The 142,317-nt window shown below is 46.7% G+C and overlaps 4 protein-coding genes and 1 pseudogene across 8 annotated transcripts; 1 reads left to right on the top strand and 4 right to left on the bottom strand.

Annotated features, from left to right (window-relative positions):
- Positions 1 to 25,467: 25,467 nt before the first annotated feature.
- On the bottom strand, positions 25,468 to 39,569 carry Acads (acyl-CoA dehydrogenase short chain). The gene is made up of 10 exons (XM_026403391.2): positions 39,452 to 39,569; positions 37,543 to 37,706; positions 28,048 to 28,197; positions 27,727 to 27,838; positions 27,326 to 27,477; positions 26,950 to 27,120; positions 26,729 to 26,866; positions 26,488 to 26,583; positions 26,232 to 26,288; positions 25,468 to 26,150 (listed from the first exon to the last, which is right to left on the bottom strand). The coding sequence occupies exons 1-10, from the start codon at positions 39,495 to 39,497 to the stop codon at positions 25,998 to 26,000; spliced, it is 1,239 nt and encodes a 412-aa protein (XP_026259176.2). The 5' UTR covers positions 39,498 to 39,569; the 3' UTR covers positions 25,468 to 25,997.
- Positions 39,570 to 42,771: 3,202 nt separating this feature from the next.
- On the bottom strand, positions 42,772 to 57,068 carry Unc119b (unc-119 lipid binding chaperone B). Of its 2 annotated transcripts, XM_026403434.2 has the most exons (6): positions 56,743 to 57,068; positions 53,887 to 54,000; positions 50,526 to 50,600; positions 49,876 to 49,987; positions 49,583 to 49,755; positions 42,772 to 46,520 (listed from the first exon to the last, which is right to left on the bottom strand). In XM_026403434.2, exons 1-6 carry the CDS (start codon positions 56,984 to 56,986, stop codon positions 46,408 to 46,410), a joined length of 831 nt encoding a protein of 276 aa, XP_026259219.1. In that variant the 5' UTR covers positions 56,987 to 57,068; the 3' UTR covers positions 42,772 to 46,407. The 2 variants fall into 2 exon arrangements, with proteins under 2 accessions (XP_026259219.1, XP_026259220.1); XM_026403435.2 differs by lacking the exon at positions 50,526 to 50,600.
- A 3,672-nt stretch (positions 57,069 to 60,740) lies between these two features.
- Mlec (malectin) lies at positions 60,741 to 78,441 on the bottom strand. Of its 3 annotated transcripts, XM_026403382.2 has the most exons (6): positions 78,044 to 78,441; positions 71,280 to 71,458; positions 70,420 to 70,596; positions 70,259 to 70,316; positions 68,887 to 69,112; positions 60,741 to 63,051 (listed from the first exon to the last, which is right to left on the bottom strand). In XM_026403382.2, exons 1-6 carry the CDS (start codon positions 78,267 to 78,269, stop codon positions 62,943 to 62,945), a joined length of 975 nt encoding a protein of 324 aa, XP_026259167.1. In that variant the 5' UTR covers positions 78,270 to 78,441; the 3' UTR covers positions 60,741 to 62,942. The 3 variants fall into 3 exon arrangements, with proteins under 3 accessions (XP_026259167.1, XP_026259168.1, XP_077652256.1); XM_026403383.2 differs by lacking the exon at positions 60,741 to 63,051 and having other exon boundaries at positions 64,598 to 69,112; XM_077796130.1 differs by lacking the exons at positions 60,741 to 63,051; positions 70,259 to 70,316; positions 70,420 to 70,596 and having other exon boundaries at positions 64,598 to 69,112.
- An 8,187-nt stretch (positions 78,442 to 86,628) lies between these two features.
- Positions 86,629 to 87,199, top strand: LOC113193078 (small ribosomal subunit protein uS8 pseudogene; annotated as a pseudogene).
- A 5,019-nt stretch (positions 87,200 to 92,218) lies between these two features.
- On the bottom strand, positions 92,219 to 114,641 carry Cabp1 (calcium binding protein 1). 2 transcript variants are annotated; one of them, XM_026403423.2, is made up of 7 exons: positions 106,454 to 106,630; positions 101,492 to 101,671; positions 97,301 to 97,331; positions 96,874 to 97,017; positions 95,806 to 95,915; positions 95,231 to 95,378; positions 92,219 to 92,299 (listed from the first exon to the last, which is right to left on the bottom strand). In XM_026403423.2, the coding sequence occupies exons 1-7, from the start codon at positions 106,496 to 106,498 to the stop codon at positions 92,274 to 92,276; spliced, it is 684 nt and encodes a 227-aa protein (XP_026259208.1). In that variant the 5' UTR covers positions 106,499 to 106,630; the 3' UTR covers positions 92,219 to 92,273. The 2 variants fall into 2 exon arrangements, with proteins under 2 accessions (XP_026259208.1, XP_026259207.1); XM_026403422.2 differs by lacking the exons at positions 101,492 to 101,671; positions 106,454 to 106,630 and adding an exon at positions 113,994 to 114,641.
- Between the last annotated feature and the right edge of the window lie 27,676 nt (positions 114,642 to 142,317).

Genomic DNA, 142,317 nt, shown 5'->3' with positions numbered 1-142,317 from the left:
GGACAGCCTCATCACTGAGCCCATTCTGGCACTTTCCCAGCAGGGACAGCACTTCAGGAACAGTGGCTTCTCCCAGGAGTTGGCCTCATTGCAGCGAATCCCTGTGAGAGCGCTCAGGTCTCCACCATCTGCTGGACGGGATGCGCCAGGTAAGACTGATCAGGGTCACTTCCACACCTGGCAATGTCCAGAGCCTCCTCTACTTGCAGCTCCCCACAGGTCCCACCCCACCTCCCGAGGGGAGCCGCGCACTCTCCTCGACTCATTTCAGCCACACTTTGTTTCTTCCTCACCTTCTCTTGGAAACCCAAAGCCCTCTCCTGTCATTAGAGGACGTTCAGTCACGCGCAGTGCCAGGGCCGTGACAGGCCCTGGATGCTTGAATGAACCAAGCTCCACACCCTGGTCCCCCTGCTTTCGTAGGTTATGCAGGGGCTGCTGTGGCTCACTTTGATTGATCTGTGGGCAGAATGAGGTGGCAGCTGTCCCCATGCACGAGATCACACATTGGTACCACACTGAGCTCAGGAGTGGGTGCCACAGTTCTCTGCTGTGACCTGGGCCTTGTGTAACAGTGAAGCCCGGGCGGAACTCCCTCACTGCAGGACTGGCCAAGAGAAGGCTGAAGACAGGTGAGTGCAGGAGCCCGGGGCTCCTGATGGCACAGACCAGCGAGTGCCCAGGGTATAAATGGCCACAGGAAGAGCCAAGCCCTGTGTAGCACCCGGCATGCTGGTCTTGAGTCACAACAGGGTTTGGAGGTCACCACTTAGCAACAGCTCCATCTAACCTCCTGCAAGGAGCTCGTGGCCATTGTGACCATGCAGCGCTTACTAAGGGTCACACGGATGCGCCGTGGGGTCTCTGATGTTTGGGTGATGGCGAACTAGGTGCAACTTGGGCCTCGTCTGTGGTTCCTTTCGTTTGTGTTCTGGCTGTGAGGTTCCTCCCTGTCGAGTGGAACTTGTACAACCTGCCACTCGCTTGCAGGCAAGAGCGTCGCCGAGGGGCCTGAAATAGATGAGCCCAAGGGTTTGTGCAGCCCACGCTGAGACTCAGAGAAGGTGACGGGAGCTGCTAGGGACTCTGCCAGTTCTCTGCCTCACCAGCAAACGAGCATCAGCTTCCAAATGAGAGATTTGCTCTGCCCACCCGAGTCTGGGGCTGGCACGAGCCTCATTCCAGCTTTAGTCAATGAACCTCTGCCATTGGAGGCGGCAAGTCCTCACCCCCCACCGGTGCCTCAATGCACCTTGATTTCCCTCCTGGGCATGTCCTGGGTAGCCATCCCACGGCAGGGAGAGGACAGGAACCCAGTTTCAGAAAATGAGGTTGAAGATTGGCCAGAACCTGGGGAGCAGCCCTGGCGAGGTGCTAGTGATAGAGCCTTCTGTGGGTGTCCCTGGCAGGTGGCCTCATGGTCAGCAGGCTGAACCAGGACTGAGGTGGCCATGCCATGCCTGCCTGGAGTCCCACACCCACATGCCTTGGCCCTGGCCTCTCCACAGCCCCTGCACCCTGCTGCCAGCTTCTCAGAGTCTGTCCTGGACACCCTGTGGTCCCCATGCCGCCCTCCTGGGGCTTTGTTGCCAACAGGCCCTCCCTTGGCAGCCCAGACACTCGACCTGGGTGGTCCTGGAGAGATGGCCGTGGTCTGCGGCAACTGGAAGCACTAACAGGACTTGCTGCTAAGTTGGAGGCAGAGGGTGGGAATTCAGGTGGCTCCACTGTTTTTGTTTGTTTTGTTTTGTTTTACTTGAACAATTAGTTTTTTGTTTTTGTTTTTGTTTTTTTTTACTTTTTTTTTTTAAGAGAGAGAGAGAGAGAATGAGAATTTTTAATATTTATTTTTTAGTTCTCGGCAGACACAACATCTTTGTTGGTATGTGGTGCTGAGGATCGAACCCGGGCAGCACGCATGCCAGGCGAGCGCGCTACCGCTTGAGCCACATCCCCAGCCCCGAACAATTAGTTGTCAAAACTGAGATTAAGAAAAAAGTGGGGCTAGAAGCATTCTGTTTTAGGCAGTAGAACAGATGAAACTTAAGAACTGCGAGTCGCAGGCATGGAAACGGCATCTGGAGCCCTAGGGAACCTGCAGGGTATCTCCAGTGACAGGCAGGAGGGACCGCGTGATGGAGGTGCCCATCAGCGCTCGCCCCTCGTCCAGCCCCCTGAGGCCCTGGGTTAGTGACAGAGCCCCCTGTGTGGTCGTTCCGCAATCTGAAGAGGGATGACGGTGCCTTAATTGAAGCATTCCTCAGCCCCTGCTCTGGTCCCTGGTCTCACGCCTTCCACGCACAGTCCGCAGTCCTCGGAGAGTCAGAGACAATTAAAGTGACCACATTCAAGCAGATCGATACTCTGATTCTTCAAGTGCCACAGCTCCCTGTAGCGCTTCCATTCATGAAAGCTGGTTCCTCTCCGTGGCTGAGGGCTGAGGGCAGAGCTGGCTCGACTCCTAATCCAGGTTTCCAATCGTGAATCCTGAACAGATCATATGCCTGGACCCGAGCCTGGGCCAGTGGAGGGCCAAGGCTTCCTGCCGCCACAGGACCTGACGGGAGGGAGGACGGGTGAGCCTGTCATGGAACCATGTCCTGGGATGTCCAAGCAGCCCTCCTCTGCCACAGTCCCTCGGGGAACATTAGATGTGGCCTTCACCCTGTCGTGCTTACAGAACAGGCTAGATGAGGCTGTGTGTGTTTTGCAACTAACACAGAGAAGAATGCTCACAGCAGAAGCCTAACCTGCCCGGTACAGAGCTAGGGCTGCAAAAGGCCCCCAGCTGACTCCCAAAGTGACTCAAGTGGGATGGGACCCACCTCATGGACCCTTCGCATTTTGGCTGCAGACGCCCAGGTATCATCCTGGAACCAGAGTGGCAAACTAAAATGCTTTTAGTTTTCTAAACTTTTTTTAAAGTTTTCTTTCACAGTAAACGTTCTTTGTGGCTTCATCTACTTCAGTGGATCTTAAAACCCTGATGTTGTTTCTGAAGAACAGAAAGAACTGCCGGACCGTGAAGCCACCTCCCTGCCAGTCATTTGTGTTAGAATTCAGAACTTCCAAGAGGTTTGTTCTGTTCTTTTGTTTTGTTAACACCTTGGAAGAGAAGACTCAATGAGCCGACTCCAGGCCTGTGTTAAGATAAAAGCTGTGCCATCCCAGCCACTTGGCTCAAGCTTGTCCATCCACAGAAGAGGAAAGGAGCAGACTTCATGGAAGGCAAGGGTGAGCCAACAGAGCACCTGGAGGGCCCTCCACCTCTGGGACAAAGGGAAGACGTTGGGCCAAGGGATCCTTCAATGAAGTAGATTAAAAACCAGCTGAATGAGGGGGCTGGGGTGGTGGCTCAGTGGCTCACCTGGCATGTGTGAGGCATTGGGTTCAGTTCTCAGCACCACATATCAATAAATAAAATAAAGTTCTATCAACAACTAAAAAATAAAAAATAATAAAGTTAAAAAGAAAAACTGGCTGAATGAACCTCTCTAAAACCTGATGTTAACCTGGACAGATGTCCCTGGACTTTGTCCTCAGCCTGTCCCGTCCAACACTCAATAATTTAGCTGAAAACAACTGTGAGCACACAAGAAGAAGATCTGAAGAAAGGAGGGAGGACACAGCCATGATCCAGAGAAAGCTTTGGGGCTGGGCGCGTGGCTCAGTGGTTCTGTCCCCAGCACCAACAAAGATATTTTTAAAGAGAAGCTGGCAGCCTAGGAGCTAGGACAGAATTACACCTGGAGAAATTTGATGGAGAGTCTGGGCAAATGGTAGCCACCGACCAGATACTAGTAACACCTCTAAGAGTCCTTTGAGGTAAGTGCTATTTCTGTCACCAATATACAGAGGACTCACCAACCTTCCAGGTCATCAGTGGAAAGCAGCAGAATAAACTCTGATCACCAGCCTGGGTCCTTAACCATTGAATTACTTCATCACAGAATTACAAATGACCTCCACCACCCCCAAAGCACAGGTCAGTCACTAAACACTGTAATGGCTCCATGGCCTATTCCCAGCTCCAAATTTTTCCTTTTATTTTATTTTTTTTTTTTGAAACCAAAATATGTCAATTTTAATCATCCACAATATGTACTAACCATCATCAGAACTACCTGGAAACATGCAGAGTTCTTACAAGCTACAGGGTAGCTTCAAACTTCAAATCCATCCACTGCCTACAGCAAATGGAGGCATCAACCAAAAAAACTGGGTTTCACCATCAGCTCCTTTGTCCCTGTTCTTCCTGCCTCCAGTGAGCCTCCTGGCCACACTAGGAGAAGGTGGTCACATGCCTTGATCAACATCCCCAGGTGGCCATGGGGGTCTCTGTCGACAGGGAAGCCCTGTGCAAGTGATGCCTTTGGGGTGGGACACCACTCACCCTGTTAGAAGGGGCAGAGAAGAGCTGGGGTTTGGGCCGCCCGGACCCTGTGCCCACTAAGCTGTTGTCCAGAGAGACCTTCCTCTCCAGGATTTCTGCAACACAGTTGACCACTACCTACTAATGGGAGCCCCGAGGAGGAGGGACCCGAATACATGCCTCCCTCCCGCCAAGCCAAGAATCTGTGAGGTTTTCAAAGCAAATTTCAGTGTCTGAATTGCAGACATGAAAGCCACCGTCAATAGCGGTTCTATCTCCAGTCCTCCTGCTAACCCTGGCAAAATATGGGTGAAATGCAGAGCACACATTCTGAATGGCAGCAAAGAGGGATCTGCCTCTGGTGATAGCGGAGGAGCTCCTGTCTGTCCAAACCTCCTGCAAATGACAACTATAAATTCTCAACAAAATAAACAGACCACTTACCTGAGGTGGTGAAGAATGACCAGACAGGAGGCACGGGGGAGGGAGCTGCAGCTGGAGGGAATGGCGCTGGCCGAGTTTCCCATTTGTGTGGCTTTTTGCCTGAGGACAAGCCCTGGTGGCACCTGGTGGTGTGATTAAAACTTGCACAGAAAACCATAGTATTGGGCTGGGGCTCGGGCTCAGTGGCAGAGCGCTTGCCTAGCATGAGTGAGGCCCTGGGTTCCATCCTCAGCACCACGTACAAAAACAAGCAAATAAAATAAAGGCGTGCTGTCTATCTACAACTACCAAAAGAAAAAAAATCTAAAAAAAAAAACAACGAACGAAAGAAAAAACACACAGTTTCACTGGCTTCAAGTACCAAAAGAAAGCACTTAAAATGTAAGGGGATAAATCCCAGAAAGGAAAGAAGCCTCACATTCTGTGTAAGCTGGGCCCAAATCCCTGATCCCCAGAATGCCCAGACTCCAAGCAGCCCAGGAAAGAATGAAAGAATGAGAGAAATTTCAGCTGCTGCCCATACAGAGGAATCGGTTTTCAGGCAAGTTAAATTCATGCTTAAAAAACAAAACAAAACAAAACACTTTCCTGGGCTGGGGACATAGCTCACTTGGTAGAGTGCTTGTCTCGAATGCACATCATGAGACCTAAAATTCAATTCATAATTATACATATATGTGAGCAAAAAAACAAAATCCCAGCCAGGCACAGTGGGGCACACCTGTCATCCCAGCAGCTCAGGAGGCTGAGGCAGGAGGACCACAAGTTCAAAGCCAGCCTCAGCAACTTAGTGAGAAACTGTCTCTAAAAAATAAAAAAGGTTTAGACACAGTGGTTAGGCACCCCTGGGTTGAATCCCTCGGGGGTTTTGTTGTTGTTGTTGTTTAAAAAGAGTGAACGCCAGCCAGGACTATTTAGCAAGATCCTTTCTCAAAATTAAAAGTCCTGGGATGTAGCTCAGAGTTAGAACTAGAGGACCCCTGGATTCAATCCACTGTACCAAGAGGAAGACATGAAATCTGTGCTCAAGAGAAAAGGCAATTAAGGGAAACCAACTTTTTTTTTTTTTAAGAAAGAGCGAGAGAGAGGGAGACAGAGAATTTTTTAATATTTTTTTTAGTATTTGGCAGACACAACATCTTTGTTTGTATATGGTGCTGAGGATCGAACCCGGGCCGCACGCATGCCAGGCGAGCGCGCTACCGCTTGAGCCACATCCCCAGCCCCATGGAAACCAACTTTGAAATGTTAGAACCGACATTCAAGATTTTTTACATGAGTTAATCTCACTGTGGTGCCCAGGTGATTTCAAACTCCTGTGCTCAAGTGATTCTCCTGCCTCAGCCTCCTGAATAGCTGTGACCACAGGCATCCACCACTGTGTAGTAGCATTCAAGACTTTTAAAGTAACTATTATAACTACACCCAAAGGTATAAAGGAATATATGAATGAACATGGTGAATGAACAAGTAGGAATTGCTAGCAGAAATTTTACAGAGAATCAAATATAGAATTTATTCTACAACTGAGAAGTACCATATTTGAAGTAAATTCAGATGGGTATATAAAAATCTAGAAGAGAGAAGTTTGAAGAGTCCCAGTACAAAGAAATGAGAGATGTTTAAAGAGATGCTAAAGCCAGGCACCCTGATTTGATCGTCACACATTGAATACACATATTAAATCACCACTCCATACCCCCCAAAATCACAATTATCACATGTCAATTCTAAACAAATTCACTGGATGAGGTTAACAGCACATTGAAGATCACAGACTTTAAAATCAGCAAGCTTATGAAACAGAGCCAATGTTAGTAAACCTCTTCCCTAAAGGATCAGAGAGTAAATAGTTTCAGTTTTGTGGGTCAAAATTTTCACCAGCTACTCCTTTCTGCCACTACAGAGTGAGGGCAACCCTAACAGACGGAGAGGGATACAAAGAGTCGGCCTGGGGAGGGCCGTTCCCAAGCCCTGAAATACACCCACAGACTTCGTCAAAGCTGCAGAACCAAGATGAGAGAGATGGGGCCAATGACCAGAGCCTCAGTTACCTGTGGGACGGTGTTAAGCAGTGTAACCCAGAAACGGCTGGAGATGCAGAATGAAGAAAGAATGGGGCAGAAAATGTCTTGAAGTAAACGAGGGCTGGGCTGGAGCTCAGTGGAGGAGCACTTGCCCAGCACATGGGAGGCCCTGGGTTCAAAACATATCACCACTTAAATAAATAAATACATAAAAATAAAGGCACTGTGTCCATCTACAACTAGAAATATTTTTTTAAAATAATAATAATGACCAGTAGAAATTGCTAGCAGAAATATTACAAAGAGAACCAAATATAGAATTTACTCTAGAACTGAGAAGTTCTAGACCAGTAGAATAGAGAAAGAGGAATAGGACGAGGGAGGGAGAGAGAGAGAAGGAAGGGGAAGGGCGGGGGGGGGGGCACCTGGACAGAAGTGGAGTATATCTAATTCCATGCAGATAGGATTTTATCAAAATGAAGCCAAGTAACTGGTGCGGTGGTGCACACCTGTCATCCCAGCAACTTGAGAGGCTGAGGCAGGAGGATCTCAAGTTCAAAGTCAGCCTCAGCAAAAATGAGGCACTAAGCAACTCAGTGAGACCCTGTCTCTAAAAAAAATACAAAACAGGGCTGGGGGTGTGGCTCAGGGGTCGAGTGCCCCAAGTTCAATCCCTGTACCAAAGAAAAAGAAAAAATATGGAACCAACTATTATGTATAACAATGATGCACCAATAAAAGTATAAAGGCAAATATACATGTGCACAGGTGGATAACAACAAATGATTGGGAAGAAGGGAATTTGAGACAGAACTGAAAACCATTGATTTCATAACCAAAATGATGGGAAGAGGCCAGTCCAGGAAGAGGTACTTAACAGGGGGTTCTTAACTGGGGGTTCTTCTTCCTGCCGAGGAGGATGTAAGCCACCAGAAAACTTAAAATCTCAAATAATTAGTGAAGAACAAAACACAAATAGTCAGAAATATATTTACAAAAGCAAAGCCCCTGACAGATCTAGTCCGCCTGGGGGCTGGACTAAACAAAGGAAAGATGGCTCCAGTGGCTTATTTAAGGGGTACATGGAAGGCGGGGATAAGGTTTCCAGGGCGGAATCCTGCCTGTGATGTCCTGCAGTCAGAAGGTCGAGTGACATCTTGGCAGGTCACACCCTTCTCAGATACTGTGAGGGATCTTTGGCAGAGCCTGAAGGGCAAGTTCACCTGCATCCCTGGGGTGGGGGTCACCAGAGGGTCCCAGTGCCAGACCTAGCCCCTCATTAGACTGCAAAGCACAACACAGTCCACCATGGACCACAGACGGCTCTCAACAGGTACTAATTTTAAATATGATGATGAGGAGGAGAAGGAGGAGGATGGAGGACAATCTGGAGAAAGAGTTTTAAAGCACAGCAAGCCCCAAGCAGAATCAAGAGAAGAAAACACCACTTGGGAAATTCTTAGTCTCCAAACTAAAAACAGAAAATTTCAAAAAGAACAAGAAAAAAAGGTCACATTGCACAGGGGAACACGATGCAGTTATATGACTCTCTACACATTCAAATCTCCAAGCAGAAGACAATGGGATGGCACCTTTAAAACTACGAGAAATAAACATCACCCCACATCTGGATATGGAGCAAAAATCATCCTTCAAAAATGAAAGCGAAATATTACCATTTTCAGAAAAACTAAAACTAAGAGGACTTACTGGGAGCAGATCTGCATGACAAGAACCACTGGAGATAAGTTCTTTAGACTCAAGGAAAATGACCCCAAATAAGAATTCAGAGTCACAAAAAGAAATAAAACAGCCAGGCTTATTGGGGCTTATTTCCCAACCACCCGGGAGGCTGAGGCAGGAAGATGGAAAGTGCAAGGCCATCTTGGGCAACTTAGTGAGATCCTGTCTCAAAATTAGAAATTAAAAAAATAAAAAAGGCTGGGGAGGTAGCTAAGGAGTGAAGCATCCCTGGCTTCTATCCCTCATATCACACACACACACACAAAATAAGACCATCAGTCTGGTGATACCAAAACACTCCCTGGTGATCATCTTCCAGGGGAAAGCAGTACAAGACACAGTTGCCTCCCATGTCATTATCAGACTGGCCTGTGTGACCACTAGCATGTGACAGAATAATATGGTACTCAAGAGGCTAAGGCAGGAGGATTGTAAGCTCAAGGCCAGTCTGGAAAACTTATCAGACCCTTCCTCAAAATAAAATTTAGAAGAATAAAAGGGCTGGGGACGTAGCTCAGTGGTAGAGCGCTTGCCTAGCATTTGGTTGGAGGAGGAGGAGTAATAACAGCAGCAGCAGCAATATGGGATGATTTCCAGGACCAGGTCATAAAAGAAACTGCCGCAAGTAGACCAAAAAATGGGAGAAAACATTTGTAAACTATATTGATAAGGATTTAGTATCCAGAATGAAGAACTCTTTCAACAATTTAAAAATCCAATTAGGGCTGGGTTGTGGCTCAGTGGCAGAGCGCTTTCCTAGCATGCGTGAGGCCCTGGGTGGGAGTCTCAGCACCATATACAAATAAATAAAATAAAGGTCCATCAACAACTAAAAAATATTTTTTTAAAATCGTTTAAAAATCCAATTAGGGGGCTGGGGATGTGGCTCAAGTGGTAGCACGCTCGTCTGGCATGTGAGCGGCCCGGGTTCGATCCTCAGCACCACATACAAAGATGTTGTGTCCGCCAAGAATAAAAAATAAATAAATTAATTAAAAAAAAAAAACCAATTAGGGGGCTGGGGCTCAGTGGTAGTACACGTGCCTGGTATTTGTGAGGCACTGGGTTCGATTCTCATCACCACGTATTAAAAAAATAAAGATCTATCAGCAACTAAAAATTATTTTTTAAAAAATCCAATTAGTAAAGTAGGCAAAAGATCTGAATGGAAATCTCTCCAAAGACAACATACAAATATCCAAGCAGGAAACAAAAAGATGCTCAATACCATCTCTCTCCAGGGAGATGCAAATCAAAACCACAACGAGGTACCACGTCACACCCACTTGCATGACATTAATTTTTTTCAAAAAGACAATAAATAGTCAGAAGAATGTGGAGAGATTAGAACCTCATGGCATTGCCTGTGGGATTAAAAATGTTGCAGTTATTTTAGAAAACAAGTTGGCTGTTTGCACAAAAAGTAACATGGTTACCTCCAAAGCCAGCAAGTCCACTCATAGTTACTTATGTATCCAAGAGACAATATGAGTAAAAGGAGCCCCTAAGTCATTTACATAAAATGTCCAGGAAACACAAATCCCCTAGAGACAGAAAAGAAACAGTGCTGCAAGGTGGGGGAAGGGAGGGGAGTAGCTGCTCACAGGTTCTCTCTCTGGGGTAACTAAAATATTCCAGAATTAGCTGGGCTGGGGATACCCTTCAGTGGTGGGGGGCTTACCTAGCATGTGCAAAGCCCTTGGTTTGATCCCTTGCACCGCAAAAAAAAAAATTCAATTTAGTCAATAGTGATTATAACTTGTGAACATACTAAAAAAAAAAATCCACTGAATTGTACACTTTAATAGGGTGAATTTTGTGGTATGTGAATTATGTCTTGATTTACCAGGAAAAAAGAATGACACGTCTTCCTGTCTTAGATGATGGTGGGAGGTCAGATGCCAGGTCATGAGGACACTCAGCAGCTGTCTGGGGGTCCACATGTAGACACTGGAGCCAGCAAGTCAGGCCGTCAAGCCTTCAAGTGACCACCGCCCCAGCCATCAGTGATTCCAATTTCACAAAAACCATGAGCCAGGGTCACCCGGCAAGATCAATTCTGAATTCCTGGCCCAAAGAAACTCTGCAAGACAGTACATGTGGTTTGTTGATTTAAGTCACTAAATTACAGGGTAATATGTTTTACAACAGATAACCAGTGCACCTGCAATCTGGAACATGTGGATTAAACGCAAAAGACCTTTCGCTCAACTTCCTTAACATCACTGAGCAGAAAATTCACATTGTAGAGCAACAGGTGAGCGCAAGGACCCGAACCACCACTGCCCAGCAGGGTGCAGGGAGAGCCCTGAACCCCCAGATGCCCACCACGGGACAGGCCTCAGCACCAGGTGGCAGGAAGTCCCCACAGGTGTCACCCTGCCCTGGCAAAAGGCCTCCGTGAACAGCATGGCCATCATGGCCCTGAACCCCACTAATGTGTAAAATATGTGTTAATTTTTTTTAAAAAGGCAGAAAAGGAACTGAGTGCTCTCTGGGGCAGTACATTTACTAAAATTGGAACAAACCCAGAATGATCACCAGGGTCTCTGCACAGAGTGAACACAAATCATGAAGCATGTGTTATACATATATTTACATATATGTATTTGTATGTACATATGGACACAAATTTTTATTTGGTGCTAGTCATGTTTATTGCTATTGGGGTGCTATTGCTTCCAGGACCCCTCATCAAAGGAAATATATGAGCGTATAATCGTGCATATGTACATTTAAATATGTGTGAACACAGACGTTTACATCCATGCTTATTCCTGATTATTTCGTTTGGGGTTTTTTTTTTTGTTTTGAGAGGGGCTCGAACTCTATTGCCAAGACTAGGCTCCCATTTGCAATTCCCCTGCTCAGCTTCTGGAGTAGCCAGGAATTCAGGTGCCCACCACTGCACCTGTTGTGGAGTTGATGCAGTAGTACACACTCATGGGTACAGGGTGCTAATGTGACACATGCATGCAATGGGAGAGATCAGGGTAGTTGGCGTTTAGTTGGAATGGCCCTCTAAAGGCACAGCTGAAATGCCAGCTGAGGAAGTGACCCGAAAGGACGGGTGCTGTCCACCTGACACCGTGTTTATAAAATCAAGGCTGTCTATCTTGTTCTATGCACTATAGGAACAATGGGTGAGGTTTTTAAAAAATATATATATTTCTAGCTGTAGATGGACACAATTCCTTTACTTTATGTATTTATTTTTCCGTGGTGCTGAGGGCCCAACCCAGGGCCTCACGGTGCTAGACGAGCGCTCCACCACTAGGCCACAAACCCTGCCCCCAGCTTGCCTTTCTTATGCCACAAATCTGAGTGCCAAGGGGTTGGACATCCTGATCAGCAAAGGGACCAGCAAGAATCTTCGTGAGCTAGCGTGTTGCAGCCCAAGGACCAGCCAGAGGAAAGGAGGAATCATAGTTGATGGAAGCAATTGATCAGAAGAAGACAGGACCATTCCTACAGGTAGGATCCCAGGTCATCTGCCTGGATACCTCCTTTGTGACCTTGGGTGGACACGTGCAGCGACCACAGACAGGGGGTGATGATCAGTAGCGTTCAGACCCTTCCAAATCAAGAGTTTGGGTCACTCCACCAGGTGAGGTGCTGGGCACAAGAGGAATTTAGAACAGAGAAAAAAAATGCCTGAAGATAGCCGGCAATCCCAAGGTCAAGGGCGGAGAAAGAGGCTGTAGTTCACCCTCTAGCCGCCTCCCAGCTTCCCAGGGAAGAAGGGCCTCAGAGACCACAGAACTGCTGGCTCCAAATTGTGAGAGAACGTCTGAAAACGTGCCTCTCAGACGCCCTGCAGGGAGCAGGACCAGCAGGAATCCCCGCAGCAGAGTTGACATCTGTCCTAGCCAAGGTGCCCCACCACAAATCACCTCCTGAGAAACCCAGGGTCCAGCCTGCTCCGGGGACTCCCTACAGTGCAGCAGTCAGGACTGTCCCTCCACCCTCCCCTCCTCACGCTCGCCCACTTGGTGTCCTCGCATCCCAGTCTGATGGCTCTCCCCCGCCGCCCGGCTCTCCCCTAGTTTCCCCTCACACAGAGATTTCCCTAATGGCTCCCCATTCACTGAATCCTGGCATCATATCTGAAAGGCCTAGGAGGCCTCCTGTGGGATGGTACCAAGAAAAACATGGAGCTCGTGGGACGTGGGACGTCTGTGCACATGGAGAAAACAATCAGAGCAGGGCACGGGCACACACATCTGCAACCCCGTTCACTCGGGAGGCTGGGGCAGGAGGATCCCAAGTCCAAGACCAGCCTCAATAATTTAGGAAGGCCCTGTCTAAAAGAGCTAGGGATGTGGCTCAAGGGCAAAGCACCCCTGGGGTCCATCCTCAGTACCAAAGATAGAGAGATAATCAAAAGGGTCTTATCCACTCGGAGGAAATTAGAAAAATCCAAGACAAGTATATCGAACTCGGCAAACAAATTAACTCCAGGAAAAAACAATATTGTTAAGAAAGAAAGAAAAAAAATATCTACTCCATGGCTCAGCTATGATGTCATCGATATGGTCATAGTAAAGTCAACACTGAACACACATATATGTATATATATATACTTTTTGGCAGTACTGAGGATTGAACCCAGGGCCTCACACATGCTAGGCAAGCATTCTACCACTGAACTACCTCCCCAGTTCTATTTAATCTTTGTACATTTGAAGAAAAAATATAAAATTAAATGCTACAGCATAAAACTTATATAATGCTTGTGCTAGTGAAGTTTAATATCTATGTAAGTGGCCTCTTCTCTAGAAAAAGAAATTAACACAATTGATCCTACAGAAGATATTTTAAAAAACCAGTCTAGAACAGATTGAGAAAGCAGTTAAAAAATCTGCCCTCCATAAAAGGAACCTCAGCCAGGTGTGGTGGCACTCAGCTGCAATCCCAGTGGCTCCGGAGGCTGAGACAGGAGGATCACAAGTTCAAGGCCAGCTTCAGCAACTTAGCGAAGCCCTAAGCAATTTAGCAAGGCTGTGTCTCAAAGTGAAAAATTAAAAGGTCTGGGATGTGGCTCAGTAGTTAAGCACCCAGGGTTAAAAAAAAAAAAAAAAAAAAGGAACCTCAAAAAAAGTGTCACAGTGGGGCAAGTGTAATTCTCTCTCGTAGGATAAGTGGGTACAACCACTATGGAAATCTTGGGTGCTGCATACCCTATGAACAGCAGCAAGTCCATCCCTAGAAATATGTTCATCAAAACAGAAGCCTTGAGTCCACCAGAAGACAAGGACAAGAGTGTTCTCAGCTTCACCTGTATTGAGAGAAGCTGGAAAGAACCCCGGATCCCTCAAAAGAACAAGGAAAAAAGCACATTTGGGGCTGGGGCTCAGCAGCAGAGAGCTTGCCTAGCATGTGTGAGGCACTGGGTTCGATTCTCAGCTCTGCATAAACATGAATAAATAAAATAATGGTATTGTGTCCATCAACAAATAAAAAAACATGAAATTTAAAAAATAGCACATTTGTACAATGAATATACAGCTATGAAAAAATGAACTAGTGACCATATTTTGATAACGTGAATAAATTTCACAAACAATATCAAGCAAAAAATTTGAGACTCACAAGAGTCTCACACAAATTCATATCCTTGTATTATGTGAGGTTCAAATGCAGACAAAACATGTCTATGGCCATAGGAATCAGAATAGAGGTGCGGCTCCAGGGGACTGCACTTGCCTAGCACGTGCAAGGGCCTGGGTTCAATCCTAGCATCAGAAAAAAAAAAAAAATTAGTGGTTACTTTGGGGGCTACTGGCCGAGAGGAGGCACCAGGGATTTTCTATTCTGATCTGGATGATTCTTATTCAAGCACAGTTGTGTGGGGGAAATCACTAAAGCAGCACACTTAAAATGTGTGCACCTTGCTCAATTTCTTTTTAAATTAAAAAAAGGGCTTCTGGCACAGATGGTTTTATAAACAGTTTTAAGAGAGAAATAGAAGCAAAGCCCAAAGTTCTTCCTCGGGGTTTCTGTTGCAAGCAACCTGGTTACTCCCTCTCAGCTGATGTCCAGGGGTCCTGAAGCCAGGGTTCTGACCATGACAAGCGTTAAGAACCCAACCCCCGGAATACTTACAGTTACTGCTCAGACGATATTAGGCTGTGGGCCTTGGGCATCAGGACATGCCGCAGGCTGTCGGGTATCAGAGGCTCAATGTAAAGATTAGGAATCACGTGTATCTGCTGTTCCAAGGTCCTACAGTGGGCCGGGGCCAGGGCCGGGGCTGGGGCTGGGGCTGGGGCTGAGCAATAGAGTGCTTGCCTGGCAGGTGTGAGGCACTGGGTTCGATTCTCAGCACCACATACAAATAATAAAAGTAAAGATCCATTGACAATAAATAAATAAAGTCCTACAGTTAATTTATCATGGCTGATCACACAGAAGGAACACGCCCACTGAACCATCTTCTTAAACTGGTTTCCAAACCCGAGTGGGTTTCTCTGGCCGGAGACGTCTCACAACTCTGTGGGTCACAGTTGGAAAGAAAACACACTTTTGTGGAACCCTTGAAGAGGTCCTGCCCTTGACCCCCTGGATTCTGCCTCTGCACATCCTTCCCAGCTGGTCCTGGGTTCCGACGTGTCCTGCAAGCAGGCGACATCCATCTCCTAGTGGGTTGCTGAAGTAGGATGAGCACAGGACCCTGCCCGCCCTGGGCTGCCGTGCTTGATCCTCCATCGCCTTCTCCTCTAGAATTTTCTTAACAATCTTCACCTGAGAGATTTTTTGTTTTATTTTGTTTTCTGATACTGGGGCTTGAACCTGGGAGTGCTTGACCACTGAGCCACACCCTGTCCCATCCCCCCACCTTTTTTGGCACGGGCCAAGCTGCCAGGCTGCCTGGACTTGCCATCCTGCCTCGGCCTCCCAAGCAGCTGGGGTTATAGGATGGCTCCACAGGCCCAGCCTCGCCTCCCTTTAAATCCATATAGTCTCCTGTAATTTCCGCTGCACTGAGGCTTGGCTGAGACAGGGTATCGCCCGAACTATTTGCTGGCATCTTGGGGGAAACCCGAGATCACCCATTTGATAAAAATCGCCTCTTGTTGATAACATCGTGAGTCTGTGTTTTTATTCCTGTGTGCGCACCTGGTTATGGTGAAGAGCTTTCTGGTTTTTCAGTAGGTTGTCCACTTGAGGCAAGTAATTTTCTTATCTCCTGGTCACACTGCTGAAGGTAGCTGATGAGCTGCCCCTTCACCACCAGAGCACCAGGAAACAGCGAGCCGAGCCAAACCGCAGGGCGCTGCCAGGAAACGCCCAGGTGACCAGTAGATAAGAGTGGCATGTGAGGCCCTGGGCTCCCCCGCTTGCACCATAAACAAAAATCAACTATATAGTAAAAAAAAAAAAATGCTGAACTTCGTTGCACACACCTGTAATACAGGAGCTGAAGCAGAAAGATTGAGAGTTCAAGGTCAGCCTGGACAACTCAGCAAGACTCTATTAAAATAAAAGCTGGGGCTGGGGCTCAGCAGTAGAGTACTTGCCTCACATACGAGAGACCCTGGGTTCGATCCTCGGCACCACATAAAAATAAATAATAATAAACAAGTGAAATCAAGGTGTTAAAAAATAAAAACAAAAATAAAAAAATTTAAAAAATAAAAACAAAAAGAGCTGGGATGTAGGTCAGTGGTAGAGCACCCCTGGGTTCAATCCCCAGTTAAAAAAAAAAATCATAAATTATCACTTGACACCCATTAGGATGGCTATTCTTAAAACAGACAACAAAGAAAATAACAAGTCTTAGCCAGACACAGTGGTGCACACCTAGAATCTCAGCAACTCAGGAAGGTCCCAAGTTCAAGGCCAGCCTGGACAACTTAATAAGACCCTGTCTCAAAAATTTATTTTATTTTATTTTTTTAGTTGTTGATAGACATTTATTTTATTTATTTATATGTGATGCTGAGAATTGAACCTAGTGCCTCACACATGTCAGGCAAGTGCGCTACCATTGAGCCGCTGAGCCACAGCCCCAGCCCTCAAAAAATTTTTTTTAATATTTATTTTTAGTTTTAGATGGACACTGTATCTTTATTTTATTTTTATATGGTGCTGAGGATCGAACACAGTGCCCCATGCATTCTAGACAAGCACTCTACCACTGAGCCACAACCCCAGCCCAAATTTTTTTAAAAAATTGTTTTTAAAGAAAGAAAATAGCGGGGCTGAGGCTGGGGCTCAGTGGTAGAGCACCTGCCTGGCACGTGAGAGGCCCTGGGTTCGATCCTCAGCACCACATAAAAATAAATGCAGGTATTGTGTCCAGCTAAAAAATAAATATTAAAAGAAAGAAAATAGCAAGCATTAGCAAGGATGTGGAGACATTGGAACACTTGTGTGCTGCCAGTGGCAACTAGATAAACAGAACGTGGTGTGTCTATACAACAGAATATTACTCAGCCCTAAAAAGGAAGGAACTTCTGACCTGCTACGACATAGATGAAATGTTATAACATTAAGTAGCTGATGGTAGAGCACTTGCCTAGCATGGGTGAGGCTCTGGGTTTGATTCCCAGACTGCCCTCCCCTCCCCTCCCCTCCCCTCCAAAGAGTGTTAAGTGAAATAAGCCGGTCACACACACACACACACACACACACACACAATAACAACATGATTATTATCGCGATACCTAGAGTCACTGAATCCACTGAAAGCAGAACGGTGGAGGCCAGGGAGGAGGAGGAGGATGGGGAGTTAGTTTGTGGGCACAGTTTCTGTCTGGGGAAATGAGAACGTTCTGGAGGGAGAAGGCAGCAGCGCCACAGTGTGTACCTCATACCACGGAAAGTCACACTTTGGCCAAATCAGGACATTTTAAGTTATACAAATTTTAACACAATTTAAAAAGAACAGGTGCAGACTGTGGGCCCACACTCCCCCTTCTGCGCTGGCCAACTTCTGGGGTTGCCTATGGGGGGTCGTTCATCTGAAAGGGGTGCGCAGAGGGCGGCTCAGTGAGGGGCAGACGTGGGGGGCCTCCAGCCCGAGCCAAGCCTCCCTCTGTGGCGGGGGCTCCTCGAGGCTGGTTACACTGCTCCTGAGCCCACCCCCCCTGGGGTGAACCTCCCCCTTTAAGCCTGGCAGGGACAAGGTGCACTGTACCATCGCCGACACCACCAGGAAAGGTGAGTGACTGAGCAGGAGCAGAGATGACCAGCCGACCCCCTGAAGTGAACCAGGGTGACAGGGACAGATCAAGGGCTCTCCGTACCCACTGTCACAGGGAAGAACAGTGAAAACACTGAACTGGGAATAGAAGAGTTGAAAATAAAGAGCACACCAGACTGGATCAACAGTGTCACAGGACAGCCAGAGGAAAACAAGTGACCTAAACCAGTGACCTAGGAGGCCTGGGTGGAACCAGTCTCCCCCGAGGCACTGTAAACCAAAGAGCTAGAATTTGAATGTCAACATCCACACAATAGTGTCTACCAAGGGAAATGGACAGAGAAAAAATATTGAAAGAAGTAAAACCCAAGAATATAACAAAACTAAAGACAGATAAAGACAAAGGTGCCTGTCTGTCATCCCAGCAACACGGGAGGTCGAGGCAGGAGGATCACAAGTTCAAGGGCAGCCTCAGCAGCTTAGTGAGACCCTACCTCAAAATGAAAAATAAGGCCTGGGGGGCTGGGTTGGGGCTCAGCAGTAGAGCACTCGCCTAGCACATGTGAGGCGCTGGGTTCCATCCTCAGCACCACATGAAAATAAATAAAGATCCAACAACAACTAATAAAATGTATATAAAGAAGTAAATAATAGAAAGGAGCAGCTGGGGATGTGGCTTCGTGGTTAAGCACCCCTGGGTTCAATCCCCTGTGCCTCCCTCAAAAGAAAAAAAAAAAAAAGACCAAACAATGAAAACTCCAACTCCAGGCACCAAAACCATCAAAGATAAAACTCGGGCTGAAAAAAACTAGGATGATATCAGTCTTCCCAATAATGAAACCAGAAGACAATCAGATATTCTGAATCAGCGTCTCCAAGGCAATCAATGCTAGGCCGAGTCCCTGTGGCCTCCTGAGTAAAAGTAGCCCTGTTTGATAAATATTTGCATATACACCATACACAAATATATCTGTTGATGGAACATAAATATAAAATCATATATATATGATTATATATAAAATATAAAATCATTTCTATATGCATATAGAAATCTAGTCACATACGTGTATCTTTTTTTTTTAAATAGTGCTAGGGATTAAACCCACGGGTGCTCACCATGGAGCTACCTCTTCAGTTTTTTTCTATTTTATTTTGTCGCAGTCTCATTAAGTTGCCCAAGCTGGCCTTGAATTTACAATCTTCCTGCCCCAGCCTCCCAAGTGGTGGAGATTATAGGCAAGCACTGTAAGGGACCGGCGAATGACTGAGGAAGAGACCACCAAGAAACTGACTCAGGCAACAGCAAAAGGGGGTTTATTGCAGATCCAGCGCGCTGGGGCTCCGTGCTCACTCAAGAAGGGAGAGAGGCCAAGAGCCCTGAGAACAACTTGAGCAGGGTTTATATACATTTGTTTAGAAAGGGCAGGGACTTTACATACATCATAGTCCCCTTTAACAAATCACCATGTACCGCGGGAAGATCAAACAACAACTCTCAAACATGATTAGTACATTCATTGGCGGGAACTTGTCGGGGCCGGGGTGATAGGTCAGTCCTAAAGTGGGGTATACATTCAAACTGATTGATTTAGGCCCTGAGGTGCCTACGTGCTGAGCTGCACTGGGTCCAAGTTGTTAAGCAACTAAGTGGTCAGGGGGGATTCCTTCACATATCTAATGGGCAGTCCCGGGAATTGTCTTAACAGCTACAGGAATTTCAAGCTTTGAGTGTAGCTTAGAAACTTAACAATACCGGGTCCTTTACATTTTAACTCAGGCTTTGCAGCTTAGAAACTTTACAATACCTGGTCCTTTACATTTTAACTTCAGTTTCTTTTACTCTTTCAGCACCATTGTGCCTGGCCTACAAGGATATCTCTGGGAGTCTGGGGGGTTTCACCACATTAAGGAAAACCATTAATATAATTAAAAAAATTTTTTTTCGTTGTAGATGGACACAATACCTTTATTTTTTTGTGGTGCTGAGGATCGAACCTAGTGCCTCACTGGTGCCAGGCAAGGGCTCTACCACTGAGCCACCACCCAGCCCAATATGATTTTTATATGATTGAGTATATACACAAATACAATTATATATTTTAATAAATCCATACAGCTACCTCAGGAAAATCTATTGAGTTACTGATGTTCATAAATATCCAAAAAATGTGAATGAATCAATAAATATGGACTTTTAAAAAAAGATTCTGAGCCTTTAGAATATTGCTGTACAAAAGACCTCTATGAAACAATCATGAATAAAGTACTTGAGTAAGAATGTAAATAAGTTCAGGAAATATAGAGACATGTGAGAAATAAAGAAGGAATCTTAGTAGTTTAATGGGATTGAGAGGGAGAAGAAACACCCACCCACCCTGAACCAAACCCTGGCTCTGAACGTGGCTGGAGACGGGAGACCAACAGAAGGTGAGGGCATGGCGGGTTTCTTTTCTTCCTGGGAAAAGACAGACATAATTCAAATAAACTGGTAGGAAAAAACAAACACAAGCACTGATTTAAGACACAATCACCAGAAGAATACAATTAGCATGCATACCTTTAAAAATAAGAAAATCCAATGTCTCTAACCAATGGCCCAAAGAAAGAAAAAGCAAAACAATGGGAAATGAGGAGTGAAGAGAAGATCACATGACAAAAGAAGCCCAAGTATAATAGCTGGGCGCTGGCCCGTGTCTGTGATCCTGGCAACTCGAGGGGCCAAGCAGGCCGGCAGCATGGGGAGACCCTCTCTCAAAATAAAAAGGGCCAGGGATGGGGCTCAGTGCTAAAGTGCCCTCGGGTTCAGTCCCTGGTACCAAAACCAAAAACAAAACAAAAAAGGCTTATTTTGGCTCACAAAATTTCAGAGATTTTGGTTCCTGGCTTTATAGATGCCATTGCTTCTGGGCCTGTGGCAAGGCAGGGGCCTGTGGTCACCTTGTGCCAGAGAGCAGAAAAGAGAGGGGTGGGGCCCAGTCCCCTGTGAGGGCACACCTCCAGTGACCCCAGACCTCTCACTGGGGCCCCTCACCTCCCAAGAGCACCAACCTGGGGACCAAGCCTTTAACATGTGGGCCCTTCGGGGACACTCAAGAGCCAAACAGCAGCACCTGATAACGTCTGGTGTTGGAGAAGATGTGGGACTGGGGTGTCCCTGCAGCTGGTGGGAGTGGACACTGGAGAGCAAGTTGGCAGAACTGAAGGCGCAGCCACACCACTGAGGGTTTCGAGACAGTTAAAAAGAATCTGTTATTAGAACATACTGACGCAGAAAAATGTAAGTAGAAAACAGGGAGCCGAGTAATATCGTACTGGTCCTCTGGTCCTGTTGCAGGGGGCTTATAAATGAGATGCTCGTAGATCCACAGGAAAGGTCTGGAAGGATGCCCCCAGACCACCCCCAATAAGGTGACTGACCTTTTTAACCATGAAACGTGTATTTGAAACATTTGCAGCGCACAGAAAAACTTGTAAGACAATTTTTTAAAAAGTTAACATTCCCATATAAAAAGAGATTTTAAAAAGGGAAAGCCACACTCTAGGTCTTTTTGCAACTCTACACCTGAGAAATGAGTTCAGGTCTACCCATGGACACTTGCCAATCAGTAAGGAAGAAACACGAGACGCGGATGGCAATTCCCGCAGAATGGTCAACTAACACTGAGACGATGTGCAGTCACACCAGACTGCAGAAAACCTGTAAGGACAGTCTTGAACACTGTCAGAGGGACCCCTCCTGGTCCAATCAGCCCGGAGGGCACTTTAGCGATATCCGGTAAAGAAGCCATACGCCTACGGCACAGTGAGCCCACTTCTACTTAAATGCTGAGAAGTTCATGAGCAAGGAGACACATTCCAGAATGTTCACTGCACCATGGTTTAGAACAGTGAAAAACTGGAAATAACCTCAATATGGTATGTTTACATGAGGGGACACCATGCAGCAATCAAAGCAAATGAACTAAGCAATATGTACCAACATGGAAAAAAAATCTTTGAAACATGTTCACTTTTCACAGAAAAGTAACTTGGGCCCCTGAAGCGAATTTCAATGAATTTTGAAGAATTTAGATACTGCAGAAAATGTTTTGAGTCCATAATGCAATCGAGGTAGACATTAGTAATCATGGGTACATAATTCCCTTTTGACAAATTAGACATTGTAAATGTCCTAAATTCCACTAAATGGCACTTTGAAATAGTTTAACTTGAGGGCTGGGGTTGTGGTACGTGCAGGGCACCGATTTCCATCCTCAGCACCACATAAAAATAAATAAATAAAATAAAGGTGTTGTGTCCAACTACAACTAATATAAATTTATAATTTATATTTATAATATATAATTTATATATATATATAAAAGAAATAAACTTTTTTGGGGCAGGAGCGGTTACCAGGGATCGAACTCAGGGACACTTGACCACTGGGCCACATCCCCAGCCCTATTGTGTATTTTATTTAGAGACAGGGCCTCTAAATTGCTTAGTGCCTATATTGCTTAGGGCCTCGCCATTGCTGAGGCTGACTTTGAACTTGATCCTCTTGCTTCAGCCACTCGAGCTGCTGGGATGACAGGTGTGTGTGATCAATTTCATCATAATTTTTTAAAAAATCAGTAACAAAAAATACCTAAAGTCCTCTAAATAACTAAAACAGGAGAAAGTATATGGAACCCAGAAAACCAAGTCATAAAGAATATATGACATTCGAAATTTGTGAGATGAAGGGAAAGTCACACTTAGAAAGAAATGTGGAACTTTTAACTCATTTATTAGAAAAGGGAACAAAAGCAATCAACGGCAGCCAGCCTAGGAAGTTGGAAAGGAAAAGCAAATCAGGGCTGGGGACAGCTTAGTGGCAGAGCCAGCACTTGCCTAGCGTATCCAAGGCCCTGGTTTTAACCCGGGCACCACCAAAAACCAAAACAAAAATCATGAAAAAAAAAATCGAATTACAAAAAGGGCTGGGGCTGTAACTCAGTGGTAGAGTGCTTGCCTAACATGTGCAAGGCACTGGGCTCAATTCCAGGCACCACATAAAAACAAACAAATAAAGGTAAAAAAATATATATATATATAATATATATATATATATTATATATATATATAATTAAAAAAATAATAAAGGCATGCAACCCATCTACAACTACAAAAAAATTAAAAAATAAATCCACAAAACATAGAAGGAAGCATTAGAACTATTGAATACAATTTAAAAACCAAATATTGAATTTTTTAAAAAAATTTTATTAGTTGTTGATGGACCTTTATTTATTTATTTACATGTGGTGCTGAGGATTGAACCCAGTGCCTCACACGTGCTAGGCAAGTGCTCTACCACTGAGCCCCAGCCCCCAAACCAAATATTGAGTGTTAATAAAGCCAACAATAAAGCCTTTACAAAGATGAATATAATTTATAAGACTAATAAAACTGACAGCTCTCAGGAGATTAAGGTTAAAATACAAATGCTCCGTCAGGCGTCAAAGAGTCCAGCTATAGGATTTCTGCCCGTGATACACACCTGCAGCTAATCGTGAGGACCTCATCGGCCTAATCTAGATTGACAGCCTACAAACCACCAGCCTGGCCATTTCTAAAATGCCAAAGTCGTGAACTCGGGGCGCAGTCTGGGGAGCTGCCCTAGAGCGAAGGAGACAGGTGACCTCTCAACTTCAGGCAATGCCTGGGCCCAACCTTGAAAAACATCACCTGGAAGTCGTTGGGTCAATTGGTAAAATTTGATCGTATGTCTGCAGCTTGGACAGTTTGGGTGACTGTCCCGTTGCGATGCAGGTGAGCATCCTTGCTCTTGGAAATACATGCCAAGGCGCACGACTCAACTGACTCTTCAATAGTTAGGTTCAAACAGGCTCAGGGGTGCAGTCTAGAACTTAGTTTTAATTAAGCGGGAGCTTCAGCAAACAGGCCAGTACCTGGCGGAAGTCCATGTGTTGATTCTTTCCCAGAAGAGAGGGGACAGACCCGGGACTCAGGACGGCTCCTTGGGGCACACAACTGGACCTTGGCTTTGGAGCTTCAATTCCTTCATCCACAAATGGACAACACTTGACCTCCAAAGCCAGCCCTTTGCTCTGAGGTCCACACAGGCCTGGAAGTAGGAACCTGCGACCATCTCTTGGACAAAGCCCTCTCCCTGCTGGGCACAGCCTGGTTCAGGCTGGCTGTCACCACCTTCAACACTCAGATGCTTTTCAGAGGGTAGAGCTGGTGACCCTGAGGACCCTCAGGGCCTGAGCACCCGTCAGGTACGGCCAGAGTCCTGAGAGAGGTCAGCTGGGCCTCCAGACCGGCTGCCTCTGCCTAGGGCCCAGGTTCAGTCTGGGTACCCCCTGCTCCTCTCTGAGCCTCACACCTCCCCTCCCCTGCCACCTAGAGGGCCATCCCCCAAACTGCTTCCCTCAAGGCCGTGTCCAAGAACCAGCACCACCGGCTAGAGACCAAGGAGCCTTCTCTGACCACCCTGTCTCCACTGTTCCCAGGTCACAGGGCCCCCACCCAGGGAGTGACAGATTGTCATCTGCCCCTAGGGTGGGAGAGTCAAATGCGGCTTCTGGGAGACACCCTGAAGCCCCCTCTGCTCCATACCCCTAGCGGAGCCCAGTGGGAAAAAGCACAGGAGACCCGTGGGTGTGGGCACTCACCTGGAACCAGGAGGAGGACAGATCCCCAAACTTCTGCAAGCCCCCAGGAGGCTGCCTGCCCTCAACGCATGAGAGGAAGCGCCTCGCAGGAGCCAAGGTGTACCTCCTTAGGAAGCCGCCACCTGCACGCCCTGCCCACAGGGCCCACCTGAGCAGTGCAGGAAATCAGGACCTGAATCTGCACAAGAAGCTCCTCTTCCCCGGGCCTGGCCCACGGGCCTTCTCCTGCCCACTGCTGGGCTGCAGGTGCGCAGCGCAGGCCTTGCACGTGGGAGCCTTGGGCCCAGGTGGCCAAGGGCAGGAACTGTAGGCAGGCCCCTTGGCATTCATAAGCAGTGAGGGCTTTGGCTTGCTCAGCAGCCCGTGGACAAAGACTTCAAAAGGGTCATCATTCTCCCTCTGTGTGCCCTCCAGAGAACCCCCTGCAGTGACAGCTGGCCTCCCTGCCCTTCCCACGGCAGAGCTGGCCGCCTCCTTTGAGAGCTCTGTTGCATTTCTCTCTCCAGATTCTCAGTCACATACAACATTGTCCCAAGCAGCTAAATCTCAGGCACCCATGCCCAGATCCTGCCCAGCAGGGCACCGGGACCCTGGAAAGTCCCTCTCCTAGGCTGGCCCAGTGGGGGCAGTGCCTGGAGCATTCAAACGCTAAGCAAAAAAAGTTGCCTTTTTTTTTTAAAAGATATTTTTAGTTGTCGATGACCTTTACTGTGGTGCTGAGGATCAAACCCAGGGCCTCACATGTGCTAGGCAAGCGCTCTGCCACTGAGCCACCACCCCAGTCGCCAAAAGCTGCCTTTCCAGTCTGATTCCACCCACCTGGGTCCCCCACCCTCAAGAGTCTTGCTCCTCCCTCATATGTGGTTGTGGGCAGGGGTTGCCTAGGGACCCCCTAACAATCCCTGGGAGGCCTCCCTGCTAGCACTGGACCTGATGTCAGAGAGGCTCCTGGTTCTCCTGAGCCTTCTTGAGCAGCCCGACCCCCCAAGCCTGGGGCTTTCCAAGACCAGTGGCCTACCACATGCAGGGTGGGGTGCGCTGACAGCAGGGAGGACAAGGACACAGGCGGGAGGGCACAGGTAGGCTTTATTAGCACTCAGTCCCCACACGACCAGCAGGCCACACACTGTACCCACCCGGACCTGAGGCGGCTCCGTGACCCAGCCCTGCAGTTCTCCCCAGCCACGGACCCCAGGGCCTGACCACAGCTGCTAAGGCACCCACCTGCTCCTCCTGGGCCCTGACCCTGAGGAGAGCCTGTCCCTCCTGAGTCTCCATGCCCAGGTGCAGGGTCCACAGGACGGCACTGGGGAGCCACTGTATCATTTAGCCCTCCCCAAGGTCCTGCCTGCAGGAGGCCATGGCCACTCAGGGTTAGAAAATGAGGCACAGTCGGTCAGAAGGGGCATCAGGACCCAGGATCCACGCTGATGATGGATGTGTCCTCACGGCGGCTGGCCTGTCTTCTCCCTGAGATTTACTTTGATTTGTGGAGCAGGGAGCTGGGGAGCCTGCAGAGGCAGGTGCCCGCCCAAGGTCTGCCTGGAGTCAAGGTGAGGCACGTGGCGCTGCCAGCTGGGCACTGGTCCCTCAGAGGCTCAGCTCCGGTAGCTGCGGAGCAGGTGCCCAGCAATCACCAGCCTCTGGATCTCACTGGTGCCTTCGTAGATCTCAGTGATGCGGGCGTCACGGTAGTGGCGCTCAGCAGGCATCTCTGTCACGTACCCCATGCCGCCCAAGATCTGGATGGCCTAAGACAGAAAGCAGGGGCTCAGGAGGTGAAGATGGGGAGGGCCCTGCACCCAGGAGGAGGGGAGCACCTGGACGCTCACCTGGTGGCTGATGGCTGTAGCGGCCTCCGATGCAGCCAGCTTGGCCATGGCCGCCTCCTAACCAGCGGGATGGCAGTCAGCAACCTCCCCTGAAGGGGAGCCCCCCACTCCACAGCCCCGCAGCAGGGGTGGACCTGCGGGAGACCCTTTGCACAATACCCCACAGGCCCACCCCTCTGACCACAGGGGGCCAAGGAACAGAGACCCACCCGACACCTCCCTCAGAGGGCGCCCTGTGTCCCCACCCCACACGCACCTTGGTGAAAGGCTTCTTATTATCCTTCAACATGGCAGCGCGCCAGGTCAGCAGCCGGGCACTCTCCAGGGCCAGGGCCATGTCTGCCAGCTTGAACTGCAACGACCCAGCCCCCTCCATCAGCAAGTACACCTCTTCCCTCCAAGGATAGGGACGAGGGGGAGGAAGACGCAGGACGGGAAAGAGGCCCCTGGCTCCAGACGCAGCTGCGAAAGACACCGCCCTGGCCCCATACCTATACCTGGATGCCCTGGAGCTTGGTGAGGGGCGCCCCGAAGGCCTGGCGGTTCTCAGCATAGTTCACAGCGCAGTCGAGGGCGGCCTGGGCAATGCCCAGGGCCTGGGAGGCAATTCCGATGCGGCCCATGTCCAGGGTTTGCTGTGGGGACCGCCTGCCTGTCAGTGGCTTGCACGGCGGGGCCCAGGGCCTGGCCCCAGGGCACTGCCCACTGCCAGGCTCACCATGGCTATCTTGAAGCCCATCCCTGGCTCCCCCAACAGGTTCTCCTTGGGGATGCGACAGTCCTCAAAGATGAGGTTGGCCGTGGACGAGGCCCGGATGCCCAGCTTGTCCTCCTTCTTCCCCAACGTGAGTCCAGGAGTTGGCATGGGAACCAGGAAGGCACTGATGCCCTGGAAGGCCCCAAGAGGCTTTGTGAGGCTGCCAGGCTGGACGCACCAAGACAGCCAACACAGCCCGGGGCTCCCACCCCCTCTGCTGGCCTGGTGGGAGGAGGTGCGGGTTCCAGGGGGAGAGAAGGCCCCACCAGAGCAGGCACAGGCCAGGAGGGTCTCAACCGAACGGACAAGAGCCCAGGGCCCTGCCAGCCTGGCCCACCTTGTTCTTCAGTGATCTGTCTGTGCTGGCAAAGACCACGGTGGCTGTGGCCTCCCAGGAATTGGTGATCCAGGCTTTGGTGCCATTCAGGACCCACGAGTCGCCCTCTGCCCGGGCTGTGGTGGAGGCGGCTCCGGCATCGCTGCCGTTCCCTGCACCACACACAGACTCAGGCCCGGGCCTCCAAGCGGGAAGGACCCCAAGCCAAGTCCCCCCTGCAAACCAGGGACAGCAGCATTCCCTCCCCCGGCAAATGGTCTCCGCTGCCCACAGGGCCTTCCCTCTGGCCGTGGGACAGGGAGCAGCACCTGGTCCAGCAGCACAGGCTCTGTCCCTGCCTCTCCCAGGGGCCCCCAGCTCCCATCTGGGTGTCACCTGATTCTGAGGTGAGCCCACAGTACCTGGTTCGCTGAGGGCAAAGCAGCCAATTTTGTCACCACTGGTGAAAGGTGTGACCCACTTCCGCTTCTGCTCTGCAGAGCCAAACTTCATGATGGGCCCCAAGTAGAGAGACTGGGAGGACAGCAGGCAGCGGTCAGAGGCCGCCCAGTAGCCTGCGGTCTCCAGAGGTCCACTCCACAGGACAAAGTCCAGAGGCTACTCCAGGGAGGTGAGGGTTGGGAGCCTAGGCTGGCTGCTGGCCGCTGCTCCCTGGCAGGGTCCTGCCCACCCACGGGAGCCTCCCGCAACCTGCAGGTCCTGGGAGCCCAGGAGGGCCTCACATTGTTGACGCTCATGATGACTCCGGTGGAGGCACAGCCGCGGCTGATCTCCTCCATGGCGATGGAGTAGGCCAGGTAGTCGAGGCCGGCACCACCGAGCTCCTCAGGCACGTCCATGGCCAGAAGTCCCAGCTCACCCATCTTCTTCACCTGGCCCAGGGCAAAGAGGACAGAGTGAGGCCAGCCCCCAGCCCCCACTCCTCCTGCCCCGAGGCAGCGTCTGCAGACACTGGGGCCAGGTCCCCACTCACCATGCCCGTCCCTGAGTCCAGGGAGGGCCCCCTCCCGCCAGGCATAGAAAGCTTTTAGGGGACTCCAAGGTGAGGAGGGGGCAGCACTGTGCCCACCCGACCTTCCCTCACTCCCCGAGGTGCGCAGCGCACACCTGTACTCCTCTCCCCGCCATCTGCCTTGGCACGTGCTGTTTCCCATGTCACACGTCAGCAACGCCCTCGACAGACTAGTTCTTTTCTCCTTCTCGCCTTCTGTTCTTTTCTTTCTTTCTTTCTTTCTTTTTTTTTTTTGGTACCAGGGGTTGAACCCAGCGGCACTTAACCACTGAGCCACATTCCCAGCCTTTTTTTTTTTTTTAATATATTTTATTCAGAGACAGGGTCTCGTTGAGCTGCTTTGCACCTCGCTAAGTTGCTGAGGCTGGCCTTGAACTTGTGATCCTCCTGTCTCAGCCTCCCAAACCGCTGGTATGACAGGCGTGCACCACCGCGTCAGGCTTCTCCTCTCCTGATCTCAGCTCAAGCCCCACCCCTCTGGGCCACCACTCTGTTGGGCAGAGTCTAATCACGCTTTTGCCACACCCTCACAATAGCTCTGCAGCCAGAATTTCAGGTCTATCAATGTGCTCGTTCTGACTAAGACCTCTCTCTTTGATCATGAGGGGCAGGGACTTTGTTTTTCCTCACTGCTACATACCCAATGCCAGGAAAAGGAAAGAATGGATGATAAGAGTTTAGGATTTTTTATTTGGAATAATCACAATAATAATAATAGTAATTATTAATATCAAGTACCTATTGTATGCCAAATTCTGTACCTAAGTGATTTATGTGTACCGCTTCATTTGAGTCTGTCAGAAGTTTGTGAAACAATGCTCATGTTAGCCTCATAGTACAACTGAAAAAACTGGGGTTCAGAGAGGTTAAGGAATCTGCTCCAGGCCACAGAGTATGTAAGTTAGGGTTGCGACTGAAACCTGGGCAAGGCACAGAATATTAACTAGCTTATCATACTGCCCAGCTCTGTCCCTGCAAACCTATGACAAATCCCTTAACCTTTCCAAGGCTGCTGTGCACCTGAGATGCGGACCACAACCAAAACTACCTAACTTCAGGGAGAAACAACCAAAACCAGGTGCCTCTGAGACGCAGGGAGCGGGAGGAAGGGGAAGTGCTTTGATGAGCCCTCTCCTACGGTCACCCTCTGGCATCCAAAGGGGACTGGTTCCAGGACGCCCTGCAGATATCAAACCCGCAGAAGCACAAGTCTCTCATATAAAAGGGTGTCTTATCTCTACAGCACGGAGGAAATGGGTTGACTGACAAACTGACGGGTTGATAACAGGTGTTAGGCCTTGTGTAGGCCAGGTCACACACACCCTGAGCCACATCCCCAGCTCTCTCCCAGAAACTTTCAACCATGTCTAGATGACTCTGAACCCCTACTATAATGTAAATGCTCTGTACCCAGTTGTTATATTGTATCATTTAGGGAATAATGTCAAGAAAACAGGTGGACATGTTCAGAAAGAGGTGGAGTTCTTTTTCGGAATATTTTTGATCCTAGGTTGGCTGAATCCACGGGTGCAGACTCCAGGGATACTGACGCATTCTTATAACCATTTTCTTACCATTTCACTTAAAGGAATAAACTAAGAACGAGGCCTGTGGGTCTTTTCTTCTTTTTCTATAATTAGTCTTAGTTCTAGATTCTGAAAGTTTTCATTCCTCTTCCCCCCCAAAACAGTACTTACTGCACAGGTTTGTTCTGAGATTGATGAGCATTTAATGTCACCAGGGGGCTGAGAGTTCTTATTTACCATGACACAAGGAGAAGGGGTACCTCTCAACCTGCTGGGATGACTTCTGTGACAATCTTTGTCCTCTAGGAAACTGCTTGCTTGATTCTTCCTTGGACTGTTCCCCTGGGAAACTCTCTTGCAAGACTCAAAACTTGGGGTGGGGGTGAGGCTTCCACACCTCAGGTCTACCCTGCATAATATGAGTGGGGCATAAACTTGTCAGCACTGTGCTGACCCCAGGTGCTGATCAAGTTCTGCAGTCAGCAAGGAAGAAGATGGTCAGGGTGCAGGTGGCACAAGGGCAGCCTCCACAGATATCCACATCCTAATCCCTGGTCATTCTGTGACCACCAAACACTTGGAGGAGAGGGTATGATCCTACTCAGAAATATGCATTTGGGGAGAGCCTGAAGAGTTAACCCAGAGTCCTTTGCCACTAAACTATATCCCCAGCCTTTTTTAAAATTTTGAGACACTGTCTAAGTTGCTGAGGCTGGCCTCAAACTTGCAATCCTCCTGCCTCAGCCTCCTGAGTCACTGGGATTACAAAAGTACACTACTGTGCCTGGCCAGAAATGAACATCATTTCAACAGGCAGGAATCAACTGGGGAGCAGGCAAGTTCAAAGTCAAGGATGGTTTCTGCAGTTTTTTTACTGTGTAGAGAAGGTGGAGACGGCACAGTGCTGACACAAATGTGGCTCAGGACACAGCACCTCTCTAGCCCACACTCGAGGCATCCAGCAAACCTCTTTTCAGGTGACAAAAGAGGTTTGTTATGGAATGCCTCTGCTGCTGGACCCTGCATTCTAGGTTCTAGAAGGCTCAAGGCTCTTAAGACTCACGTCCAACCCTCATAGGAACCTTGTTGGAAGGCTCTCTCTCCTGCCTCCCAGCAAGAGACTGAGGCTAAAATAGCTCATGCTGTTTAGAAGGGCTGGAGACATAGCTCAGTTGGTAGAGTGCTTGCCTTGCATGCACAAGGCCCTGGGTTCGATCCCCTGTACCACAAAAAAAAAAAAAAAAAAAAAAAAAAAAAGAGAGAGAGAGAGAGAGACTGCCCTAGAACAAACAATGGCCGAATGGCTCACCCAGGACCCCACTGCATCCCAGAGACAATGACAACCAGAAGTGCTGGGCAGTTCTACTCAGTTCTCCACACCTAAAATGCCCAGGGTCCCTTCCTGACAGGTGGGCAGTGCAAGAATTTCCTTTTCTGGATGGGGGAACTGACCCAGAGAGGGCACAGGGAGCCATGGCCAGTCCAGGCCACAGGGAGCCAGCTGGAACTCTGGCTTGGCCTCTCTTCCCGCCTCCTCTCTGGCTGCCTCGACAGTCCCCCTGGGCCAGCTCGGCAATTGGAGGAGCTCCCAGTGGCCACAGCCACAGGACTTCACCAGCATCTGCCGAGCCTCCCCTTCCCCTTCCCATCAGCGCTTTCTTTTTAAAACATCGACTCCCCTGGCCAAAGGGAGAACGCTCCACCCCCCAGCCTGTGTCCACTCAGCCACCCCACTTCATCAGGGAGCCCAGGTTGCCTGGCCTCTCGCTGTCTGACATGGATCTCTACATCTCAGGCAGCGTGCTGTGGCCAGCCCCAGGAACATTCTAGAAAAAAAGCTGGGGATGGAAGCCATACGGCTGACAATGTGCTCTCATTGAAGGGCATCCTGAAAAAGGGACAGGAGACCAGCAGTGAGGGAAAGAGAGGGTGACAGAGAGGAGACAACATGAACGAAAAGAAGAAACCAAAACAAAAGAGTGCGGTGGGGGGACGCGGGGTCAGCAGGTGAGTGGGGTGACCGCTGGCGGGCCCGGCAGCCCTGGTTTCAGCATTTCTCACAGAGAGGCCTGACCCTCAGGGCCCTCTCAAGGACAACCTCCCATAGCGGCCACAGTGTGGTTCTTGGTCCCTTGTGTCAGAGAACCAGCAACTGGACCTGCACCCTAGAGAGAGGCTACTGCCCCCGAGGGCGCCCAGCGTGGCGGGTTCCACACTCCCCAAAGAAACCAGGGGAGGCCCTCCTCCAGCAGCCACACACCACTCAGCCTCCAGCACCTGCCGCCTCGAGTTTGGGAGTGTTCAAAGGACACTTCGCCCTGGACCTTCCTGTTTGGGCACATCTTTGCCAGAAGCCAAACAACACTACCCGATCTTGGACTTTGAATCTCCAGGACTGTGAGCTAAACAAAACTCTTCTCTTTATAAAGTGAAAAGAAGAAGAAGAAGAAGAAAAGGAAAAGGAAGGAAGGAAGGAAGGAAGGAAGGAAGGAAGGAAGGAAGGAAGGAAGGAAGGAAGGAAGGACAGACGGACTTCTATCAAAACAACGCTTTAAGGCACTTCTCATCTAAACTGGCATTTTAAAAATACTGCATTTATTCTAGGCACACCTTATTCACTTAACTAATTACCTTTTTTTTTTTTTGGATGTGGGGGTACCAAGGACTGAACTCAGGGGCACTCGACCCCTGAGCCCCATCCCCAGCCCTATTTTGTATTTTATTTAGAGACAGGGTCTCACTGAGTTGCTTAGGGCCTCACTGTTGCTGAGGCTGGCTTTGGACTAGCCATCTCCTGTGTCAGCCTCCTGAGCTGCTGGGATGACAGGATGTGCGACCGTGCCTGGCAAAAACTAATTTCCTTTAAAAAATAACATATCCTACCTTGCTGAGGAGTTGCCACTAATTCAAGATAAAACCCAGGGGCTGGGATGCAGCTTGCTGGTGGAGCTCTCGCCTAGCAGTCCAGAGGCCCGGGTTCCACCCCCAGCCCCTCCTCCAGATGCTGCTCTGTGTGTGGATTACAGGCCAGGACGATGAGGAGGCCAGGAGCTGGCGCTTATCCAACAGGTGCCCAATTTGGCTTAATTCAACAAAACCCTATAGGCATCTGTTGACTGCTGAGCACTTACTACCGACAAGGTGTCACAGTGACAGAGGACAAGAGTAAGAACAAGTGCCTGACTCTGCCCTCGGGAAACTGTCTGAAATAACTGATGTGGGACACACAGCACAGAAGGATCAGGTAACTATGGTTGACGACAACAATAATTAAATATCTCAAAACAGCCACTAGAGTGGACCTTGAGTGTTCCCAACACAAAGAAATAACAAATGTCTGAGGGGACAGATGGAGCAATTATCCTGATGTGATCATGGTACATTGCATATATGCATAGAAATGTTACATTGTGTCCCACAACTATGTACAATTACTATGTGTCAATTAAAAATAAGAATATATTCTGGGGCTGGGGATGTGGCTCAAGCGGTGGTGCGCGCTCGCCTGGCATGCGTGCAGCCCGGGTTCGATCCTCAGTACCACATACAAACGGGGATGCTGTGTCCGCCAAAAAGTAAAAAATAAATATTAAAAAAATTCTCTCTCTCTCTCTCTCTCTCTCTCTCTCTCTCTCTCTCCTCTCTCACTCTCTCTTAAAAAAAAAAGAATATATTCTTTAAAGACCTATGCAGGGCTGGGGTTGTAGCTCAGTAGTACAGCGCTTGCCTCACATGCATGAGGCCCTGGGTTCGATTCTCAGCACCATATAAAAATAAATAAATAAAGATATTGTGTCTATCTACAAAAAAAAAAAAAAAAGATATATGCAAGCTGGGCATGGTGACACATGCCTGAAATCTAACAACTTGGGAGGCTGAGGCAGGAGGATAACAACTATGGCCAGCCTCAGCAACTTAGTGAGACTCTGTCTCAAAATACAAAATAAAAATGGCTAGGGATTTGCCTCAATGGTAGAGACTGATGCATTCGATTGATCCCTGGGACTTAAAAAACAAAAAAATAGTGTAATATGATGAACCCAGAGGATTATGAATTTCAAATGAAATGCCCTTGGGACAGAGAAATAAGTTCTGGTTGGAAGAAATGAGAGAAGGTGGAGGACAACATTTCCAGGTGGAATTAATGGACAGGAGGGAAAAGAAAAATGGAGTGTGATCTAGAAGTTTCTATGTGGCTTTACCATTATATGAGACAAAGCAAGAGAAGGAAAAGCAGGTTTTGCTTTATTCAATCATAATTTACCAAGTGAATGAGAGGAAAGTGGCTTCAGTTTTATACATATAGATACATATTCAAGGTTAAGAAGTCCAAAATTTGTTGGGGATACCATTCTGTTTCCTAATCCCCTTTATATCAAAATGGCCTTATGAATTCATAATTGTTTCTTTCACTTGTTGGTTCGCACATAAAAAGACTAAAGATCAACTAAGGTTACAAAACTAGCCACACTGATCACCAATTGGCACTAGCCTTTCTCCTAATTCTTGGACTAACCTCCTCGCAATTCCTTTCCCCTTGACCCTTCCCTCATAAGTCTCCTTTTCTGGGGGAACAAAAATTCTTTAGGGAAAAATACCAGAAATCACTAAGGAAATTGTAGGCAGGGGGTGGTTCCGAAGCCAGTCGCTGGCTCCTCACCTACCAACGGTGCCACTATTAAGTAAGAAACTTACCCTCTAGCTCCAGTTTCCTCATCTGAAAACTGGAGATAATTAAGTGCTTACTTATCCTGTAGTCTTAAAGATTAAATAAGTTAATATACGGATATACACCTGGAATATACAAGCCTCCAAATCTTGGCTACTGATGTTATTACTATTATGATTTGGGGTTTTTGTATGATTTTTTGGTTTTTATGCGTCTGTGATGCTGGGGATGGAACCCGGGGCCTTGCATAAGCTAGGCAAGCGCTCTACCACTGAGCCACACTACCAGCTGCTTCTATTATGATTTTGAGACATTCATGTGTAATACAGAATTCTGCAGATATGCCATATGATTTGTGTGTGTCTAGTTGTTCGAGTCTTCTGCCTGCCTTATCCTGAATTACCTTCTATTACTGGGCGCTTGGCACCATACACAGTAACAGGGATAAAAGCAAAAAGTGTTAGGCCGTAGATGAGAGAAGCAAACATTGAGGAATAACCCATGCATCCATCAGCCACCAAACAAGCGCCTTGTTCATGTGGTACACTGGCCAGATCAGAAGGCCTGGCACTCCTCCTCCCTAGCTCTACAACCAGAGAGAATGCACATATCACCTGCAAACAGAGGCAAAGGAGAGCAAAGAGGTCACAGATATGCAAACACCTTGTACATAATAAAACCAAACAGGGATGCTATCACCCACTCAGCTACCCTCATGCCCTGAGGAAATCCTTCCTGAGTCCCCTCCCACATGCCAGAAGGAAGAGAGGCTGTGGTCCCTTATCTCCTCCAAGCCCATTATTGCCACAATTTGGAAGGATGAATTTGCAATGTCCCCATCCCCACAGAGCAAGCATGAGAGCACAAAGCCAGAGAACTAGTTAAGAATATAGGCTGGTAAAAGGTTTTGCTTCTCTCACCAGTTGTTTTGCACAGAGCAAATATCTATGTTTGTGATACTGGTAATAATTTGAGAGAGCACAATATAGGAAAAATAAACCAAGCCATCTGTCACTTGGCAGGAAGATTCCAACACACAGCTGGGCCTTGAAGGCCTAAATTGCTGCTGTTGCACCAGGCCCGTCTGTATCTCCCCTTTCTCTCCTCACCAAGAATCTGCCTTTTTGCACATCTCCACAAAGACACTAAAAGTCGAGGTCACTGAGAGCATGTGTGTGGTAAGTATGGCAGGGCAGGGACCAGGCAGTCTAGATGGCACTATTCCCAACTAGCATGGGGCTTCCCTGCCTGCCAGCTGGGCCTCTGGGACAACCACACGGATGGTGAAGGAAGGGTTTTGGAGCCAGCCAGACTTGGGTTGTGAAGCCTAGCTCCAAACACCAGCAAACCTTGGAAGGAAAGTCACTTCCCTTCTCTAGGCTTCTATTTTCTCAATGTGTAGGAGGTCATCCTCGCATGTGAACTGAGTTACCTCCCTGGCTGGGTCAGAGGCACTTAGCTACGTCAGAGCTATTCCCCACCCCTTCCCAGGTCCAAGGGCTTGTGCAGAGGCGTGCCTGGCCACTGCCCTGAAGACCCAATCGTCGCCCCTGACCTTGGGATGCTGCCCCCCTTAACCTTCATGGGATGGGATTTTCCCTGGAATTTTTTGTTCCCCAATAAAAGCCCACTCCCTGGCGTGTTCTCTCTCTCACTAGTCTCTTCTGTAAACCTCGCCACCGCATTAGGTGGCTGGAGGTGGGAGCTAGGAGAAGCTGTCCTGGAGCTGGTATTAAAGGTAATGAGAGTCTTGTCTCTTTAATTTAAAACTCCATAGCAATTACTTATGAACCGAACCTTCTTTCATGAAGCCAGCGCTGGTTGCATGGCAGAGTAATGAAAATAACAACTATCATATTAATAACTACCATTGTTCAAGTACCAGGTACCAGGCATCCATGAAACATGATCTCACTTCATCATGGCAATCATTCCAGAAAGCAACATGAAGACTAGATTAAGTAGGGATTTCCTTAGGATTAAAGGAGTTGACATGTCTAATATCTACAAAATGCCCAGCTGATTTTGGTACCTAGAATGCCACTTGTGTATTCAGCTTGGAGCTCCTTGGGTCTTCCCACCGTCCGGGCACAGTGCCCAATATAATGACCACATTCATTAAGCTGGAAGAGCAGCTCCAGCACCTGCAGGACATGTACATGGGGACCACAACTCTGAAATTACTCTGACTGAAAAACAGGCAAGAAACATTTGTTTGGGTTTTTTTTTTGGGGGGTGGTCCTAGGGATTGAACCCAGGGGTGCTTTACCACTGAGCCACATTCCCAGCCCTTTATATTTTTATGTTGAGACAAGGTCTCACTAAGTTGCTTAGGGTCTCACTAAATGGCTGAGGCTGGCCTTAAATTTGTGATCCCACTATCTCAGCCTCCGCAGGTTGCTGGGATTACAGGCATGTGATTAGCGCCCAACACTTGTACTTTCACAAACCACTGATTCAACAAGTACCTATTAAGTGTTTATACCATTTTCCTGCCATCTTGCTAGGTCAAGGGATGCACTGGTAACAGCTTAAACATTTCATTGCATATGGACTGAGCATAAATAGAACATGGGAAGGCACTTATTGGTGGGGTTCTCAAGGCTTGAGAGAAGTGAGACCTGGGACAAAGACCTAACTCTGCAGCTGATTAGTCCCATGACCTTGGGTACATTATCTAACCTGCTCATAAACTTGAGCCTCATTCAGCTCTACGATGGGGATATAATAATAACACCTTTGCCCTATAGGACCCTTGTGAGGAAGGCACATGGCCACCATCCTGTGAGCATTAACGCATACTGACCACCTATTATTGATTAGTATTGTTCTGGAAGTGGAATCCTAGCTAAAGGCCTCATGGTGAACTCAGCATTTCTGGGGTCCCATGTCTTCCTTTGAGGTTCCCTGACTCTTAGAGCCTCTGGCTGTCACTGTCACCTCTCCCCCATTGTAACCAGTCATCTGAGAGCAGATGGCCAAAATGGGCTGCTGTGGTTGGTGCGCTCACCTGAGCAGCCGGAAAAAGGTGTTCCTTGTCCACCTGGGCTGCAATGGGAAACAGCTCCTTCTCAGCAAAGTCCCGGCACGTCTGCCGCAACATCTGGTGTGTCTCAGGCAGTTCCACAGACTGGTAGATAGTGTGCAACCTCCGCCAGACCCGAGCATGGAGAGCTGCCAGCAGGAATAGCAGGAGTCAGTAGAAAGAGAATGAAAGAGATCTTGAGTAATAATAATAGCAATAATAATTGTTAATAACAATAATCATGATCTACTCACTAAGAGCTTCTCCATCAGGGAAAATTTTAATCCCCAAGGGACATCTGGCAATGTCTGGATATGTTTTGGGTTGTTACAACTAAAGGAGAAATGCTATTGGTATCCAGTGGGCAGAGGCCAGAGTTCCTACCATGCACATGACAACCCTCACAAGAAAGAATTATGGAGCTAGGGAGGGGGGCACATGCCTGTAATTCCAGCTAATTAGGAGGCTGAGGCAGGAGGATCACAAGCTCAAGACCAGTCTAGGCAACTTAGCAAGACTCTGTCTCAAGACAAAAAAATAAAAAGGCTAGAGATGTACCTCTGTTTAGAACACTTGCCTAATATGTGCCAGCCTCAAGTTCAATCCCAGTACAGAAAAAAAGAAAGAAAGAAAGAAAAGAAAAGAAAAGAAAAGAAAAGAAAAGAAAAGAAAGAATCATGCTTGTGTGGTGACAGAGCTCTTATAGTCCCGGTTACTCAGGAGGCTGAGGCAGGAGGATCACTGGGGCCCAAGAACTTGAGGCTAGCCTGGACAACATAGCAAGAATCCTCTCTAAAGAAATACATAAATAAAAATGTCAGCCCAAATGCAATAGTGCTACTGCGGAAAAACCCCAAGCTAACTAAATACTTTCCAGACACTTCCATTTTATTCAATGCTCAATATGACACCAAATATAATAAGACTACAACTCCATTACTTTAGAAGAGGGTTTAAACACTCAGTTCCTTTCTTTCTTTGTTTTTTTTTTGTTGTTGTTGTTGTTTTCCTGGAACTGGGGATTGAACCCAGGAGCATTCTACCACTGAGGTATATCGCCCACACTTTTTGAGATGGGATCTAGCTAAGTAGCTGAGGCTCTAGCCTTGAAGTAGTGATCCTTCCTGCCTCAGCCTCCAGAGTTGCTAGGATTTCAGACATGAGCCACCATACCAAGCCTGAGCCTCAGTTTCTATAAAATGTGGGCACAATAACCCTCAGCTCCTGCAAGAGGGAGGATTAAAGAAATACTAACAGTTGCACTTTGCATAGTTCTCCATCAAGGGGTCTCCTTATTGTTATTAGGGAGAGATCTACTAGATCTGTGGATCAGTTCAAATCTGATTCAGCCAAATGTGTGTCACTGCTGCTACACCTGGAGACAAATGATATGATGGGAAAGGTACTATATTAAATAATCAACAATTAACATTATATAGGAACACCTGCTATGTGCCAGGCACTGTACTAAGTAATTTATAAACCCTGTGATTTAATCCTTCCAACAATTATGAGAATAGTAGTAATACACTGTGGCCATTTCATACTTAGGCCAACTGAGGCTGCAAGGAACTAACTGTTTTGTCCAAGGTCACTGATGAAGTAGTTCTCAGGCCTGGCACAAGAGGAAGGGTGGACCTGGGACTCTGCAGGAGTGTAGGCGCAAGCTGTGCGAAATGGGTTGAAAGAAGGGGCTTCCAGGGGTTGGGGGTTGGACGGCAGCAGGGGAAGGGTCAGGCCAGGGTCAGCTGAACTGGGGCAAAGGTCTCGGGCCTTCTGGAGCGGGTGTGGCCAGCCCGTCCACCCGCTGCTGGGCAGGACACGCTGACTGGACCTACGCGGGCTCGGCGGGCCGGGGCTACGGCCTGGCGGTGCGCAGCCCAGGCACACTCACCTCCGCGGAGGGGGCCGCGGGCCCCGGCGAGCAGCGCGGCGGCCATGGAAGCGCACAGAAGCGGGAGAATCTCCGCCACCTCCGGCCGTGAGCGCGCGGATTCCGGACTGCGGGGGGCGGGGCCGCCGCCGCCTAGGCCACGCCCCTTGGATGGCAGGGGAGGGGCCGAGATGCCCGGAGATTGGATGATCATTTCCTGCGCAGGCCAAGTGTTCTGTCAGCTTGCTGTCCCTTTGGCCGTTGATAACAGGACAGAACCAAGGATGCATCTCTCAAAAAGGCCGCAGTAGTCTTCTAAGCATACTAGGAAAGCAACCCTCCAAAGCGGGGTGCAGAGGCGGCCCGGGTAGTTTCAGTTAGTGGGGTGGGGTGGAGGGGGATTGCTTAAGCCCAGGAGTTAGGGGCCAACCTAGGCAACGTCGGAGATCCCACCTCCAAACAGACAAAATGAGAGCTGCCATCGGCTGAAAACCCCATATATATAATACCTTTATTTTATTTATTTTTACGTGATGCTGAGGATCCAACCCAGGGCCTCAAACGTGCTAGGCGAGCTCTCTACCGCTGAGCCACGGCCACAGCCCCTGAAAACCCTTTTCAAAGGACCCATCTCTCCTAAAATCCAGTCCCATGCCCTAACGCGCTAAGCCCTAACCCTACCCACTCACCTCTGAGGCGCAGCCCCACAGTTCCCTGGCGGTCTTTGCTTCAGCCACAGAAGGCTGGTAGGCAGCTTTTCTCTTAAGACTCCAGTTTGTTCTTTCGTTGGGCTTTTGCAATCACTGTCCCCCTGCCTTTCACCCAAGCTGCCCTGTCCACAGCAGGCCAGTTTTTCTCCCGGGCATACTCTCCATCTGTCCGTTTATTCTTGATGCTTTACATCTGAAATTATCTTTTCATCTCCTCCACTAGTTCCTTGGGCCCCAAGAGGAGCAAAGGTTTGTCTTTCTCTGGTGGTTGGTATTTAGGCCCATGAAACGTGGTGGATACGCAGGGAGAGTTCTTTCCCCCAGAGGTGGTGAAGGTGGGGTGTAACTTCTCTGTTCCACTGTCCCATCTCCCACCAGGGAGGCAGAGGTATGAATCTGATCCCTAGGATCCTTATCAGGACACCTACACTCTGCTCCAGAAACAATAAAGGTGTCACTTGTCCAAGACCAACTGCCCTTGGCACAGTGTCAACCTGACTTTCACAGCCTCCCTGGAGGAAACCACACATCCCCCCAGCTGCCTTTCTTCCCATAACTCAGTCAGGAATCTGACCACTGCACTGACCCAACATGCCAAAAACCCTGTGCTCCACTTCCTAGAGAATAATCAAGCAAAGTCCTTAGTATTTAACATTTTATTTTTAAAAAATGAATTTAAAAAAATGCAAGTCTCCCACTGGGCACTGTGGCATACACCTGTAATCCCAGTGACTCTGGAGGCTGAAGCAGAAGGAAGATCACAAGTTCAAAGCCAGCTTCAGCAACTTAGTGAGGCCCTAACACACTTAGAGAGTGTTAGGGCCTGTCTCAAAAAGTGTAGGACTGGGGTTGTGGCTCAGTAGTAGGGCCCTTGCCTAGCACACATGAGGCACTGGGTTCGAACCTCAACACCACATAAAAATGAAATAAAGATATTGTGTGCACCTAAAATTTTTTTATATTTATTTTTTAGTTGTAATTGGGCACAATACCTTTAATTTTATTGATTTGTATAGAACCCAGGGCCCTGCAGTGCCAGACAAGTGCTCTACTGCTGAGCCACAACCCCAGCCCCCTATTTTTTTTTTTTTTAATACAAAGTGCTGAGGATGTGGCTCAGTGGTTGAGAGCCTCTGGGTTTAGTCCCCAGTGCAAACAAAACAAAACAAAAAAAGTCTCTCAATCCATAGTGCTTTAAAATCAAACGACTGTCACTGACAAACACTGAGGTTTTCTTTATCTTCCAGTCATCCTACCCACCTAGGCACAAGCCCCAGGGTAGAAGGAAAAAAAAAAAAAAAAACAGGAGAAAAAGGAAAAAAGAATTATGTTTGTGAGCAGAGGGCAACAATTGCCTCAGGTGTCCCCGACCATCTAAACCAAATCCTTAATTATTTATTGTTGATAGGAACTGAACCCAGGGTCTTGTGCTGCACATTCTACCCCTGAGCTCTGTCCCCAGCCTCTTATTTTAAAATTATATTGGCTATGACAATAAATATAGATGAGCTTTATATTAAAATATACGAGGGCTGGGGTTGTAGCTCAGTGGTAGAACACTTGCCTAGCACATCTGAGGCACTGGGTTCGAGCCTCAGCACCACATAAAAATAAATAAATAAAATAAAAGGCATTATGTCCATCTACCAAAAAAAAAAAAAGAGAAAAAATTGTTAAGAGTACACGAGTTTTCTGCTGGGAGTGGTGGCACAAATCTGTAATCCCAATGACTTGGGAAGCTGAGTCAGGAGGATTGCAAGCTTGAGACCAGCCTACACAACTTAGCAAGACCCTGTCTCAAAATTTAAAAAGACTAGGACTGTAGTTCAGTGGTATAGTATCCGTCTTTAAACTCCTAGTAGCAAAAATACACACACACACACACACATGTGCGTTTTCTAATAGAGACAGAATCAGACTGATTACAAGAGGTTGAGGCAGGGGGAAAGAACTGCCTTCAAACATGCAGAACTCAAGGTTAAGCTCTGGAGTGGGTGTGATGAAAATATCCTGTATCAAAACTGGTGGGGACAGTAAGACTGCCTTTGTCAAAATGCATTATACTATATTCTTTTTATAAAAAAATATTTTTTTTAGTTGTAATTGGACACAATATCTTTATTTTTATTTATTTTTATGTGGTGCTGAGGATTGAACCCAGGGCTTCACACGTGCTAGGCTAGGGCTCTACTGCTGAGCCACAACCCCAGCCCCCAGACTGTGTTCTTTTTTTTTTTTTTTTTTTTTAATATTTTTATTTTTTTAGTTCTCGGCGGACACATCTTTGTTGGTATGTGGTGCTGAGGATCCAACCCGGGCCGCACGCATGCCAGGCGAGCGCGCTACCGGTTGAGCCACATCCCCAGCCCCAGGCTGTGTTCTTGAGGTGAATTTTACTGTTGAATATACCTGAAAAAGCCTGTCTTTAAAACGTGTATGCAAATTTTCAATTCTCAAAGCACCCTGGAAAACAAAGCAAAATCATTCAACCTAAAGTACATACTGTCCCTCATCACCCTAGAAATCAGCTATGCTCACTCAAAGAAAGCCCATGTAATAACCAAGAGAAGAGAAATCTGGAAATCGCCCCTGCCCCACCCCAGCACCCCAGCAATGCCCAGGGCCCACTCAGGAGATAAGACAGGGTGGAGGTACTGTGAAAATCTTTCTTTAATTACTGTCTCTGTGGCAAAATAATATTTTATACAAATAAGTCACCTAGTTTACTTTGGACACAAAAACAATACAAACAGGAATGAGGATCTCGGGTGAAGTGAGGAAGAGGAGGAAGGACAGATCAGGTCATTGATGTTTCTTATATTCTGTGAAAAATAGATTTACAAGGAAAAAATAGACTTTCACAATTTTAATGACTTTACATGATACTTTGTAAGGGTAAATCCATCTCCATCAGATCCTTATTGTGGCTAGGAGGTTCTGTGACATGGAATGTAATAAGATGGTTCAACGACTAGGCTCCTACACTAGGTATGGCAGCACCTCTTCAACAGGAATCCTGTGCACTGACAAGGATCTATGTGGTCATTCTTAAGACACACTGTTCCCATTCCCAAACAACTACTGATATCATGGTGACATTGGTCACCAGAAGAAAGTGACTTTAGAAAGAAGAAGAAGAAAAAAAAAAATACCCTGGGAGTTCACCATGTTGGCAGAACACACTAACTGCAAACTCACTGAGTCTGCACCTTAGACACAATCTATTAATCCAGTCCAGAAATGGGCTCTACTTCCACTGAAAAATTAAGTTGAAGATTACCAATCACTGACATTTCTATGGTCATTAGCAGACATCTGAAGCCACTGTCCCTAGGTTTCAGAAATCAGGTGTCAAAGCCTCAGGCTCTTCAGGAAGTCCATGCCCCTGGAGAATCTTTTCTCCACAAGACAACTTTGAGCTAACAAAAGAGATGACAGCTTTCTTAAGCCCCAAATTACTTCTAGTTGTATACTTTAGAACATGTAATGAAACCAGAATCTTCCATAGGATCTTCCCAGGAGGGCAACTTAGCCTGAAGTCTGTACAGGAAAGGAGAGGCCCTCTCTAGGGATTCCAAGACAGAGGGACAGGGGACAGAGGGACGAGGCAGAAGCCCTGCCCCAAGTGGGCTGCTGGAGTGAGCTCTCTCCAGGAGCTGCCTCTGATGCCAGCTCTTCACAGAGGGCATGGGCTACCCTGCATGGAGATTGTTTTGTTCCCTCGAATTATGTCACGTACCAGAAAACCGCTATCAACAGTCCAGATTCCTCAGCACAGCCTCCTGGCTCTACTTCAGACTGGTTCATCTACTCTCAGAGAAAGCATGACTTCCAATTCCCTCCTGGATTCAGGTGTAAACGTTTAAATTTGTAATTCATTTCAGTTAACACCCAGAGTGGTAATGCTTCTTGAGATTTCCTGAGCAGCTAGACACAGGACTCCTGAGAGCCCCAGACAGAACTCTGGGCTTTCAGGAGAAGATGGCAAATTCCTGTCCTGCTGGGCACAGGTGAGCACTTGGTCTCAAAATGGTCTCCAGTGAGACTAAGGCAAGCTAAAAGGGAAGGGGATACAGCACTACTCAAGCCAGGGTGCCCGTCTTCTCCATCCTCTAGGTACTCTTCCTAGCAAAAGCTAACAGGGCAGGTAAGAGAGCCCCTTAGAGCACAGGAGAGAGTCTGCCCTGGGACACATCTTTTAAGATACACTCTGTTCAGCAGAGCTCTGGGCAGCTCCAGAAAGCATATCCTAGTCAATATTTAAATCTCGGGTGGCAGAAACTCTCCCAATTGGGCTTTTGTTACACAGAGAAGGGAGTGTTCGGAAGCTTGCCAGGAACACACAAATCCCGTTAGAGGAACCACAAATAGAAAGAGAAGGTTAAGACAGTGCTGATGTCTGTCCGCAGGTGAAGAGGAGGGAATGGTGGCGATGCAGCTTTCCCCAGCAGCATATGGGACACAGCCACACTTAAGGCACCTGGATTTGGAAGTGACTCCAGTTCTGAGTTTCACCAATCTGGTGAAGAGGCACCCATGCTGCAGGGCGCAAGATCTCTTCCCTCCCTCAGTGGGTGAATCCAGTGCCAGCACACAGGGTACTCAAGGGCCTCCTCAGTGAGAAAGCTGCCAGTATGTGGTATCGCTGATTCTTCAGCCAGGTACTAAGCACTGGGCCAGGGTTCAAGGCCTCTCATGCTCTAGAAGCCCAACAGGGAGCAAAACTGGCCACAGGGCCTTCTGGGGCAAAGAGCTGGCCCTTCTTTTCCTGGCCCCATGTGGTTTTTTCCTAATCACTGTGGGACACAGTTCCTATCACAGGTACTCACTTCGATGTCTCACAGTGACTCACCCCACCTGGTCCCTTGCTATTGATACCTTCTATCAATACTAAATGGACCCTACCCACAGCAGAGGGTCATGGAGTCTGAGTTGAGCACCTAAAGTCACCCACAGAGACAACCATAAGGAGCTAAGGAAGTGGGGGTCTGTCCAATGAGGGTCTGAGGACACAAGCAGCCCACAGGAAGTGCAAGGAAGCTATTTTGAGAACATATCACTTTGACAGGCTACCTTGGCCTATTCTCACCCTTTCCAAATACCCCAAACAATTCCAACTAGCAGCCTGAAGGATCAGAATACTCATTACTTAAGTCTGACTTGCCAGATGGTCCCAGAAACTACTTCATTAGAAAGGCAGCTGGGAAAACCCTAAATAAGAAATCCACAATGAATTTTGGAGGCAAATCCCCACCCAAAGCAAACCTTCCCGGCTACACTGTGTTGAGAAAACCAACTCTCTCTTTAAAGTAGCTGCTGGTTTGTAATTACCTCCTGCTACATGAGCCAGATTAGCCCCGGGAGGCTGATCAATACTATCAGAAGTCTAACCACACATCACATGTGCTGGGAATACCACCGACATTTTGTAAAAACTTCCCCAAAGTGTAAAAATAAAAAATCAAAATAAAAGGAGGCCTGCTCTGGCCTCAAGATACTATGCTCCAAGAGCAAAACTGACACATTTTACTCCAGGAGATATTCAGAATGAAGAGCCAGGAGAGGCAGAGCAAGCTCATCTATCCCAGAAGGAGAAGGCACTGCCAGGCCGAAACCTTGGTCCATCTCCAGGAGGACTGGCTGAAAATCCTGTAGTCGGACAGACAAGCAGGCCTCTCCAAAAAATGGATCCTTCAGTTTGGCAGCATCTCCTGTCCCCAGTGCCCCAGTGCTCAGCACCCCACCTCTCCCCTCTATTGCCTTTCAGGTTTCTTCCAGCTGATTTAGACGACGGGTGAGGGCAGGCTGTGTTGATGGCCTGAAGTGAACAGAAGAAGCCTACCTTTCAGCTACCCGCAGCACTAAGGGACCTCAAGATGGACTGCTAACCCACAGGCCGGCCCAGCCAGAGCCTTCTCACCCACTCACATGTGCCTGGAGAGACTGAGGTTGTCAGGACAAGCAGCAGACAGCTAGAATTACATGAAAATAAACTTCCTTTTTTATCTGGATTCCAAGAGCCCTATTCTAATCTTACTTTACTATAATACCTCTGTGACCTAGAGGGAAGGGGGGAAGGGAAAAAAAAATTAGGGAAGAAAACACAGCACTGTTTGGCACTTCCCTGGAGCACAGGAAACTGCTACCCCAACCTTGGCTTCCTGGGCCAGGTTCCAGCTGTGTTGACAAAGAGCAGCCTCAATCCCCTCTGTGTGCCAGGACTACATGGCTGCAGTAAAAGCACCTTCCTTGTCCACTCCTTAGCAATTACTGGCCTCCATTATAGGCATAATCAGCCTTGTTGTGCATTATCAGCTTGTTGTCCACAAAGTAGAAACTGTCGGAGCGGGTCTCATACGGGTTTTCAATCATCAGACGAACTGCAAGTCAGGGGGGAAAGGAAAAAAGCAGATGTGAGCTTGCCCCACAGTTAAGCACCAAAACTCAGTATCCCCCCCAAATCCACAAGCCAATACTTCTAGAAAATGTGAGTATACTTTGAGAATAATACGGTCAGAACAGAGGGAGCCAGTTCTTGGAGCTGGGGAGACCAGAGAGTCCCCAAATTGAATGTTATTTCTACTTTAACATAAAGAAACAGTCAACTCCTCAGTTATCCCCAGCCTGGATTCTTCCAGTTAGTGCCCTGGGAAACGTACTTACCCTCTTGCCAAAAGACCACAGCTACTTATTTATCCAGTGCTTTCTGCTGACCCAAGCAAGCCCTGGCTTCTGGTCTGCTGCCCACCTCTAGACATTATGGGGCAAATCCAGAAAGCCATGCCTCACTGCGCTCACTTCCTATGGGTACTCCTGACAACTAAAGGAAGCTTGTATGTGAATGAGTGTCAGCCTTCCTCAGAGACAGCGAAGGAATCAACTTACAAGTGAACTAGCCAGAGGTGTGCCTGCCTTGGGATCTAAATTTACACCTTCCACTTGTTCAGACAATTGTCCAGACCTCTTCAACCATACTGACTGGATTTGACCATTGGGCTACTTTGTTTTGTTTGTGTGGTACTAGGGATGGAACCGAGGGCCACATGCAGGCTAGGCAAGCACTCTACCACTGAGCCATATCCCTAGCCCTCTTTTACCATACTGGAGAATAAATGCAATTGACAATGACTATCACTGATCAGTTTTATGGTTTGTGGGGGAGGGTTTTGTTACTGGGGATTGAACCAGAAATGTTCTACCACTGATTTAAATTCCCAGTCTTTTTTATTTTATTTTGAAACAAGGTCTCTTTAAATTTCCCAGACTTGGCCTCAAACTTATGATCCTCCTCTCTCAGCTTCCCAAGTACTTGGGATTACAAGTATGTGCCACCATGCAAGGCTGATCCATTTTTTGTTTGTTTTAGTGAACTGAACCCAGAAGCACTTTGCCACTGAGCTATATCCCAAGACCTTTTCTCTTTTTTGCGGGGTGGGGTAGGGATTGGGGATTGAACTCAGGAGCACTTGACCATTGAGCCACTTCTCCAGCCCTGTTTTGTATTTATTTAGAGACAGGGTCTCATTGAGTTGCTTAGGGCCTTGCTAAATTGCTGAGGCCAACCTTGAACTTGTGATCATCATGCCTCACTCTCCTGAGTTGCTGGGGTCATAGGCATTGCACCACTGTGCACACCAAGGCTGATCAGTTTTTTTTTTTTTTTTTAAGTTGTCAATGGACTTTTATTTTATTTATTTATATGCAGTGCAGAATCAAACCTAGTGCATCATTCATGCTAGCAAGTGCTCTACCACTGAATCACAACCCCGGCACAAGGCTGATCGGTTTTGAATTAGAGATTACATGCCACCTTGAGTCCTCTGGAAGAAATATGATTGCTCACCACAATTTTCAAAAGGTGACACTAATTTTTGTTGTGTGTGACACTGATTCTTTAAAGTTCTATGAACTTATCTAGGCCAAAGGTATCTGGTTTACATACTTACTATTATTATTCTAGGGATTTAACACAGGGGTGCTTTACCACTAAGCTATACCCCCAGTCCTTTTTTTATTTTGAAGACAGGGTCTCACTAAGTTGCTTAGGGCCTTGCTAATTTGCTGAGGCTGGCCTTGAACTTGTGATCCTCCTGTCTGAGGCTCCCGAGTCACTGGGATTACAGACATGCACAACCACACCTAGCTACACTCATATTACTGACTTCTAAACTCTTGTGGCTTATTTGGCTTCACAGGTAAAACTTTTAATTCTATCTATACTCTCTTCTTCCTAGTATGGACATACTCCAGCCCAGCTTGGGGAAAGAGACTCAGGAAGAACTAGATGCTATTATAAACAGCCTTCCCACATCTCAGCAATCCTTATTTTACCTAGGAACAGTATCATCACATGAGTAAAAGTACCTGGTTTTCAGAATATGAAATCTTTAAGGACTTGTGGTTCTGAGAAAACTAGTCAGTGTATGTGGATCCTTCCCCACAATGTAACTAAAGGTCAAAGGCCATCACTATTCACAGGATTCCACTTACATCCACATAATTTTGTGTGTCTGTCAGTCTGTCTAGTACTGGGGACCTAACCCAGAGGTGCTCTACTACTGTGCTACATCGTCATTCCTTTTTCATTTTTTATCTAGAGACAAGTCTCACTAAGTTTCCTAGGTGGGCCTTGAACTTGTGATCCTCCTGCCTTAGCCTCCCCAGTAATTGGGATTACAGAGGTGTGCCACCATGCCCAGCCCACTTATATGTTCTAAAGCTATTTTTCTGAATGACTAGCCAAGGATGCTAATCAGAGATAGCTAAACCTAAGTGTTAGATGCTGACAGAGCCAATTCTTTACCTCTAGTTCAGTTCATATCTTCCCTTGCCTGGGATATATAAGCAGCTCCCTCTGGTACCTTCCCCAGTTCCTCCTTCATGTAACTGCAGGACTCTTTTTCCTAAAACATGCTTTTATCATCGCCCTTCTTTTGCTCAAAAACCTCCCTGGCTCCCACTGGGTCTATTCTAACAGTTTCTTTATCAACCCTCAAATTTTGGAGAATAAGAAAGAAGTGTCCTCAAGCCTTTGATTCTCTTTAGCCTGCAGTTTCACATCTGGCTCTGATTACAGAAAAAGTAAAGGATCAATGACTAGGACACCATGGAAGCCATAACCAATAGTGAAGAGGAAAGTTGTTGTATCTAATTGGAGTCCCAGTGATGGGCACCTTAGTGATCCTTAGTCACTCTCTTTCCCACACAGGCCTAAAAAGGATGGCCTATAGTATTACAACCTTTGTTGCTCCACAAGCAGAGTCAGAATTTGACACAAAAGACAGGAGCAGTAGGAAATTAGAAACCTGAGATCAGGTTTACATACATCATGTCACCACTGCCCTTCACTACAAAACAAGTCTACTGGACCAGATGGGGTTTTCAAGGTTCATTTCTTGCAGCCCTTAGAATCCAAATGCTTTAAGAGTCAGGGAATACTTACTGACGTCCTCTGAAAGCTGGGGAAATTCATAGATATGTTCACAAGTGTTCCTACTGCTGGGAATGCAGAAGCCAAAATCAAAGTCAAAGTTCTTCAGTAAGCGTTCTCGGAAATAGTGCCGTTCTATCATACGGAAGTTTGACACAGGTTTGTCTCCCACTGTGAACTCCACCCTGCAAAATAAATCTCTGTGAGTCTCACTTTGCCTCCTCCCTCCTCTAAAGAAGGGAGCCAAGAACATTCTTCCCTGGGATTAGCAGAATGTTCTTCCTTCAGGAAACAACGGTACTCACGTGGCGCCGACTGTCCGGAGGCGGAGAAATGCTGGTGTGAACTGATATCGCACAAAGCGTCCTGCAGTGATGTCCACATCTCCGCCTTCCTCCTCCTCATCTTCCTCCTGGTCTGAAAGAACACACAGAATCTTGAGTGCACTCCCTGGGCCCCACAAGCCCACAAAGCACAACAACCAGCTAACACACTAACACTGACTGCACACTTGCTGAAAGCTGAGTCCTACAGTGACACTTCAAACTCTTCACAGCAGCTCTCTAAGGTGCTACTGTTTCCATTTCACACAAGGAAGCTCAAGTTAAGAGAGAATAAGGAATATTTCAAAGTCCCCAAATAGTAAACAGAGGGAGCAGGGATTTGATTCCAGGTCCATATGACTATTCTTAAATACTAAGCTCTTTGTGTTTAATTTAGAGGCTTGAGCCATATCCTGAGAGTAAACACAGGCTGGGTACTAGGCCCCTGATACAGGCTATATTATGCACCCAGGTCTGCTGTTGACCAAGTTAAACTTCTAGTTACTAACCAAAAGGATAATACTGCAAAAGATGAAAATAGATTAGATTTCCTTTAAACAATACAAACATTTCTGACAGGCAGCAAAGACAAACCACTACAAATAATTGTTATTTGAATGGAAGACACTGACCTACAGCCTTGAGGTACTGCACTTCCTTGGACTGATGTCTACTCCAGGCCATTCCAGACCCAACCCTCTGACCACCTAGGAAAGGGTGAAGCATATGGGCAATGAACCAATGTGTGAGACCTCACAAAGTTAATGCTGGTCTCTGGCCTAGTACATTCCTGAAGAGAAGATTTGTAAAACAAATTGGAGAATAAGGAGTTAGTGCCTCCAGTGTCCAGTAAGGATATTTTCTCCAGTCTACATTGACCTTGGGTTCTTTTAGCATCAAATATCTCTGACATCCCGAGAGCACTGAGCAACCAGGCTGAGCAGGAGTTCATGTCTAGGGTAAGAACCCTGGCTGTTCTTATATGATTCAAAGAGTCAAGCCAAATCTCAGGGATTCAAATTCATCAGAACAAGTGTTACAGGAAAGCCCTGATTCAGTATGAGGATATTCTAAGTGAATCAAGATTCTTAAATGTAAAGACTAGGGAGGTTGGAAATCCAGATACTTTGCAATTCATCTTTTTTTTTTTTTTTGGTACCAAGGATTGAACTCAGGGACGCTAGACCACTGAGTCACATCCCCAGCCCTATTTTGTATTTTATTTAGAGACAGGGTCTTACAGAGTTGCTTAGCACCTTGCTGTTGCTGATGCTGGCTTTGCACTCACACTTCTCCTGTCTCAGCCTCCCAGCTGCTGGGATTATAGGTGTGCGCCCGGCTGCAATTTACCTTTTTGAGAAAATTTGAATTTTGTATGGAAATGACTACTCTGAGCCCCATCTAATCCAGATCCACACACCTGCAATAATCCTGGGATTCCTGAAATGTCCTAAGTATTGGGACATGAGCCTTAGGGATGACAACACCACAGACCCAGGAAGATAGAATTTACAAGTTTGAACTTTCAGTTGCCCTGGTCAGCATTAGATTCTGATAGGAGTGAGCCAGGGTTCAATTTGCAAGGGAGGGCTGGGGATGTGGCTGGGCTGGGGATGTGGCTCAAGCGGTAGCGCGCTCGCCTGGCATGCGTGCAGCCCGGGTTCGATCCTCAGCACCACATACCAACAAAGATGTTGTGTCCGCCAAAAACTAAAAAAATAAATATTAAAAAAAAAAAAAAAAAGATTTGCAAGGGAACTAGCCAGAAGTGTGCCTACCTTGGGGATCTAAATTTACACCTTCCATTCATTCAGACAATTGTCCAGACTTCTTTAAACATACTGACTGGATTTGTCCATTGGGCTACAGTTTTTTTTTTTTTTTTGTGATACTGTGGATGGAACCAAAGTCCTCATATATGCTAGGCAAGCACTCTGCTACTGAGCCACATCCCCAGCCCTCTTTAACCATACTGGAGAATAAATGCAATTAACAGTGACTACCACTGATCAGTTTTTGTTGTTGTTGTTACTGGGGATTGAACCAGGAATGCTCTACCATTGATCTAAATCCCCAGTCCTTTTTACTTTATCTTGAATCAAGATCTCTTTAAGTTTCTCAGGCTGGCCTCAAACTTGTGGCTTTGTAACTAATCCAAGCTGAGACTTTCTTAGGAAAATCTTATTTTTTTTTCCCTGTGCTGGGGATCAAACCTAGGGCCTCCTCTATACTTGGCAAACACTCTATCATGAGATAAGGTGACTGGAAAGTCAGCCCAGGAAAGTCTCTTGACTCTGGGATACTAATATTTGCCTCACTAAGTTCGAAGTTTCTTTCAACTAGCAAATCAATCAAATGAGAAAAACCTTGCAAAACAAGTTATAATTACAGATCATGGTTGATACTATATAGTATGTGTGACCATGTTCTAATAAACAACAAACTCCAGAGGGCGCTAAATCTCCAGTAATGTGCTCTGAAGGCTTATGTGGTCCCCTGACCAGAAATGAATCACCTTAGAACTGCATCACAAGCACAGGAAAGGTTTATTGAAGCCTAATTTAAAGAATCTTAAGTGGATGAGTTCATGGGTCTGTTCTTTCAAAAAATGATGAAGATTAAAACCCAAACAAAGATTGCCAATGCCAGGATATGGGGGAGAAGTGGCAGGTGCTACATCTGTCTATGAAGGTGGAATGCAGACAGAGATGAGAAAAACAAGGCCTTCAAAAAGAAATAAAAAGAGGAGCAGAGGAAACTCAAGCAGCTAAAAGCAGGAGCCTCTGGCCACGGATAGAATGAAGAAATACAGCAAAAGTAAGCTGTTCCTTGTGCCTGAGGTGATGACCCTTGGTTTCTTCCTATTTAAACATCTGGATTCTCTTCCATAACATCTTTTGCCACCTATTGCTAGGATGAAGTGTTATCTTAGAACTTGTTGTAAATTTAAGAATAAACTTGTGTTTAAAAAAAGTCTCGCCGGGTATGGTAGCAAATCCCTGAAATCCCAGCTACTCAGGAGGCTGAAGCAGAAGGATCACAAGTTCAAGGCCAGCCTCAGCAACTTAGTGAGGTCCTCTCAGTGAGACCCTGTCTCAAAATTTAAAAATTTTTTTGAAGGCTGGGGTGTGTCTCAGTGTTAAGCACCCGAGTTCAATCCCTGGTTTTATATATATCTTGAGCATAGTAGTATAAGTCTGTAATCCCAGCCACTTGGGAGGCTGAAGCAGAAGAATCACAAATTCAAGGCAAGCCTCAGCAACTTAGCAAATTCCTGTCTCAAAATAAAAATAAAAAAAGAGTTAGTGGTGTAGCTCAGTTGTAGAGCACCAGGTTCGATCCCCAAAATCACACATACATACAAATCCAAGGGCTGGGGGAATACCTCAGCAGTAAAGTACTTGCAAAGTGTGTGTGATGCAAGGTTTTGATTCCTAGCATCAGCACCAAAAAGAAAAGGGGAAAAAAAATCCAAATGAGAAATTCCTGAGAAATGAAAGGTACTATTTATAAAGACAAATGAGAAGACTGAGGTGAAACTGCCTTGTGGTCTAGACTGGAATCCTCAGTGTCCTCCTTCAAGGGGCCTCAAGGTTCAATGAATTTTCCTCATTAGAGTTTGATTTCAAGGATTTCTTTCCTAATCAGAAGTGATATAATAAAAGAGTACAGGACCTTAGTAAAGTGTCCCAGAAAATTCTGGGTCTCAGATCCTTTTCTGTAAAATAGGGATAGTAAGAACTCCTCATAGAGGCGTGAGGACTAGATAAGGTGATGTACAGAAAAATGTGGCAGTGACCAAGAGTTGATACTCAGACATCAATAATGCAGCTTCAACTGACATGCCTGAAGAGGTTCCAAAAGTGGAACACTGGAGTCCAAGACACAGGAAGCAAAGGCACACAAATATTCAACTTTTCAAATTTCTGTTCAAACTTCTGTTTCAAACTTTTCTTCAAACTGTCAAGGGATCCCTACAATTTTGAAGCCTACCTGAAATGCAAGGTTTGGCAATTTCAAAAAGCACTGTCCCCGTCTCCAAATCTCGAATTTTGAAGCGGGTGAAATCAATACTGTAGATGTTGTCTTCAGGTTTACACAAGTAATCTAAAAAATGAGAAAGAGACCAATGCTATTAAATAATCATCCAAAACTACCACTTATTTCTCATGTTTTGAAGCAAACCAGGGATTTTTTTTTTTTTTGTACAGGGATTGAACTCAGGGGCACTCAGGGGCGTGACCACTGAGCCTATTTCCAGCCTTATATTGTATTTTATTTAGAGACAGGGTCTCATTGAGTTGCTTAGCAACTTGCCTTTGCTAAGGCTGGCTTTGAACTCCAGATCCTCCTGCCTCAGTCTCCCCAGCCACTGGGATTACAGGCGTACACCATTGTGCTTAGCTTAAACTCAGGGATTTTTTCCTATGTAATTTACTTAAAATACTTTCCCAAACATCCTCTTGTATTATCATAAGCAAAAGTTGTATGGACAGAATCAGGAGACCCAATAAAAAAAGAGCAGGACTCAGTTTGGATGAAACTTCTAGGAACAGGGATAATACCACAACATTAGAAAATATTTTTTTAGAAACCATTTTTAGAAAAAAATTTGACAATATTTATACTGCTTTAACAGACAATACAATGCATGTTTGCCAACCATGAGTGTGAGAAGGCAGGGATCAGTAAACTTTCCTGTAAAAGGACACATTATAAATAATTTAGGGTTTATGTTCACATGGACTCTGCCATAACTACTCAACTCTGTACAAAAACATCCATGGACAATAAGCAAATGAAGGAGTATGCATCTATTAAAACTGTACCTATGAATACTGACAAATTTTATATAATAAGTTTATGTCACTATATTTTTAAAATATATTTCAACCACTTTAAAAACGTAAAAATTGTTCTCAATTCGTAGACTACACAACATCACACAGTAGGCTATACATACAACAGAGTAGGATAAATTTGGCAATGACAGCATTAGTCAAAGTGAAGCATAGCCTACAATGACCTGAGGATTTAACCAAGAGTTTTGGTCATAGAAAATTTCATTGATTTGTTTCTACAACTCCTAATAGCATCTTCTCTGCGACTCATTTCAACTCATTACGACTTTATTGTAGATTGCTTGTTATTGTTTCACATTTAATAAGCTGTCTCTAGTAGAATGCAAACTTGAGAGCCACTGATGATTCTCAACTCCCAAACAGGCTGACATTGGTTCTGTACTTTTAGGGGGTACTCAATAAATAACTTGCAAGACAGAACAGATGAGACTCTAAGAAGAGGAGCAGAATTCAGAGGTCACCAAGCTCTGACCTGTGACTTTCTCCAAGGAGCAGTAGACACAGGTTTTTGGGCAATGACACCAAAATTCCCAAGCCCCCAAATGGGACCTGTGTGCCCAGTGAATACTGCTTAGGGCCAGGCATTAGAATGACCAAAGTCACCTTTGGTGTCAGGAGCAAATGTGAGGTTAAAGTGATCAGGTGCTGAGGATTTCTGTACTTTTAAAGCCTCAAATGAAGACTTAGAACAAAAGCAGCTTTTTCATTGTTTCAATGAAACCAAACAGCCATACTGTAGAGGCATGTAAAGGACAGTTCCAACTCCAATTGTGATAGAAAATGGGGACATCAAAATACCCAAGTTAAAACTATTTAGGGAGTCAAGGATTTCCTTTCATAGGGGATCAAGACCACCTTCTCCAAACTCCCATTCCCAAAACACTGGAGCTCCAGTAGCAACCTGAGGTACTCCTGAGCAGCCCTGAGCTGACCACAGCAATTCACTGACTACCAGGGCATCCTTCCTGGCAGCAAGGATACAAGTCTGCTGCTGTGTGGGGGGTGTCCTGGCGGTGGACAGGGCAAATGAGGCCTAACCTGGTGACTGTAAACTCCTGGGGGAAACAACAGCAAGGGAAAAGGTGTCAAGTCATAGCTTGGCTTGACAAGAGATGGAGGGAGAGAGGGACAATTCTATTTCTTCCTACTCTTTCTTATATAAATGAAAATACCTTATGCAAAAAAAAAAAATTTTACATTCTGAAATCTTGACAATTCTTAATTCACTGGAAAAAAAATATCAAGATTAAGATTAACGGGGCTGGAGTTGTGGCTCAGCGACAGAGTGATCTCCTTGCATGTGCGAGACCCTGGGTTCGAGCCTCAGCACCACATAAAAAATAAATAAAGGTATTGTGTCCAATTACAACTAAAAAAAATAATTTTGTTTTTAAAAAGGAGTAAGATTCACATATAGGAATCTGCACATATATTGAAACTTAATTTTTCTGTGGCAGTTTTTAAATTTATATGAAATGCCAAGGAAAAGCCCACCTGCACACAAAGGGGAACGCTTGGGACCTAGAGGAGAAGGGGGGGCCACGACAGGCTGGAATGGGGGAAGGGCTGTCAGGGGGCCGGAGAAGAGGGACAGGAGGAGAAAGCAGGTAGGGGCTCTGGCCTGGCAGAGGACTGCGGAAGCTGGGGGCGGAGGGGGGGGGGGGTAGGCGGGAATTTCGCTGATGCGGCGGGGTTCCAGGCAAAGGGGACCTCCGCACCTCCGCCCGGGTCGGATAAGGAGGAGCAGCTGAGAAGGAGCGGATAGCTGAACGAAGACCCTTCCTCAACCAGGACAACCCAGGGGGCAGCCTGGTGGCGTTGGACTCGGCCAGAAGCGGTGAAGCTCAAGGAGAGCCCTTCTCCACCAGGTCTAGGTGAGCGCGGCCTGCATGGCTGTCCGGGCCTGGGCGGACCCCCGCGCGGGCCAAGAGGACCAACCCGCCGGGGGCCCGTCGCGCGGGGAGGGCGCGGCCCTCGCGACACTCACTTTCAGTGACTCGGCTGAGGCGCAAGACGTGCTCAGGGCGGATGGTGTCCAGGGCCAGCAGCTCCTGCTCCGTGACCGCTGCCCCGATGCCGTCGTCGGCCGCGTGGGGGGCCGCCTGCCGCCGCGCTTTGAGCCGGTTCAGGACGCCACCGCCCGCTTTCTTCTTCTCCTCCTTGCCAGCCACCAGCCCCCCGGGCCCCGCAGCCGACCCCGCGGCCATAGCCTTGGGGTTCGACCCGTTCATCGCTCCACAGCCAAGATGGCCGCCGCCTCCACAGCGCCGTAACTATGGAGAGCGGGGGCGGGGCCAGGCGGCACCTGGGGGTGGGGCCCTGGAGGCGGGGTCTGCGAGGAGCAGTGAGGACTCTACAACTTTGGTCCTGTCCGGCGGTGGGTGGGGCCTTAGAACTCCCACACACTCTTTCAGGTCCCCAAAGTCATCCCAGATGTTTTATATATATGTGTGTATATATATGTGTATATATAATTTTTGTATATATGTATACTCATATATATTACAAGTGAATTTCTTAGAAACTGTAGATAAAGCATCTTGAGAAAATGTTAATGTTTTTAGTATTGAGTGTAAGTTAAAATGGCATTTGCTGTGCAAAGAGGCAGCTTCAAGACAAGCTTTCTAACTAGATTGCCATGCCAATCCCTGCTGTGCCTGACCTTGAGCGAGACTGCAGGAACTATAAAGATGAGGGAGGGAGTGGATATGCCTTATCATTGTATTCTTGGCAATTAAGCAAATGCCTGACACATGGTAGGTGCACAACGATTGAATAAATGAGTGAAAGCCTGAAGAGTGTCTCACAACACTGTCCATGAAGGAGTCCCCACTTTGTCAAGAAAGACTGTGGCATACTTCCTCTGACAGGCGGGGAAACTCGGAACTAGAAGATAACTGCCTGGCACCGGCTGTAACAGGTACAACAAAAGTGATACCAGAGCACCCAGAAGTGGTTTATTCTGTTGGGTTAGGAGGGCGGGGGGTGGAGGTGGGTGTCAGGGAAAGGCCTCACAGAGGTGACATTTCTGAGCCTAGGCAGTTAACCACTATTTCATTAGTGGAGGAAGTGGGTAGGAGAGAGGCTGCCTTCTTATACCCCACGTGGTTCCTTCTCTCAAAACTCTGGATGTACAGGAGGCCTGGACTTGACTCATGTGAAGTGTCTACTAGCCAAACTTGGGCCAGAGTGAAATCCCAATCCTCTGCCAATGACTGGCTTCTAGACCTGACTTACACCGGGAGTTGCTGGGTCCCTCTCACTTGATGTAAGGGGCTTGGGAGGGGCTGCCAGGACTCACCTAGTTCCTGGACAAAGTCCAAACCTGACCCCCCCCTCCCCAGCTGCCCAGTTGAGTGAGACAGTATGTGGCCAACTTCCTAACTTTTGAGAAATTAGCATCAGGTGACACTTACCAAACCCTTCTAGATTTTAATAAATATATAAGAGAAATTAAAACCTTTCCTTTTGTAAATAACTCTTTTTAAACCACTCAACAGTGAGTGTCTACTGAAGAGTTTCCAGAACTTTTAATATGCTATTTGATTGTGAATTGCCAAGAGGGTGGTTTAGCATGCGGTCATTCCCCACAAGCTCACATTTATTTCAGAGCACCAAAACGACAATTACCTGGATCCCAGTTTTTTTCTTTCTAGGGATCATGACAAAAGTACTAAGTCCTTCACCTACAAGTCCAATCCAGGAATTTTGCCTAAGTGTATACAAAAGATGTTTACTGCAGGATTATTTGTTACATTGACAAATTACAGTGGAGTCTATGTTATACAGCTGTTAAAAAGAATGAGACTGATGGGAAGATCTCAGAGATACTGAGAGAAAAGCAAGGCACAGAATCTATTCATTTAAAATAAAAAGCATATGAATATGTAAATGTATTTGTAATTGTAAAGGAAGAGGTCTGGATATACATTAAAATGTCAACTTTGATTACCTTTAGGGAGGAGAGTACTGGAAGGAACTAAAGAGAATATATTTCCTTTTTACACTATTTAGAGCTACTTCTGTACTTTTTTTATCACAAGCATATGCTCATGGGCTGCTTGTGTAGTTCTTAAAAATGAGAAAGTATCTTAGGTTCTGTATCTAGAAGGCAGACTTTACGTCAAAGTAGATTTATTTTCTCTTAAAATTTAAAGGCAACCTCAAGGCTGGGGGTGTAGCTCAGAGATAGAGTGCTTGCACAGCATATACAAGGCGATCCTGGGTTTGATCACCAGCACTGCAGGAAGGGAAGGGGGGGAAAAAAACTTCAACTGAAAAAAAAAAAAAATGAAATACTGTCATATGAGGGAGTTGAGGCCTATACTCTCTCTGGTGACTATGACTATGAAGTATGATTAGAAGGATTAGAGTATGTATTTAGAATAGAAAGCATACCAAAAAAAAAAAAAAAAGGTAAAATTGGCTGCCATCCAAGGAGTTGAATGCAGGAAGCTCTCAGGAATGCAAGATCATTCAGAGATGGTCTAGTAATTGACAGACAATATAATCTCTAACAAAATAGTCTGTCCTGAGTCCCTGGTAATTGTTAACCTTCATACCAAGAAGGTTGGGAAAGCATTAAAATCTGCATATGATGTGTATCCAGGCAGACTTCAAGGGGTTTGTGCTGTGAGACCTAAAGTTCAGATAAAATTTTCTAAAACAAAACCGTATCAGCAGGGCCTATGGTGGTTCCATGTGTGCTACATGTGTTGGTGACAAGTGTGTCTTCGTTATTGAGGAGCAGAAAATTATTGTGAAGTGTTGAAGGCACAGCAAAGTCAGAAAGTGAAATTTTAAAAATGAAGCTTCTTTGAGTAATAAAAGATCAAAAGGCTAAAAAACACACAACACACACAAAAGAAAAAAATTTCACTTTTTAAAGGGGTAGGAAAAATTAGAGCTGTTATTGCTTAATTTACCTTTCTTCACCAAATCTTCCTAAGATATGTAAAAAGGCTCTATTTAGCCGTGTGTAGTAGTGCACACCTATAATTCTAGCTGACAGGGAGGCTGAAGCAGGAGGATGGCAAGTTGGAGGCCAGCCTGGGCAATTTAGCAAGACTGTCTGAAATAAAAAAGGATAGGGATGTAGTTCAGTGGTACAGTGCCCCTGGTTCAGTTCTCCAGCACTACAAAAATACTCTTTAAATTTTTTTTTTTTAATTACATATACCAACAGTCTGGGGAAAAAAGGAAAATAGAAGATTACTGCATTAAATAGTAACACCAAGGTTTTCCAGGGCTGGACACAGGAAACCTGAAGTGGTAGGCTGGCCTCCCTTTCACCCCAGATTGGTCCTCTGTCTGAGTCCCTCCAGCCACCGTAAAAGGTGTGACAGTGGCTATTTTCCAGGACAGTCCCAGGGTAGCTAGGCAGTCTGCCTCGAATCGGGCCATGCAGGTGGGGCCAGAGATGGTGCAGCCAAGGTAAGCAAGACATCAGAGGGCTTTTCTCTTTGGAGACTGAGAAGTGAAATCCTTTCTGCTGCCTCCCTAAAGGTGGCATGTATCAAATCAGCAAGTCATGGCTGGGATAGTAGGCACACCTTGTGGTCTGGGACTGAAAGCTAGTAATTTCCCCAATACCCAAGTCACTTCACTCCCTGGATAAGGACTGTTTTTTAAAAAGCACTAATTTGGCAACTATACCTATGGTTCCAGCTACTCAGAGGGCTGAGACAGGAATTCGAAAGTTTGAGGCCAGCCTGGGCACCTTAGCAAGAGCCTATCTCAAAATACAATTTAAAAGCTGGGTGCGGTGGTACATGCCTATAATCCCAATGGCTTGGGAGGCTGAGAGAGGAGGACTGGGAGTTCAAAGTCAGCCCCAGCAATTTAGTGAGACCCTGTCTCTAAATAAAATACCAAAAAAGGGGGCTAGAGATGTGGTTCAGTGGTTAAGTGCCCCTGAGTTCAATCTCTGGTTCCAAAAAAAAAAAAAGAAAAAAAAAGGCTGGAGATATACTAGAACACTTGCCTAGCATGTGCAAGGCCAGTATCACTCACACACCCACACCCACACACACACAAAAAAAAACCCTTTAGAAAGGGCACTAATTTATTATTTATATCCCACCTGTTCCGAGAAAAGATTTCTAGCATATTCCAAAGTCGTATAGTAAAATATTGGGGAATAAAAATTCATATAGCCTTGTTAAGTGGAATACTTTCAAATTTTTAAATGCATGTATTGTTTGACCTAGTAATTCCTTTAAGGAATTCTAAAGAAACACTTACACATGTGCACAAAGATGCAAGTATGAGATGTTCACCACAGCAATTTGTACTAACAAAAAAATGAGCACTCTTTTAATGTTCAACAATAGGGAAATGGTAACGTAAATTACAATCTAACCATAAAATACTGTGCAGTCCTTTAAAGATAATCTCTATGTACCAACCTATCTATATGTATAAATTCTCTAAGACATATTAAGTCTTATGGTTATGTATAGCATAATCCCGTTTGTTTAAAAACACTATATGTACATGTATATGTAAATACGTAGAAAATGAGATACATATCACCTGCATTATCTTCGTAAGGACTAGAGGGGTAAAGATAAAAAGGATTTTCACAATTTATACCCCATATAATTTTTAAAAAATATTTATGTACATATTACAAATATATTATTATTGTATATAGTTTTGTATCACTAAGTCTTAAAAGGTTACTTTCTTTTTGTGAAGACAAATATAATAAACCCCCATGTAACCACCGCTTCATCGGTTATCAACATCTACACTGAGCCTTGGAAAGTTCCTTTTAAAGAGTATATCATGCTGGGCATGGTGTGTATACCTCTCATCTAGCAACTGGGGAGGCCGAGGCAGGAAGATCTCAAGTTGGAAGTCAGTCTCGGCAACTGAGGTCCTAAGCAACTTAGCAAGACCTTGTCTCAAAATAAAAAATAACAAGGGCTGGGCATGTAGCCCAGAGGTAAAGCACCCCTGGGTTCAATCCCCAGTATCAAAAAACAAAAAATTTTAAAAATCATGGCATAGGAATACAGGTTTGAGGGTCAGACAGGGTCAGATTCTGGTCCTTGCTTTGGCCACTTACCAGCTATGTGACTTTAGGCAGGTGATCTCTGAGCCAGTTTTCTCATTTTAAGTCAGGCTAGTCGTCACCTTTCCTAGGGTTGTTGTGTACTATGCTGAGGCCAGTGTATCTAGTGAACAATCACTATGGCAATATCTGTAAGTGACCTCTTTTTCCAGGACCCTTCTGCAGGCACCCTGGGCAGGAAGAAACCACAGAGCTAGATGGGAGAGTACTATCAAGTCAGGGCTGAGAGGAGGCAAGTTGGGGACCGACTTGAGGAAGCAACAGAGATTCAAGTGGGAGCAGTGAGGAAGCCCAGAACATCAACTCTTTAATATCAGGCCTGAGCCAAAAAGCAAGTGGGGTTACTTTTTATTAACGTTAAGTAGTTAGGAACAAACAAAACGAAGACTCTTGAACTTGCTAGTTCTAGGTCCTCTGTGCTCCACCCTCTTTTCCGACCCCTCACTGCTACAGCAAGCTTTCCAGTAAATGTTGGAAAATCCCAACTCTCTTCCTCCATGGGGGATGTGGGGGTATTAAATCTGGAGAAAGGTCTAACACACCGGCTCCAGCCAACCGGGAGCCTGATTTCCTTAGTAAGATTAAGATCTGGACCCATGGAGTGGTCCAACCCAACCCCCAGCACTTGGCCCAGGGATCTTCTGTCAGACAATTTCCCTCCCTGCAACTCCCTAGAGCAGGGCTTCTTCAAGTCTCTTCCCCATTTGGCAACTTGTGCAAAGCTACCTGAAATAGCAACAGTTTAACTCTTAATTAGTAAAGAACTCCAGCTACATAGGTGGACTCAACCTAAGAAAGACACTCTGTGGGCCTTGTGGCTTATTCAGGCCCTGGAAAGACTCCATCATTCTTGGATCGAGCAATGAATTCTGTCTTTCAAGGGATAACTGAGGGAGGTAGACCAGCATTCCCACCCCACCCCCAATCCTAAATAAGCAGCCTTCGTTCCAGCTTGAAATATAGCCAGCCAGTAGGGTCTAGAGCCATGTCACATAGCATCCTGAGGAAGTGGGAAGCAGTGCAGAGTAATTATTAAGAGCAAGAGACTTGACTTAAAATTCCAGCTCTGCCTTTGCTGGCTGTGTAGCCCTGGGCAAGTCACTCACCTCTTAAAAAAGTAATATCAACTGGTTTGCAGAAGAGTCGACAGATACGAAGAGTAAACAGGTAACGTCTGTAAAGTGTTCGGCACTGTGCCTGGCCCATTTCAAGGGTTCACTACAGGAGAGTTATAATTATTTTTACAACCTAGAATGAGCATGGGCTTTCATAGCAAATAGACTAGTTTTGAACCCTGGCTTGATTGTTTACTGACCAGCCTGGGGCAAATTACTAAACTTTTTTGAGCTTCATATTCTGTAGATGTGGCTTCATATTCTGTAAAATGTGGCTTATAAATTACAGGGAAAAAAATTCTTCCTGCCTGCATTCTGCATTCCCGATGTATACTAAAACACTGCCAACACACCAGAAAAGGGGACGAAGAGAAAAGTATCCCGTGGCTTAGCTCATCCAGAGGCTAAGGGAACAATAAAGGAGGCAGCTATGGGCCTGGTATGCCATGGGATTGGGATGGTATGGGGCTGGCTGGTGTTTCAGTGGAAGTAGGAACAAAGTAATTTTTATTTTTCCTGGTTGAAATGACCAGGCAAGGTTTTACATATCATTCTCTTTAACCATACATCCCAGAAAGAAGAAAAGCAAGAGATACCTGACTACACGGACAACAGCTCCCAGCCTCACCACAGACGTCTTCACAGCTAGTGAAGCCCCCAGGCCTCCTTTTTCCCATCACATCGCTTCTTTGCAATAAAGCTCAAATTCAACCCCGAGTGTCACTGCAAATTGTTTATTAAAACACAAAGCAATGGACAGTGAAAAAACATCCTGATTTTTTACTTTTTGGTGGGAGTGGGGTGGGGCACGGAAGGGGCAGGGACAGATGGAGACAGCCCAGAAGGAAAGACAGCTCTATCTACCCCTACTGCTTCCCTGGCCAGCCAGGTTCAAAGCCCCTCAAGTACATCTCACTGTGCTGCTGCTGTTAAGTACATACTGTGGCTACAGGCAAAGAGTTGGTTTGGCATCTGCAGGGAGAGGATGGAAAATCAGAGTAGAAGCTACAAGGGCTACTAAGAACTGACACATTTTCTCCAATACTTGGTACCAAAGAGCGCAGCCAGGCCTAATTTGGAGGGTCAGGCAAGACAGCTTAGGCCAATTATGGTTGAAGAGGCTGTCATGAGCTCAGAATGGGTACCTGATGGTAGCCTGGGAGAAACTGATGGAAGGGAAAGGTAATGTTCTTTAAATCCAAGGAGGGAGCTAACCCAGGGTCAAATTTCTTTTCATTCCCTGGATCATGACACACCAAACAGAGTTGTCAAGAAAGTCTCTTTACTGGTTTTGCCATATTGTCTCTCCCTGCCAATTCTCCCCTCCCACCTGGCAACTCGGCTCTCCTTTCCCGACAGTTGTCCTTTGAAAGGACGGAAAGCGCACTTCAGTTTGTTGTTGTTTTTCCTCATACTGAAATAAAGCACTGAAGCTCAAAATAGAGGTGAGAATGGAGTTCTTCTTTTCCCAGTGCTATGTGCTCCCATCTCACAAGACTGCCTGGATGTGAGTGGTGCCAAGGCCCTCTCTGCCAACTCGAACAGGCACTACTGTTTCCCTGGCTGCCAGCACAATCCTGGCTCCTTGTTTTTATACTCCTGGGAGGAACTCGTCCCAAGAGATCCATCCTGCTCTTTTCCTGCCAACCCAGCCAGTCCCCAACTCATCTGCTCTTATCAAGATGATTTGGCCACCCAAAGCAAGTGAGACAAAGGCAGCTTGAGAAGGATAAACCAGATCAACAGCAAACCACACATGTGCAAAAGAAACCCACCCTCACTAGGCAGCTGACCCACTGGTGCCAAGCTTACAACGTGAAGAAATCTAACCCTCTTGCTTCAGAAGAGGTCCAAATACAGAAAGAGCCTAGCTCAGACTGAAAAAGAAAATTGCTCTGATCTCTCTGAAGCATGAACATTAAGGCTTCTTTGCAATTTTCTTAGAGCTCTTTGATCCCTAATTATATCTTTCCCTACAAGAGAGGAAGATTTCTTCTGAGATTCTGAACAGATCCTGAGTGTTTCTGGTTCTGCTTCAGTACACTCTCACTTAGCCTTACTCCAGTCTCCTTCCTCAGAGGCCACAGCAGAAGGCGGCCCAAAGCATACTTCCCCTGGCCCAGTCTTTTTTTTAAAAAAAAACAGGACCATTTATAAGTTTCTCACTTGGGAAAGCTCACCTACTCTCCTAGATCCTTTTGGAGAGGCAGGAAGGACAATGTTACATGTTGTCGCTTGATGCCATTAAGGCTCCTCAAGGCAAGAAGACACTTGAAAAGTAGGCCAGCAAAGGGGAGGGGAGGGATGGGGAAGCAGCCCCATGACAGGGACTGTAAGACCCCTGCCCGGACCTGAATCTAGAGGGAATGCCCACCCTGGCTCAGAGCAGGAGAGGAAAAGGCACTGTGCTGACCGGGGTAGGTTCATCCTCAATCCCCAGGGAGGGTAGAGAACCTGCTGATTCTTTCCTTGGGCTTCCCGAGGTGAACCAATTTCTAGGGAAAGGGATCTAAGTGCTAGGACAAGGAAAATACTGCTGCTGTTTTCTGAAATTCTCAGCTTAGATTCTAGAAGTCAGGGCCAGGTCTCCCTAGGAGAGCTAGGGGCAAAACAAAAAGGAAGAGAAATTCCTTAAAACAGAAGCTTCTCCAGAAAAGACAAAAGTCAAACCACACTTCTAAAACTGGATCCAACAGTTCCCAGGCACAGAAAGGGGGACGTAAGCCTAATGCAAATTTTACCCCACCTCATCAAAGCCCACGTGACCTCTAGCGTGACTGTGTCCCCTCAGAGAGAGCAAGAGAACTCGATCACACCTTTCAACAACAAGGTGGCCCTGCAGGTCACAGCTGGTCTTCCTGGGAGTCTGATACCATGGAAGCTTAAAAATTATCTTTTAAATCATCAGAACTCAGGGTATCCACTGAGCAGCTTCTCCTCAGGAAGGAAGATTTTTCAGAAAAAAAAAAATGGATTTGATTTACAGGACATGGACCCCACAGTTTCTTAATTTTTCACTCAGCATGAGTAAGATCCAAAATAGTCCAATTAGAGACTGTGGATCACTGACCCAAATCAGACCAGACTACAAGATTCAGCCTGTTTCCAGCAGTCATCTTTGCATGGTCTTCTGCAAACTGCACTAGAGCCATGCTTCTGGCAAAAGGAGTTTCACCCTGGCTATCTGCTCTTTAGCCAGTAGGGCTCTATGGACCCTAAAACCCTGGGACGACATGTGATGGAATAGAAGAGCCTGGCCTCTCCTCCCCAACCAGCCCCAGGCAGACTCCCTACAGTAGAGCCCAGCCTCAGTCCTACACTAGTTCAAAATACAGATGGAGAACAAACAGTGTAAAAAGCAAAAGATGAACAGAGTAATTCTTGACATGTACAATATAAAAATAAAAATAAAGCATGCCCCATTCCATCCCTTTAACCTAAACTTCATGTACCTTTATCCCTTGGAGGAGCAAAAAAAGAAAAAAAAAAAAAGCTTTCAAGTTCAGCAACATGAGCCAGCTGTTGCTAGCACTAGGCAGCTATCTTTTAGCTGGGTGGGCTTGGTTTCAGGGGAGTCTATCCCAGCCCCTGCCATAATTCTCCCCATTTCCTCACTTCCCCTTTAGTTTTGTCAGCCATAGAAAGATGTTCCTTCCTTTTGGATACAACCAGAGAGGAAAGCACCCATTCTGAGCCTGGGGGAAGGAGTAGGCTTCTGGAAACAGGCAGAGCAAAGCTGCTTGGCTTACAGTACCATTAGGAAATGGCCCCAGGAGTCAGGGTTTCCTTCTGAGACAATGAGTCACTGAAGAGATGGGCTGAGGTGAGGAGGCAGGACCCCTCCTTCCTCGGAGACCCAAGCAAACTAACAAACAAGGCAAAATAGAGGCAACAAGTCCTCCTTCATCTTGTCTAATCAATTGGCAGTGGCTCACACCTTTGGGAGTTGTGAAAGAACAGAAACCAACACCACTGTCAGAAGCCCAATTAGTAAGGACATCCACTGTCCAGGAAGTTGGTCCCCAAGACCAAGGCTACAGTACCTCAACCTTTAGAAGGGGGCTTCAGGAGCACTCCAGGACCTCTTTGCTCCTCTGATTGCAACCTCAGGCCCCAGCCATCCAGCTGCCTGACTCAGTACCCTAAGACTGAGGCCCAAGTCACAATGAAAATAAAGGGCTATAATTCTCAAATGACTAAACGCTGGCCTGGAGTAATCATTAAGAGCCAAAGTCAGGACGTGAGCCCAAGAACCACTTACTTTTGTCACATAAGGAACAGTTCAAATATACGAAACTCTTAAAAAACATCTAGCAAGGCAAACTGAAAATCAAACATATTCTAAAAAGATGGGCCTGGCCTGAGATTCTGTACTGCTCCAGCTCAAGCTGAAGCTAATCCTGCTGCCTCCCACCCACAAAATTTCTTTTAGCTTAGCTGGGTCCTCCCTTTGTTGCCCTAACAGAGAAATGAATGACAGTGATCAGAAAGGAGGAAAAAAGGGAAATTTCATTTTCTGCAGACATTTTTCTAGGGAATTCCAGACAGACACTTAGATGTTAAGGTTAACCTCAGAGCTGCCAGGACTAAGCTGACTGAGATTCTTTTAGCCCCATCACACCAAGAACCTGACTACAACTTGGATAGAGAAATGAAAAGATGGAGGGGCATAATATTAAGATCCATGAGAAAAATCACTGGGCCAATATGGTCAATCCATTTAGTTCCTTGAGGCAGCTCTGGGCAGAGGACATGGGGATAAATGAACATAAAATACTAGACACTCTAAACAGTGGTCAATCACTTAGTAGGGCTCAAGTCTCTGAGGTTGCTCTTAAGTTATGCTAACATAAGCCTTTTCTAATCCAAAGACCAGAAGAGACTTTTAAGGTCAAGTGGTCAGTTGCTGCAGGCTGGAAAGCATCCCTGTCCCCTGGCAGCAAGACCCTACAAAGGGGCCAGTAAAGAACTGCTGGGTCAGGTCCTCCTGGCTGCTGGCTCAGAGATCCAGGGAAGGAGGTACCAACAAGGTGAGGTGGTAGAAGATAAGACATTCAAGCACAGAGAATCCAAATCCCCATGTCTCCTTCCCTTCTTGGCAATAATTTAGTGAGGATGGTTGAAAGGGAGAAGAGATTCCAAATGAGCCAGATTATGAAAAAAAAAAATTGAAAAATCAAGTCCCCAACAGGCACTGAAATCAAAATGATTTGCTGTGGTGACAAGTCAGAGGCAATTTGAGGACCTGATATGAACTAATTGTCTTGGATACCAGACAGTCCTCTAACTGGCACATGTCAGGGAGATAAGCAATGACAAACTCAAATATTTGAGAAGGAACCATCATTGGATTAATCCATAAAGGCTTCCAAGTAAGGAAGCATTTACTTTTCTTTCTTTTTCAATTCCCCCATTTTTTTGCCTTTACCATCTGATTTATATACCTTCACACACACATTCTTTCAATCCCAGGACATATGAAAACTTATCTGGACATGACTTCAGAACATACCCAACTCCCAGGGCTGGTCTTCTCAGGTAATTAGATGACATTTCCCTATTTGTTAAATTTCTAACCTAAAAAAAGAAACCATAACTACTCTGAGTTCAGAGTCCTTTTCACTCATTATACAAATAAGGATCCTGGACAGGAAGGACCCGTTTGCCCCAAGTACCCCAGAGAGGAAAGTGACAGCTGGGGCCAGCCACAAAGAGAGGACTAGGACTGAAGCAGGCCTGGGACCAAGTAGTGGATGAGGGCTGCTCTCCACTCACTCTGTCTCTTTTTATCACCTTTACTTTTTGTGTGTGTGGGCTTTGTTTGTTGGATTTGTTTCATTTTGTTTTTTATATCATTATGAAAAATACAGAAACCAAAATCAACATGTTTGGTTTCCCACTCCCCTCCACCCTGCTCAGGATGGTCATTTGTTCTCACAACCGGCAGAGGCAGAAGAGGGTTGGAATGAAGACTCCAAAGGCCACCAGGATGGGAAACATGAGGCTGCTGTTGTCTGAGGCATAGGGGTTGGGTGTGCGAGGGCCAGACTGCACCCGGTTCTTATTGGTCTGTCTTTTGAGATTAGACCCTTCATCATATTCTTCTTCTTCTTCTTCCTCTTCTTTCTTCTCCAGTCCTGGATGAGGCTGTAGCTTTGGTACATCTAACACAAGAAAGAAAATGCCTATTAAGTGAGACCAATAGCATGAAGTAAGACCCTAAGAACAGCAAATGAGCCACAATAAAGAAACTCCTGTGACCAATCTAGGGTCCACAGGAAGGAGAAGTAGCACAGATGATCTCCAGCCTAAAGAACAACAGAGTGCCATTAACACTAGTCTTCAGATTTAACTAAAAAGTTGGAAAAGCCCTGCTCACAGAGAAGCTCACTATCTCCCTTCCTGTCCCACATCTTCAGAGCCCCAAGAAGTTTAGACTGGTCAGAGACAATGATCTCACACCCAAAATTTAACCTTTCAAATCCCTTCTCCTTTGCACAAGTCCACATTTCCTGTAGATTCACACAAAATCTAAAGAAAAAAGCTGATCTACAGCGTTCTGGGTTCTTGCTCACACTTTCCCTCTGTCCTACCTCTTTCTCAGGGACTCAAGCACAAAGCTGTCTGGTGTAAGATATCATCTTCCTAGATGCCATCACATCAGAATTTGGGAGGAGACACCAATACAAGATGATAAGATGTGTACTCAAGACAACTTGGGTAAAGGCACAGAGAGAGGATAGGGAAGAAAAATCACTAAGATACAAGTTTTCTCTGCAAACATCAGCTGGGAAGCTGGCAGCCAGGATAATCGAAACCCTAAGCAAGAGTCTGAATCCCAAGGTCAAAGAGATATGAATAAATGAATAAATGGACTTTGGTCCCAGTGTACTCCAGCAACACTGGAGTTCTTCAGAACATACCAAAATCCTAACAAAGTCTTCCTTTTGCCTTTTTCTCCTAAGAAATAAATGTCAACAAGAATTGAAATGAGGACAAGTTTAAGGCAATACCAAATTGGGGTCAGGCACCCCAATGGGAACCATTATTAATCCCAATTTATAGGAAATTTAAAAGAATTTGTCTAAGGCCAAACAGCTGATTAAATAGTAAAAGAAAGAACACATATCTTTTTTCAAAGCTTGTGGCTAGTACTATGAAATACTTCATCCTCATCCTTGTGACTCTGAATTCCCCACAATCTGGCTTTAAGTGTTAATAAAATAATGATCAGCTAAATTATCTCCTGAGGGTTTCCTGAACCATATCTTTCAGCCTGAGTCAGAAAGCAAATCAAAAGCACAACTTACCATCCACTGTTCCAGCCATGATGTAGAGTGCACAGACTTTGGGATTGTCATAATACCCCTAGGAAATAGGGAAGAATGGTCAATCCACACAGCAGCCAATATGTTATCCTCACCCACTCTTCTGAGCCGTTCCTCAACCATGAGACAGAATGGGGCATTACCTTGACAAACTCAATGTAGAGTTTCCCTGTGAAGGTAGACACTTCCCCCTGTACACTCAGCTTCCCTTTTCTGATGCTCATAGGGATGATTTCATCGTGAGCTGTGCTGTGTCCAACACGATCAAAGATATCCAAATCCTTCACCACGACATGGCCATTTAATCGTACATCAAATACCTTCAAGGATTAGAAAAAGAGACTATGTCAAAACCATCAGCTTTGTACCTCTTCAAGGAATCGGACATTATGCACCTGCCTGGGCTTCAAGTTCAAAAGAAAAAATGATAGGTCTGGATATACTCTGGGGTGGCTAGAGTCCTTTATCCGAACCAAACCAAAACTATGTTCCTTCATTGCCATGGCAGTAGCATATTTGCCTCAAGAAACAAAGAATAAAAACAAAAATCTCAGCATGCAAAGAAGGAAATTCACAGGAAAAGACAGAGGAAAAGGAAAAGGCTAAAAACAGGAAGGCAATGAAAGTCAAGGGAAGAGAAGTAACCAGGAGGACCTTAACAGGATCAGTCAGTTGCCAAGAACTAGGATTCTAGCAATGCTCTTTGGACACAACATCTTTGTTTTACATGTGGTGCTGAGGATTGAACCCGGGCCGCATGCATGCCAGGCGAGCACACTACCGCTTGAGCCACATCCCCAGCCCTAGCAATGCTCTCTGTCACCAACCCCCAAGGCAAGTGTGGTCACACAGGCAATGGGACACAGCTTTCTCAGATGCAGAAAGAATCCGGCTTTTCCTCAAAGCTCATCTGTAACTCCCTTCTGGGAGGCTCTGACACTCTGTGGCCCCATAGCAAAGGAATGTCCAAGAGTATCAATGTCTCACTAAGTCAAGACCTTACCTTCTGCTGGGACTGTGCAAAGTAGACCTCTGCAAATTTCAACACCAGCACATAGTCCCCCTCCTCCTTGATGGGCACTTCATAGCCAAAGGTCTCTTCATTGTACCGCTCTGTTTGATACAGGATCTGGTCCTCTGGGTTGGAACGCAGAATTGGCAGTTTCATGCCATAATCTGAAGCTGGGAACAAGACAGAAAGCACATCAGAGGCAAGATATAAAAGAGCAGAGACCCCAGAACTGTCAGAGGCATTTCTGGGGTAATGCTAATAACCCTTTCAGTAGGAGGAGCCACCTCCTCTGCACCTGGCTCCAAACAGAGCTCACACAAAAGCAAGAATCAGATAGCCATTGCCAAGGAAGAGCACATGAAAGAAACTCAATACTCATTTCAATAGCCCCTCTAACCTTCACAGGAGAAGATTTCCCCTGGCTATCTGGAGAATGAGAACAAGTCTAACTCATTATGTGAAGAAAAATGCTATGCTGGAGATGCCTGGTTCCGGAAGAGGGAGAGTTTCAGAAAAACCTCCTGAAACCAGGGGATGGCCAGGAACTCTAATCAAGGTGATCGAGTTCAAATGTTTTTTCTTAATCAGAAAAATTAATCATCTGGCTGGGTGCGGTGGAGTACACCTGTAATCCCAGTGGCTCTGGAGGCTGAGGCAGGAAGATTGTGAGTTCAAAGCCAGCTTCAGCAACTTGGTGAGGCCCTAAGCAACTCAGTGAGACCCTGTCTCTAAAGGGCTGGGGATGTGACTCAGTGGTTAAGGGTCCCTGAGTTCCATCTCTGGTTCAAAAAAAAAGAAAAGAAAACTAAGCATCTAAAACAAACTGGACGCGCTGGGGTTGTGGCTCAGCGGTAGATCACTCACCTAGCATGTGCGAAGCCCTGGGTTCAACCCGCAGCACCACATAAAAATAAATAAATAAAGATAGTGTCCAACTAAAAAAAAAATGTTAAAAAAAAAGAATTTAAAAAATAAGTAAATAAATAAAACTGTGGACTATCTGGTTACAAAAGTCATTTTTTATCATCTTTACTATGAATAATATCCCAGCTTTACTTGTTTTTTCCCAAATTTTCATTCAAAAAGTTTTAATGCTGGCCAAAAAAAAAAAAAAAAAAGACAGACTCACAAAAAGAAGGGTAGAACTCTCTAATTTCCAATAGGTTCAAGCACCTTGCTACCCACAGACTCATAAAACTCCAACTCTTAAACATTTCCTAAATTAAACCAATAGAAGAAAGCAGTTCTACCAAAGCTCTAGCACCTACCACAGCACCTGACATAGTAGCCACTCAGACCAATATAGGTCTGTTTCCTCACCTATAAACTCAGTGTTGTTTGCTAAATGAACAAATGGCAACAAAGGAAGTACCTACAAAGCAGAGAAGTCATGCCCTGCTCACCAGGAGTCTAGAGCATCTGCAGGGAAGTCAATCTGCCAAGGTCCTACTGCTACCTCTGGCTTAAGATGCCCAAGTCCTGGGGAGACACCATTTCCATTTCACAAAAAGAACAAGGAACAAAGTAGAGTAAAAGTACAAAGTTTACCTTGGGGTCAGTATCAGAAAAGTCAAACACCTCTATTGTCCCCAGGTCTCTCCCAACCTCGGGAGAAGATAAGTTGTGTATTCATGTTTTCCCCCCACTCAACAAAATAAACTAGGGTCTTTTCACAAAATATCACCTTCCAGCCCCCAAGGATAATACTTCTGCTTCCTCCTTCAGAGAGCAGCCTGATTCCTTTATCCTACAGATACTTTCCAGTGTCCCATAGTTTACTTTCCCAACTACAGACAGATAGTAGGGTAGGGTAATTTTTCCTCCAGCATGGAATTAAGACTTCAAGACTGGGGCTGGGGTTGTGGCTCAGCGATACAGTGTTTGCCTAGCACGGGAGAGACCCTGGGTTCGATCCTCCACACCACATAAAAATAAATAAATAAAGACATAAAAAAAAAAAAAAAAACCACCCAGAATCATCTTTAAAAAAAAAGACTTCAAGACTGCCTTCCAATCTCTCATGGTGACCCTGAAGTCATCTGCCAACTAGATCCTTTGGGAGATGCCAAGTGTCATCCCTAGAGCTGAATTACCAAAATTCCAAGGAAGAAGACCTGGCAAAAGGTAAAAGATTAACCAAAAGACCTAGTGGATGAGGTCAAGCTCTTAAAAAAATAAACATAACTGTAACAATTCCTGTAAATGACATTAGCCATGAAATCAAATGAACTGATGAGACAATGAAACAGGAAACTCATTGCATTTTTGTCTTCAGACATTTTTCTTCCTATTTCTCCTCAAGAAATCAAAGAAGGGGCTGGCTGGGTGGCATACGCCTGTTATCTCAGTGACTTGGGAGGCTGAGACAGGAGGATCACAAGTTCGAGGCCAACCTGGGAAAAATAAAAGTCACTCAGTGGTACAGTGCCCCTGGGTTCAATCCCCAGTACTACAATAAACAACAACAAAAAAAGAGAAAACCCCAAACGTTTTTCAGCCTCAAAGTACATTACCCTAGGACACAAACCTATAAAGACTGAAAGACTGCTATTTCTCTTCCAACTAAGAATGTCCTCTTCCATGAGGACTGTGATCCTTACAAATTTGGAACATTAACTAGATTTGACTTATTCATGCACAGAAAAATTTGTGCATGTGTGGGGAATCTTTTTTTTTCCTTTGCCAAACGGAAAAAGTGAGAAACCAACCGTAATGTAATCTGTGGTGGTCTCAGTCTCACAGTTAAGAAAATAGCTATGTGAACAAAAATTATTTAATAACCTTGGAATTACCTTTAAGTGTTTTCCCTTTAAAGCCCAAGTGACTGTCCTAAGAGATTTGCCACATGCAAAGTTGCATTTGCCTAAGTCCCAAGAGATGCAGCAGCAAAAAGGAAATGTCTTCCCTCCTTAGCCTTCATGTCTTCATAGTTAAATAGATTTCTCTAAAATACAATGGAGTGTACAGTCAGCACACTGCTAAAGTAGACAGAATACAGCTTAAGACAGTTAACCAAAAAGGAAGGAGGCCAAAGGGCCTACATTATGTCTGCTGCTTCTTAGTTCTACAAAATAGAGCAGCCAGGCTCCTTGGAAAATTCAGCTCAGGTTTTAGAGTAAGGCAGGCCTGGATTTGAACCCTGGCTCTGCCACCTAAGAGAAGCTGAACAAGTTGTTTTTTCTAGGTCTGTTTCCTCACCTATAAAACAGAGTTGTGGTAAGAATAAAAACACCTGTACCATTAAAATAAATAAAGTAAAAAATACCTGTAAAGAGTTTAATACAGTGCCTCACACAGAGAAAAGCATAGACAGACAAGAAGATACACGAGCTAGGAAAGGATATGCACCCAATATGCCCTAAATAAATGTCTCTGCTCTATAGAGAATTTAGAAAATGGACTAAAAGGAAAAAAGAAGCAATCAAACTAATTGGAAAACTGCAGCTGGGAAGCACAGGAGTTAAAAGCCAGAATGAGCAGGAACCTGTTCTACATGAGACCACCACCATGAAGCACTTCTTGGTGCTGCAAAATCTCTCAGCACCTCAACACTAGGACTCCTGACCACTAGATTTTTTTGAATCACTTTCTTTGTCAAGTAAGACTAGTTCCTTAACAATTCGTCTCAATGGGCAGAGGCAAGGAACTCAGTGATTCAGAGACCTAATTCTCTACCTGCAAACTTCCAGCACTCAGAGGGCCTGCAGATAAAGCATGCCTGTTAGGTAACAGTATAGAGAGACAATTCTAAACACATTCTACAGAAGAGAATTCTAAGCAAATCAAAGACAGGGGTCTGTCTCTCTCACCCTAACTTTCAAACTCTTATCTTCCCAAGGCCAAATCCTTCCCCAGTCCAGGAAAGGGTCTTCCTTAGGAAAACAGAATTGGTAATTTGATAAGCTTAGATCCTCAGCCAGCATTCCCCACCCTCCAGCCATGTTCTGCCCTATTTTTAATTCCATGTAAAAGGTCATCAAGCAGGGAAAAAAAAAATAGTGACAGTTTACCCTACTCTGAACAGGAGAGTTTGTAGAGTCAAGTCACAGATTTCTAAGGTATGAGAAGTATTATTAAGAGGGAAAACAAGGCTCAGAGAGGTAAAGTAAGTTCCTCAAGGTCATACAAGTTTAGTAAGTATCTTTCTATGAAGCGGAAATAGCCTCCCTCTATAACCAAGCCAAGTTCTGGGCCCTTAGGCCAAATAATCAGGTCTTTCCCTAGTCAGAGTCAAAAGGGATCCAGAATAACCGAGAAGAACCCGTATCAAGTAGCATACCAAAACCCCAAGGTAAGCACTGCTGAACTACTTTCTATACTTCTATCTATTGAAGCACACAGATTGAAATGCCTTTCCCAGGCTATGAGCACTAGTTATCCTCAAGGCAGAAATGAAATTCAATAAACATTATAAAGTGCCTTTGAATGCATAAGGCACCAGGTGCCCTGGGCCACTCAGTTACAAGAATGCTGAACTACAAAGAAATTACAGAGAAACAGCAAATTCAAAAGCAGGCCAAACCCTTATCTGGACAAACTTGGCAACAAGTACCTGAATTCATTTTACACAAAATGAACTTTCGTCAGCATGGTGGAAACAATATCACAAGCAAGTGGGAAAAGAAATAGGGCCTACGGCTCCTACAGCAATTAGTGTAAATAGCTGCACAAGGCAAGGGTCTCCAAATACCTGGCACACCCTTATCCAAACAGGGCCAAAGAAGGAAAGGCAGAGTGAACAGCTGCACTTCCCTTGTGGGGCTGACTCCTAAGTAAAGAAGAAATTAGAAAGCTGATTCCTGAGTGGAAGCAGTCCCAGACCTAATGCCAGAAAAATGCTACTCTCAGGGATCTGGTAAGCCCAAAGTTGCAACAAGGTGGTCCAACTCTAACCCTTTTCCCCATCCATTCCTTAAAACTGTTCAATTCATAACCAGACTGGAAGACAGGGAACCTCCATTTGAAAAAAAAAAAAATGTCCAGAGGTTCACATCGGAAACAGGACTCCAATATGCATGAGCTTTGGTAGGTCTCATGTAATTTCACCTGCTACAATAAACTCCAAAGGAACTGCAACCATGAGCCAATAACCCAAGGACAGCAAGCCTGGCTCACTGCTGACCATACCGAAACAAAGACAAAAAAAAACCTGCACCAGCAAACTAAAGCCAGAATTTCTGAATAAGATCAGTACCTGGGGATTAAACCTGTGTGGTGTTGGTCAGCTTTATCCACTGCCCAAGGGACCTATTAGAACAATGTAACCAATGTAGAGCCTGGTATCTGCTAAGTGAGAGAAACCACTTACTCACTGTCCTCACTACAGTTATCTCAAGAGGCAAAGTCCACAAACTGTTTGTAGTTTCCTCAGACCTCCTTCCTCCCAGTCCAGACCACAGGGAAAGAGGAAGGGTCCAGGATAGAGATAGCAATGACCTCCTGCTATGAAGTCTGGCTTGGCTGCTGCAGGACTGAAGCTCTGACTCAGCTCAACCCAGGATACTGGGATCTACATGCCAGGGCTAAACAAATTCCAAGACAAACACAGAACTTCAGAAAGAAGCCCTGTGTCCCAAGATCCTCAGATGTATGAAAGCAATAAACTCCTAATATAATAAACTTCCAGGAAACTGCAATTAACTTGTAGAAACTAAATGCAATCCTTTAGTAAAGGCAAGAGCCAGATATGGACATCGTGGAAAAAAAAAAAAGTCTGTCTCCTAGGTTGGCTAGAGTGGCATATTGCCAGTTGGGCAGCCTCTTAACCCAGCAGATAGTATAAATCTCCTTCCAACACATGAAGCAAGGAACTTCCTTCTTAAGTCTGTTTTCCAATTCTACTTACAGAAGAAATAAAGAAATCTAGAGCAGATTTCCCCCAAAGAGTGGTTTGCAAATGAAGTATCTCACAGCAACTGATACAGAAACCTAGATCTCAGCAGCGGGGAATCAATCTATTTGATCTGGAGTGAGGACCAGGAATCTGCATTTTTAACTACCTCTCCTAGCAATTCTTACACTCTCTGAGAACTGTGCAGCTCTGTAAAAGCCACTGTTGCTCAACCAGTTTAGACACACTTTTCCCAAAAGCAGGAGTCAAACCTCTTAGGATCAACCCGGGTAGGTGGTACCACACTATAGATATTCAGATCTTACCCAGGATGACACAATTGACACACTGCCCCCAGACTCACGTGCAAGATGGCTTCAATATAACTACTTCTACCTTTGAAGTACACATATTTGCTCCAAGGGAGGGCGGGGGAGAAGGCTACAATCAAACTTTCCTGGCCCATCCCCTTCAAAGATTCCTTGCTATTCTGGCTAAGAATCAAGCCCGGCTCCTTTAGAAGGGGAGGAAAAGCAGCAGATATCTGGGTCGCAAGAATCTACCAAGAACTGTCTCGATAAGACAGCAGGAGTACTGATGAGTTATAACTCGCCTGGCCTCGAAGGGCAAGAGGCATCTCTGGTCTTTACTTTCCCAGTTTGGGTGGGGGTGAGGGGCTGAGAAAATCCAGGATGCGAGGTCCAAATATAACTTCTCGCCAACTCTCTGCCTCCATAGCTCTTGGTAGCTTCGAGCCAGTGCTAGGCCCTGGGCGTATGACCAGGTCCTTGAGGAAACTGCAAAGAAACTTCACTCCAGAGACGTGGCCCCTAGTCGAGGAACGGGGTCAGGGCCCGCAGCCGTCCACCAGCTGCGCCCAGCACCGCAGGCCTGGAATCCCGCAGCGCGGGCGAAGGGCTCTCACCTCGGCCCACCCGGCCTTCCAAAGGGTCCTTGCGGAAGTGGATCCCGTGTACGTCCACATGAGCCTCTCCGCCCGCGTTGACCGCCCAAATGACGCTCTCAGGCAGCCCGGCCCCAACCACGCCGGTCACGCCGAGTCTCGGCTCCCGGAGCGACGGCAGGAGCATCAGTAGCAGCAGTCGCAGAAGCGCCCCAGCGGCTCCTTCAACCACCCGGGCACCCAGCATGGCCGCCACCACTGCGGGGGCAGCCCCCGCCGACCTTCGTCTTTGGCCGGCCGCCAGGCCGCCCCCGACTCAGTAAAACAGTGCCACTGGCCGCTCTGCCTCAGCCGCCGGGGACATGTCGCTCTCAGGCCTCTTTCTCAGCCACGGGTGCCGCCTCCCACCTCAGGAACAACCTACCCCGCCGCCCTGCCTCCCAGCCAAGACCCTGTAGCCAATCAGCGCCGATTCCTTATTAATTACCCACCACCCCGCCGGGAGCCGCCCGCCCATTGGCTATCAGACGCGAGAAAAGGCGTGGCCACTCCCAGGCTCCGGTCCAACCATCGGGCAAGAGATGGAGCGCGCGCAGAGGGAGGGAGTTCGGTTGAAGCAGCGGTCCGATGCGGAAGTGGCGGGTGCAGCGCCCAGGCGGCCCCGGAATCCCACAGCTGAATGGGAAAGGTGGCCTGGGGGGTGGGGGGGAAGGTTTAGTATAGGGCGCACTGACACGTCGCCAGCACTTCCGGTGCTAAAAATCTTGGGACCGAATAAGCTCTGGAGGGGGCGTTGCTGTCTTTCCCGCCCCTTTTTTTCTCAGGGAGAGGCATGAGCATAAGCTCAAGTAGGAGAAGCCGTGGACACTCTCCTGACCTAAGAGACTCAGCCTTTTCTCCGTGTGAGACAAAGGACCCAGCCTTTGCCAAAGAGGCCACAGGAACACGACTGGAGCACACGAGTCCCACGAGGATAGGGTCCCGCCCCCACCCCTTAGCGGGCTCTGGGCGGGTGGTAGAGTCCAAGCGGCCGTCCAATCAGAAGGCTCCAACGCAGCGGAAACGCGTGGCTAGGTGAAGGAGGGGTCCCGGCTGCCCGCGTCTCCATGGCGACAGCCTCTGGCCTGACTCTGAACCTGGAGACTGGGCGGGGGCTTCCTCGGCCCTGGCCGAAGTAGAAGTCGCCGGTTCCCAGTTTGAGGACCTGGGTTACCTGGCACAGGCATGACCCCACTTCTCTTCCTACTCTGGCAGCTAACCCGGCGCTTTCTTACACTGGTGATCCCTGCACTTCAGTGACTCCTCCAAACTCCCACTTCTCCAATAGGAAGACAGGCGCAGAGAGAAGCTGTGTTGCCAACAAGGGGTCTCACCACAGGTGCAAAACCAAGGCAGAAAACTATTTAATAATTTCGTCCACAAGTACTTTCCAGTCCCTACTAATAAGGTTGTCAGATTTAGCGGATAAAACACAGGAAACCCAGCTTAATTTGAATTTTAGATAAACAAACGGAACATACTCATTAAAAACCAATTTTCTAAAATTCACACAACTGTACGCTTTGCATTTTATCTGACGACCCTAACTATTATGTGCTAGGCAATGAGCTTAGTGCTGCAAAAACACACCTGGGGCCCCACATGAGAATCATAGATGTTTAAGCAACCCATGACCCAATTAGTTAGAAAAGGGTGCCAATGGACAATATAAGGGGAAATTTAAATGCATCAGAATTCTTTTCTCAGACTCCACAGGTATAACTTTTGGGAGATTGTTGTGTGTATTGCAGTGGTGGGGCTAGAACCCAGGGCCTCTGCGTGCTAAGCAAGCTCTCCATCACTGAGCAATATTCCCAGCCCCAGGGGTAACTTTTGAATGTATTACCTCCTAGTCTCACTCTAGGATCTGCTCTTGATTCTTCCTGAATAGACTTGTTTCCTTTAGAGTCCTGCACTTGAATTTCTAATTCCGTTCTCCTCTCTCAAATAAAAAATAAAAAATGTTATTTTTGGAGGAACCTGTCAACACAGAGGCTTGAATAGCCCTTAGAGTAGGGGCATGATGCAAATAGGGAACAGAGTTACAGAAGTGATGTAGTTCCCCCCTCCAGGCAGGGTCTAGCAGAGCCACGATTTTAGCTGTATACTACACTGCCTGCAGGAGCTCATGTTTATGTTATTTCCAAACAGTCTCATCCAGAGAAGCAGTCACAAAAATGGACTAAACATTTGAGAAAGCCTCAAAAGGTCTAAACTTCAGCCTTCTCTCAGTCCTCTAAATATTCAGTCACCTCAGAAGGTAAGTAAGATGCGTAACTACCCCTTAATGAGCTCTTCAAATTCCATTCCTGGTTGGGCAACCCTTGTGCCAAGGAGCCTGGCCCCCTTTTTGAGATCCAGTCACTCATGAATTAGGCTGTCTTTTCTGTAAAACATAAATTATAAGACCCTGGAGGCAGGATGAGCATGGGATCTCAAGCTTCCTGGGTTTCACATCTAGGTCTACATTTACCCACTGTGTGGCCTTGAGCAAATGATAGTTCTCTGTGTTTCCTCAATTGTGAAACAGAGGTAATAATTGTTCCTATTCCAAGTGCAGATGGGAGGATTAAAGAAGATAATGAGACCAAAGGAGGAAGAGGAGGAGGACCAGGGAGCACTGTACATAATAAAGTTGTTAGAATTGTTAAATAAATAAAAATGCAGGCTACAATCAGATACCTCAAGATCAGCAACTTCTAGCCCCAGAGCTGAAACTTAAGTCATCCTGATTTTCCCCCAGAAATGATAACTCTAAAAATAAAATGCATATGGGCTGGGGTTGGGTTATGGCTCAGTAGTGGAGTGCTTGCCTAGCATGTGTGAGGCAGTGGGTTCCATCCTCAGCACCACATATAAATAAATAAATGAAATAAAAGTCCATCAACAACTAAAAAATTATTTTAAAAATTTTTAAAATAGGGCTGGGGTTGTGGCTCAGTGGTAGAATGCTAGCCTAGCACATGTGAGGCCCTGGGTTTGATCCTTAGCACCACATAAAATAAATAAATAAACAAAATAAAGGCATTGTGCCGAACTACAACCAAATATATATATATTTTTTTTAAATAAAATGCATAAAGATTTTTGTCCTTAATAGCCTGAGTCGATGAAATTAAACCAATAAGCTACAGACAAGTCGCTTTAAACAGTTCTGTTTGTCTTAGAAAAAAAATATATGACAGTTAATCTAGCAAAAGGTCAAAAATACTTCCTCTTTTATGCTTTATAAACTGTTTTAACTGCTATAAATTGAAACTTGTCAATCTCGATTTGCAGTCTACAGATTCATGGACTGTTCTTTTGTACGCACAATAAACTCTTAAAATTTTAACTTGATCTGATTTTATTTTTAACAATAGTGCCTTGCATAATAAACCAAGCAATCAACCAGTTATTATCCTGAAAATAAAAAGTTCTCTGGAGTTCCTGCTTACTCGACTTGGACCTCATTGTCCTTCATCTTATACTATAAAAGGTTGCTAGATCTGTGCTTTTAGGTATGTCTGCTGCCCAGCCCCCCTTTTTTTCTTTTTTCCCCAGCACTAGGGATTGAACCCAGGGGCACACTGTCACTGAGTGACATCCCCAACCCTTTTTATTATTTTTTTTTTTTTTGAGACAGGTCCCACTCAGTTGCCCAGGCTGTCTTCCAACTTGACAAGCTTCTGCCTCAGCCTCTCAAATTGCTGGGTTTACAGGCATGTGCCACCACACTTGGCACCCAGAGCTTTTGATAAGTAAAATTTCCAAAATTACCAACTTCCTCAAACCCCTATCTCCTAAAGAACCCTGTGTTCTTTGAAGGAGACAGTTTCTCCTGTAGACTATACACAATTGTCATGAGGCTAGTAAAATTTGTGGGATTTACTGACAGAAGTATTGGGGCCCCCCCCCATTCACCAAATCTTTCTCTTTCCTTATTGTGTAAGATTCTCACATCATATGAAAGCCCCATAGTTTACTATCTGCATTTTATAATTAAGGAAATTGAAGCCCAGAAGTATAGAGGCCAGCTGTTTGAGGAACATGGTCTCATCTGAGAGAGCATGGTTCAAGGGCAATCTCTAGGGAATAAAGGGTGCTGGGTGGTGTAGTCAAATTTCTAGTAGCAGAAGCATCAGGCCCAAGATGAGGTTGGGGGAGAAGACAAAAGGGTTATGGTCTCAGCTGCCAAGCCAGACTGGAAGGTCTGACTTCAGAGCAGGATTATCTCCTAAAACACCAACCCGAAGGGGTCCTCAAATAGCCCCAGACCTCCTCTGAACTGATTGTTCAAAACACAAGAAGTCTGGGCCCTGGGAAAGCTAAGAATAATGTTAGTATCCAGGTGGCCCTTGGCCCAGGCAATTATTTTATAGATGATGACCACCTTGGACGCCAGATTACAGTGTTTCCTGCCTGCTATAGGTCATCTCCATCTGAGAGTTCAAGAACACTTTGAAGCCAAGCATGGTGGTCCACACTTGTAATCCTGGTAATTTAGGAGGCTGAGGCAGGAGGATCACAAGTTCAAGGACAGCCTTAGCAATTTAGTGAGACCCTAAGCAATTTAGTGAGACCCTGTCTCAAAAATAAAAAGTGGGGGCTGGGGCTCAGCAGTAGCACACTTGCCTGGCATGTGTGAGGCACTGGATTCTATTCTCAGCACCATATATAAATAAAAAAGGTCTATCAACAACTTTAGAAATGTTTTTTTTTTTTTAAATAAAAAGCCTGGAATGTGGCTCCGTGGTCAAGTACCCCTGGGTTCAATCCCTGATACAAAAAAAAAAAAAAAAAAAATTACTTTGATCACTTTGATTAGCTGTATTTTCAACGCCTTCAGCTGGGGCTGGTTTTATGCAAAAAATTCATTTTCTTCAACTCCTCCAGCACCCTGTCAGGATGGAGTACTTGCTCTCCGCAGAATGATAGAAACTACAGGGGCTGGGCATGTGGCTCAAGCGGTAGCATGCTCGCCTGGCATGCGTGCGGCCCAGGTTCGATCCTCAGCACCACATACAAACAAAGATGTTGTGTCCACCAAAAACTAAAAAATAAATAGCAAAAAAATTATCTCTCTGTCTCTATCACTCTCTCTTAAAAAAAAAAAAAAAAAAAAAAAACTACAGTTTTGGGGTGAAACAAATGCATTCAGTTTCTTTCTCAGTGGCTTCCCAGCCACATTACTCCCTTTCTCTGAGTTTCCTTTCACTTAAAATGCAAATGGGGGCTAGGGTTGTGGCTCAGCCACGGAGCACTCGCCTAGCTCAATCCTCTGCACCACATAAAAATAAAATAAGTAAACTAAAGGTATTGTGTCCAACTACAACTGAAAAATAAATAGTAACAAAATAAAATGCAAATAGGATGGTCCACCTCACAAGACACATTTTTTTGTAAAAACCAATGTAGACAGTATTGAAAGGAACTTTGAAAAGATAAAATTCACCATAATTCCACCCAAAACTGAGATAAGACTTATAAATCCAGGCAGGCTCTGACAGCAGGTTCTCTATAACCACTGGCTCTCATATGATTTTCATAGCCACCTCAAGAAGCTGGAAGGATGCACACCTGTAATTCCAGTGGCTCAGGAGACCGAGGCAGGAGGATTGCAAGTTCAATGCCAGTTTCAGCAGCTTAGTGAGGTCCTGTGTAATTTACTGAGACCGTGTCTCAAAATAAAAAAGGACTAGGGCTGGGGGCAAGGGTGCACACCTGTAATCACATCGGCTCTGGAGGCTGAGGCAGGAGGATCGAAAGTTCAAAGCCAGCGTAGCAAAAGTGAAGTGCTAAGCAACTCAGTGAGACCCTGTCTCTAAATAAAATACAAAATAGGGCTAGGAATGTGGCTCAGTTGTCGGTGGAATGCCCCTGAGTTCAATCCCCAATACCTCTCCAGCAAAAAAAGTCCAGGAATGTGACTCAGTGGTTAAGTGCCCCTAGGTTCAATCCCCAGTATCCCTCCCCAGCAAAAGCTGGAAAGACAGGTAGTGCCCCTATTTTGCAGATAAGAAACTAAAGCTCAGGAGAGTAAAGTAATTTGTCCAAAGTCACACACTGAGAAGTATTTTGGCTTATTTATTTATTTTCTTGTGTGTTGGCATTGAACCCAGAGGTTCTCTTTTTTTTTTTTTTTTTTTAAAGAGAGAGTGAGAGAGAGAGAATTTTAATATTTATTTTTTAGTTCTCGGCGGACACAACATCTTTGTTGGTATGTGGTGCTGAGGATCTAACCCCGGGCGGCATGCACGCTAGGTGAGCGCGCTACCGCTTGAGCCACATCCCCAGCCCGAACCCAGAGGTTCTCTATCACTGAATTACTATACCCCTAGTTCTTTTTTGGGGGGTGGCAGGGTACTAGGGATTGAACTCAGGGGCATTTGACCACTGAGCCCCATCCCCAGCTCTATTTTGTATTTTATTTAGAGAGAGGGTCTCACTGAGTTGCTTAGCGCCTCACTTTTGCTAAGGCTGGCTTTGAACTTTCGATCCTCTTGCCTCACTCCAAAGCCACTGGGATTACAGGCATGCACCACTGTGCCCAGCTCTTTTATTTTATTTTAAATATTATTTATTTATTTAGTATTGGGGCTTAAACCCAGAGGCACTATTACTGAGCTACCTTCCCAGTCCTTTTATTTGTTATTTTTTAATGTTTTTTTTTTTGTAGTTGTAGATGGACAGCATGCCTTTATTTTATTTGTTTATTTTTATGTGGTGCTGAGGATCAAACCCAGTGCCTTGCACATCCTAGGCAAGTGCTTTGGTTCTGAGCTACACCCCCCAGCCCTTTATTTGTCATTTTAAGACAGGGTCTCACTAAGCTCCTGAGAGTCTTACAAAATTGCTGAGGCTGGCCTCAAAATTGCAATTCTCCTACCTCAGCCTCCCGAGTTGCTGGGATTACAGATGTGTGCCATCATGCTCAGCTAAAAGAACATATTTTTTAAAATGAGTATTAGGGAACCATTGAGCACAGAGTTAAGTGCTCAATAGATAATAGTCATAGGTGTTAGGGGGCATAGAGACCTAGATTTATAGCCTAGTTCTAAGTTGTCCACCCCCGACACCCCCTGCCCCTGTACTAGAGTTCTAGACCAGGGGTGCTTTACCACTGAGATACACCCCCCAGTCCTTTTTATTTTTCATTCTGAAACAAGGTCCTCAGGAAGTTGCTAAGACTGGCCTGGAACTTGCCTCTTGAACCATTGGGATTATGGGTGTGAGTCAGGGCACCCAGCTAGCCTAGTTGTACTTCTTAGAGCTATATGGCCTCTGGAAAGTCATTTCTCCTCTTTGGGCTTTAGCTTCCTCATCTGTAGAATAAATATAATTCGAAGACCAATCCTGTGTGTGGGCTTCTGTAAGAAGCCCTTTACACAGTACCTGGCTTTTAGTAGGTCCATAGGGCACAGTAGCTGTTAATCACATGGGAAGAAATAATTTTTACATGTAATACCAACAATGTAATAAAAGCAAAGGCTAAAGAGTTGGGAAAAACCCTTTCATTCAAGGGAGGGAAAAGGCAAAAAGATCCAGAGTTCAAAAGTGGAAAATGGAGCAGCTGTTTATGAGCCCTTAGAGGCAAATTCACCTTGACCCACAAAACTCAAAAGGGGTGTGTCTTCCTGTATAGATAAGAATCTAAAGAACAAAGCATGCTATTAATTAAGTCTTGCCTATTTTAAGCTAATGGGATATTTTTCCCCCTTAAGGATAAGCTTACAATAAAAGTTCAAAAGGTAAACAGAGAAGCAGTGCAGGCCAGCCCAACAGTCTACACAGCCTGCCCTGTAGCCCTGAGACTCTAAGGTGGGTGGTCTCGTCCCAAAGCCAAATTTCCTGGCCTCTGGAAGTTAAACCACAGGGAGATCAGAGCCACCCAGAGAGGGAGGGAGCCTACCCATGGTGTCTCCTGGCCCTGCCCCCAGTGGGCAATCTGGCTGGGTCTCCAACTTCAGGGGAAGAAGAATGGACTTGGCATGTCTTTGCTTCCCCCAGAAGGATGTGAGTCACAGAGCCAGCCAGGCCTATGGTGGCTAAGCATGAGGACAGAAAAAGCAAGCACTTTCCCATCTGGGTAGGCAAGTCACTTCCCTTCTGCACCTTGGTTTCCTCATCTGTGACAAAGGAATGAAAATCTTTAAACCAGACAGCAGACTTCACCGCATTGCAGCACTCTTTATATGTCACCTGAAAAGTCATCTCCCAGATTTTTTCCGTGTGTTCAGGACCAATTCATGGGAGTCCGAAACACCAGGACAATCTTTATCATCTACTAGATGCATAAGCTTGGAGAGTCATGTCCCCTCTGAACCTGTCCCTCAGCCAGGGACGGCAGATGATAGGAAAGTGGACAAATGTACACATATATATTTGTGTTTTCATGGATTGTGTTCATTCAGCCAATAAGCAATTGGGAAATGCCTACTAGACAAGGAGATACTGCAGAGAACAAGATACAAATGGTTGCCACCAACATGAAGTTTACATTCTAGTGAGGAACAGGGGCTATCAAACACTAAGCAGGTAGACATGTATTGAAATGGCTCTTTGTACCATCATTCCATACCACCATAATGGTGTGCATGAACGTCCTGGCTTGTTCTCTCAAGATCACCAACAATGCCTCAAAGTCATTGTCCAGTTTCTAACCATTTTGATGAAATATGGTTTCACTGGCAAATTTGAAATAACCGATGATAGGGGCTGGGGATGTGGCTCAAGCGGTAGCGCGCTCGCCTGGCATGCGTGCGGCCCGGGTTCGATCCTCAGCACCACATACAAACAAAGATGTTGTGTCCGCCAATAACTTAAAAAATAAATAAATAAATATTAAAAAAAAAAAAAAAGAAATAACCGATGATAGTAGAACTGGGAAAGTTGTTGTGAACCTGGAAGGCAGGTTAAACATGTATGGAGTGATCAAGCTCTGATTTGAAGTGCAACCCAAAGATCTAGAAAAATAGATGAAATATCTGCCCCCATTTCATCATTTGGTTTCATTGGACTGATGACCTCAGTGGGCATCATGGACCACAAAGATACAGTATGAAAATCACAGGAGGGGAAATCCTGGAATTCTTTTTCTATGAATGTGATACATATATTCAAATAAAATGCTTCAATGGACAAAGAGTTGAAATATAATCAGTACAGCCTGGCGGTGGCACACTCCTGTGATCCCAGTGACTCGGGAGGCTAAGGCAGGAGGATCACAAGTTTGAGGTCACCCTCAGCCACTTAGGAACACTCTGTCTCAAAATAAAAAATAAAAGGCTAGGGATGTAGCTCAGTGGTAAAGTTCCCCTGGGTTCAATCCCCAGACCAAAATAATAATAATAATAATAATAATAATTATTATTATTATTATTTTTACTGATTTTCTTCAATAAGTCAAGAGCCCAGGTTGAAAAAATGAGAAGGATCTAGCTATTCCAAGAGTGTGGTAAAAATCACTGTAAGCAGAAGGATCAGCATGAAGGTCCTGAGCCAGGCCCTCTGCAAAGCATCATGCATGGGCTATTACTTCACAATTACCCCCACTAGGTAGGTACAATTATTAGTACTAATAATAGAGAATAAGAGAACAAGAACTTGCTCAACACATACATCCTTTACCTTAAGTGGCAGAGCTGGGGTCAGACTCCAGGTCCCCGTTAACACCAAAGCCCATGGCTTGCTCATGGTATTCAGAACCCGTCCTCCCCCTAGGAAAACCAGCCATTGGCTGGAGAACAGGAGCAGGGGGTAGGCAAGTCCATGGGGGTGAAAGGATATTCCTGCCCTGCAACCAGAGTCACCGGCACAACAGGATCAGGGCCACCTTGCAGGACCATGCAGCATAGACATGGAGCCAAGTCAGAGTTAAGCTCTGATTAGCTTATCATTGTCAATGAAAGGTTCTGGCACAGCCATTGAAGAATTCCATGCCTGACTTTCCCTTCTGCTGTCCTTGAGAGAATCATGGAACACAAGGACATGAGAGGGGTGGGAGGCGACAGGGAATAGCAATAATGACAATAATAATACTGAGAGCTGTAATAATGCTTACTGTGTGTCACAGTATAACAGACACAGTTCCAAGGTCTTCATGTATACAGTTGTCCCTTGGTACCGATGGTGAGCAGGTCTGATACCAAGGGTATGCAATGGGGATGGATTTGGTATCCACAGATACCAAAGTCCATGGGTGCTCAAGTCCTTTATGTAAAATGGCATTGTATCTGCATATAACCTACACACTAAATCATCTCTAGATCACTTGTAATACCTAATGTAAATGCTATGTCAATAGTGTTTATAGTGTGTTGTTTAGGGAAGAATGACAAGAAAAAGTTTATACATATTTTTTCCCAATTTTTGATCCATGGTTGGATCTGCATGTTCCACATCCACGGAGAGCCAACTGTACTAACTTGTTTCATTTTCAGAATAACTCTGTATTAGCATCCCTATTTTACAAGTGAGGAAACTGAGACCCAAAGGGGCTGATTACTCACCCAGATGACACAGCTCATAGACGGCAGAGCTGTGATCTGAACAGGCAGCTGGCTTCTGAGTCCACTCTTGCTTTTTTTTTTTTTAGTCTTTTTATTGTAAAATAAGACATAGAAAACAATATGAAGGAAGCAGACAACTTAATGAACTTAATGAATTATTAGAAGTTATTACAAGATATACACCCTGTGATCAGCCTACTGGTCAAGAAGTAGAACTTTGCCAGATACCCAAGAAGCCCCTGTCTGTGCCCTTCCTCCTAAAAGCAACTGCTATTCTTTTTTTTTTATTATTTTTTTTAAAATATTTTTATTGGTTGTTCAAAACATTACAAAGCTCTTGACATATCATATCTGCTATTCTTTTTTAAAATATTTTTTTTTAGTTGTGGATAGACACAATACCTTGATTTTTTTATTTTTATGTCATGCTGAGGATCAAACCCAGTGCCTCACACATGCTAGGCAAGTCTCTTTTATTCCACAAATTCCCCCTCCATTCCTTTTTGGTTTTTGTAATTGATCTGTTGAAGAACCAGGGTCAACTGACCTGTGGAGTTTTCTGGATTTTACTGATGGCAACATGTCCCTCTGCCCTAACATTTCCTGAAAATTGCCTGCTGTGTTTCATGGAGTGATCAGACTCCAATGCGATCCTTTTGGCAAGGCCCCAGGTGATGGTGTGTTCTTCCATTGGAGTATCTAATGTCTGCTTTTCTGTTTTATAGTCAGATCCACGCTCTAAAGCATATTGCTATGGATGCTTTCAGGCTATCTGCAGTCACTATGTTTTTTTTTTTTTTTACCCGCTGGACAAATCTGTCCCCAAAGGCAAGCTCTTCACAGGCACCAGGGATTCTACTACTGTGGCCTGCAGAGATAACATGGCAGCTCCTCAGAGGTCCCGCCTGAGCCTCTCCACACTCCAAAGTCTACAGCGGGATTGGGTGCTGCCTTCTTGTTGAAAGTCATCCCTCTCTCCTCCTCCTTCCAGCCACCCAGTACAACTGACAGATGGAATTCCACTTAGTTTTCTGAAGGGACCAGGCTCCCCCTTTCCTCTGGGCCTTGGCGCAGCTGTTCCCACAACCAGAAACACTCTTCCTGACTACCTCTTCTGACTCAGCACTGCTAACCCATCAGGTCCTAGCAAATCTGTCCCTTCAACACCATCCCACGACACACACAGGATTGGAACGGGTGCCTTTTATGTACTCCTGCAGCTCTGAGACTAGCCCAGTTAGTCACTAGATCACACTAGTTTATTTCCCCCACTACAGTTTGACCTTGAGAACAGAGACCCTGGCACAGGGTCTAGCACATGGTAGGAATTCAATAAGTATCAGTAGGGGGTTGGAGATGTAGCTCAGGGATAGAGCCCTTGCCTAGCAGGCACCAGGCCCCTGGGTTCTATGCCCATCGCTGCAAAATGAATAAGTGAATGAATGAATATATAAAGAAATAAGTAAAAAGTATCAGTTGAACACATGCAGGAATGAGTGCATAAGTTAGACTTTACAAATCCCAAGGAGGCAAATCGGGGCTTAGACCTTTCAGCTGTGAGGGCTCTTCTAAGATGATCCACCAAGTATTAAAGCAGTGGTGTGGGGGAAGCAGAAAGAATTCTCATCTAGGAAAAGGCATCTCACTTCTTGAAAAGTCACAGAACGCTTTCTTTAGGCAATCTTACTAGTAACCCTAAAATACAAGGCAGGAGAAAGAGGAGTTCTAGTTTCTGCATCAGGGGCAGAAGCTTAGGCCCTGGGACTTTCTTATGCTAAGCACTAAGGTTCCTCTGAACAGTGGCCCTGATGGCTGACAGAGATGTCTACAGAAGCCATCTTTCTGCACATCTCCCTCCAAGGTCTTTGCCTTTCTGAAACAGTGCAGACCTGGAGCCTGGCAGAGCTAAGCTGGTATGGGACATGCAGGGCAGCAGGCCTGCCTTGCAGGGACTGGAGCCAAGGGCTTAGTCTCAGAATTGGATTATTAGAGTGAATTTGGAGCTCCCGGCTCAGGGACATGGGGATTACCCAGGCCTCTGGCTGGGGTCCACAGTCCTTCCCACATTCCCCGCCAGATCTGAGAACAGGTGTCCTCCCTCTGCTGCAGCACAGCAGACAGGGGATGCTCCATCTCCACCCAGCCAGCTCCAGCCTGCAGCCTGCAGCCTGCCCCACCTGCCTCCCACGTGTCTTCAATGTACAGCAGTTTTTCAGACTGTGATCCATGGACCGGCAGCATCTGCAGCAGCATCTGCAGTCTCTGGGAATTTGTTAGAGATGCACATTCATGGAGCCCATCCCAAACAAAATCAGAACCACTGCAGGGTGGGGTATGGGGAGGGGCATGGGGGCATGGTATAGGCAGATCTATGGCTTAACAAATCTTCCAGGTGATTCTTATGCATATTAAAGTACAAAATCAATGGCTCAGAGTACACCTGCTGCCAGGCTCTATCTCAAGTATGTGCCAAGCCTGCCAAACCCACAAATTTATTCTGATTACTTTAACCTTTCATTTGTAGTAGAAATTCATTACAATGATTATAATGGATCTATTCCCTATCACCACATTGCACTAGTCCACCGCAGTCTGAGAGTGGCAGCTCCCAGAAGTTCACAATGCATGGCCTGGGAAATGCTCATTCGGTACTGACCCCATCCTTTATTATCCCCACATTACATATAAGGAAACTGAGGTCCAAAGAGGAGATGTAAGTGGCTCAAAGTCACATCACAAGTAAACTTGGGACCTAACCACTAGACTTCCTGCTTCCTATCTCAGTGGAGAGGATGGCAGCTGTTTCAACATCTGTCTCCTCACACAGGCTAGGATTTCCTTCAGGGCAAAGCCCTTGTTGTCGCTTCCTCAGGAAAGCCCTCCCTGACCTCCTGAGAGTAGGCCAGGACCCCTGTACACCCTGCTGAAGGGCCTCTGTATGCTTCCTTCCAGCCACATCACCATTTATATCGTGTCTGGGTATGTTTATGTCATATCTACTTCCCTGACCAGCACGAAAGCTCCAGGAAGTCAGGAAATGGTACACCGGGCAGCCGCATACCCAGCCAAATGACCACATTCCTCAGTTTCCCTCTTAGGGAGAGGTATTAGGTTTTAACCTGTGGAATGGGGACAGAAGTCACCAGGTATGTACTAGTTACTCAATAAATGCATGTTGAACGCAGGAAAGTTCAGCCAGTTCCACGCAAGCGGCGCGCAGGAAATTTGTGCATCATCTAAGGAGGACCAAGAACTAAAGACCACCGGGGGCCATCTGTCTCTTGGAAATATTTTTATTGGTTCTGAGATCACAGGGCTAGGCGAGCTGGGACGGGCATAGAGCGAAGGAGGGCGGCGACAGGCTTTGCCCCGGGGCAGACATGCTGTGTGGGGTCTGCTGGCGGGCTCCCTGGCCCACCCAGCCAGCAGCGGCTGGGTACATGGCACTTGGCGCCTGGCGTGACCTCTGCCGGCTTGGCACTGTGGCCTCCTCGTCGTCGGCGGGCGCCCCCTTTTCCAGTTGCAGGAGTTGTGAGTCTTTCACAGTGCGGAGGGGTGGGGGTCCGGGGTGGGCACCTCCCCGGGGTGCAGGCAGGCCCCCTCCGCCAGTACATCCTGGGCTCTCGGCGGCTACGGCGGGGGCGGGGCGAGGTGAGCTCTGGCTCCTCTTCTCCCCTCCCCGCCTGTGGGAGCTTGGCAGTCCTGGAGGGGCCCTGGCGGCCTCAGCGGGACATCATCCGGACAAACTCTGCAAAGGTACAGGGAACAGACAGGGAGACGGGGACAGTCAGGGCGCGGCCCCGGAGGCTGCCTCCACGCCCCTCTTCCCATCACACTGCCCTGACTCTGCCCCCTCCAAACGACGTCCTGCACAGCAACCAGTGTGAGCCTCTAATCTGCACACGTGACCCCTGATTAAACCTCTATGGCTCCACAGAGATGATGTCCAGTGTCCTGCCGCAGCCCCAGGGCCCTCCCTGAGCTGGCCTGGCTGCTGACATCTCCCGTCCCATGCTCCAACCCCACCTGCCCATCAGAACGCAGATGGCTCACGCTTGCTACTGTATGCTCTCTCCCCCTGCCCCTCCCTTTCTCCTGTCCCCCACCTCTCAGTTTCCTACAAGCTGTCCCCAAGCCTTTCTTTTCTTTCCAATACGTAATTTTTCAGAGTAGTTTTAGGTTTATAGCAAAATTGATTGGAAGGTACAGAAATTCCCCTTCTAACCTCTGTTCTACTTATACATAGCTTCCCCTACCGTCAACATGTCCCACAGGAATAGGACATTTCAACAGATCAACCCACTTTGATACCTCCTTATCACCCAACATCCATAGCTGACATCCCCGGTTTGTTCTTGGTGTGGCACATTCTTTGGGTCTGGATACACATACAATGACAAGTATCTACTATTCTGGCATCTGGAGTAGTTTTACTGCCCAACTCCAGGCAACCGGTGATCTTTTTACTGTCTATGGAGACAGTTTGGCCTTTTCCAGTAGATCATATAGCCCGGAATCATACAGTACATATGTAGCCTTTTCAGATTGGCTTCTTTCACATAGTAATATACATTTAAGGTCCATCTATGTCTTTCTGTGGCTTGATAGCTCATTCCTTTTTAGTGATGAAAAAAATATTCCATTTTCTGGATTACCACAGTTTATTTATCCATTCACCTATTGAGGGACACCTTGGTTGCTTCCAAGATTTGGCAATTATGAACAAACCTGCTACAAACACTGGTGTGCAGGTTTCCATGTAGACAGAGTGTCAATGCATTAGGATCAATATCGTTCTTTTTCACCGGGTGGCTCCTACCCATCTTTCAGGTCTCCATTCATTTATAACCTCCTTCCCTCATCCCTCCCCCTGGCTTGGCATAGGGGTCCCCTCTGTGCCTGCTCTGCTTCCTTCAACATAGCATGCACCACCAAACTGCTTTTCTGTTTTCTTGCTTCCAAAGGTAGTGAACAGGTCTCAGTCCACGGCAGGTGAACAACACACCTTGACAGAATGCATGGGCAATGCCAGGCTCTTGAGGATGGGCCGTCATCTGCAGTGGGTGCTATCTAGACACAGGGCAACCTGAGATTTTCAAAGCTGATGTGAGCAAACCTTCAATCCATCTGTGCACACTCTCACCTCCCTTGAAAGCCAACTACTCCCCAGAGAAGACCTCCCAAGACTTTGTGTCCTGGACACATACTCTGACACACGCTTATCCTGTCTTTCTGCTCAGGATGCAAGGTCCTGAGTACAGGGTCATGTTACTTTTCTCTCCCACATGGCTTTGTGCTTGGAAAGGTATCTTGTGTGGGAGTACATAGTAGTTGGGATTCCAGGCCTGGGTCTGTGCCCCAGCTCTGCCTCCTAATAGATAGCCAATTCTTGAGAAAGTTATTTACTTCTCTGAGCCTCAGTTTCCTCGTGTGAGGAAATAATAGTGAGATGTATAGAGTCATTGAAAGAATTAAATGAGATAATATATATAAAGCTACTTAGTATGACTGGCACATGATAAGTGTACAATAAGTGATAACTATTATTACTATTGATTCCTTTAAAAACTGTTCCCTGAACATTAGGTATGTGTCAGGTGCTCAGTTATGTAGGAAATGCAGAGATCAAAAAAACAGGGTTCCTTTTCTCTCAAGTTTCAGAGTCAAGTGGAGTGATGACTATAAGCAGCAGTTGGGGGACAGTGTGAGGAATGGGGGTGAACCTGAAGTGCTATAAAAGCCCAGAAAAGAGAAAGTTCAGTCTGAAGGACCAGGAAAGAAGTACTGGAGGAAGTGGCCTCACTTCTGGGCCTTGAAGGGAGAATAAAATTTAGTCCGAGTGGAGAACAGAAAAAAAGGCATCCTAGCAAAAAGAACAAGAGGGCCTCGAGTTCAAAGCCAGCCTCAGCAACAGCGAGGTGCTAAGCAACTCAGTGAGACCCTGTCTCTAAATAAAATACAAAATAGGGCTGGGGATGGGGCTCAGTGGTTGAGTGCCCCTGAGTTCAATCCCCAGCACCAAAAAGAAAGAAAGAAAGGAACCACCATGGATGGATGCATGAGATGGGCAGATGGATAGAGATGGGTGGAGGCACCTAGACACAGGGACACAGAGATAGGTGGATGGATGAATAGATGGATATAGGTGGGTAAATGACTGAACAGACAGATGGAGAGATCAATGCAATATGAATAGAAGTCCAGGCAGATGCATAGAGATATATGAATGTAGGAGCAGAAGAACAGAAGTGGGAGAAATGAATGAGCATTTAGATACTTAATGAATGTAAGGTGAAGGTGAAGGTATAGAAGAATGAATAGATGCACGAATGGAGAGGCAAATGTGTGGGTAAGTGGCTGTATGGATGATTATTTAGAGGTGACTTATGGATACCTAGGCATCCAGACAGATGAAGAGATGAATGTAGGAAATGATGGAGATAAATATGGAGAGATGAAGAGGTGAAGGGACAGGTAGATGGATGAATGATGGCTAGATGGGTGCGGGTAAGGATGGGAGTGGACTAGAGGGGCAACTGGACAGTGAGATGAGAGAATGGAAGGGCAGGATGATAGAAGGTTGGGCTGGATGGCTGCTTGTATGGTGGATACACAGTTGGAGGACTCTGTGGCCGGCCACGGCTGGCTGGCTTCTCTCCTGTGTTCAAGTGCCACCTACCTTCAAAGTCCACTCGTCCATCCCCATTGAGGTCCACATCTCGGATAATTTCCTCTATGTCTCGGTGCCCCACCTGATGACCCAGGAGCTTCCTCATGGCCTCTCGCAACTCACTGGTGCTTATCTCCCCGTCACCGTTGGTGTCAAACTAGAGAGGACAGAAGGAGGGAGACGGGAGCAGCAGGTCCCAAGGCCATGCTCCTTCTTCGGACCCAGTGTCCCCCCTTCCCTGGAGTCACTCTTCTGTCCAAGTTCCCCACTGGTCTGGAACCCAGGTCCCAGCCTCCTTCTCTCTTTTTTCTTTCTTTTGTTTTGTGTTTTGTTCCGAGGTACTAGGGATTGAGCCCAGGGCACTGTACCTCTGAGCTACACCCCCAGCCCTTTTTATTTTATTTTTTAAAATTTTGAGTCAGGGTCCTGTTTGAGGCTGACCTCAAACTTGTAATCCTCCCGCCTCAGCCTCCTGAGTTGCTAGGATTACAAGCATGTGCCACTGCGCCTGGCTCCCAATCTTCTTTTCAAGCAGCCATCCTGGGATCCCGGCTCTAACGGCCTTGTCATGGCCTGTCACTCACCTCTCGAAAGGCATCTCTCAGTTCCTTTACTCCAATCATGTCGGCCGTCTCTGCCAGGAGTTTAGGCCCCATTAGCTCCACGAAGTCATCAAAATCCACATGGCCACCCACTGGAGCAAGAGGAAAGGGGCCAGGTCACCCTCAAGCCACACATTCCCCATCTCCAACTTGGAAGGAGAGCACTGCCAACCCCTCGTTGGTTCTGCCTGGGTCTGGCTCCAGGTGACAAGCAAAGGCCAAACAAGGACAGAGAGGTGACCACAGACAGGTGGTTTGTCAAGGAATGGCTCGGGGGAGTGGCCAGAGGTTGAACAAGGGAGCCAATCAGGTGGGAGATAGAGGTAGATATGGAAGAGAGAATGAGGTATTGGCTCAGAGTCAGGCAGAGCATTTCAAAAATGGAAAGAGTGGGACACTCATAGAAAGGCAGAAGTTATGTGTGCCCAAGCCTTGCCCTCGTTGTGCCAATGCAGACTCAACTTCCAAGTGGATAGGTAGAAGGACCAGAGGACTGGTACCCACTGCCTGCTAACAACAGCTCTCAAACAGGGACCCACAGGAGTAGGGGATAAATACCCAGCTGGAGAGGTAGGAAGGAATGGTAGGGGGACACTCTTAGGTAGCCATTCTATATCAACCCCAACAGGCTGAGCCCAGCCCCTCCATGGTAGCTGGCATGAGAGTCAGCCCTGGGTGGGTTCCTTCCCTACCCTATCTCACTTCCTCACTGCCTACCAATCCTTTCCTTCACTTACCAAATATACCCTCTTGCACTCAGATCACTATCTCAGAAAAACCCAGACTCAGACAGAGAAAAACAACCATAGCATTCCTCTGATCATTTTTTTGCTGTAAGCCAGGTATTGGACTGTTTTACATATATTCCCTAATTTAATTCTTCAGCTCCACTCCCCTGTTACACTCTTATTTTATAGATGAGGAAACTGAGGCTCAGAGAGGGTAAGCGCTTTGTACCAGGTCACACAGCTGGAAAAAAAATGGATATAGTATTTGAACCCAGGGTTGTCTGATGAGAAGGGGATGGAGGTGCCGTGCGGAGGGACTCACGGTTCATGTTGATCTGCTGGGATAGCTCAATGAGCTCCATCTCAGTGGGCATGTAGCCCATGGTGCGCATACAGTTGCCCAGGTCCCGACAGTTGATGTAGCCGTCCTTGTCCTTGTCAAATTCTCGGAAGGCCTCTCGTAGCTCTGGGGAAAGGTACAAAGGCAGGGGGGTAGGACCCACAGAGCCTTGGGGAACAAAGTCAGCCTCTGGGAACAGGGCCCACCAGAAAGATGGGCCCTGGGGTCCCTCAGAACTCTGGGCTTCTCTCAGGCTCCTTCCTCCAATGGCTGGGTCCCCAGCAGATGCCCTGCTCTGTACCAGGCCCTGTTCCCAGGAGGCCAGGAGGCCCTGACTCTCTTTCCACCATCTCCCTCCCATACCTTCCTGGAGGCTGAGCAGCCCTTTCCCCCGAGGTCCAAGTTTTACCTTCAATCTCCTCTGGTCGCAGTGATCTGTCCTGAAACAAAAGAACAAGTCCTGTTAGCAGCAGCAGGGGACCTGGGAGTTATAAGATGTCCATCCAGTTAGAGGCCCTCCAAGGGGCAGCTGGCTCTGGGTGGAAGGTGATAGGAATGGCGCAGAGGTTTGCCTGGACCACGTCCTTGGAGCCCCCACAATGAGCCACAGGCTCAGAAGCTCCTGGGCCTCTCAGAGAAGCCCGAGGATCCACCGAACCCTGAGCCTGGGCACAGAACCGCTGTGGTCCTTATTCCAGATACAAGAGTAGGTCAGGAACAGAGCTGGCGCCGAGGCAAATACCTGTAAATAAAGCAGGGCCAGGGGAGGTCACCAGAGAGAGGAGAGCAACACCCAGTGACACCAGGGAAGGGGGCAGAAGCCCTCAAGGCAATCAGAAGCAGGGCTGCAAGGCAAGAGAAAGCGGGGACCATACAGGGAGCCCTGGAGGGCGGAGGAGGAGCCAGGGGAAGGGGAGGCAGAATTGGGACTAGGCCCTGCTTCCTGGGCACTGCCCCCATTTGCCCCCATCCTTACACTTGCCCTGTTACAGGACACAGTATAGGACCCTGCCGGCCACCAGTGCCTCTGACGGCTGCCAGGGTCCAAAGCACACATCTCCAGCCTCCAGCAGGGCCCAGGTCTCCTGGGGGAGTCAAGGAAACCCCGGGTCCAGGCGTCACAACAGATGGCAGAGAAGTCTCCAAAGAGCAGGCCCCAGAGGAAGCACGGGGCAGGCTCTGGATGGTGAGCTCTGCCCAGGAGGGAGACAGACTGGCACATAATGGATACGGGGGCCCAGGTGGGCATGGTTAGGAGACTCCCCAAACCCCCCCCCCCAGCATTCTAGCTCTCTGCCTTTGGGCAGGGAGAACATGAGGCAGGCTGAACTGAGGAGGCTCATGGCAGGGTGGGCACCGTGTCACGAACCCAGGCACGCAGGCAGGCCACTGTGAGCAGGGGGCATCTCGGCTGCGCACACAGGCCATCCCAGCCAGCAGAGCCAGGGTGGGTGGAGACTGTGGCTGCCACCCTCTCCATACTGGTTCCAGGGTGAGGGACACGGCAGTAGGAAGCCTGAGGCTCCTGGTGAAGGGGTGCTAGTGATGAGAGTGTGTAGGAGCTGGGAACCGGCAGCCTGGGGGCAGCCAGAGTCTCCAGGCACGAAGAGTTGCCTGAAGGGATGTCGGTCCTGGGTGACGGTCCTGTGGACTCACCTACAAGGCTTGTCAGCGTGCAACGTGCGAGGGTATGTCGATTTTGTCCCCAGACAGACCCACAGATCTTATTGGGTTTACAAATTGTTTTTTTCATTTGTACAAATGAAAGTGAGTACAGACATCCTTTGGTCTCAGTGGGGCATTGATTCCAGGAACCCCCGTAGATACCTTGATCCAAGGATGCTCAAGTCCCTTATAGAAAAAGACATAGCATTGGGGCTGGGGTTGTGGCTCAGCAGTACAGCGCTTGCCTAGCATGCGTTAGGCACTGAGTGCAATCCTCGGCACTACATAAAAAAAAAAATCAAGATATTGGGGCTGGGAATGTGGCTCCGCGGTAGAGCACTCGCCAAGCACATGTGAGGCCCTGGGCTCACTCCTCAGCACCACATAAAAATAAATAAAAAATAAAGGTATTGTGTCCAATTACAACTAAAAAAAATTTAAAATATATAAAAAAGATAATGTGTCCACCTATAACCAAAAAATAAATGTTTTTTTAAAAAGATGTAGTATTTGGGGGCTGGGGTTGTGGCTCAGGGGTACTGTGCTTGACTAGCATGTCCAAGGCCCTGGGTTCGATCCTCAGCACCACATAAAGATAAATGGAGGTATTGTGTCCATCTATAACTAAAAAATAAATATTAAAAAAGATGTAGTATTTGCACATAGCCCATGCACATCTTCCTACATCTTTTTTTTTCTTAATATGTATTATTTAGTTTTAGGTGGGCACAATATCTTTATTTTATTTTTTTTTCCAGTGCCTCACGCATGCTAGGCAAGCGTGCTACCACTTGAGCCACATCCCCAGCCCCCTTCCCACATATTTTAAATCATCTCTAGATGACTTGTAATACCTAATTCAATGTAAGTGCTATGTAAATAGTTACACTGTCCATATTCAGTACAGATGCAACTGGGGGGGAGTACCAGGGATTGAACCCAAGGGCGCTTAACCACTGAGCCACATCCCCAGCCCTATTTTTATATTTTATTTAGAGACAGGGTCTTGCTGAGTTATTTAGGGCCTCACTAAGTTGCTGAGGCTGGCTTTGAACTTGTGATCCTCCTGCCTCAGCCTCCCAAGATGCTGGGATTATAGGTGTGCATCACCACACCCAGACAGATACAATTTTTTAAAAATATGTTTTTAGCTGTAGATGGACATAATACCTTTATTTTATTTTTACGTAGTGCTGAGGATTGAACCCAGTACCTTCCACATGCAAGGCAAGAACTCTACCACTGAGCTACAACCCCAGCCCCATATACAATTTTTGAAAAATATCTTTGATCTACATTTAGCTGAATCAACTCTTCCACTGAGATGGAACCCATAGAAACAGAGGGCCGACTTAAGTGTGCATACACACCTGCAAAAGTGTACTCACTGGGACCAGTTATTGAGCTATAAAAGGAATCCTTCCCACCCATCATGTTTCAAACAACTGGCCACTTCTCTAGGGCCCCACTCTGCAGGACTCGGGGTGGATGGTGGCTGCTGGCCCTCACTGCAGCCCCTTCTATGCCTCTTGTATGCCTAGAACTCAAGGAGCAGCAAACGCAGTACCCCTTCAAAGTGTGCCTGCAGCAGAGCCCTGGTGACTGGTCCAGGGCTCACACACTCTCCCTCATGCCGAGCAGTGAGGGCATGTGTGCTGTGTTCTGGAGTGGAGTTGTGGACGCCCACCCATATCGGGGGGAACTACATGCACCAATGCAGGGGGCCAGGTAGAAGGAAGCACGTGCCTGCTCATTTCTGTCTAGTTTATATAGTTAGGGGAGAAGAGCTTGGGCCCTAAAGTCAGACTGACCTGAGTACAGAGCCCAGATCTGCTACTTCCTAACTGTGGGACCTTGAGCAGGTCACTTCCACTCTCTGAGCCACAGTCTCCCCATCTGTGTTATAGGTTAATACCAGTCCCTACCTCCCAGGGCCTTTATGAACATTGTATGAGACAAGACAAGGACAGTATTCAGCATGTAGTATTCAATAAATGCAACTTACAAGTGCTTGTATCTGAAACATCTTCTTTTCCTTACTCCTGTGACTATTCATAGGATGCTGTCAAGTAGAGTAGCTACTAGTTGCATGCAGCTATTTCAATTTTATTTACAATGAAATAAGATAGATAATTCAGTTCCTTCATTGCACCAGCCACATTTCAAGTGGTCAAGAGCCACATGCTACTAGTGGCTATTATATTGAGCAGCACACATTTTAGACTATTCCCATCACCTTAGAAAATTCTACTGGATGAAGCTGTATATACAGAACTGTTAAAAGCACAGTCTAAAAGGAGGCTCTTAGATCACACTACCTGATTGCCATACTACCACCTATGAGCTGTTACCTTAGCATGTTACCTCTCTGACTCAGCCTTCTCATCTGTGAAATGGGGGTGATAAAAGCACCTACCTCTTGGAGTTGCTGAGGCTTAAAGGAAGGAATCCATCAACACACTTAACACAGGTCCTGGTACATCCGAAGTGCTCCAAAGAACTGTATCTGCTATCATTACTTCTTTATTTTTTTCCATTTTTTTTGGTACCAGGGTTTGAACCCAGAGGCACTTAACTATGAGCCACATCCCTAGCCCCTTTTTGTATTTTATTAGGATCTTGCTGAGTCGCTTAGGGCCTCATTAAGTTGCTGAGGCTGGCTGTGAACTCATGATCTTCCTACCTCAGCCTCCCAAGCCACTGGGATTCCAGGTATGCGCCTCCATGCCCAGCTTACCATTACTTCATGCTGGTAGAAATGGACAAGTCACTTTGTAGCCACAAGTGGGAAACTGGAAGTGAGACTGACAAGCTGGGGGAATATCCACTGGAGGACAGGGGCAGCTAGCTGGGTACAGAATCCCTCTTCCTCCCAGCACCTCCTTATGCCCTGGGAAGCCAAGTTCATCGAGCTCCACTGGGCCAACTTACGTACAGGCTGCCTGTTCTCGGCGAAACCCTTGCGCAGAAAAATACAAGCAGGGCCCAGCAGGTTGTGCATGACGGCGCAGTTTTGGGCCAGCATCAGGAGCGGTCCGGGGAGCTCATCACTGGCTGCCAGCCCCTCCTCGCTTGTCTGCACCACCATGTAGCTGGTCTTCTCCTCCTGGCGCATCTTCAGCCAGCACCAAGTAAATACAAAAGAGAGGCAGGGTATCACTTCCTTGCCCACTTAGCCCCAGCTTGGCTCCTGGTCCTAGAGGGACATCTCCTCCTGAGAAGATCCTCCAGAGTCAAGTGGTAGGGTTCAGAGGGCCTCAGGGGGCAGGTCTCAAATCGGTTCAATAGATGGAGAAGCCAATCCTTGACTGACATAGTTGTCCAGGGACAGCTGGGTGGGATGCTCGCTGTGTGGCCCATGCACACGCACACGTGCACACGCACGCACACACACACACACATACACTGATCTATACACAGAATCACATGCTCATGCTCATATGCACACAGAGCTCAGGCTGAGAAGCAATCAGAGGACGGTTTCTGTCCTAACCAATGGGAAGTGTTCTCTCTGAGTGTAATGGAACAATGTCCTTTCTCCAAATGCTTCCAATGGCCAAGCTCAATACTCAAGCTATGTCATGTCTCACAGCTTACTGATGGGCTCTGATCCTATCCTAGCCGGATCCCCGCTGGAAGGCTGGGGGTGCCATCAGAGTCGGCAACATGGACAACCGTCTCCTTTAGTCTGCTGGACTAGAGGCTGAAAACATAGGGGTCATTGCTGCCATTAATGAAGCAGGCAGGGATCAAGAGGTGGGGATGGGAGGGGTGCAAAATGGATACTACGCGCCCCCTTTAAATGCCTAAACTCCAGCCACTGTCGCCAGATCTCTTGATTTAAAGCACCAGGTGAGCCAAACAACAAACAGATACCTCTGTGCTTGGATTCCACTCGGTTTACAACCTCAAGATTAGACAGACTTCCCCCCACTCTCCTTTCCCTCCCTCCCGCCTTCCCTGGCTTCCTGCTCGGCCCAGCCTGCTGGACCTCTAGAGGCTAAGGCAGGGGCCTTGTCTGCTGACCAAATATAGCTGTGCTCCCAGGCCCTGGCCAAGCCATTCTCCCCCCTGCAGGTTCCCATGCAGCTATAAAAAGCCAGCACTGCCCACAGACCTTCCCTTAGGACAACAGCAGCATCTAGACACAACATTCGGTTCCACCCCGGCCTCCCCAGCCTGCCAGCCCCTCTCCAGAATTCAGGTCACAGCACTCTGCCCTCAGCCTGGTGCTGGGCGGTCTCCTCTCAGTGTGGGGATTTAGAGCAGAAACTTCCCAAGGAGAGGCAGAGTCGCTGAACCCCTGAAGGCTGTCCTTGTGTGAGAAGCCCGGGGCTGTGCCCCTCTCCTCCCATCCCATCGCACTTCTGAGCAGCTGCCTCCATGGCCTAGGAGAAGATCCCAAGACCCAGGGGCAGCCTGTACCACCAGGCTGAGAAGCAGAACCACCCGTCCCTTGTCCTCTCATGCTTCTCCCCAAAGTCCCCCACTGTGGGGCCACTGAGACACCCTTCCAATGTCCTAAGCCAATTCCAGGCTTATAGAGAGAAGGAGCAGTATTCTGGTCCCTTAAAGGGAAAGGAGACACTCAGAATCAAGGTGAAGGAACCCAGTCCAAGGCTCAAGTTCGGTGAGTCCAAGAAGGGTCAGTTTTAGGAAATCTCAGAAATCGGGGAATGTCAGACAGACTAAGGGCCCTATCCTGGCTTGATGCCCCTCAGAGGCAAGAGTCAGAATCTCTGCTGCACGCAGGAGCCAGACTGGAGCTGGCAGAGACCAACACAGACCTTCCCAACCGGGAGTGGGAACCAAAGGAAGCCTGGGAGTGGATAGTGACATCACACCAAGAAACCACCTCACGAGATGTTTGCAGAAAATCAGACTTTTTTTGTTTCTGGCTGAATCTCGTGTACTTGACTCAGAATGAGCACAACTGAGGAAGGAGGAGGCAGCAGGTGGCACAGAACTCTGAGAGGCAGTTTGGTATGCTGGCTTCGGACATGGTCTTGGGGACAAGTTCGGGCTCTGCTGCTTGTTTGCTGTGTGACCTTGGACAGGTCGCTTTCCCTCTCTATACTCCAGTTTCTTTCCCAGGGATAATCATGTCTCCTCACAGGATTCTTGTGAGAAATAATGAGCGATTGCATAGAAAGTGCTTTGCATAGTGCCTAGAACATGGTAAGACCAAATAAATGGAGTTGCCATAGTAATGACAATCAGGATGATGGTGGTGGTGGTGATATAACTTAAGAGATTCTGTGTGCCAGAAGGCATTTACTTCTGGCTCCAGAGGAAGTGGGGGAACATCTGCCAATCAGGAAAGAAATGAGAAGGATGGAGAGGAATTCGCTCCCACAAAGAATGAAGCAGTGGTGTCTGGGGAATTTCCACTGCATCTCTTAATGCTAACACTGCCTGGCACCAAGTTGCCCTGGAGGCTGCAGCCCTTCTCCAGCCAGTGATGGCACCTGACAGCCTGGTCCTGCCCAGCTCAGAGCTCTAGGCGTGCTGCCTCTCCTCTTTACCAGCTCTCCAGCTACCGCTCAAGCCAAGCCACAAGCTGACAAGGTCTCCTTGGCACTAAATGGACATGTCCTGGGAGTGGCCTGGCAGCAGGAGGGGCCACCGTGCCTCATAACCTTTACAGCTTTCTAACAACACAAGAGTGCAGGTCAGAATTCCCTCTTCCTGCAGGAGTTCCAGAATTTAAACAATGCATGTTTGGTGAGAAGGCAAGGCTACACTGAGTGGGAATTTGGACTGGATGACTTCTAAAGTCAGATCCAGGAATCTAGGTAGAACATTTCTGACAGCAGGAGAAATAAAAAGGCAGCCTCTCCCAGAGGGAAAAAAAATAAATAAAACCCAACCTTGACTTCACACATCCAGGGTCTAAATCCCAGCCCTGATCGAGACCTTTGAGACCTTAAGAAAGCTCTTATCTCTCTGTCCAGCAGCTTTCTCTGCAAACTAGCCAAGAAAACTACTTTGTGGAAAAGAGCAAGCGAGATAGCAGATGTTAGATATGTTGTAAATAAGAAAAAGCAATCATTACTACTTTCTGAGGAACATGACATTGAATGAAGCCCATTTTAATGATCTTTTGGCTTATTCCATTGGCTCAGAACCTCCTGGCCTGGAGGTGTGACTCAAGAGCAGAGCATGAGCTTAGCATGCAGAGGCCCAGGGTTCTGTCCCAGCACCAATAATAACATCAAACTCTTCATTTTTCCTTTTTCTCCTCCATCCCTCTTCTCTAAAATACAGAGTGGGAAAAATATGATTACAATGACAATAATACTAATATTGATTACTATATGCCTAACACTATTTAGTTTTCACAATTGCCTTAAGAGAGAGACATTAGAGCTGAGGTTATAGCTCAGTGGTCACTTGCTTAGCATGCATAAGGTCCTGGGGTTTGATCCCCAGCACTGCCAGAGAGAGAGGGACCCCAAGAGAGGCATAAATTGATGGACACGGGAACTGAGGTACAGAGAGGTTAATTTGCTAAGGTCACAAGATGTGGGAGAACTGTGTGACTCTTAAACACTCTACTGTGTAAGGGCAGATGGGCGAGGGGGACAGAAAGACAATTCTTGTTCCTAACTTCACCCCCTCAAACTCTGGACAGAACCCATTGCGAGGATGTTCGCCTATGGTCCTCTAGACGAATTCAGATCAGTTTCTGCTTCTCTGATTCTGCACCGAGGCCACCTCTGGTGTGGCAGATTCCTCTAAGAAGATGACAGATTATAGGGGGCGGTCAGAAACACGCAGACGCAACCATCCATCCTCAGAAGGATCCAAGGAACGGCAAAGATTAAATGGAATTTGATGTGAGCAGCTTAGCTGAATGAAGAAGTTGACAGGCAGAAAAGCCCAAAATGTCCTAAATGGAGAAGCCATCACAGGGACGGAGGATGAAGGAGGAGGCTGGTATAAAGGTGCTATCAGCTGACCTGAGACCCTAGGTGTGTCTCTAAACCCCTCTGAGTGGCCATCGAGTTCCTTTGGAAAATGGAAGAATTGGAGGAAGATATCCCTATGTCTCCTTTTTTCCTTTAAATAATGTCTGAGTCTGGCCTGACTATGGAGGGCTAGAAATACAGAGAGAGCCCTCCTGAAGCAAAATCCGGTAGATACAAGCCCAGATCTGCATGAAAGATGCCTTAAGAATGATTATTTCCTTCCCCAACGGAATTCTTGCAAAAGAATATTATCCTAGTGTATAAGCATTAGATCCAATCCAGAAAGTGATTGATGGACACACCTGCTCAACATATCTCTTGGGCATCCTGTTTCTTAAGGGAACCAGTCCTGGGCCAGAAGCTAGTCTGGTCATTCTTGAGATTCCATGATGGGACTTGGGAATTATTGAAGGTAGAAGGAGATGATAGTCTGCTTGGTGCTTTTCAGCAGCAATGGGCTCTACTTCAAAACTCACAATTCTGAAGACTTAGAGACCACCAGAGAGGCGCACAGACCCCGGAAGGTTATGAATGAGCCCCCGAGCATGCTGCTGCGAAGGATCTTCTGATCCTGCCTGATTCAAAGGTGTCTGTGCACTGTTATCCTAAGAATCCACACTTTTCATTTTACAGTCCTAAAGCCCCTAAAGCTACATGATTTAAAGCTAACTCCTGTGCAAATTCCCAAACACAGACTCCCCCCGACTCTCCACCAACCCCCCCAGCATGCAGCTCTAGGACCCAACTTCAGCTTGGGGTCTGAGACATAAGCATCTGTGATAGGAGGGTATCTGGAGCTAAGAACAGGGAAGCAACCCTAGACAGAAACCCCTGGGAAAAAACAGCAAGTTCAGATGCCCACCTCTGGGGCAGGTGGCAAGACACCCCATCCCCAACCCCAGGGCTTGGGAGCTCCGGAAACATACCTTCCTGGAGAGATGTCTCAGTGGCGACTTGACACAGTTGCCCATCCTAAGCTGAGGCAGCCCCTCTTGGGATCCTCGGGTCCATGAAGGAAGCTCCTTGGGGGCTAGGAGACCTCGGTCTGGGTCACTGCCAACCCCAGCCTCCCTCTGCCTGTGCCGCTCTTCCTCCAAGACCAAGCTGAGCCCTCTTTCTGGTGCGCGTGCTCTCTTACCCGTCTGCCTGCTCCTGCTCTCTTGATTTTTTTTTTTTTGGTGGATTGTGTGTGTGTGTGTTTGTGTGTGTGTGTTTAACTTTCTGGCCACTTTCTTAAGGAGATGAAGGCAGAAGGGGAGAGTGCAGGGCACAGAGAAAATCACCCGGAGAGATGATGGCAGAGGGCAGCCGAGCTGGGCAGCCTGCCGGATCATCTACATCAGATTAGAGCTGAGTCCTCTTCTCTCTGCTTCTCTCCCCTTCCCTCACCCCCCCCCCTCCTTTTCTCTGCTGCAGGGAGATTGCTTCAGGGAGGGGACCCAGGGTGGCAGCTGCAGCTGGGAATTAGGCCAGCAGATCCAGAAGGAGAAGCTGGCTAGTTTGGACCCTCAATGCCAGGGTGCCTCAGAGCTCACAGCCCTGCACGCACAGACACTCACCACACACACGCCACACATATGCACACATACACAAGTCCCCAGGGAGATGTATGCCTTTTCCGAAGAGCAGTGAGCTGGACAAGCACGCATCCTCATCGCCCCTGGCAGTTCCAGATGGATGAAGAGCAGGCAGCTCCAGTCGGGGGGCCCTGGGAGATCTTGTGACGTCTCCATTACGCTCCATTTTTCACACTTGCCTCATCAGTGAAATGGGATGAGGCTCCAGGGCTGGCAGCACAGCTGAGCCGACAGCTGAGATCAGCTCCTCCTGCCCCCATGCTGTGTGCAAGCTCTCCAATCCAAGGGAAGCCAAGAGGTGGCCCCCAGCGGGGAGCACGGTGGAGGCAGCACTGGCACAGAGGGCACTGGCAAGGTCCCCAGACCTTCTCCTCATCCTCTGCCTAATCCTGAGTGAAGATCTTTCACGGTTTTCCTTGGGGAGCAGAGCACAGACGCCGCCCTTTACAAATGGTCTCCAAGGTCCCGCAGCTGGAACTTTATAGGTTCTTCTTCGCTCCTACAGGTTCTGGCTTTGATGTGAATTCATTTCAAGTCTCAGATGTCCCATTTGAGACCTTCAGCCTGAGCCAGAAGGAAGAGAGGAAGCATCCCTGCTTCCCCGCATCTGACTTTCTCCAGCAGGGGGCACCAGAGATAGATCGGGAGGCAGGACTCCTCCCAGGTCCCCGGGGGATGCAAGCGGGTCTCTCACACAGAGCTCAAAAGAGTTTCAGGTCCAGCTGGGGTGACCAGTCGGAAATCCTGTTAGGGAAGATGGCTGGGGCCACCGCCCAGAGGGTGACACTGACTCACTCCTAGAGGCCTGGGAAGGAGGCCCGTTGCTGGCCTCTGATGGTCACGGTGCTGTGCTGGTCAGGGAATGGTTTAATCAGGGCGGATATTCAGCAGACTTGTTTAGGCCAAACCTCTGGAGGAGACGATGGAGGAGGAGGGACCGCCCCATAAGGTCTAAGGGAGGAGGCTGAGGTGGGGTCGAGTGTGGATGCCTAAAGGTCAGGAAAGAGGGTGAAGATGCCAGGCAGCAGAGGCAGGAAGAGTGAGCAGCCAACATAAATGCCATCTTCAAAGCTGCTTCCTGTGGAAACAGCATGAAGGAAGCACTCCGTGGGCCTGGTCAGACGGGTCAGGCTCAATAGACTCCAATGAAGGGGCAGGATGGGGCAGATGGGGTTGAGTCCTGACATTCCCAGAGTCCTTCCATTCCTGAGCTCCAGTTTCCTCCACTTGAAAATGGGGCTTCCCCTGCCTTGCCGATAAAGCACACACATTAACAAGTGCGGCACATAATAGGGGCTCAATAAGTAATTATTCAAACAGAAGGAAGAAGTATCACGTGCTTGGTGTTTATGTGGCAGGCACTGGGCTTGGCTCTGAGAATGTTGTGAGGACCTCTGGGAGCTTATATTCTATTCTAGCTGGTGGGCAAGAGGTAGTAAGGAGCTCTGAGCAGTCATTTACTTACATTTCAGATAAATGCTCTGAAGGGAGAAAGACAAGAACTCTGTGAACTGGGTCCAATGGCGCATGCCTATAATCCCAGTAGCTCAGGAGACTGAAGCAGGAGGATCACAGGTTCGAAGCCGTCCTCAGCAACTTAGGGAGACCCTAAGCAACTTAGCAAGACCCAGTCTCAAAATTAAAAAAATGAAAAGGGCTGGGGATGGGACTCAGTGGTTAAGCACCTCTGGGTTCAGTCCCTGGTACCAAAAAAACAAAAAACAAAAAAAAAACAAAAAACAAACCCAAAACTCTGTGAATGTAAAACAGACAGGGAATCCAACTTCGTCTGGGGGAATCAGGAAAAACTTATAGACAAAATTATAAAAAAAAAAGGACCATCTGCAAACTTGGAGACAAGGCTCACCAGTGAGCTTGGATTAGGCTCCAGGTACAATCCCAATTCATACCAACTAAACCAGAGAAAGCATATAAAGGCCGCACAGGACAAGGCAGGATTCTCAGTCCTGGCTCCAGGCTAGAATTGCCAGGGAGCTTCCCCAGAAATTCTGGTTTACGTAGGTTTAGGTGGGCTCGGGTCATTGGAGTTGTTTTAGTCTGTTCTTCAGGGAATTCAAACCTGTAGCCTTTGTTGAGAACCACTGGGGTAAAGCTTCAGAGCTTGGAATGCAGAATGATACTGACATGGGTTCAAATCTTGTCCTGCTACTTAGTAACCATGTGACCTTGAGGAAATGTTGGTCTCTCTGAACTTCCATTTATTTTATTTTTAAAATGAGGATTCTAATAACACCTCCCTTAAGGCTCTTATAAGGAGTTAATGAGGTAATATGTGCAAAAGGCTTGGCACAGTGCCAGGCACCTAGAAAGTGCCTCCTTCCCCTTCCTGCGTGGCCTTGGTTTTAAAGGGCCATTCATCCAACATCCACTGGTGACTCCTGCCCCCTGCAGGCCAGCTCAGGGCACAGCACCCACTTGTCGACCTTGGGACAGGCCCCCGTCCTTGGAAACAGTAGATAGAAGAGAGCAAAACCAGGCCCTTATGGAAAAGTCAGGCTCTTGAAGGAAGCTTACCCTGCTGTGTGGGTCGGGGCGAGAGTGACACTAGTTTGAGGTTTGGGGGCAGCAAGGGATACAGGGGTTCAGATCTGAAGCTTCGGAGCTTCCTTAAACCTGAGCTGAGCAGTGGGCAGACAGATGGTTTGATCTTCTAAAGGAAATCAAAAAGGGCTGAGGGGTGAGGGCTTCCTCTGGGGAGTGAAGCACATTGTGTGCCCCCCACTATCCTCATTCACAGAGCTGCAGTCCCTGTCCACGCTTTGAGTTCTGGAATGGAATAATAGGATCAGAGGGATGAGAAGGATAAACCCGTTGCTGATTATTCCTGATTAGGGGGGAGGCTGGCCTCCCGTCCTGATCAGTTCTATCACTAGCATTTGAACTTGGACGCCAGCCCAGTGGTAAAATGCCTGGGGAAAGCTGGGTCGTAACCTGAGAGGTGCTCTGTGGATTCTTCCAACAACCAGGGAACACGGATAAGTGACTTTCCACCCTGCCAGCATGGTACAGCACAGGCAGGTGTGTTTGGAGACAGGCAGTCCTGCCATTTATTGACTGTGTCACTTTGGACAAGTCACTCCCCTCTCTTGAGCCCTTTCCTCGTCTTTAAAGAGGGGGATGACAATACCAACCTTCTCAGGTTGCTGTGAAGATAATGCCAACACACTTTGACAATGGTTTGGTGGGATCTAGACTGAGGCCTCAAGTACTCTTGTTTCTCGCAGCAACATCCGGAAGCAAATGCAGATACCGTGGAGGACTCTCACCCAACTGATGGAGGGGGTTGGGTGTGGATGGATGCTAGCATCAGTGATGGATGCTAAACACAAACTGACCTTCTTCTTTCCCCCTCCTCAGGCCCCAGAGGAAAGGCAACAGAGGACACTCAATCTGGGCAGCAATGAGGAACACTCACAGCCCTCATTCTACGACTATAGGCCTGTTGTGGTTGAATCCATTAGAACACAAATCACCATGACCTCTCTCCCCATCTAGACCAGAGGAACCTTTAAGAAACCTCTGAAGTCCAGAGGCTTATACACCATTCATTCATTCATTGATTCACTAACAAAATACTGTGATCCAGTTAATGTGTAAGGCAGTATGGAAACTCAGCCTTGCCAAATCAGCTCTGGGCTTGATTCACATCTGCTTCCTCTACAAGGGTTTTTCTTCTCAGGCTTAAGAGTAAGAACAGAAGGTCTGTACATGAAATAATCTTCCAAGACCCAAAGCCCTAGGTCATGCTTATTCTGAGCTAATTTCTGACACCACATCTTCTCTTTAGGCAGCTAGGTGGCACGTCCTTAGCAGGCAACAGAGAGGAAATCTGGGAAGGACACTCTGCTCCTCTCTTAATAGGCTTTCCTCACCCAGCTCAGAGGCAGCTTTCAAAACACCTTACACAGACCCTTATTCAATTAGACTATTAAAAAGAGCAATAACAGGGCTGGGATTGTGGCTCAGCGGTAGAGTGCTTGCCTAGTGCGTATGAGGACCTGGGTTCGATCCTCAGCACAATAAACATATTGTGTCTAACTACAACTAAAAAAATAAATATTAAAAAAAGAAAAGAAAAAAGAGCAATAACATTAATAGAGGCTGCCCTTGATCCAGCCCCTGCTAGGAGCCAGGCATTTGCTGCCCTTAATCCTGTGTAAGCTTCACAATAACTCACAAGGGAGTTTTTGTCAATCTCATTTCTGGATGAAGAAACCTTGGAGAGATAAAATGACATGCTGAGGTCACAGAGCTGGGACTGGAGCCTTCAGCTCTACTGTCTTCCAAACCACACTTTGACACCTTAGCCCCAAATCTACACTGTCTCCCTGCAGACAGTAAGAATGCTCCATGAGGTCTTTGGAAGAATCTTAATTCCTATTTCCCCAAATGTAGGAGTCTACCTCCATTGTCACGTTAAACCTGGCTCTCCGAAAGAAAATGCCCTTGGTAGTTAATAACAATAATAATAATAACTAACACAGAGAGTTTATGCACTGGACCACACTCCATACAAAGCTCATATCTCATTTAACCTCCCAAATGTCTCCTTGAGGCACTATGAGTATTCTCTATTTTTCAGGCAAGCAAAGAGCCTTAGTAAGATTACAAGTTACAGAATGAAAGAACAAACCAACAACAACAAAAAAAAAATTAGAACTTGAGAGACATGAAAAATAAACTTCTCCAAATATATTTTGCCCTAAGGAGATCCTATCTGAAAGCTTATATTCAGAACCTTCCCCCCATTTACCTTCTCTGGGCCCCCACCCTGTCTTAAAGGACAGAAATCTCAATACAGCCAGAGATGGGAAAGAAAGACTAATTCCTCTCTGTCACAGGAGGCTGCAGGCTCTGACACCAAAGTCCCAGCCTGGGTGTGCTGTGCTGTTACTGTTGTTATTCAAACAGATGCCTTTGAGGTGCCAGCAGGAAGCCCAAACTGAATGTGCTGGGCTTTAAAAGAAAAAGCCCACAGCTCTAAGAGGCCAGAGCTTCCAAAGGAAGGTAGTAAATATTTGATGGGACCTTCCTGCTCCTCCTGACTCGGATGACCCTGGTGACATTTCAGAACATGGGGCTGGAGAATGTTCTTCATTTAATGACTGGGGAATTAGAAGGAGGAACTAAAGCATGTAGCTGCAGTGCTCTGAGCTCAGAATGGGCTCATGCCGGCAAAATTCTGCAAAGCTGGGAAGCAAGGATTCTTTTTCCAGGAGCTGAGTCAGATCACCAGCAAACTGAATAACCAGGAAGTGTATGATTCCAGGCCTTCCAAACTGCTAGATCATAAGCCCCCAAATAGCCAGAATCCTGGCTCTCTCGTTCACTGTTGTCTCCCTAATGAGCCGAGCCGTAAACACCTGGGTAAAGTAGGTGCTCAAAAGATATTTGATAAATGAATGAATTTTTATTGAACAACACACAGCTTTTGTGTTTCAAGCCGGTCCCAATCCACAGACCACTCCTGACTTAACATCCCACACCTCCTAAAACAAAAGCCACTGCAGTGAACTTCTCCTTCAGTCTGTCACTGCTCTAACTCTTCATGGCTCTGCATCCAGATCTGTACTCCAGAGAACTGTTCCCAGCTCACTTGACTAATGAGGGCTCCCTGCAGGAACAAAGCCACACGCTGCTGCCCCATCACACCACCAGAGCAGGCCCGCGCAACCTGAATCCATGTGCAGCTGCCTTCATGTCAGACCTCAGACCGGCATCAGCCACTGCGGAGTAGTATTTTGAAAAGAAATGTGCACATCTGAAGCAAAACACACACGGCCTCCTTAGAATGTTGATCCAGCATGACAAGCCAGGAGCTTGAGGCGGCTTCTTTGCTCTAGATCCTAGCACACACCCCAGCGTCCCCAACAAACTAAGCAAATGCTTTGATCAGACCTCTGCATTACACCTCTTGGCTGCCGCAGAACTGTCTCAATGCCCGGCCAGTGAGTTCGACTTGATTACAGACTCAGAACTAGAGGAAATTCTGGCTTTGTTCAGGAGTTCAGAGGTTCCTGTCTCCCCAGCCACACAATCACAAACTGTAGGCCTGAACTGTGACCACAAAGCTTTTTAAAGGGCAGATGTCTAGCTCCCTAGGGCCCTTGAGGAAACCAAAGAGCCACTGGTGACCTCTTAGTGGCTTTTCTGACCTTAAGATGCACCCCAACTCATGCTAGAGTTCTATGAGTGTTATTCCACATCCTACAAATCCACAACTGCCCAACTGTCGTCCTAGTGGCATCCTGGAGTGACAACCTCCTTAAAACACCTCAAAGTTCCAGTTTGAGCCATAGCTCTAGACCCCCGCCCCCATGTCTACCCAGACACCTCTTCTCTTTCCTCATATTTTTGATTTTCCTAACTTTTCCCAGGCCTTTGAAGTTGCCATAGGCAATGGCTAGAGTTCCTCATCTCCAAACAAGTCTGTGTGACCCAAGCCTCCCTCCCCCCTTACTCCAAATCCCTTGCTCTCTTGGGTTGCTCCCTGGCGATACTGGCCAGAGGCCGGAGCAGTGGGTTTGGCGCCACCTGCTCGGAGCGCTCCTCTGTGACCCCACAGATCTCCAGGAGGGTTGTGGAGGTCTCTCCCTTCCAGGACTAGCGGTTCGGGCAGGTGTGAGGAAGGCTAAGTGGCGGTGCCTCGCCCACAAGAGGCCCGGAGCGTGGACAGCGCACACGGTGCTGAATCAGGCACTGGGGTGGAACAGTGCCGGCCCGCAAGGGCGCCGGGCCGCGGAATGACAGCGGGAGCCGAGGCGTGACCTGGGGACCACGAGCAGCGGGAGTAGGGTCGTGGACGCGCCGCAGCAGCAGGGTCCCGAGCGCCTTTCCCCGGAGTGCGAGCGGGAGGCGCGGCCCTTACCTGGCCGAAGGCGGAGCTGAGCATGGGGTGCAGCCGGTGGAGGAACGGGTCCGCCTCAGTCGCTGCGGCTGGAGCGGAGTCCCCGCGACCCGGGGCTCGCAGTGAGCCCCGGAGGCCGAGCGCCGGGGACAGTCCCCGTTCCTCCCCATCCCGCCCGCGGGCTGGCGGCAGCGGCGACGGCGGCGAAGGTCGGGACGCCGCAGCCGGCAGCGCCTCCCGGGGCCTGCAGTGCGCCTGGGGGAGCCCGCGCCGGCTCCCCCGCGCGCCCTCCTCTCGCGGCACCGGCCGGCACAGGGGCCTCCGCGAACTGGGGTCCCCAGACGGCGGCGGCGTGCTCGGACAGGCTCCGGGCAGCCGGCGGCCAGGCAGCCCCGGCTCCCGGGCAGGGCCGTGGCGGGGAGCCCGGCTGCCCCCGCTCGCTGCCGCCGCCTTCAGCAGCGACGTCTTGGACTCGCTTTTGGCGATGTGCGAGCTCATCGCGGCGGGGCCCGCGCTCGCATGGCCCGGCGGGGGCGGCGCGGTGCGGCGCTGCGCGGGGCCCCCGGCGGGCAGAGAGCGGGGCGCCCGGCGGGAGCCAAGCCCGAGGACGCGCTGGAGGCGGGCGCCGTCCCCCGGCCGCTTAAATGCGGCCCCGTCGCCACCGCCCATGTGACAGCGCAGCCTCTACGCCCGGAGCCCCGAGCTCCCGGCGGCTGGCAGTACAGATCTGGGGGGGCTGCCTGCTGTCCCCCGAGAACCCACCCCCAGCTCTCGGGCGGCCCAGGTACCGCCGCGCCCCGCCCCTTTCCCCGCCCAACGCTCGGGGAGTCCCGCTTCCGGGCGGCCCCTGGTGGCGAAGGGGGCGCTGCGGCGCGCAGCGGCGCGCAGCGAAGAGCACAAGGAAAGGGGCTTGGCGAACCGGCCGAGACCCTAGTCGCGTCCGCAGCTCTCCTTATCACGCCCGGAAGCTTCCACAGTACCCCGGAACCACCCGAACCCCCAAAGTGTAGGCAGGATACACTCTTCAGGGGGTACAACTTTGGCAAGAGGATGAAAGAGGCGCAGGGAACCAAAGAGCCAAGGAGGATGAAGGCACCCTGTGACACCACTGCGTATAAACGCAGGAGCCAGAATGGCATGGAAGGACATGCTGTAAGGAAAGGCTTCACTCCGTGGGGCGCAATACCATTCGGTGGGACTTCCATGGCCTTGGTAAGTCAGCCATAGAAATGTCAATTCTAAGAACAGAACACAAGTCAGGTGGCACCTGCTGTAGTACCTGTCTAGGGGGTGCATGATGATGATCAAGTCTCAGGTGGGACCCATTTGCTGCCTCTCTTGCCCACCCTTCTTTCCACCCTTGTATCTGCTAGGGAGATTCTTGCTCTTCATAGACAACCAGAAGTCAAGCAGGGCTGGTTTGAATCTCAAGTCCCAGCTGAGGCTTACCATCTGAGTATGTTGGGCAAGTGTCATCAACTCCTCTAAGCCTTGTTTTCCTCTTCTATAAAGTGCAGATGATAATCATAACTAACTTCCTTGTGACATCAGATGACATCTTGAACTAGTCCAGTGCTTGGACAAAGCACACATTCAGTTAGCCTGTTCTCTTTTCTCTGCACTTCCTCAGGCCCCATCTACAACTCTTGTTTAGTAATGAGATGCTTGAGATTCAGGAATTGGGAAACCTCCCCAGCTCTCCCTGTTCTGGTTTCTGGCCCCAACGCTATCCACAGTCTGATCACTGCTTAGCCTCTTAGAAGGATACATAGGCTGGCAGAATAATTTCAGCTACTCAGGAGGCTGAGGCAGGAGGATCACAAGTTGAAGACCAGCCTGGGCAACTTAGTGAGTCTCAAATTTTAAAAAAGGTCAGGGATGTAGCCCAGTGGTAGAATGCCCTTACTAGTTCCATCCCCAGTACCCCACCCCAAAAAGCCAAAGGATAGATATGTAGGCTGCCCATATTACATATGCTTCATTTGTGCCACGGGGTCCCTAGTCTCTGCACTGTCTGCTTCCTTCACTCATGCATATGCCAGAAATTAAGAAAAATGGAATGGGCAGGGTAAATAACTACCCAGAGGCCAAAATGAAAAAGGAAAGTATGGCAAATTGCTCCCCTATTCACCTACTATAAGGGACTGAATTGCCATCAAAGCCATTTAGTTCTTAATCACAAGTAACTGAGACAGGCTGGGGGTGGAGGGAGCAGCCCTAAAGACTCACTGCAATGTCCCCTCAGATATGCGGGGTGTAAAGGGTCCAGCCTCTCAGAGTTTGGGGTCAGTTAATGTCTTAACCTATTCCAGCCCTCAGAATAATCAGTGTTAAGCAGGATTACAGACAAATGTACATTCAATATAAATCACAGGAGATAAAGTACCTTAGCAGAATCCCTCAGAAGCTGATGAGAGGCAGTGGGCTGATGGGTAGTCTAAATCCTTGCTCTGCCATTCTTTGGGTACCTTTCTGAAATCCCCTAAATATTCTTGGGCAACACCTCTGTCAATGACTCGTTTCTGGAAGGTAGAGAACCTGGCTAGATCACCTGTGATTATTAGAGCAAATGCCAGAAATCAAAATTATCTTCACAGAGCAAATGAATCGAGCATCTACACTTGTATCCCAGATGATCCTGGATGTATGCTAGAATTCCATTTCATTTACAAAATTTATTAATTTTATCATTTATTTATCCAATATTTGTGCAACCAGGCACTGTGCTAGGTACCTGACTTCCAAAATTCATCCCAGCCAGGCATGGTGGCACACACCTGTAATCCCAGCTGCTAGGGAGGCTGAGGCAGGAGGACTGCAAGTTCAAAGCCAGCCTCAACAACTTAGCAAGGCCCTAAGTAACTTAGCAAGAACCTGTCTCTAAATTTTAAAAAGGCTGGGGTTGTAGCTCAGTGGTAGAGCACTTACCTAGCAAGCGTGAGGCGCTGGGTTTGAATATCAGCACCAAATTTAAATTAATTAATTAATTAAAGGTCCATCAACAACTGAAAAAAAAAAAGAAAGAAAGAAACTAGCCTTTAAAATAGAGGGTGCTGGGGATGTGGCTCAGTGGTTAAGGGCCCCTGGGTTCTATCCCTTGTACAAAAAATAAAATAAAATATTTTAAAAATCATCCATTTATTCAACAGATACTTGAGTGCTTGTTATTTACCAGGCACTATTTCTTTCTCTCTTTCTCCCCGGCCCCCTCTCTCCCCTCGATTTATCCTGGCAGAGCTTGGGATGGGAGCAAGGGATAGAACTCGGGGTCTCATGCATGCTACATAAGCACTCTACCACTAAGGTATATCCCCCAGCGATGACAGGCGCTATTCTAGGGAAGAGGGATATGGTGACAAACAAAATAAGTTGTAGGAAATTAATGGTGGCAAATTGATAGTATGCAGTGCCACAAAAAGGAATAAAGCAGGTAAAACAAGACAGAACTTAAAGTGGTGCACACCTGTAATCCCTGTGGCTCGGCAAGAAGATTGAAAGTTCAAAGCCAGCTTCAGCAACTTAGTGAAGCCCTAAACAACTCAGTGAGACCCTGTCTCAAAATTAAAATAAAATAAAATAAAAAGAGCTGGGGATATGGCTCAGTGGTTAAGTCCCCTTGGGTTCAATCCCCAGTACCAAAAAAAAAAAAAAAAAAAAAAAAAAGAAGAAGAAGAAGAAGAAAAAAAGAACTTAAACTGGGCATGGTGGTATACACCCGTGATCCCAGCAACTTGGGAGAATGAGGCAGCTGTAGAATCACAAATTCTAGGCCAGCCTCATCAATTTAGCAAGACCCTGTCAAAATAAAATAAAAAGGTCTAGGAATGTAGCTGAGTGGTAAAATGCCCCTGTGATCCATCCCTAGTACTATAAAAAACAGGCCAACAACACTGAGCTTAAATGGACTGTCAGAGGTTTTTTATTTATTTAATGGTGCCAGGAATCCCCTCCCACATGCTGGACAAGCACTCTACCACTGAGCCACACCCACAGCCCAGACAGTGCTAGTTTAGACCTTGTCTAAGGAAGGAAGGTCTCTGCAGAGAGATCATTTGAGCAGAAACTAAAAATGAAGTAAAGAAGCAAGTCATGTCTATACAGCTGGGGGAAGAGCTTTCCTGGCAGAGGGAAGACATTCAAATGTCCTGAGGAGGAAACAGCTTGGTATTTTCAAGGAGCTGCAAGGAGGTTTGGAGTGAGCAAGGAGGTGGGAGAGAAGGAGCTGAAGAGGAAGGCCGGGGCCAGATACACAAGGGCTCTGGATTTCTTTCCGACAGGATAGCAAGCCACCAGTGGGTTTGTATAGAGGAGTGGCACATGGTTGTGTATGTTATTAAAACCTCATTGGCTGCTTTACAGAGGTCATTTGTTGGACGGCAAGCATGGAACCTCAGAGCCAGTCAGGTATTGAACCCAAGGTATGGGTTAACTACTATGGCACCTGCAAAAGGAATTGTAAAGAGAGAAAAAGGAAGAGGAAAAAAACCAACTCTAATAAGACAGGAAAACACACAGTAAGGGTGTTAGGTTATAGGGGAGCAGGTTACCTTACAGGAGAGCACAAAATAGAACCTTCAGGGAGTTAGAGAAGGCAGCAAAGGAAGTGACATTTGAGCTGCTTTCTGAAGGAGAAGTGGATTCTATCAGATGAATAAGGAGGGTCAGAGGAAGGTCCTTCCAAGCAGAGGGAACAGCCTAAGCAAAGGCTTGGGACTGTGAACCCGCCTGGTGTGCTTGGGGATCATTGTTGAAGGGAGGAGGGAGAATAAGGGCCAGGAGATGGGCCTGGAAAAGTGCTTAGGAACTAGACTGCGAAGGATCTGGAACGTGCCATTCAGAGTTTGCACTTTATTCTACAGGCAATGGAGAATCCTTGAAGGTCTGTAGCACAAGAAATGCAGGCAGGACTGTGTGTGTTTGTTTTTGTGGTACTGGGATGGAACCCAGGGGTGCTCTGCCGCTGAGCTACGTCCAATCCTTTTTAATGTTGATTTTTTTAAAATTATTTTTCAGTTGTTGATGGACCTTTATTTATTTATTAATTTACTTGTGGTGCTGAGAATCCAACCCAGTGCCTCACACATGCCAGGCAAGTGCTCTACCACTGAGCCACAACCTCAGCCCTAATTTTTTTTTTTTTTTTTGAGACAGAGGCTGACTTTGACCTTGTGATCCTCCTGCCTCAGCCTTCTGAATCACTGGGATATAGGCATGCACCACAGCACCCATCATAGATCTGGTTTTGAAGATAACGCTGATGCATTTGGGGGCAGATTAGAAGGACACTGAGGGCAAGGCCAAGTAGGTTTATTCAATTAAGAGCAATTAAGGGGCTGGGGATGTGGCTCAAGCGGTAGCGCGCTGGCATGCGTGTGGCCCGGGTTCGATCCTCAGCACCACATACCAACAAAGATGTTGTGTCTGCCAAGAACTAAAAAATAAAATATAAAAAAAAAAAAAAAGAGCAATTAATACCCATCATGTGCTAGATTTTTGGAATAGAGTAATAAATAAGTGAATATCATGCCTTCAAAGACTTTTAAGTCTGGAGGGGAGGTAATGAGGGCTAAATGTAGAAGCTGGGTCAGATTCAGGAAATATTTCAGAAATATCATCATTAAGACATCTGGAAAATCTCGGATACGGAAAATGAAAATAGCTTGCCTCACTGACGGTGAGATATAATGGCACCGTAATTCCTACAAAGTATCCTGCCGTGTAGAAATAATTTTAAAATAATCCTTCTGGATTGTACATACCTCACTAGCTTCAGGAGCACTTTCACATGAAGCCTCACACTCGCCTTTAGGTGATACACAAATTGTAATTATTAACTAATTGCATGTTGTTATACTATTTGTTTAACAGTCGGGTGAAAATTATGCCAAAGGGGAGTTATTCTGGAGCACGGAAAAGACATCTTCGCAGAATGCAAGGGCAATTAAATCGAGTTGGGACCACAGCATCAGTCTAGCAAGGGCTGCATATAGTTGTCTTTATGTCTCATTTTTAGGGAGAATCCGTTCAGAAGGAGTAAGCCAGGGTTGGGGGCCACATTCCTAATAAGTGCGTGGATCTCTCATTTAACATTTCCGATAATGCCATGTCCCTGTAGCAAACTCCTTTAAAAACTCTTCCTTCCTGACTGAGACTTTATGTCATGTGCAGAGTCTTGGAAAAGGTTATGGAGCAGTCACACTTGGAACTTGAATTAATTCTCTGTGACGTCCCTTGTCTAACTCATTCCTTTCTGCCGTTGTCAGAATCAAAAATCTGCAGTTAATCCTCCCTTGTTTTCAGATGACAAAATCTCTCTGTTAGGTTTCAGAAAGCGAGGATTACAAAATGTTCTTATGGTTTTATGTCCTCTGTGGTGATTGGAGAATACAGGAAAGGATTGAAGGAGAATTTTCTTTTGGGGGGTGAGGGGACAGTCAGCATACTAAATAGAAGATTCCTCTCCAAAAAGCTGCCTTTGGACCTACATGTTCATCACTTAAGAGGATTCCAAGAATTTTCAAATAAAATAAAAAGACATGGAGGTTATAAAACATGCATGGGTCAAAATTGAATGGCACGCTTAAGACTGTATATCTCGCTGTGTATAAATAATAATAAAAAGAAAAACAAGCAAGACAGATGGATCAAAAATAATTAATACCGACAAGTATGACCAACTACTAGACTGTCCTAGGGACATGATTAATGATTTTCAAAATAGTGGCTACAGAACTCACTTGGTTACAAGGGTGAAGGAGAGAAAAAGCATAGATGAGGGAAATTCTACTCCCTACAGATGACTGATTGGTCAGAAGTTATATCTTCTTTTTTAAATGTGTATATATATATATATATATATATATATATATATATATATATATATATATTTTAGTCATAGATGGACACAATACCTTCATTTTATTTATTTATTTTTAAGTGGTGCTGAGGATCGAACCCAGTGCCTCTCATGTGCTAGGCAAATGATCTACCACTGAGCTACAACCATAGCCCAGAAATTATATCTTCAGCACACTTTGCTGGGTGTGATGGCCCACACCTATGATCCCAGCAGCCTGGGAGGCTGAGGCAGGAGGATGGCAAGTTCAAGGCCAGCCTCAGCAACATAGTGAGGCACTAAGCAACTCAGTGAGACCTTGTCTCAAAATAAAAAATAAAAAAGGGCTTGGGAGGGTTAGGGCTGTAGCTCAGTATCAGAGCTCTTGCCTAACGTGTGGGAGGCACTGGTTTGATCCTCAGCACCACATAAAAATAAACAAATAAAGGTATTCTGCCCATTTACAACTCCAAAAACAATTTTTTTTTAAAAAAAAGGGCTTGGGATGTGGTTCAGTGGTTGAGAGCCCCTGGATTCAATCCCTGATCCAAAAACAAACAAACAAAAAACCATCACATCTGCACTAGCACAGAGCTTAGTGGTAGAGCACTTGTCTAGTATGCACAAGGTCCTGGGTTCAATCTCTAGCACCATCAAGAAACAAAACAAAAACAAAACAGCACACCTGATCTCCAGCTACTAGAACATACCAACACCACCATTTCTCATTCAGAACATTCCCCCTTTCCTTTCCCTAATACAAAGCAGTTCTCAGCCTCTCTGGAATCTTGGCTGGTACAGGAAAGGACCCCCCCCCCACCATTGTCTGACTTTTTAATACTGATGCCATATACCCCAGGACTCTAGCAATGAGACATATATGATAACTGTGCAAAACAGCAAAAGTCAACCATTACATCTACACAGTTTCCATTAGATGAAATTCAACCCAGTTCAGATGACCTAACATCACTCCACAGTGGCCTCCTTTACTATCTGTTTCCCCCTCTAGACTGTATGTTCCATGAAAGCAGAGATAAGGTCTGTTTTATTCACTACTGGATATCCTACACCCAGCCCAGTGGTGAACACTAATACCATAATAGGTGCTCATCTAACATTTAGCAAAAGGATAGCAAATGAAAAGAAGCAAAACATTATTGTTTTTATAGAAATTAGTCCCCTGTGTGAACTCACTTTAGAGGTAGGAATTCAAAGGATATTCAATACAGGTTGTTTTTCTCCTTTAGAACTCAGGGCCTAGGTCATTTCTGCTGTATAACCTAGGCCCTGAGTGACCAGCAAGCAGAAAGGTGTAGGTGACCTTTAAGGACCAGCCATATTTTTGCCACAGGCAGGAGGGTTCTGTGTTTTAACTGCCTGGAGATTCCATCCAAAATCAGAGTCAGCCGACAGTGCAGTCTGTGAGCAGGGCGGTTACATCTGTGGCACTTGGAAACGTGCCTGGCCCTGCACCAAGCAGACCTACTGGTACTGCATGACTAGAAACAAAATACGTTCAGCAAAGGAAGCTCTCAGGCTGCTGCACAGAAAGGTAGAGCACTCACGAAATCACCTAAAATAAGATTGTCAACACTTAAGAATTAGCAGAGGAGCCGCGTGTAGTGGCGCGTGCCTGTAAGATGGTGAGTTCAAAGCCAGCCTCATCAACTTGGTGAGGCCCTAAGCAACTTAGCGAGACCCTGACTCACAATAAGAATATAAAAGGACTGGGGATGTGGCTCAGTGGTTAAGACCCCTAGATTCAATCCCAGGTATTTAAAAAAAAATAGATTGGAAGGCAGTTAGAAGCTCATATATTTATCAATGAGTATGGAAGTAGTTCAGTGTTTTAACAACTCAAAGGTAGTGCAGAGCATGTCAACTGACTTCTGGGCCTCAGAATTGTTAGGATTAGACCAATCACAAATTGTCCAGGATGCCTTGGCTTCCCCCAAGGCTGCCACTTGAGCGCATGCGTGTAATCTTTGCAACTTGGGAGGCTGAAGTAGGAGGATCCCAGATTCAAGGCCAGCCTCAGCAACTTAGCAAGACCCTGACTTAAAATTTTAAAAATAAAAATAAAAAGGGCTGGGGATGTAGCTCAGTGGTAGAGTGACCCTGACTTCAATCCTCTGTACTAAAAAAAGAAAGAGAAAAGGTAAAAGAAAACTGCCATTTGCAGGCATTATTTATTTATTCATTTATTTTTTAATGAGATGTAGAGGCAGTGACTTTGCAAAGACACCTAAATATTGGAGTTCTGTCTGACGGAGGCTCCTCACGTTACAGTCCTGACATAATCTTCCCTTAGTGAAGGTGACATCACTGATGTAAAGGTGGATTCCAGGCAGCTGCCTATCTGGGGAACAATCGATTCTGCAGGTATGTGACTCACTTTTAGAGACAGGAGTCCAAGTCCACATCAAGCAGATCTCTTCTTTCCTGTCTCTGACACAGCCAGCCCTGTCCCTGTACTTATGTGTAACCCAGCAACAAGGATGTACACAAGGGCCAAGCTGAATGAAGAAGTCAGAGTCTGCACTACGATCTCCAGAGACACTCGGCTTTAAACGGAGGAGGGTTTTCAGACAAAAATCCCACCAATTCTCTGCCCTTTCAACTTCACTCTCTGTTCTCTTTTTATCTGCTTTCAGCCTTTCCAATTAATCCTGGAATGAGAGCCCAAGGCAAGAAGCCAGCAGTGCCCGAGGAATGCTAAAGAGCAAACTGATCCAGAGAATCAAATGCCAGCGAGGGACCCCACAGCAGAGAGACAGACACTGTGAGCAACGCTCCCGTTACCATGAGGCTTGCGAGGCGTGTGCGCGGGTCTCCGCATTGGCACCATCTGCCAATTCCTCAGGAGGACAGAACAAACCAGCGAGGCATGAAGATTAGATTATGTAACACTCGAGGATTGCTGTTTTCAAAGAGGAAACAAATGGAACGAATTGATTTGCTTGTCAAAGTCATGTCACTGAAAGAGACCCGTTCCCTCTTTTTCTCAAGGACCTCATTAAACAGGGGAATGATTTCCCAGACTCACAACGAGACAGACCAAAATCCACTCCATTCATAAGAGCAGGTGCAATTTCCAGAGTCGCAGGGACGAATCCTATTCTGGTCTTCCTGCTTGAAAAAAAAAAAAATGACCATGCAGCTGCTACCTAAAGGGCACCAACATGGCAGGGAACATAGCTGGCAGTTGCTAGCCAGAAGATCCAGAACCCGTGTGCTTTGCCTCTACTCTCTTGCTTCCAGGGAAGCAGCATCTAATTTTGAGACCAGTGGGGACATGTTTACTATTCAGAGCTCTAAACAAGTGCTTTGATAGACTGGGGATGCGTTCTTAAAAATACATGCAGGAAGGAGAATGAGATGCTTTTCTGGGACCCCTCTGTCATGGCTGGGCTTCTCAGAAATGCTTTGTGTAGTGTATGCAGTAGAAACGAACCAATGCAAACCCCAAGCTTGCTGCCATGGTCCTATCCCCCCCCCCCAGGTTTCCCTGCCTTGCTAAGACACCAAGATTGAAATATCAAGTCTTTATTCAACATGTAAATGAAACCTGCTGCACTGGATATTTTCCATTTGCTCCTCCAGACCTACTTGTGTAACCTTCTGTGTCCTGCCCTTTGCCCTGAGGTGCTGACCTATATGAATGACACCAACTTGCTGCACTGCCCTCTAGCTTTGTTGGGTATAGCCAAAGGGAGACAGCAGCAGGAAACTGAAAGACACAAGGAATATGAGGTTAGCTGGGCATGATGGCACACACCTGTCATCCCAGTGGCTCGGGAGGCTGATGCAGGAAAATCTCGAGTTCAAAGCCAGCCTCAGCAAAAGTGAGGTGCTAAACAACTCAGTGAGACCCTGTCTCTAAATAAAATACAAAATAGGGCTGGGGATGTGGCTCAGTGATCCAGTGCCCCTGAGTTCAATCCCCAGTACTCCCTACCCCCCCTCAAAAAGGAGGATAAGGTTGATGTAACTCTTCCCCCAGCTCCCTCCCTGCCAGATCATCTTAGGTTGGTTGTGTCTTTTGATAAAAGATCACCCCTTCTTCTCAAGGTTGTCCTTCCCACACAACCCTCTTTTAATGGATTCTATAAATCTCTCCCTCCCTCAACCTTCATTCAGATCTAGGAGTGGTAAAGGCTATTACTAGTCCCCTGGGTACTACACATAACCTTATGGTTTCCCTGTGCCCTGCCCAAACCTTGCAGATAGTCTCTTTATTAAATCCTCCTCTAATTATCTACTTTGAGTGTGCCATCTGTTTCTTATAGAGACCCTGCCTGATACACCTACCACACACGTATCAGTCTGTTGTAGGCCCTACACCATGGTAAAAAAAAAAAAAAGGAACAAAATTAATAATACAATATGCTACCACTTTATGTAGTTATTCTGCATGTTCACCTCTTCCCAAAGCTATAATAACAACTTAAAGATAAAACCTAATTCCTCTTTACAACATAATTGTGCAGTAGAGTTTGTATGAGCTAAATATAATTCAGAGAACAAGCTTTCTCATGCCATCAAAATTCATGTTAACAACTATAAAGAGAAAACTCCAGAACTGATTCCCCTGACTTGAAATTTAGCAGAAAATATCTTCCAGTATTTAAATTAACCCAACAACTATTTGAAAGTCTACTATTGTGGCCAGCAAGGTGGTGACCTAACAATGGGGAACAACAGAGACGTGAACCCAACTTTGTGGAATGGGGTCTTATTTTATGCAATATATATGCATCCAAAAAGTGAAATGCAAATTGCATTTCCATAAATCAATTAATATGTTGTATGATCATGAAGAGCTTACTATTTGCATAATAAATTAAAAAAAAAATTTAGTTGTCAATGGACCTTTATTTTATTTATTGATATGTGGTGCTGAGAATCGAACCCAGTGCCTCACACCTGCTAGGCAAGCGCTCTGCCACTGAGCCCCAACCCCAGCCCTTGCATAATAAATTTGATCTTTTGAACCAATCAAATTTTGAAGCACATCTATCCAGTGTCCTTCAAATGTAATTTATCTTTAATCTGTGGGGAGGATCGGTCTCCTTCAGTGTTCCCGAAATAGCAGAAATTGTGGAATGAAATTTAGAGGAAAGATAAGGGAATTACCATTTATAGACCACATATAAAATGCTAGGCAATTTGCATCTGTTAGCACATTTAACCCTGAAAATAAACACATATTCCATCATTCTCTTATTTCTGAAAAAAAAAATCAGTATGGCAGGTGTGGAATTCAAAGTCCTTTTTTTTTTTTTTTTTTGGCGAATGTGAAAGCAAAGCAAAAATATTCTTCGGTGTAGATCTGTAAAGATTGCATTATTCTCCGGCTTCGATGGCTTCCCACTGCTCTTGGGATTAAGTCCAAAATCCTTCACACGGCCCTGTTCCCTCCACCGTCCCTTCTCTGCACCATCCAGGCTGTTCCCCACTTGAGAACCTCCATGTTCCAACGTGCCCTGGGGTCTGCAGGTTCTTCTCCAGATTGACTCCGACTCATTTCTACTCAGTTTACATTTCCTAGGGGAATGTATCTCTCCCCAGATGGCCCCATGTCACTGAAGCCCTGAATACAAATAAAATACAAAATACAAAACAGGGCTGGGGATGTGGCTCAGTGATCCAGTGCCCCTGAACGCTCATTGATTGATTGACTGAACAAAAGAGGAGGGCTGCCCTTGGGACGGTTCTGCCTGAGAGTGTCCACGTCCCACGCAGCTGGCAATGCCTCCCCCTCGGACATGGCAAGGTCTAAAAAACCCTCCCTTGAGCTTCTAGAAGCTCTTCGCTGCCTCCCTCTCCCCATCAAGCTACACCAGGTCCTCCAGGATGGAGAGCTTTAATTTAAGGGAGAGCATAGCGGTCCTAAGAATCGCAGGCGAGCTGGGTACCAGGGGAGGACGCTCCCCAGGCTTCGCACCTGCGGACTTGAGCAAGTACCGCGCGAGTGCGCATGCGCAGGACTACTCTGCTAGAGCGCTTCTCCAGCTCGGGATGTTGCCTCTGGGCTGTGCGTTTCAATCTGGCCATTTTGAGCGACGGAGGAGGTGAAGCGTTGATTGAGAGCAGGGCTCCTGCACTGCCTGGAAGGTCAGAATGGGGTTGGAGTGTATGGAGCACCGCCCAGTGGCAGCCATTGAACTGCATTGTCCAGCTGAACACAGTACTCCCAGTGACTTGGTATAGGAGAGAGGAGTGTGTCGGTTTTACAGATGGGGAAACAGAGGCTCTGTGGTTTTTAGAATTTATCCAAAGATAATGAGAGTGCTGGGATATGACTCAACATCTCTGGCTTCCAAATGTCTAAGCTCTCTCCCTGCTTTTGAATTTAAAAAAAAAAAATTTCCCAAAATGTGAAAGCCAAGTGGGAGGAAGTTAACTTTCCTAGTAATCCTGGGCCAGCTGCCTGCCTGGATTCATGTGTCTGTGTGACCTTGGGCAAGTCATGTCCCCACGGAGCATCGGTTTCATCATCTGTAAAATGAAGATCATATTGCCTGCCTTCCATCATTGACGAAGATTCGCTCTTCCAACACAAAGGTAGTGATGCCTACCAGACGCCAGGTACTGTGTACTGATGCAGGCCCAGGGGTATGCCAAAACAGAAGAGATCTTGTAAGGAGCTGAGATAGGGTGTGAACACGCTAATAAACTCCAGAGCCCTGCCAGAGATGGTTCTAGAAACCTGGGCAATGTTGGACCCATTGCCCAGTAAGAACAGATGAAATCTATCAACATGGGTCTGGCATACTACAGGCTTCCCTCCATGGAAGGTGGGCATTTCTCACACAGTGGTGTGAGTTTCTCACCACTGGCTCCTGGGGAAGTAGAGACTGTTACAGGTATGGGAATTCACAACACACAGGTTCTTCCCTTGTGCTTCCAGAGCGGTGAGTGTTTCCATTGGTACGCTGTGCCTTGGAAAATTTCTACATTTTGCTTCACTGAAAACAGAGAAGCAGAAAGAATGTAGACCTGTGCTGACATTTTGCTGGAATGCCCCATCTCAGCCAGGTCCCCAAACACATGCAAAAGTCCATTCACTCTAATGCATTAGTTCTAAGGCTCCTAAAGCAGTCAAGGCTCACTGGCACATGTCCACTCACAAGCTGGAACACTTTGCCCAGAGAAGTCTAGTCCAGTCTGGGAGACAAATATCAAGCCAGGCCGTGGCCATCTCTCCTTTTAGTGGATATTCTGAGAAGAGAAATCTCAAGAACCAGGATGCAGGACAGAACTATTAAAGAAAGACTGGCCAAACTGGAAGTCCACTAAACCTGACAAACTGAAGCCCAGAGACATAAGTTTAGCTGCCCAAGATCACACAGCAAGCTTGTGAAAATCTCCATGAATTCATACAGACACCAGATATTTATTAAGTGCCAGCTAGGTGCCAGGCACTGTTCTAGGCCCTAGACAAGAGTGTCAAAATAGACAACAATTTCTATCCTCTTGGAGCTGGAATTCTAGTCAAAGGAGAGAGGCAGGGCTGGGTTTGTGGCTCAGTGGTAGAGCACTCACCTAGCACTGGTGAAGCATTGGGTTTGATCCTCAGCACCACATAAAGATACATGAATAAAGGTATTGTGTCCATCTACAACTAAAAAACATTTTTTAAACAAAGGAGAGGCAATAAAAAGATGAGCTAATAATATATATGACATGCAAGATGATGGTAAATGCTTTGAAGAAAAATGAAGCAGAAAAAGGGAATAAGAAGTATATCATACTGCTGGGCACAGCGCAGTGGTGCATGCCTATAATCCCAGCGGCTCAGGAAGCTGAGGCAGGAAGATTCCCAAGTTCAAAGCCGGCCTGAGCAACTTAGGGAGGCCCTGAGCAACTTAGCAAAGCCCTGCTCAAAATAAAATATAAAAAGGGTTGGGGATGTGGCTCAGTGGTTAAGCACCCTGGGGTTCAATCCCTGGCACACCTCACCCCCACCCCATGCAAAGAAAAAGTATATTGCAAGAGTATTGCATGGGTGCAAACTGAAACAGAATGGCCAAGGACGACCTCACTGATAAACTGGTGTTTGAGCAAAGATCTAAAGATGAGAAAGGAAAACATGCCAGTGTGTGGGGAAAGAGTGCCCCGAGGGGTGACAGTCACAGCCAAGCCCATGAGGCAGGTATGTACCTACTGTGTTCCAGGATCAGCAAGGAGGCCACTGGAGGAAGGAGTGAGGAGGAGGTTGGGAGGCAAGTATGAGCCTGTGGGCCACCGTAAGTACTTTGCCTTTTATTCCAAATGAGATGAGGAACCACTGGAGATTCTGGGGTGGAGAAATGATTTGATCTAACTGAATAGAAAAGGCTGAAGCTCCTTCCATCCATTCATCCCCTCATGGAGCCTCTTAGGTGCCACCTGTTCTGTGGATGACAAGCTAGACACCCCCAGAGTGACTCAGTGGGTACCTTAAGTGTGCATTTTGTGCTGTTTGGAGAGTCCAGAGCAAAGAGGAGGCTCAGCCATGACCTTCCTCTCGCTGGCTCTCACTGCCTTCCCTTTGTCCTGCGTCCCAGGGAGACTGGCCCCAGGTAGCTGCAGGGCAATGTACTCGGGAGGCTGCTGGAACCTGCCGGTTATAAATAGCATCTCCCGTGGCACAGAATGGAGCTGCTCCCTCCAAATGAGTCAGAGGCACAGAGCCACAGCCCCCCAAACTGCACTGTCACTCTCCACTCTGCCACCTCACCCCAGAGCCCTCTCTGACCTTTAAACCAAGGCCAGGCCTCTGTTTCTCACCATGACCCTTTCTGGCCCTGTCACTTCCCCCCTTTCCCAGGTTGCTCACTACCCCCCAGGAATGCCAGAAACCCCACTGCTCTGTTACTTCCAAGGGTCAGAATTGCATAATATATAAATGCCTGGGATCCGATGTCAGATCCAGATGTGCCACTTCCTGTGACCTTGGGCAAGCCACCTCCCTGAGGGCAGACCCATCTTTCTCATTCATAAATGGGAATAATAATAATAGAACTTTCTCCATGGAACTAGTATGAGGATTCACAGCCCAGCTGGGCTCAGTGGTGCACACCTGAAATCCCAGCTACTCCTATAATCAGAGATAGGTGGGAGGATTGCTTGAGCTGTCCAATTTGAGACCAGCCTGGGCAACATAGCCAGACCCCCATTTCAAAAAGAAAATCAACAACAACAAAAACATGGAACATAAGTCTAGAGCTTGGTATATAGTAGCTGCTCACTTAATGGAGTGAATGCCCCTATGTTCAATTACATTATAATCCAGAGAGAGATGATAATAAATAAGAGAATAATTGCTTCCATCTATTCTATTGTGCATCTAACCATGTCCTTGAAGTACAGTTTCCTGACATAGAACACAGTACCTCTGATCTTCAAAATCAAGCAACTTTCACCATCCACATAGGACATGGAAAGAAAATGAGACTCAAAAAGAACCATTGCGGCTTTACCAAGGGCACACGGAGCCTGGTTAAGGCAGAAGCACTTCACCAGAGGCCTGGGAGGCACATCACCTCACACCAAAAGAATATGGGGCATGGGGCAGGAGATGGGCACATCTCTGCTTGCTCCGGCCATCATTCCTTCCAGTTCCCGAGGAGAGACGCCCTCCGCCACCTCACCAAGCCTCAGCTAGCCCTCCTGTGGGTTAAATGAAGTAAAAGTCTATGTAATGGTTCTCTAAAAGATGCTTTGCCATTTGGTCATGCCCATTGTGTAAGGATGAGGTGATGGTGACGACTTGGTCTTACTGCCTTCTTTGATTTCCAGGCTTGTGTCTGGTCACCTCCCCTAACCCCCATGTTCCAGATGGATCCCCTTGATTTCCCTCCCCCACCACAGTGGAAGCCTTTAACAACAGCAGAAAGGGCATGCATTTGGGGGTCAGACAAATGTGGGCTCCCCTCCTGGCTCTGCTGTTTCCTAGCTGTGTGACTTGAAGCAAATCCCTTCACCTCTCTGAGCATCATTCATTTAGCAAATATATATTAGTCCGTGTCTACAACGTGCCAGGCTCTGCTCTGGTGCCACTGTGGTAGACGAGAGAGACATAGTAAACAAGCAAACTAATAATTTCAGAAGTGATATGTCAATGAAGAAAATGAAACAGGGAGATGTGACTGTGACTGGAATGGGGTGGAGGGGAGCGCTGTCTTTGGTAAGGTGGTCGAGAAGAAAGTGACCTTCACTCTGTGACTTCAGTGATGGGATAGGATTGGTTAGGAGACCTAAGGGTACACAGACCTTGTGCAGAAAATGGGTTTGGTGCATGGAGACCAGGGTGGTGGGAGTACAGATTGCCATCGAGAGGGGAGATGAGGTCAGAGAAGTAGGCAGGGGCTGGATCCCAAAGCATCGAATGACAAGATCCCAGCCGCATTTGATAAGATGCAGAAATCTAGCACGGGACTTAGCAGTGGGTGCTCAATCTGCAGTAACTATGATGATTGTGAGTCTTCCCTGTCCTCCTCCTCCTCCTCTCCGGGACCCTCATGTCCTTCCCCTGCCCCTTCGTCCCTCTCTGAGCTGCCACTGTCCCTCCCTGGGGGGTGGGGGACTTGGATGTCAGCAGAAAGAAGGAAGCATCCCCCTCCCTTCTCCTCCCCTCCCCTTCCTCCTCCAAACCCTTCCACCGCAGCCCAGTGATTTTCCTGCCTCTCACAAGGCGATTTTATTAAACATCTCGAAAAAATATTCTCTCACTCCCTCTCTCTTTATTTATAAAAATCAACTTAACACCCTGCTCCTTTGTTCTATTTGGAAACTGGAACAGCCTGGTTTATATTTAGCCGAAATCCTGCTCCTTTCCCCACAGATTCCGGCACAGCCCCATGAGCTAGAGGGGCTACAGGAGGAGGAGGGGGGCAGAGGGCTGGGGGGTGCGGGGGGTGCTTCAAAGGACTGTCCCCTGGAGTCCCAGGGCTCATCAAGTCCAAAGGACCTAGAAGGGTAGGAGGTGAGGAGCTATTTCCCACGGCATCGGGGTATCCCAAGACCAGGCTTTGCCACGACGTACATTATTCTGTCACCCTCTAGTTCCAGACGGATCCCAGAAGAGAGACAGAGGAGATCGCAATTAGAGTAGAAGGACCCAAGCCCTCATCTGGAACCCGGCTTGGAGGGGCAATATGGGGCAGGCATCGGGACCTGGGGCTGGGTTCAAATCCCATCTCTTCTCTGCCGATCACTAGCTGGTTGATGAGGGGGGGGTCAACATGGGCCTCATAGCGCCTGGGACATGAATGTGTGTGCGGACAGTGGCTGTGAGCTGTGAGCTGAAGGAAACTGCTTGGCTACTGTAATTCAGGGCTCCACTCCAAAGCTGCTTCCTCCACGAAGCCTTCCCAGATTAAAACTCGTGGATTCGGCTACCAGCACCGGGCTACCCTGGGACTGTGGAGATGAAAGAACAGACCCTCACAGGCCCCCGGTGGGATCACAGGTGGATATATAATAATTGCCACAGACAGTCCTAAGTTCCAGAAGAGGCTTAGGCTCCATTTGTTTACACAGATATGCAAAACCAGTTCCCCTCTGCATCTGTAGAGCTAAACACAGCAGCTGGCACCTGGAGAGACAGTAGAGAATAGTGGATAAGAATACATCTGGGGGGCTGGGGCTGGGGCTTAGTGGCAGAGCGCTTGCCTTGCACATGTGAGTTTGATCCTCAGCACCACATAAAAATAAATAAATAAAATAAAGGCAGTGTGTCCATTTACAACTAAAAAATATAAATAAAAAATTTTTTTTAAAAAAGAATACATCAGGGAGCCAGAGGCAGTGGCCCGTGCCTGTAACCCAAAAGCTCAGGAGGCTGAGGCAGGATTGTGAGTTCAAAGCCAACTTCAAAAATAGTGAGGCCAATGGTCAAGTGCCACTGAGTTCAATCCCTGGCACCCCCCACAAAAAGAAATACATCTGGGAGCTGGGCATGGCGGTAACACACCTGTAAGCCCACACCTCGAGAGGCTGAGACAGAAGGATCATATTCCAAGACAGCCTCAGCAACTTATTAAGTGAGGTCCTCAGCAACTTAGTGAGACCTTGTCTCAAAATTTTAAAAAAGGTCCAGAAGTGTAGCTTGGTGGTAAAGTATCCCTGGGTTCAATCCCCAGTACCAAAATACATACATAACCATTACGCTAAGTGAAAGAAGCAAGACATAGAAGGTACATTCCATTTACGTGAGGTGTCCAGACTAGGCAAATCCGTAGAGACAGAGTACAGATTAGAGGTGGCCAAGGCTGGGTTTCCTTTTAGGGTGATGAAGATATTTTGGAACTAGATAGAAGAGATGGTCATGCAATGCCATTGAATTGGTCGCTTTTAAATGTTAATTCATGTCACCTCAGTTTTTTTTTTTCTCCCAGTACTGGGGTTGGAACCCAGGACCTTGTATATACATGGCAAGCGTTCTACCATTAAACTACATTCCCAGCCCTCACCTCAACTTTTATAAAGAATGTATCTGAATTCATTTTGTGGCCATATTAACTGATGTGGAAAGAAAAAACATTTGATAAAATTAACACCTAGTTATGAATTAGAAACAAACTGACAGTGCAGAAATAGAAGGGAACTTCTTCAACCTGTTAAAAGCTGCTTCAAAATACCTACAGGTAACACATTTAGTGCTGAATGTCTAAACACTTAAATGTTTGTTTTTTTTTTTTTTTTTTTTTTGCCGTAAGTTTGGGAACAAGGCAAAAATATCTGTTCTCACCACGTTTATGCAATATTGTACTGGAGGCCTAGCCAAGGCAATAAGACAAGAAAGTTGGGAGAAAATCCCAAGGAATTTAAAAATAGACTGAAACTATTAGAACTAATAATTTTATTTAGCAAGATCAAAGGACACAAAGCTAACATGTCAAAATTCTCTATATTAGCAACAAACAATTAAATGTTTGAAGACACAATAGCATTTAAAAAACATAAAATAGGGGCAATGATGCACACTTATAATCTCAGCTATTTGGGAAGCTGAAGCAGATGATACAAGTTCAAGGCCAGCCTTGGCAACTTAGTAAGACCCTGTCTCAGGGGCTGGGGATGTGGCTCAAGCGGTAACGCGCTCACCTGGCATGCATGGAGCGCTGGGTTCAATCCTCAGCACCACATACAATAAAATAAAGATGTGTCCACCGAAAACTGAAAAATAAATATTCAAAAAAAATTCTCTTCTCTCTCTCTAAAAAAAAAAAAAAGACCCTGTCTCAAAATAAAATAAAAAAGTGCTGGGGATATAGCTCAGTGGTAGAGCACCTGTGTAGCATGTTCAAAAGGGCCTGGGTTCAATCTCTAATACAGCCCCCATCCCCTGCAACATTCCATAAAACACTTAGGTACATTTTTCAAAATGTGAAAATTTTGTACACTGAAAACTATAAAATATTGCTAAGATAAATTAAAGAACACTTAGTTAAATATTATATAACAGGTTTATGTATAAAATGCTAATTCTTCTGATATTGATCTATAGATTTAACATAAGCCTGATCAAAATTTCCACAGGCTTTTTTTTTTTTTTTTGGTAGAAATTGTCAAATAGATTCTACATTGAAGTGCAAATAAACTACAACATTATAGAAGTGCAAATAAACTACAACATTATAGAAGTGCAAATAAACTACAACATTATAGAAGTGCAAATAAACTACAACATTATAGAAGTGCAAATAAACTACAACAGCCAAAAACATTTTTAAAAACATGACAGAGCACTTCTGCTATTTGATTTTGACGCATACTATAAATCTGCAGTAATCAAGAGAGTGTGGTATTAGCAGAAGGATAGAGGAATAGATTAAACAGAAGAGAGTCCAAAATAGATCCACCCACACACCAACAATTGATTTTTGACAAACTTGCCAAGGGATTCAGTGTGGAAAGGAAACTGGCACTGAAACATATCTGCATGAAAAAAAAAAAAAGAACCATGATCCCTACCTCACACCACACTCAAAAGCTAACCTGAAATGGATCAGAGATCTAAGTTTAAAAACTGAACCCATAAAACTTCTGGGAGAAAATCAGAGAATTTTTTTTTTGGCCAGGGATAGATAAAGATTTCTAGAACACTGGGCTGGGGTTGTAGCTCAGTGGTAGAGCGCTTGCCTCACATGTGTGAAGCACTGGATTCAATTCTCAGCACTGCATATAAATAAATGAATAAAAAAAAAAGGTCCTCCAACACTAAAAAATATTTTTAAAAAAGATTTCTAGGACACAAAAAGTACAAAAAATACATTGATAAGTCTTCATCAAAATTTGATACTTTTATTCTTTAAAACCCACTCCTTTTTTATTTTAAAATTAGGGTCTTGCTAAATTTCTGAGGCTTAACCTTAAATTATCAGTCTTCCTACCTCAACCTCCAGAATTGCTGAGGTTACAGGCATGCACTGCACCTGGCTGAAAGACACTTTTTTTTTTTTTTTTTTTTTGTTACTGGATATTGAACTCAGGGGCACTCAGCCACTGAGCCACCTCTCCAGCCCTATTTTATATTTTTTATATTTTATTTAGATACAGGATCTCACTGAGTTGCTTAACACCTCACTTTTGCTGAGGATGGCTTTGAACTTGCGATCCTCCTGTCTCAGCCTCCTGAGCTGCTGGAATGGCAGACATGCACCACAGTGCTCGGCTTAATGACACTGTTAATAAACAAACTGTAAGTTAAAGGTTAAGAGAAAACAAAAGATACACACATGTGCCATACACACACAAACACACATGACAAAGGACTTATATCCAGAATACATAAAGAATTTATAACTAAAATAATCATAAGATAAATAACCCTATTTAAAAAATTAAGCAAGGGCTGGGGCTGGGGCTCAGTGGCAGAGCACTTTCCTAGCATGTGTGAGACACTGGGTTCAATCCTCAGCACCACATAAAAAAAATAAATCAAGGCATGCTGTCCATCTACAACTATAAAAAGAAATTAAGAAAAATAGTTGAACAAATACTTCACAAAAGAAGACATACAAATGGATAATGAGCACATGAATATATGCTCAGTATCTCTAGTTGGCAGGGAAGTATAAATTAAAACCACAATAAAACATCACTCCTCAAAATGGAACGGCTAAAATTAACAAGACTGACAATACAAAGTGTTGATAATAATAATGGAGCAACTGGAGCGCTCTTACGCTGCTGGTGGGAGTGTAAAACACCCAGTCACACAGGAAGAGCTTTTCCATACAAAGATAAATATATATGTCCCATATGATCTCTTAATTTTACTCCTGGCTGTTTATCTGAGATAAATGAAAATGTCCAAAACAAAAGGCTTATGCATGAATTTCATAGCAATTTCATTCACAATAGCTCCTAACTGGAAATAAACCAAATGACACTCAATAGAATTGGAGAAATGATTCACGCTCTATCTATACAGTGGAATACTACTCAGCAAAAAAAAAAAAAAAAAACGAATTACAAGCATATGTGAAAATGTAGAGGAACCTCATAAATATTTTGGTTCAGCAAATATTACTTCCCTCATACAGGTGTTTCTGTTTTTAAGAGGTAGGGTCTTATTAGGTTGCCCAGGCTGGCCTCAAATTCCTGGGCTCAAGCGATCCTCCCATTTTAACCTCCTGAACAGCTGGAACCTCAGGGGCATGCCACCATGCCTGGTCCTTCATAGGGTTCTGGTTTTTGTTTTTGTAATGTTTTAGATAAACTAAGGGAGGTTGACATTTTTTAATGAGTTAATTTATTGAGAATTAAGGTAGCTGACCCCTCCACAGTGAGTAGGGTTGTGAGTATGCAGGAGGAGGATGTTATGGAAATGACAGTCTGTGGAGACCATCAAGCACCCTGAGGGATCTGCTCTTGGACCACTCTTTCTGGGGGAATCCAGCCACCATGTCATAGAGACACTTGAGCAGTCCTGTGGAAAGCTTGGGATGGCAAGGAACTGAGGTCCCCTGGCAGTATCCAGGGCTAGCTTGCCGGCCACACAAATGAGCCAACTGAATCCCAGAGTCCCAGTCAAGCCTTTAGATGACAGGCCGACCTCTTGACCTCATGAGCCAGAACCATCCAGTTATGCTACTCCTAACCCTGGCCCACAGGAACCATGCAACACAGTAAACAGTAGTGCTTAAGCCAGGCACAGTGGTGCACACCTGTGGTCCCAGCTCCTGGGGAGGCTGAGGCAGGAGGATCGCTGGAGCCCAGGAGTTGAACCCGGCTTGGGCAACGTAGCAAGACCCCCATCTCAATAAACAAACAAACCAAAAAATAAGTGTTATTGCTAAGAGCCATACATTTGGCGGGAGATTTGTTACAGAGCAGTAATCATTAATAGGAGCACTGCTACTAATCACTAACATTCATTTATCGTGTGACTTACTATGACCACGAGTAGGCAGTGAGCTGGCTGTCCTCACCCTGTCTGGAACCACTGTACCTCTTTTTCCACCCTCCTCTGGGCTCCAAAAGTCTGACCTGCTCAGATTCCACCATCTCCCATATCCTCTGGCTTCTCATCAGGGTTAGCCAAGGTGAGGGAGAGGGTCCCCGCAGGAGGAGGACGGGAGAAGGAACAAGGGGTCAGAATGTGTATTGCTCTCTTCCTTCCTGCAGGGCACCCCAGTCTAGCTATGTCCCTCAACAGGAGGCCTCAGCATCTCTTAAGGTGTTTCTGTCCACACAACTCTTTCTGGGCAACCTTAACTGCAGGCCTAAGGAGGAAAGCGCCTGTCTAGCCCAGCCCTGCACTCTCCCTGGTGAGAGAGGGGACTCCCTTCTTCCAGTTACCAATTTGAGCCTGCCATCTCTTTCCTTCTGAGATCGAGTGGCCACCCCAATTTAAGAACCCCCTTCTTCAGAGAAGGAAGTAGGAACTCAAAGAGGATCAAGGAAAAAAAAACCTCAAAACCAAATGAGGAACTACCAGAGGCCACCCTAACGTGTGCCCTGCAGGCAACCGGCCCTCTCCGATGCTTCTTGACTGACTGAGTGAATGCATGACTTAGTGGGTACAGGGGAAGGCCCACCTGTTCTGCCTTCTTCTTCTTCCTCTTCTTATTTTGGAATCCTGCCTTCTTAAAGGGTCAGCATCTTGACTCCTTCAGCCAGACACGGATGGCCAGTTCCCCAGCCCAGGTCAAAGTAGAAGTTTCTGGAAGTTTTGCCTTAGAAAGATGAACACAGAGCCCGGCCTACCCAGGAAGCAGCCCCCAACCTCAGTGAGAGACTCCAGAGTTATTTTTGAAAAGCAAGCGAGGCCTGCAGGCGGCCCTGGCAGAGCACAGAGCTGGAAGATGGGCGAGCCAGGAGCCGAGGGAGAACAGACAGCTACCGCAGAACCTACGCCCTGTCCCTATGACGTCAGCCCCACGCACTGTGACATAATATGCTGGCCGGTGGGGGGAGGGGAGACATCCTGCGCTCCCCGGAGAAACTTTTATAAATCGTGGTAAAATACACACCATATAAAAATTTATTCTTGAGAGTTTTTTAACTACTCCTTCCCCAGGGTTGAGTGACATTTGGGGACTGAGTTCCCACAGGACCAGGGAGTGGGAACATCAGCCAAAAATATGGGCCACCAAATGATGTGTGAGGTTTTTGCACTCGCCAGGGGGAAATCCTAAAATAGGAGGAAGGGCTCTGAGGTGAAGTGGGGGGGGCAAGGATCAGGAAAGAGCTGGCATCCTCCATCTCTGCCAAAGAAGGGAAGGCGGAAGGGGGTGGGGGTGCGGCAGGGAGGAGGGGGCAGGGAGCAGGTGTTGGGGCTCAGGTTGGAACTGAGAGCTGCAGGGGGCAGAAGGCAGGCCAGCAGCGAATGCAGAATGTGCCTAATGAACCAAGCAGAAGAATGGAGAGGTGTTTGCAACTGGGCAGGGGGGTCACAGGCAGCCAGAGGGAGCCATCAAGGTCCCAAAATAACTCCTGCTTCTGCAGGAGAGACGGGAACTAATCAAGGTCGGATTAATCCAAGACTCCATCAGGGAGAGGCTGCGGAGAGGCTGTGTGTCTCCAAGCGGGGACTGCAGGAGAGGAAAATAAACAAAAGATGTGATTCGCAGCTTGGAGGGGCTGTCGTCCTGGAAAACATATGCCAAGCATAGAAGCAAGTCTTCCTAGGTGCTCAGTCAGAGTGGCGCCTGTAGTCAGCATTTATCATGTGCCTACAGTGTGCCCTGGACTGCAACATATGGCTAAGATTGGGCTCCAGAGTCGCCTGCTTGGATCAGAATCCCTGCTCTATTTTTTGCTGTGAGTCCCTGGTGAAGTCCATGGCCTACTCTGAGCCTGAGGATCCTTACCTGGAAAATGGGGATGATTCAAACCTGCCCCAGAAGGGAGTTGAGAACAGCAGCTCAATGTATGCAAACCTTTATCATGGATCTTCCCAGCAGAGCTGGGAGAAGACTGTTAGGTTTCTTTCTTTCTTTCTTTCTTTCTTTTTTTTTTTTTTTTTTTTTTTGATACCAGGGATTGAACTCAGGATCACTTGACCACAGAGCCCCATCCCCAGCCCTATTTTGTGTTTTATTTAGAGACAGGGTCTCACTGAGTTGCTTAGCGCCTCGCTTTTGCTGAGGCTGGCTTTGAACCCATGATCCTCCTGCCTCAGCCTCCCAAGCCACTGGGATTTTAGGCATCTGCCACTACTGCCAGCAAGTGTTAGATTTCTGTCTCCCTATCTGAGGCTCAGAGAGCTCAAGGGGAAATGCCACCATTGGGGTTCAGGCGAGTCAGCCAGAAGCATGAGGAGCCAGGCAGGGGTTGCCCACCTGTCATTCCAGCAGCTGGGGAGGCCATGTCAGGAGGATCGCGAGTTCAAAGCCAGACTCAGCAACTTAGCGAGGCCCTCAGCAACTCAGCAAGACCCTGTCTCTAAATAAAATATTTTAAAAAGGGCTGAGGATATAGCTCAGAGGTTAAGCACCACTGGGTTCAATCCATGGTACCAAATAATAATAATAATAATAAAGGAGAAGAAGAGGGTCACTGCAGGCAGCCTCCCTTCCTCGCAGAATAATCCAGTAACCTGGTTTAGACACTCACTGGATCATCCCACCACTGCTGATCACTGTGTGCCAGGCCCGGATCGAGGAGCTGGATGCAGCACTGGACAAAATAGACCAAATCACCATCTTCCTGGGGCTCTCGTTCTCATTGGGGGAAATGGAAAAAAAACTGAGTAAAGAACTCATAACCAGGATAATTTCAGAATGGGATAAGTGCTATGTGAATGACAAAACAAAACAACCACAACAGGAAAAAACCTTTAGGACTGGACATGGAGCTCAGTGGTAGAGTGCTTACCTACATGCTGAGACTCCCTAGTAGGGCAACAATAACAACTAAATCCTTATAAAGCATCTACTGTGGGCCAAACATTGCTAACAAATGTGGAATGATTTAATCCTTACTACAACCCTATAAGATATATGCTATTATCATCATCCCAAACTTATAGCTAAGGGAACTAAAGCACAGAGAGGTTAAGGAATTTGCCCAGGCCACATAGCTAACAATGAAGGGCAGAGCTGAGTTTCATTCCCAGACCATCTGGCTCCACGGTGCTGGCTGGTGGGGAGAGCATTAAGTAGGGCAGTTTGTCCAGGGAAGAGATGTCTAGAGAGGTGACATTTGAGCTGAGACACAATGTTAAGACATGGGAAGTCCAGGAGGCAGAGAGTTCCAGATGGAGAGAACATTGAGTGCAAAGGCCCTGAGGCAGGTAGAGTTTGGCAGCTTGGGAAAAGAGCAAGGAGGCTAGTTTGAGCTGTGGCAGAGGACACATGACAGCAACAGAGTGCTCAGCACAGACACGTGGTGGTGAGAAGGAGCTTGCTTTGTCCTCTAGGACGTTTCAGATCCCTGCTGCTTGTCCCACGGTTGCTCAGGAAGCCTGGCCTAAAACAGTTCTGACAGGCGTCGGCCCCTTCTCTCCCAGAATCAGGCCGATTAGGCTCAGGCAAAGCTGATTTCCACCCTGGGCTGGGAAATGGCCCAGGCTGGGCCACTCAACCTCTTTTAGCCTCTACTCACAGCGCCCCCAGGCTGGTGGGCCAGGGAAGGGCTCCCCTCTCTCCTCACTCTAAATCTCCATCCTCCCTGGCCAGAGCCACAGAGGAGAGACTGCGATCCTCAGCTGAGACAGGACCTCCTAGCTCCTGCCCCTGGGCTCCAGTCCTATCCAGGACAGAGGAGGGATGCCATGTTCCCCAGACTGGTCTCTGTGGGTCTGAGAGAGAAACCTAAAGGGGCAGATGATGGGTAGGGCTCCATGTTCCTATTCGAGTCCAGATTCCTTCCTTTTGTGGTCCTGGGAATGTGGCTTCACCTCACCAAGTCTCAGTTTATTTCTCTGAAAAATGAGGATAATAATAATAACTAGCTCACAGAGATGCTATGCAAATTGAATATAACATGCCCAAGAGGGAGATTTCTGGGGCCTCAGAATGTTCTAAGTCTCTCCCTGAGCAGTGTAGATAAAAATGCAATGAATTATACATTTTAGATGTGGGGATGCATGTATACATTTGATACATTATAGCCCAATCATTTATTTATTTATTTATCTATCTTTTTATTTATTTATTTTTGGTACCAGGGATGGAACTCAGGGGGCACTCAACCACTGAGCCATAGCCCCAGCCCTTTTTTGTATTTTATTTAGAGACAGGGTCTCACTGAGTTGCTTAGCACCTCACCATTGCTGAGGCTGGTTTTGAACTCACGATCCTCCTGCCTCAGCCTCCTGAGCTGCTGGGATGACAGGTGTGTGCCATGGCGCCAGTTGTTTTTAAAGGGTTAAGTAGGACTGAATGGATATACTTGGTGGCAGAGCACCTGCCTAGCATATGCAGAGGCCTGGCTTCAATCCCTAGCACTGGGTTATATAAAAAATAAAAAAGCAAAGTACAGCCTTGTGCATGGTTAGTACCGCATAGATGTTTGCTACTAATAATAGTATATGAAATATTCCATAAATATTTGTTGAATATATTTGTTGAGAAGGCTCTAGTACCCTTCCATACTTCATTTATTATTTATTTGATTTTCAGTGCCTAAGGCAGCTCAAATTCAAAATGTCCATGATTGAGTTCTTCCCTCACCTTGGTCTTGCTCCACTCCCAGATTTCCTAGCTGCCCCGGGGCTCAGTTGAGAAATGTAGATGTCACCCTGCCTGCCTTCTCCCTGCTCTTGTGCCTAATACCTCACTGCCAGCTTACTATTATTTCAGTAGTGGACTGTCCTCAGAGATGGCACCCAACACCCTTCCTATGAGGGCATGCTGACCTCATCAAAAAGTCATGATGGCCTTTGCCTGTCATCCCAGCAACTCAGGAGGCTGAGGCAGGAGGATGACAAGTTTGAGGCCAGACTCAGCAATTTAGTGAGGCTCTATCTCAACAACAACAAAAGGCCGGCATGTAGCTCAGTGATGGAGTGCTCCCGAGTACCAGGGAGGTGGGTACAGTTTAACCGCTTGCAAAAAGAATGAA

Source organism: Urocitellus parryii, chromosome 3 (genome assembly GCF_045843805.1).
Source record: "Urocitellus parryii isolate mUroPar1 chromosome 3, mUroPar1.hap1, whole genome shotgun sequence".
Classification (NCBI taxonomy): domain Eukaryota; kingdom Metazoa; phylum Chordata; class Mammalia; order Rodentia; family Sciuridae; genus Urocitellus; species Urocitellus parryii.
Note: the sequence above shows the minus strand (reverse complement) of the source record. Positions and strands in the feature narration are given on the sequence as shown.

Bases quoted from the DNA above. Each gene is read 5' to 3' on its own strand.
- Acads (XM_026403391.2), bottom strand. From the start codon at position 39,497: ATGGCCGCCGCGCTGCTCGCCGGGGCCCGCGGCCCCCTCCGCGGAG. The intron at 28,198-37,542 runs GTGAGCGCACCA...GCCCTGGGCCAG, and splicing joins ACCTTTTTCCGGCTGCTCAG to GTGAAGAAGATGGGTGAGCT. The intron at 26,151-26,231 runs GTGAGCGTCCAG...TTTCTGTCTTAG, and splicing joins CTACAGCCATCAGCCACCAG to GCCATCCAGATCTTGGGCGG.
- Unc119b (XM_026403434.2), bottom strand. From the start codon at position 56,986: ATGAACGGGTCGAACCCCAAGGCTATGGCCGCGGGGTCGGCTGCGGGG. The intron at 49,756-49,875 runs GTGAGTACCGTT...TTTATTTTGCAG, and splicing joins CTCCGGACAGTCGGCGCCAC to GGTGGAGTTCACAGTGGGAG. The intron at 46,521-49,582 runs GTAAGTATTCCC...CCTGACTTGCAG, and splicing joins CCAGCTTTCAGAGGACGTCA to TTCGTCTGATGATTGAAAAC.
- Mlec (XM_026403382.2), bottom strand. From the start codon at position 78,269: ATGCTGGGTGCCCGGGTGGTTGAAGGAGCCGCTGGGGCGCTTCTGCGA. The intron at 70,597-71,279 runs GTAAGGTCTTGA...TAATCCTTGAAG, and splicing joins TTGCACAGTCCCAGCAGAAG to GTATTTGATGTACGATTAAA. The intron at 70,317-70,419 runs GTAATGCCCCAT...CCTATTTCCTAG, and splicing joins TCTACATTGAGTTTGTCAAG to GGGTATTATGACAATCCCAA.
- Cabp1 (XM_026403422.2), bottom strand. From the start codon at position 114,641: ATGGGCGGTGGCGACGGGGCCGCATTTAAGCGGCCGGGGGACGGCGCC. The intron at 95,916-96,873 runs GTGAGTCCCTCC...CTCTTGCTCCAG, and splicing joins CCAGCAGATCAACATGAACC to TGGGTGGCCATGTGGATTTT. The intron at 92,300-95,230 runs GTAGGTGGCACT...GTACCTTTGCAG, and splicing joins TGGACGAGTGGACTTTGAAG to AGTTTGTCCGGATGATGTCC.